Source organism: Cetorhinus maximus, chromosome 2 (assembly GCF_964194155.1).
Source record: "Cetorhinus maximus chromosome 2, sCetMax3.hap1.1, whole genome shotgun sequence".
Taxonomy (NCBI): domain Eukaryota; kingdom Metazoa; phylum Chordata; class Chondrichthyes; order Lamniformes; family Cetorhinidae; genus Cetorhinus; species Cetorhinus maximus.
This window is the reverse complement of record NC_135880.1, coordinates 185,197,086-185,335,347: the sequence shown is the minus strand read 5'-3', so window position 1 is coordinate 185,335,347 and position 138,262 is coordinate 185,197,086. Positions and strand designations below refer to the sequence as shown.

Here is a 138,262-nt window from a genome sequence, read left to right as displayed (position 1 = left end):
GCCCAGTGATGCTTAACCCCAAGCAGAAGGAGATCCTTAGGTATCATCAGCAAAGCAGCAGATGTTTTAGTAGCAGTGTGAAGTGTGTGAACATCTGTTTGAGTTACCAGAGGCAGTATAGACCCATACACAAACAAGGGGTCCAGCTATGCCATGAGTAACACCAGATGTCTGGCATGTGAACACGTGATGTCTTCCACTGAAAGTGTGGCAATCCTCATGGAGAGACACATGGAGCATATCACCAAGATGATGCAGGGGGTACACACAGGCCACCATAATGTAGCCTCTTCCATGAGGTCCATGGAGCGGTGGGTGGGCGAGGTAAACTAATCTAGGCAATCACAAGAGTGCATGTGGGGCTGATGGGGCAGAAGAGAGGCAGGCTGAAGGCAATGGGGGTTCCTCTGCAGGCACTTTGATTGCTGAAGGCAGATCCTCAACCCCTCTGACGATGACACTAGTGCTAAATGCGGGATTTAATTACTGAGGCAGCCCCATATGTTCCAGGCTCGAACAGGGCTCAGGAACTCAGAGGATTTCAGATGTTTGCCATTTCTCATTGGCATCAACTCTTGCTCCATACCACACAGCTCTGCCACCACCTACAGATGCAGTCTGCGTAGACATTGGTGTTTTGACATCTCAGGAAGCTAAGCCTCTGTCGGCACACCCTTTGAGCTGGGTAGCACCTTCAGTGCCTGTGTAGCTGCCCTCTTGTTCCCATGCTTCCTCCTCATCCATGTCCAATGGCTTTCTAACCCACGGAGCTTCCCTGGCTATTGTACAGTTGCTCCATGTGCGTGTGGCCCAATCGCTGCACCACTGACTTCCTCATTGGGAGATTCAATGCCTGAAAGCGTTGACCCCATAGTCAGATGAAGGGTTCACTGTGATGAGTCTCTCAAGAACCTTGTCCTGCCTCCAGTTGCTGTTGTGAACCTGGGAGACACCTTTCCACTAACTGCACTTCACTTTGGTCCTACCCTCTGCAGTACCTTAAACTTGGGGGTGTTGCTTCTTCAAGACGGTTAACTTCACAGTAAGGCTGCGAGTTCTCTCCACAACTCAACTGCTGCTGACATCCTGCCTCCTTTGAGTAGGCGAGTCTCTGAGCCTCCGTGCACTCTGTACATCATTGGTAAAATTGGAATAAGGTAGGATAATACCTAACATTGGCTGTTTAACCTTAATTACCTGCCCACTGCCAATTTGTCAACCACTGATCCAACCTTTGCCCACAACCCGTAAAATTGGTCAGCGGCGGGAACACATTTGAGAGCTGGCCTAGGCCTCGCCTCTATTCCTGCTTCTATGGAGCAGGATCCTACTCTTTAATCCTTCAGGAATAATATTATGCAACATCATTGTCTGTCTTGACTCTGCAGCCAATTTCTATGTATATGCAAATGACTTCAATTTCAACATTGACCATTCCTCTCCTGAGAATGGTAACTCTCAATGGGATCTACTCCTACAGGTACATATCACTGCTAGCCTTTTCCCTCCTCCCCGGTCATACCTCAATGTGAGACAACAAGTGAACATCAGCAGGACAACATACAAATAACATCATAGAGCTTGACCCTGTCCTAATCTAACAACTCTCACCATCCCTCCAATGCCCAAATATCCATCAAACTCCATCTCTAGAATCCTAACTCATCCTTGATAGCTTCCAGCTGTGTTCATCTGTCTGTATCCTTGCAGCTGTAATTTGCTATTTCCTCTCTGGAGCTCACACTCCAGCTCTCACCTCCGGGACAGAGTCGGCTAAGTAATAATTAAACTCTGATGATTGACTGACCTGATGTTTATGTGACAAACACTCCATGGTGCTGTGTGATCAACCTTAGACTTCAACTCACACCTTACTCTGGTCACCAGCCTCAAATCGCCATGCCCCAAACAGATAACACCAGTCAGCTGACAGAGCAAGGAACTCGTTTCTTATTCACAGAGCCAAAGGAATGGGAATGAATGCCAAACTGTAATATTGAGCAGAGGTACAGACACTCACTGGCTTGGAGGCTTCCTGAAGCAGCTGAGCACAGGAACACAGACAGAATCATGTGAGTCAACATCATGATGAGGTTGGGCCGTCCCAAGAATGGCTTCCAATCCTCTGGCATCATTCTTTAAATCACAGAACTGACCAATCACATTGCAACTTGGCATCACTGGGCCAGTGCCAGGCTGGAATGTATCCTGAGAATTCACATATCATTGCCCGGTGTCGTATTCCCAGGAATTAATAAATAAACTCACCTTTGCGAATTTATATATTTCGAGACCAAGGTCCTGAGCATTTGAAAGTGGCAGAACCAAACATTATTGTTTAAATCTAAAGGAAGAGTTAATCCTGTAATTGATGGGACATGAACATTATATTTGTCTTATACTGATACCTTGGATTCAAGATATTCAATGGATTGGATCTGTACTGCAGGAATGTCTTGGGGGGGGCCAGTCAGGGGCAATGTCTGGGGTGGACATGGCCTAGAGTGGACATGGTCAGGGGTGGACATTTTTTTGAAATCTATCACAGGATGTGGGCTTCGCTGGCTGGGCCAGCATTTACTGCCCATCCCTAGTTGCCCTTGAGAAGGTGGTGGTGAGCTGCCTTCTTGAACCGCTGCAGTCCATGTGGTGTAGGTACACCCACAGTGCTGTTAGAGAGGGAGTTCCAGGATTTTGACCCAGCAACAATGAAGGAACGGTGATATATTTCCCAGTCAGGATGGTGAGTGACTTTCAGGAGACCTTCCAAGTGGAGGTGTTCCCATCCATCTGCTGTCCTTGTCCGTCTAGCCGGTAGCAGTTGTGGGTTTGGAAGGTGCTGTCTAAGGAGCCTTGTTGAATTCCTGCAATGCATCTTGTAGATGGTACACACTGCTGCTACTGTGTGTTGGTGGTGGAGGGAGTGAATGGTTGTGGATGGGTGCCAATCAAGCGGGCTGCTTTGTCCTGGATGGTGTCAAGCTTCTTGAGTGTTGTTGGAGCTGCACTCATCCAGGCAAGTGGAGAGTACTCCATCACACTCCTGACTTGTGCCTTGTAGATGGTGGACAGGCTTTCAGGAGTCAGGAGGCGAGTTACTCGCCACAGGATTCCTAGTCTCTGACCTGCTCTTATAGCCACAGTATTTATATGGCTCGTCCAGTTCAGTTTCTGCTCAATGGTAACCCCCAGGATGTTAATAGTGGGAGATTCAGTGATGGTAATGCCATTGAACGTCAAGGGGCGATGGTTAGATTCTCTCTTGTTGGAGATGGTCATTGCCTGACACTTGTGTGGCACGAATGTTACTTGCCACTTGTCAGCCCAAGCCTGGATATTGCCCAGGTCTTGCTGCATTTGGACATGGACTGTTTCAGTATCTGAGGAGTCGCAAATGGTGCTGAATATTGTGCAATCATCAGCGAACACCCCCACTTCTGACCTTATGATGGAAGGAAGGTCATTGATGAAGCAGCTGAAGATGGTTGGGCCTAGGGCACTATCCTAAGGAACTCCTGCAGTGACATCCTGAAGCTGAGATGACTGACCTCCAACAGCCACAGCCATCTTCCTTTGTGCTAGCTATGACACCAACCAGTGGATAGTTTTCCCCCGATTCCCATTGACTCCAGTTTTGGTAGGGCTCCTTGATACCACACTCGGTCCAATGCTGTCTTGCTGTCAAGGGCAGTCACTCTCACCTCACCTCCGGAGTTCAGCTTTTTTGTCCATGTTTGAACCAAGGCTGTAATGAGGTCAGGAGCTGAGTGGCCCTGGCAGAACCCAAACTGGGCATCAGTGAGCAGGTTATTGCTAAGCAAGTGCCACTTGATAGCACTGTTGATGACCCCTTCCATTACTTTACTGATGATCGAGAGTAGGCTGATGGTGCAGTAATTGGCTGGGTTGAATTTGTCTTGCCTTTTGTGTACAGGACATACCTGGGCAATTTTCCACATTACTGGGTAGATGCCAGTGTTGTAGCTGTACTGGAACAGCTTGGCTAGGGGCACAGCAAGTTCTGGAGTACAAGTCTTCAGTACTGTTGCTGGAATATTGTCAGGGCCTATAGCCTTTGCAGTATCCAGTGCCTTCAGCCGTTTCTTGATATCAAGTGGAGTGAATCGAATTGGCTGAAGACAGGCATCTATGATGCTGGGGACCTCCGGAGGAGGCTGAGATGGATCATCCACTCGGCACTTCTGGCTGAAGACGTAGCAAATGCTTCAGTCTTATCTTTTGCACTGATGTGCTGGGCTCCCCCATCATTGAGGATGGGGGTATATGTGGAGCCTCCTCCTCCTCCTCCTCCAGTGAGTTGTTTAATTGTCCACCACCATTCATGACTGGATGTGGCAGGACTGCAGAGCTTAGATCTGATCTGTTGGTTGTGGGATCGCTTAGCTCTGTCTATCACTTGCTGCTTATGCTGTTTGACACACAAGTAGTCCTGTGTTATAGCTTCACCAGGTTGACACCTCATTTTTAGGTATGCCTGGTGCTGCTCCTGGCATGCCCTCCTGTACTCTTCAGTGAACCAGGGTTGATCCCCTGGCTTGATGGTAATGGTAGAGTGGGGGATATGCTGGGCCATGAGGTTACAGATTGTGTTTGAGTACAATTCTGCTGCTGCTGATGGCCCACAGCGCCTCATGGACGCCCAGCCTTGAGTTGCTAGATCTGTTAAAAATCAATCTCATTTAGCACGGTGGTAATGCCACATAGCATGATGGAGGGTATTCTCAATGTGAAGGCAGGACTTTGTCTCCACAATGACTGTGTGGTGGTCACTCCTATCGATACTGTCATGGACAGATGTATCTGTGGCAGGCAGGTTGGTGAGGATGAGGTCAAGTATGTTTTTCCCTTTTGTTGGTCCCCTCACTACCTGCCACAGACCCAATCTAGCAGCTATATCCTTTAGGGCTTGGTCAGTAGTGGTGTTACTGAGCCAGTCTTGGTGATGGATATTGAAGTCTCCCCCCCAGAGTACATTCTGAGCCCTTGCCACCCTCAGTGCTTCCTCCAAGTGGTGTTCAACATGAAGGAGCACTGATTCATCAGCTGAGGGAGGGCGGTACGTGGTAATCAGCAGGAGGTTTCCTTGCCCATGTTTGACCTGTTGCCATGAGACTTCATGGGGTCTGGAGTGGTTGTTGTGAACTCCCAGGGCAACTCTCTCCCGACTGTATACCACTGTGACACCACCTCAGCTGTTTCTGTCCTGCCATTGGGACAGGACAGACCCAGGGATGGTGATAGTGATATCAGGGATATTATCTGGGTGGACATGGCCTGGAGGGGACATGGTCTGGCATGGACATGGTCACTTCCAATGATGTGGACAAGACTTGAAGGTTGAAGGTAGAATCTATTGTCCATCCGTATGTGCCCAGTGTCAATGAATCAACCTTTTCAACAAAATAAATTGGTCACTGTTTCATTAAAAATGCACTCATTAGGTTAGTTCTGGTTCATCTCTGAGCCAGAATGTTGCAGGTTAAATTTCACTCCAGAGCCTCGAGCATATAGACCAGGCTGACACTTGAGTGCAGTATTCAGGGAGCATGGCACTGTGGATAGGCTGTCTTTTCAAAAGAGATATTAAATTGAAACTGTGCCCAGTCTCTCAGTGGCTGCAAACAATCCCATGGCCATGACTTCAAAGAGGAACAGGGAGTTCTCCCCTGGGTTCTGGTCACTATTTATTTCTCCACAAACATCACTTATTTGGTGATTATCATATTGCTGCTGTGGTTGAGGGTAGTAAGATGTGAAGAGGACATAAGGGGGCTACTAAGGGATGTAGACAGGTTAAGTGGGTGGGCAAAAATCTGGCAAATGGAGTATAATGTGGGAAAATGTGAAATTGTTCATTTTGGCAGAAAGAATAAAAAAAGCATATTGTGTAAATGGTGAGAGATTGCAGAGCTCTGAGATACAGAGGGATCTAGGTATACTTTAAAAAAAAGTCATTCATGGGGTGTGGGCATCGTTGGCTAGGCCAGCATTTATTGCCCATCCCTAGTTGCCCTTGAGAAGGTGGTGGTGAGCTGCCTTCTTGAACAGCTGCAGTCCATGTGGTGTAGGTACACCCTGTTAGGGAGGGAGTTCCAGGATTTTGGCCCAGTGACAAAGTCAGGATGGTGAGTGGCTTCGAGGGAAACTTCCAGGTGGTGGTGTTCCCATTTATCGACTGTCCTTGTCCTTCTAGATAGGTAGCAGCTGTGGGTTTGGAAGGTACTGTTGAAGGAGGCTTGGTGAATTCCTGCAGTGCATCTTGTAGATGGTACACACTGCTGCTACTGTGTGTTGGTGGTGGAGGGAGTGAATGTTTGTGGATGTGGTGCCAATCAAGCGGGCTGCTTTGTCCTAGATGGTGTCAAGCTTCTTGAGTGTTGTGGGAGCTGCACTCATCCAGGCAAGTGGAGAGTATTCCATCACACTCCTGACTTGTGCCTTCTAGATGGTGGACAGACTTTGGGGAGTCAGGAGGTGAGTTACTCACCACAGGATTCCCAGTCTCTGACCTGCTCTTGTAGCCACAGTATATATATGGCTAGTCCAGTTCAGTTTCTGGGTAATTCTTAGGATGTTGATAGTGGGGGATTCAGCAATGGTAATGCCATTGAATGTCAAGGGGCGATGGTTGGATTCTCTCTTGGTGGCGATGGTCACTGCCTGACACTTGTGTGGCATGAATGTTACTTGTCAGCCCAGGCTCGAGGGACCGAATGGCCTACCTCTGCTCCTATTTCATATGTTCATATGTATCTTAGCAAAGTGAAATTAAAGTCAGGAAAAAGAATTATGTGCAGATTGCCTGGGTGCTTGTTTACACCTGACGAGTCACTTTCTGCAGTAGCTGCTGGAACTTGGGTTTCTCACTGGAACAATCGTGGTTCTTTGTCTTGGATTCAGAGGCGTTGATTTGGAATCCTTCTTTAAGAACTCTCAGATTGCAGCAATGAGGCTCTGGTGGTGGATTTTCAAACCAGAAACAGCTCAGCTTTCATGGGAGAGGTTTCAGAGAAAGAGTAAGGTTGTTGCTCCTCTGGCAGTCTCTCTGATTGTTAGTTCAAATCCAGTATATTTTGACACCCAAAAGCTGGGTCACATGACCTCTCTCTGGTTTGAACCTGGGCTTACCTTAGCCACTGTCTCTGGGAGGTCCATAGACTCTGTGCTTGTAGCTTGTCTCCTTCAGAAATGCAACACAGTCGCTGCTTGGGCCAGTGTCCTTTATTTAGCAAAAATATTCTCAAAAATTTAAATATGCAAATATGTCCAGCCCATAACGCTATAAATTACTATTCTATGTAACACATCTACATTACAAGTTACTTTGGATTTGAAAATTCACTTCTGGCAGTTAACAAATGTGCAGATTCAAAAGAAATACAGTACTCAAGGGGTTAATCTGCAACATTTATTTCAGTAATGTGAGTCAATTCAGATTGAAACATAAGAAGATATGGTAAATCAGACAGTCTAGCTCTAGAGTTAGTCTGCTGAATGGGTTAGCACATGACCACTCTGCCTGATAGTTCTACAGGTGCTCCTGTCAATGAAAAATGAAAAGTGATCTGATAACAGCACCTGAAAGTCTGTAATCTCTAGAAAATATCCATTAACCTTGTCAATATCCAAACAATTTCACATCAAAGCCAAAATAACAGGGATCTGGGAAAAGAAAAACACTAAACAGGTGTTTAGAAAGTATAAATAATTACCTAAAAAGTTAATGTGCATACAGAGTCGCTTCACTGTGTCTCACCGCCACCTGTCCTTATACACAGTCCCTAAAGTGAATGTGCCCAAAGCCTCCCTGTTTTTATAATGTTTTTATTGCCCATCCCTTGAGAAGGTGATGGTGAGCTGCCTTCTTGAACCGCTGCAGTCCATGTGGTGTAGGTACACCCACAGTGCTGTTAGGGAGGGAGTTCCAGGATTTTGACCCAGCGACAGTGAAGGAACGGCGATATATTTCCAAGGCAGGATGGTGTGTAACTTGGAGGGGAACTTGCAGGTGGTGGTGCTCCCATGTGCCTGCTCCCCTTGTCCTTCTCGGTAGATGTTGCGGGTTGGGAAGGTGCTGTTGAAGGAGTCTTGGCAAGTTGCTGCAGGGCATCTTGTAGAGGCAGTGAATGTTTAAGGTGGTGGATGGGGTGTCAATCAAACAGGCTACTTTGTCTTGGATGGTGTCAAACTCCACTCATCCATGAAGCTGCACTCAGCCAGGCAAATTGAGAATATTCTATCACACTCCTGACTTATGCCTTGCAGATGTTGAACAAGCTTTGGAGAATCAGTAGGTGAGATACTCCCCACTGAGTATCTGCCTCTGACTTTCCCTGTAGCCACAGTATGGATGTTTTTTAAATTCATTTATGGGATGTGGGCTTCGCTGGCTGGGCCAGCATTTATTGCCCATACCTAGTTGCCCTTGAGAAGGTGGTGGTGAGCTGCCTTCTTGAACCGCTGCAGTCTATGTGGTGTAGGTACACCTACAGTGCTGTAAGGAAGGGGTTCCATGATTTTGACTCAGTGACAGTGAAGGAACAACGATATATTTCCAAGTCAGGATGGTGAGTGACTTGGAGGGGAGCTTCCAGGTGATGGTGTCCCCATCTATCTGCTGCCCTTGTCCTTCTAGATGGTAATGGTCATGGGTTTGGAAGGTACTGTCTAAGGAGCCTTGGTGAATTCCTGCAGTGCATCTTGTAGATGGTACACACTGCTGCTACTGTGCATCGGTGGTGAAGGGAGTGAATGTTTGTGGATGTGGTGCCAATCAAGCGGGCTGCTTTGTCCTGGACAGTGTCCATCTTCTTCAGTGTTGTATAGGCAAGTGGGGAGTATTCCATCACACTCCTGGCTTGTGCCTTGTAGATGGTGGACAGGCTTTGGGGAGTCAGGAGGTGAATTACTGGAGTACTGTGTGCAGTTCTGGTCGCCACATTATAGGAAGGATGTGATTGTACTGGAGGGGGTGCAGAGGAGATTCATCAGGACGTTGCCTGGGATGAAACATTTAAGTTATGAAGAGAGGTTGAATAGACTTGGGTTGATTTCGTTGTAGCAGAGAAGACTGAGGGGAGACCTGATCGCGGTGTACAAGATTATGAGAGACATGGACAAGCTGGATAGGGAGCAGCTTTAGTTGAAGGGCCAGTCACAAAGGGACAGAAGTTCAAGGTGAGGGGCAGGGGTTTTAGGGGGAAGTGAGGAAAAGCTCTTTTACCCAGAGGATGGTGATGGTCTGGAATGCGCTGCCTGGGAGGGTGGTGGAGGCGGGTTGCCTCACATCCTTTAAAAAGTGCCTGGATGAGCACTTGGCACGTCATAACATTCAAGGCTATGGGCCAAGTGCTGGTAAATGGGATTAGGTAGGTAGGTCAGGTGTTTCTCACGTGTCGGTGCAGACTCGATGGGCCAAAGGGCCTCTTCTGCACTCTGTGATTCTGTAAGTTATTCGTTGCACGATTCCTAGCCTCTGACCTGCTCTTGTAGCCACAGTATTTATATGGCTAGTCCAGTTCAGTTTCTGGTCAATGTTAACCCCCAGGATGCTGATAGTGGGGGATTCAGTGATGGTAATGCCATTGAACATCAAGGGGCAATGGTTGGATTCTCTTTTGTTGGAGATGGTCATTGCCTGACACTTGAGTGTTGCGAATGTTATTTGCCACTTGTCAGCTCAAACCTGGATATTGTCCAGGTATTGTTGCATTTGGACATGGACTGCTTCAGCATCTGAGGAGTCACAAACTCAGTACTTCTGACCTTCTGATGGAAGGAAGGTCATTGATGAAGCAGAGGAAGATGGTTGAGCCGAGGGCACTACCCTGAGGAACTCCTGCAGTGATGTCATGTAGCTGAGATGACTGACCTCCAACAACCACAACCATCTTCCTTTGTGCTAGGTATGACTCTAACCAGCAGAGAGTTTTCCCCCTGATTCCCATTGACTCCAGTTTTGCTAGGGCTCCTTGATGCCACACTCGGTCAAATGCTGCCTTGATATCAAGGGCAGTCACTCTCACCTCACCTCGGGAGTTCAGCTCTTTTGTCCATGTTTGAACCAAGGCTGTAACGAGGTCAGGAACTGAGTGGCCCTGGTGGAACCCAAACTGGGCATCAGTGAGCAGGTTATTGCTAAGCACCGTGATAGCACTGTTGATGACCCCTTCCATTACTTTACTGATGATCGAGAGTAGACTGATGGGGTGGTAATTGGCCAGGTTGGATTTGCCCTGCTTTTTGTGTACAGGACAAACCTGGGCAATTTTCCACATAGCCGGGTAGATGCCAGTGTTGTAGCTGTACTGGAACAGCTTGGCTAGGGGCGCGGCAAGTTCTGGAACACAAGTCTTCAGTATAATTGCCGGAATGTTGTCAGGGCCCATAGCCTTTGCAGTATCCAGTGCCTTCAGCTGTTTCGTGATACCATGTAGAGTGAATCAAATTGGCTGAAAAATGGCATCTGTGATGCTGGGGACCTCCGGAGGAGGCTGAGATAGATCATCCACTTGGCATTTCTGGCTGAAGATTGTAGCAAATGATTCAGTCTTATCTTTTGCACTGATGTGCTGGGCTCCCCCATCATTGAGGATGGGGATATTTGTGGAGCCTCCTCCTCCAGTGAGTTGTTCAATTGTCCACCACCATTCACGACTGGATGTGGCAGGACTGCAGAGCTTAGATCAGATCTGTTGGTTGTGGGATCGCTTAGCTCTGTCTATCACTTGCTGCTTATGCTGTTTGGCACACAAGTAGTCCTGTGTTATAGCTTCACCAGGTTGACACCTCATTTTTAGGTATGTCTGGTGCTGCTCCTGGCATGCCCTCCTGTACTCTTCAGTGAACCAGGGTTGATCCCCTGGCTTGATGGTAATGGTAGAGTGGGGGATATGCTGGGCCATGAGGTTACAGATGTGTTCGAGTACAATTCTGCTGCTGATGGCCCACAGCGCCTCATGGATGCACAGCCTTAAGTTGCTAGATCTGTTTGAAATCTATCCCATTTAGCATGGTGGTAATGCCACACAACACGATGGAGGGTATCCTCAATGTGAAGATGGGATTTTGTCTCAACAACAACTGTGTGATAGTCACTCCTACTGATACTGTCATGGACAGATGCATCTGGGACAGGCAGGTTGGTGAGGAAAAGGTCAAGTATGTTTTTCCCCCTTGTTGGTTCCCTCACCACCTGCCGCAGACCCAGACTAGCCTGAGCCTTTTAGGACTCGGCCAGCTCGGTCAGTAATGGTGCTACCGAGCCACTCTCAGTGATGGACATCGAAGTGTCCCACCCAGAGTACATTCTGCACCCTTGCCACCCTCAGTGCTTCCTCCAAATGGTGTTCAACATGGAGGAGCATTGATTCATCAGCTGAGGAGGGCGGTATGTGGTAATCAGCAGGAGGTTTCCTTTGCCCACGTTTGATCTGATACCATGAGACCTCATGGGGTCCAGAATCGATGTTGAGGATTCCCAGGGCAACTCTCTCCCGACTGTGAACCACTGTGCCCCCACCTCTGCTGGGTCTGTCCTGCCGATGGGACAGGACATACCCAGGGATGGTGATGGTGATGTCTGGGACATTATCTGTAAGGTATGATTCCGTGAGGATGACTATGTCAGGCTGTTGCTTGACTAGTTTGTGAGACAGCTCTCCCAATTTTGGCACTCGCTCTCAGGTGTTAGTAAGGAGGACTTTACAGGATTGACAGGGCTGAGTTTGCCGTTGTCGTTTCCGGTGCCTAGGTCGATGCTGGGTGGTCCGTCCAGTTTCATTGTGATTGGTCCAGTTCCATTTCTGGTTAATGGTGATCACCAGGGTGTTGATTCCAGGGGATTGTGTGATGGTAATGCTGTTCAACATCAAGGGGTAATTGTTGTTGGAAAACGTTTAGCATTAATGTTGCTATCATCCTGAGCCTGAATATTGTCCAGGTCTTGCTGCAGGTACAGGCTGCTTCAATACCTGTGCAATTGCAAATGGTACTGAATACTGTGCATCAGCGAACATCCCCACTTTTGACCTTATGATGGAAGGAAGGTCACTGATGGTTCAAAGAAGAGTCATTTTGGACTTGAAATGTTAACCTTGTTTTTCCCTCCACAGATGTTTCCAGACCTGCTGAATTTTTCCTGCACTTTCTGTTTTTATTTCGGTTTTCCAGCATCTGCAATATTTTGCTTTCATCTTCCTTTGTGCTGGGTACGACTCCAACCAGTGGAGAGTTTTCCCTCGATACCTATTGACTTTGATTTGCGAAGGTTCCACGATACGACACTCGGTCAAATGCTTGATGTCAAGGGCAGTCACGCTCACCTCATGAGTTCAGCTCTTTTGTCCATGTTTGAAGTAAGGTGTAATGAGATCTGGAACCAAGTGGTCCTGGCTGGCCCTTCAGACGTGTCTGTGCTCAGTTGAGTTCTCTCAACAGGAAACATTGACTCGGTCATGAACACTGGTGGATCATTTCTTGGTGGTTTGTTTCTCTCCTCCCTTTATGATCCATGTGTCTCCATATGACTCAGTCTTCCACCTTCATGTGGTAAGAAAGAGGTCCAGTGACTGCATTTACTGCATCCAATAACCACTTTGGTCCTTCTCCAAAATTCTTCACATATACCGTCTCTCCTATGGTAAACTCCCTGTCACGACTATGCCAGTCATTTCTAGTTTTTTGACTTCCCCGACTCCTTCCCGCTCCCTCTTAAATTTGGCGTTATTAAGCTCAATCTCATCCTGAGACAGCGTTTCATCAATAACTCCGCAGGTGTGACACCTGTTGTTGTGTGAGGGGTAGTCCTGTAATGGAAAAGAAAGCGTGCTAGCTTGGTTGCTATGGAATCTCCAGTTAATTTCTTCATGCCAGCCTTGAATGTTTGAATTGCACATTCGGCCAGTCCGTTTGAGGAAGGGTGGTACGGTGAAGTGTTCTCGAGTGATGCCCTTGAGGCTGATAAACCTTTGAAACTCAGCACTTGTAAATGCCGTTATCAGATACGACCACTTCTGGCAGTTCGTGAATGGCAGATGTAGTTTAAATGTAGCAGAAGACATTGGTGACTTCACCTCATATATGTCCATCCATTTTCAGTGGGCATCAAAAATGAGCAGAAATATTGGGCAGAATTTTGCTGTCGGTGAGCAGGGGGCGGGGCCCACTTGCCGATGTGTAAAATGACGCGGGATGATGTTGGGGGAAACCCCTGATGTCACCCCGCCCCATTTAAATTTTCAGGAAGGTGGGGGCGCAGCGAGATCAGCTGTCCTCCCGCCGACCTGTCAATGGCCAATTGAGGCCATTGACAGGATCAATTATACAATTAAAGGACCTGCCCGTCCTTAAGGTTAGTGGGTCAGCCAGGAGCCCCAGCGGCAAATAGAGAAAACATGAAACATTGTTCACCGGTGGGATGAGGTTTCGTGCAGGGTTTTAAAAAGTTTAATAAAGTTATTCTGTAAATTATGAACATGTCCCAACTCATGTGGGGGACATGTTAGGATTTTTTTTTTCTATTTTTAATATTTTTCAAAGTGGAAGCGATCTCCCTGAGGCTGCACTTAGCTTCAGAGAGATGTGCGCTCTGTTGTTTGCATGTGTGAAAGAGCGCACTCTCGCTTTTGGGGAATCCCCCCCACCCACACAGGGAGCTCGTAGCGCTTCCTGCCGGACATCACGCTGGGCGGGTCTTAATTGGCTCGCCCACGTAAAATGGCGGTGCGGCCCGTTTCGCTGGCAGGGATCAGCTCCCTGCCCACCGGAGATTGGGTCGGGCCCGCCCAACAATTCTGCCCATTTTTCCCATGAAAGATCCCACATAGTCAATGTGTAACCACACCCATGGCCTTCCTGGCCATTCCCAAGGGTATAACAGAGCTGTTGAAGGTAACTTGCAATTGCTGACACTGCACACAATTCTTCACTAATCTCTCTATTTCTCCATCCATCCCAGGCCACCATAGATAGCCGCATGCTATGGTCTTCATTCGGGAAATTCCCGGATGGGCACGGTGTAGTTCAATCAACAATGGCTTTCCTCCCTTTGGAGGAACTTGCTTGCTACCACCAACAAGGGTAGTTTTACCGATTGGCTTCCGTAATGAACTCTGCTCATGCCTTTGACTTGGATGTTTTCTCCTATGTAAGTTTTTAATTTGGCATTGGTTTCTTCTAAATTTAATTTATGTTCAACATTATTCAGATATTTGAAGGTGTCTTCACCAATCACAGTGGTAGAAGCTCCTTTGTCCACTTCCATTCTAATAGGCCTGTCATTTACCTTCACTGTTACATGTATTGGTTCTGTCTTTGCAACCTTCAAATTAAATGATGAATAAATATCTGAATCTGTTATTTCATGCTCTTCTACGTTACCGATCTCATGGGGTTTTTTCTTTTGTTTGAAAGTCTGCCTGATTCTTTCCTTGCACTGTCTCATTAGGTGTCCGTTTGATGACAATAAAAATACTCAATTTTATTTTAAACTGCCAATCGTTATAAGGTGATCTGTCTCCACCCTTGTTGCAATTATTCCTTGTTTTCGCTGCTAAGTCATTTCTTTTTATTTTTCTGCTAGTGGTGGCTGTTTCCTGCTTCTGAGCAGAGTCTTGCATTTTCGCACCCTTTTCAGCTGGGCCTTCCCGCCCAACGTGGAGGACGGCGCCGTTTTGCGATCCCTGTATGGCTTTCAAATCCCTTAATGCACTTTTCACGACCGGTGACATGTCCAGCGCCTTCTTAAAATCCAAATTGGTTTCAGACAGTAATCTCTTCTGAATCATGTCCTCATTCACACTGCATACCAAATGATCTCCGAGCATGTAATTTAAATATGTACCAAACTCACAATGTTCTGCTAACTGTTTCAAACTTACCACATAACAAGCAACTGTCTCCCCCCGGGGCTCTATTTCTTGAGTTAAATTTGAACCGTTGCATTGTTACCGAGGGCTTTGGCTGGTAATGACCAATTATGAGGTCCACCAATTCCTCAAAACTTTTTGAATCTGGGGCACCAGGTGCCATCAGACTTAATCAATCCATAGGTTTTACTTCCACACATGGATAAGAGGATCGCTCGCCTCTTCTCTTCCTCTGCAATGTTGTTCGCTTGGAAAAAGAATGCGAGGCATTCAATATAATGAGACCAATCGTCCATGGCTGGATCGAAAGGATCAATTCTTCTGAGTTGTGGCATTCTGAGGGGGTTGCTTCAATGATTAGGAAGGAAATTCTACTTACAATCGTGCGAGGTACAGCCCGATTTTCGTTTCTCTTGATTTATTTTGTTAACTTGTTTTATTCTCAAAGCCAGTTTATTGCATCTTAGCTTTTTCCTCACTTTTTCCTCATTGCCAGTTCGTTGGATCCTGGTCACCAGTTTGTTGAGACTTTTGAATCTGGGTTGCACTCTTGTTATGGGGTGGCCGAGTTGGTACTATAGGTAGAGTTGATCAACAGACCACTCTTAGGTGGAACACATTCTGTATATTTACAGAGGTACTCAGCAGGTACATGTGTGCTTTCAACTCAAACCCTGTCTCTATACTACAGACTACTGAGTACTGAGGTAGCCTGCGCTACTCTTCTATTGGATAGCAAGATCATGTGATCTTTCATTATAATGTTCTTCTTAAAGGCATACAACACATCAGATTACCACACTCTCCTGCATTCCTCATTAAAGAAGTGGGAGTCCTTTACCCACCTGTCAACAATATGCCCAATGTTATACAGAGTCCCTACACGAGCACTTTTATTTTCCTGCCATGACATAGCATGTCCTGTCAAAGGTAGAATTAGTACAGCTGCTCCCTGAAGCCTCCTGGTGAGAAGGACCTTCTGAGGAGTGCTCTCCTCTTCCTCCCTTTTGTAGCATAATGGGTTAATAGTTATGGTAATAAGCTGGTGATGTGTATCTTGATGTAACAGTGGCATCAGCAGTCATGTACTAGACACTCTGTTAGAAAGATGGAACAGCCTGTACAAAAGAGTAATGCACTTACCTAGTAGCTAATCATGTATATAATGCAAATGAAGTAGCTTTGAAGGAACTTATCTGAGTTGTGAGCCCTCAAGTTAGCTGCTATGTTCCTTTAGTAAATAAACAGCATGTGTTTATTCTAACAACGATTTACTGATGTTCTCTGTCTCTGTACCAACTCGGTCACCCTGAAACAAGTGTGCAACCTGGATCCTTTAGCCCCAACAAAGCAAAGGGCATTGGATCCTGCACTTGCACAATCAAAGCACATCTTTACTGAGCTGAAATGCATGTATAAAACTGGGCATTCTGGAAACAGTAGATGAAGATTGAGGTTTCAGTAAAAGCTGCACCAATTTTATTGCTGGAAAGAAGGGTGAAAACACAAATAACTGAACATTATCACTACACTAGACTGCTGATTGATTTCCTGTTAAGATCCAGGATCTTCTCCATGATGTTATTGTCCAGCCTGCCTAGTTCCTCCAAGATCTCCTCCTCACCCAACCTCTTCGTCTTCAATCAATGAGTGAAACATGCTGCAGATGGGGAGGGTCACAATTGAGATAGTACTGACCCCTGTCGCGGGGAGAGAGGCGGGGGTGACCCCTGTCACGGGGAGAGGGGCAGGGGTGACCCCTGTCGCGGGGAGAGGGGCGGGGGTGACCCCTGTCGCAGAGAGAGAAGTGGGGGTGACCCCTGTCGCGGGGAGAGAGGCGGGGGCGACCCCTGTCGTGGGGAGAGAGGCGGGGGCGACCCCTGTCGCGGGGAGAGAGGCGGGGGCGACCCCTGTCGCGGGGCGAGAGGCGGGGGTGACCCCTGTCGCGGGGGTGACCCCTGTCACGGGGGGAGAGGAGTTGTTGAAACAGACAGATCGCTAGTGAATGTTGTAGAATCTAAGAAGAAACAGTGTTTGTGGGAGGTCACCACTTCTGTGGTGAGAGTGGGGATTTTGCTGTGTCATGTGTGTCAATGTTTATGAAAAGCGTGGACATATGTGATCATATTTCGACTGTCACCTGAGCATAACTGACCCCCATACAGACACTTAGCAAATGGGCATGTGAACAAAAACAAAAATACCTGGAAAAACTCAGCAGGTCTGACAGCATCTGCGGAGAGGGATACAGTTAACGTTTCGAGTCCGTATGACTCTTCGTCAGAACTAAGACATATAGAAATGAGATGAAATATAAGCTGGTAGAAGGGGGTGGGATAGGTAGAGCTCGATAGTGGGCCAGTGATAGGTGGAGATTGCCAAAGATGTCATAGACAAAAGAACAAAGTGTTGTTGACGGTGGTGATGTTATCTAAAGGATGTGCTAATGGGGTCATTAAGGGAAGCAAGCAGGACAAGATAGTGGCAGATGGCCCTAGTGGGGGTGGGGTGGGGGGAAGGGATCGAAATGGGCTAAAAGGTAAAGATAAAACAATAGATCAAAATAAATTTAAAAAATAGGAGGGAAAAGAAAAATATATTTGTTAAAAAAAATTATAAATTATTGGAAAAAGGGGGATCGGAAAGAGGGTGGGGATGGAGGAGAGAGTTCATGATCTGAAATTGTTGAACTCAATGTTAAGCCCAGAAGGCTGTAAAGTGCCTAGTCGGAAGATGAGGTGCTGTTCCTCCAGTTTGTGTTGAGCTTCACTGGAACAATGCAGCAAGCCAAGGACGGACATGTGGGCATGAGAGCAGGGTGGAGTGTTGAAATGGAAAGCGACAGGGAGGTCTGGGTCATGTTTGCGGACAGACCGAAGGTGTTCTGCAAAGCGGTCACCCAGTCTGCGTTTAGTCTCTCCAATGTAGAGGAGACCGCATTGGGAGCAACGAATGCAGTAGACTAAATTGAGGGAAGTGCAAGTGAAATGCTGCTTCACTTGAAAGGAGTGTTTGGGCCCTTGGACGGTGAGGAGGGGGAAGTAAAGGGGCAGGTGTTGCACCTTCTTCAGTTACATAGGAAGGTGCCGTGGGAGGGGTTAGAGGTGTAGGAGGTGATGGAGGAGTGGACCAGGATGTCCCGGAGGGAACGATCCCTGGGGAATGCTGCCGGGGAGTGGGTGAAGGGAAGATGTGTTTAGTGGTGGCATCATGCTGGAGTTGACGGAAATGGCGGAGGATGATCCTTTGAACATGGAGGCTGGTGGGGTGATAAGTGAGGACAAGGGGGACCCTATCATGTTTCTGGGAGGGAGAGGAAGGAGTGAGGGTGGATGGGCACGTGAAGTTTGGCTATTGCCGCTCAATGATCACTACGCCACCCAGCAATTGAACTTTTAGCGGAAAAAAAGGAAAGTATCAGAGCCTGCGTGCATGATCTGTAACTGAATGCAGACGATATATATCACTGCCTGTCCATCACTCTTAAAAGGTGCTCACTGTGTGAATTGGCAGTGATTTTACCTGGAGCATTGAGAGAATCATCCCCATCCATCATAGTGTAAAGAGCCTCAGTGTGTGCACTTGTCTCCCCGACTGTGAAAATCGAGGAGGGGTGGACATTAATCTGGGCAGGATGGTCTCTAAAAAGGGCATGACCTCAGGCTGCAACATCTCCACCCAATGCAGCTCTGGTTTCTCATGCTGTAACAGAAAGCAAGAAAAAAGGTTAATCTTATCTGATTCATCAGCGCCAAGACAGCCATGGCATTGAACAAAAGGGTTGCAGTTATATAAAGACAAATGTTACCCTGAGTGTAACCTGTGAGAAATTGATCCTAGAGTCTGTAATTGAGCTTTGAAGCCTCCACAAACCCCTCTTTGAGATCTTGATTATTCACAAAAACCTCCTCCACCTTCTGCCGAAGGGTATTCTGTACCCCAGCTTCTGCTGAAGGGTATTCTGTACCCCAGCTTCTGCTGAAGGGTATTCTGTACCCCAGCTTCTGCTGAAGGGTATTGTGTACCCCAGCTTCTGCTGAAGGGTATTGTGTACCCCAGCTTCTGCTGAAGGGTATTCTGTACCCCAGCTTCTGCTGAAGGGTATTCTGTACCCCAGCTTCTGCTGAAGGGTATTGTGTACCCCAGCTTCTGCTGAAGGGTATTGTGTACCCCAGCTTCTGCTGAAGGGTATTGTGTACCCCAGCTTCTGCTGAAGGGTATTCTGTACCCCAGCTTCTGCTGAAGGGCCGCTGCCTCTGATTGGTCAGCAACTCCTTACAGAATCACAGAATTGATACAGTGTAGAAGGAGGTCATTCGGCCCATCATGTTCCTCCCTGATCCTGGCCAGGTTCTGCACTGGGGCTCAGGAAATGCTACCTTTATCTTTACCATTAGCCACTAGTTTACTCTGTTCCTCAGCTGTTTGCGTTGGGCGGCATATGTCCGGGCAATCTTATCCCTCTATCTGGAAAAAGAAATTAGGTGTTAACAAGGTTGCTGGCATTTTTGATGTGAGCAGGCAAACCAGTTCCATGCACTATTTGCTTTCCAGCACATTATTGTTCATGCAGGTCTGTGAGAATACAATATTAACCAACATGATTATAAACAATGAGTCATTGCTGGAGAACATGTACCCAGGCTGTAGTAGCGATTTCCAATGCCCTCTTCAATGAATACTTGATGGGAACATTGTCAGCACTGCTGTCACTCCCAACAGCATTGACCCAACCTTCTAGCACTCGGGTACACGATGTGGCCATCTGCTCCCTGATCCTTTATGAGACTCTGCAGACCGAGAAAGAAAACCTTCAAATATCTCAAAGACACGCAATTCGGGGAATTGGTAATTATTTGGGAATAGCTCCGGGATGGGTGGGGCGATTTTAAAAAATTCATTCATGGCATGGGGGCATCGCTGGCTGGGCCAGCATTTATTGCCCATTCCTAATTGCCCTTGAGAACTGAATGGCTTGCTAGGCCATTTCAGAGGGCATTTTAAGAGTCGACCACATTGCTGTGTGTTAGGACTCACATGTAGGCCAGCCCTTCCCTAAAGGACGTGAGTGAACCAGTGGGTTTTCACAACAATCAACAATAGTTTCATGGTCATCATTCCAGTTTATTTTTATTGAATTCAAATTTCACCATCTGCCAGGATGGGATTCAAACACAAATCCCCAGAGAATTAACCTGGATGACTAGTCCAGTGACAATACTACTACACTACTGCTTCCCCATTGCTCCAAGAGGGTAAGAAAATTGCTCTAGGGGGGGAGGGGAAATTGCTCTGGGGGGGGGGGTGGAATTGCTCTGGGGGGGAGGGGAAATTACTCTGGGGGGGAGGGGAAATTACTCTGGGGGGAGGAGGGGAAATTGCTCTGTGGGGCAGGAGGGGAAATTGCTCTGGGGGGGAGGGGAAATTGCTCTGGGGGGAGGAGGGGAAATTGCTCTGGGGGGATGGGGAAATTGCTCTGTGGGGGGAGGGGAAATTGCTCTGGGGGGAGGAGGGGAAATTGCTCTGTGGGGGGAGGGGCAATTGCACGGAGGGAGGGGCAATTGCACGGGGGGAGGGGCAATTGAGCGGGGGGAGGGGAAATTGCTCTGGGGAGGGGCAATTGCTCTGGGGGGGAGGGGAAATTGCTCCAAGGGTAGGAATTTGCTCCAATTGGTGTGAATTGTTCCAGGGACAGGGGGGGGTTTGCTCTGAGGATTGAGGGGGGAATTTCTCCTGTGGGAGGAGGGGAGGGGAGGCGCTAATGGAATTGCTCCAAGAGGGGCGGGGGAGTTGCTCCACGGAGGCAAATTGCTCCAAGTGGAATTGCCCGAAGAAATTGCTCTGGGGTTTAATGGCCTTAAAAGTGGATAAATTCACAGGCCCGGATAAGATGTATCCCAGGCTGTTGAACGAGGAAAGGGAAGAGATATCAGGGGCCCTGGCAGTAATTTTCAAATTCTCTCTGGCCACAGGTGAGGTGCCAGAGGACTGGAGGACTGCTAACATCGTCCCATTATTAAAAAAGGGAGGAAAGGATAGACCAGGAAATTATAGGCCAGTCAGTCTAACCTCAGTGATGGGGAAGTTACTAGAAAGAATTCTGAGGGACAGAATATATCTGCACTTGGAGAGACACGGATTAATCAGGGATAGTCAGCATGGATTTGTTAAGGGAAGGTCGTGTTTCACAAATTTGATCGAATTTTTTGAGGAGGTAACCAGGAGTGCTGATGAGGGTAATGCTTTTGATGTAGTCCACATGGGCTTTAGCAAGGCTTTTGATAAGGTCCCTCATGGCAGACTGGTGAAGAAAGTAAGAGCCCATGTAATCCAAGGCAAAGTGGCACATTGGATCCAATGTTGGCTGAGAGGCAGGAAGCAGAGGGTGATGGTAGAGGGATGTTTCTGTGACTTGACGCCTGTTTCCAGTGGGGTTCCGCAGGGCTCGGTGCTGGGGTCCTTGCTGTTTGTGTGGTGTACATAAATGATTTGGACTTAAATGTAGTGGGTATGATCAAGAAGTTTGCGGATGGCACAAAAATTGTTAGGGTGGTAAATAGTGAGGAGGATAGCCGTAAACTGCAGGGGGATATCAATGGACTGGTCAGGTGGGCAGAGCAGTGGCAAATGAAATTCAACCCAGAAAAGTGTGAGGTGATGCACGTGGGGAGGGCTAACAAGGTAGGGGATTAGACTATGAATGGTAGGACCCTGGAAAGCACTGAAGATCAGAGGGACCCTGGTGTGCATATCCACAGATCCCTGAAGGTAGCGGGACAGGTAGATAAGGTGGTTCAGAAGACATATGGGATACTTGCCTTTATTAGCCAAAGCATAGAATACAAGAGCAGGGAGGTTATGCTGGAACTGTTTAAAACGCTGGTTAGGACACAGCTGGAGTACTGTGTGCAGTTCTGGTCACCACATTATAGGAAGGATGTGATTGCACTGGAGAGGGTGTAGAGGAGATTTACCAGGATGCTGCCTGGGCTGGAGGGTCTGAGCTATGAGGAAAGATTGGATAGGCTGGGGTTGTTTTCCTTGGAGCAGCGATAGAGGTGTATAAGATTATGAGGGGCATAGATAGGGTGGATAGGAAGGCACTTTTTCCATTAGTAGAGGGATCATTAACCAGGGGACATAAATTTACGGGAAGAGGTAGAAGGCTAAGAGGGGAGTTGAGGAGAAATTTTTTCACCCAGAGGGTGGTGGGAGTCTGGAACTCACTGCCTGAAAGGGAGGTTGAGTCAGAAACTCTCGTAACGTTTAAGAAGTATTTAGGTATTCACTTGATTTGTCATAGCCTCCAGGGCTATGGGCCAAGCCCTGGAAAATGGGATTAGTGTAGTCAGACCTTTGACTGGCATGGATACAATGGGCTGAATGCCCTCCTCCTGTGCTGTAAACATCTATGAGTTTATGAGTCTATGAAATTCTTGGCTCCAAGGCAGTTCACACTGCTTGAACATCAGTACAACCTATTAGCCTGGGTGAAAGTAAGTTGATGCCATACTTCAACCTCATCAGAAAGCCATCCTTCCACTAATGTTGTCTTTCAGTGTAGAAACAGAAGTCAAAACTACAGAGCTTCTACAGTCAACAGTCCTGTACAAGAACTTGTCTAGATTTAGTTTATTCCATTGTTGAAGATGGTGTTATCTCATCTACTTATGTTGACACCATCATCCCATTGCCCGCAGCCTCACACTGAAACAAGTGTAGCAACGTCAGCCCTATCTACAGAAAGTGAAAAGAGTTTCCAAGGAGTTGTTGGGAAGTTGAAGAAGGAGTTAGATATAGCTTTGGGGTGAAAGGGATCAAAGGTTATGGGGAGAAAGCAGGAGCAGGATATTGAGTTGGATGATCAGCCATGATCTTAATGAATGGCGGAGCAGGCTCGAAGGGCCGAATGGCCTACTCCTGCTCCTAGTTTCGATGTTTCTATGTCATATTTTCTTAATTCTCTGCAATGTCTACTGGAATGTTGTTGTCTCTCTCATCATTCAGATTTATTCAAATCTCAGATGTTGAATACCTTTCTCATCCTCAATGCAGCAGTGAATGATACAGCTGTGCAATTCTTCACTGGATTTGAAGATACTTCACGTTCTCGGACCTTTCTCCAGTGTGCTAAGAGGGAGCAGAAGATTCCAGAGGGAATGCCAGTTTGTCCTCTTCCTGTTCAAGAGAGTGCAGTCGTCCATGTCCTGAAGTCTTCTCTCTTGATTAGTCTTTCATTAAAAAGGTTTCATGACCCTTAGTTCAGTTGTTGTAGAGATCACAGCCCGTTACCAGCAGTCATGGAAAGCTGCTATCCCACTCGGCCAATCTGCTTGTCTTCCAGGGAAAAGATGGGCGGTTGCATATGTCCACAATGGCCTCCCAAAGAGCTGAGAACACTGTGGGAGATTGAATCCTCTATGACTGTGACATGGAGGGTGGGGCGTGTGCAGCGGGGAACAGTACGAGTTGGAGTTGGATAGAATCTGTAACAGTGCAGGAGGTTACAGAAGTTTGATACTATAATATAAATAGTTTAAGGAAATAATTTAATATTGTTATTAAAAAGACTTGACATTATTCTTGGGGAGAGATGCAACTTCATGGGCTAATAGTTATGGTAATGAGATAGTGATGTTTATCGAGATGTAACAGGATATCAGCAGTCATGTGCTAGAGGCTCTGTTGGAAAGTTGAAATAGTCTGTACTCAAGAGAGATGTACTTACCTAGTAGCTTATCGTATTTATAGGGTAAATAAAGTAGTTTTGAAGAAACCTAGCTGAGTTAGACCTCAGTCACTCATGAGCAGAGGGAAACCTTCTCAGTATAGATTAGACAACAACTTAAAACACAAACACGTCTGTATATGTTGTCCCCACTTTGCAGCTTCAGCTTCATCTCCCTGTCATGTTAAAACCCATCTCCAGAACTCCAGCAGACTTCCTGTCCACAGGATAGAAAACTCCTCTAACATCTTTGCAAGGAGTGCTGAACGCTCCCATCCAACACCGACAAGACACAAAACCCTCCAAGGCCACTTCCACAAATTTACAACACATCTTGTTCATCAAAATCAACTCACTTGCAAGTTAGGTGGCTCACTTTTTAAATAGTGAGAGGTTTGGTTGTGAAGCTGAAGGCATTTTCAGCTGGGAGTAGTCAGGACACAGCATTCACTGAAACTGCGGACACCAAACTGGCAGCACCGAGAGGTGGGGTTGATGTCACAGTCTGCCCACTGTCTGAACTTCATGCCACAATAATGCCCTTACCAGCACACGTGGGTCACTCTGAAAGTGCCCTGAAGTGTTTCCTTAGCACTGCTGGATTTTGTAGTTTTTGTCCTTTCCTCTTAACACTACCTGTCCACCTTTTCAGTCTTATGTCCTGGCAAACATCGTTAGAGCGCAAACGTAGATATTTATTAACGTCCAAGTGGGTAAGCAAGAGACAGGGTACAATATTAAACAGTATGTGAAGTGAGCAGGAGAGTAGAATTAAACTGTGTGAGATATTAAAGTTTAACTGGAGTGAATGGGGAATGCGATTGGACCATGGTGGGGGTGTGAGCAGGAGAGTAACATTCATTCAGTCATGTTGACCCTGTCACCTCATAACATGAGACAAACTCAAAATTGAGTCATTTGGTGTAAAAAATCATGAGTTGTTATTTCTTTTCAAACATCAATCAGCATAGATTGAGAGTTGATTTATGAACATCATTATGGATTATTTAATCTCCGACAGAGCAGTGTTCTTTACAAAAACCAAATCTATGCATCTGAAAAGGATTTGTGGAAAACTTTTGAAAATCTTACATGTTATCTGGGTATAATCATGGTCACTAAGATCATGGTCACTATGATCATGGCCACTAAGATCATGGTCACTAAGATCATGGTCACTATGATCATGGTCACCAAGATCAGGGTCACTAAGATCATGGTCACTATGATCATGGTCAGTAAGATCATGGTCACTATGATCATGGTCACTATGATCATGGTCACTAAGATCATGGTCACTATGATCATGGTCATTAAGATCATGGTCACTAAGATCATGGTCACTATGATCATGGTCACTAAGATCAGGGTCACTATGATCATGGTCACTAAGATCATGGTCACTATGATCATGGCCACTAAGATCATGGTCACTAAGATCATGGTCACTATGATCATGGTCACCAAGATCAGGGTCACTAAGATCATGGTCACTATGATCATGGTCAGTAAGATCATGGTCACTATGATCATGGTCACTATGATCATGGTCACTAAGATCATGGTCACTATGATCATGGTCATTAAGATCATGGTCACTAAGATCATGGTCACTAAGATCAGGGTCACTATGATCATGGTCACTAAGATCAGGGTCACTAAGATCAGGGTCACTATGATCATGGTCACTAAGATCAGGGTCACTAAGATCATGGTCACTATGATCATGGTCACTAAGATCAGGGTCACTATGATCATGGTCACTATGATCATGGTCACTAAGATAAAAGCAAAATACTGCAGATGCTGGAAATCTGAAAGAAAAACAGAAGATGCTGAAAAACTCAGCAGGCCTGACAGCCTCTGTGGCGAGCTATGGTAGAGTTAACATTTCGAGTTTGTATGACCCTTCTTCAGAGCAGGGTCACACCTAAGTCAGAGAGATCAAATGTCACATTCTCTTGTCAAACCTGCAGCAAAAGGCATCAAATGTAGAACTGCGAGCTGCTGGATGCTAGGCAGAAAGAGGTGAGGCCTCATCATCATTTTAATACATATATATATCTGTTAGAGCAATCTGTCTCTTTTATCATTCAATAAATTGGGTTGTAAATATTAATTTTAATGTGTCTTTGTGAATACTTGTGTTCATTATCAAAGTACTTATCCATGATATTTATAAATGTTCGGATATATCTATTTATTAGTTAAGGAGTATTTGATTTTATCTATGTATTTTGTTTATACATGTACCTGTGTTATTGGTCAGTGTATCTGTCAGTGTCAAATGTGATAGTCTGAAATTCAGTATTCCAATCGTCTCCAGTATAAACACTTTCTGCACTTGTCCTATTGCCATTGTTTTCCAATATGTCAGGACTATTTCCCGCTAACACTTGTTGAAATTGGCACCACTAAAATAAATTTATCATTAAATGCTCTCTCTCTTTTTCAGTTTTTATATCAAATCTAAAAGGGTGAATTCCCAATCATTAAAATCCCAGGGTCACCATTGACCAGAAACTGAACTGGACTAGTGGCTACAAGAGCAGGTCAGAAACTAGGAATCCTGTGATGAGTAACCCACCTCCTGACTTCCCAAAGCTTGTCCACCATCTACACGGCACAAGTCAGGAGTGTGATGGAATACTCCCCACTTGCCTGGATGAGTGCAGCTCCCACAACACTCAGGAAGCTTGACACCATCTAGGACAAAGCAGCCCGCTTGATTGGCATCCCATCTACCAACTTAAAAATTCACTCCCTCACCCACTGGCATGCTATAACTGCAGTGTGTACCAACTACGAGATAGACTGCAGCAACTTGCCACTGCTCCTTCCACAGCACCTTCCAAATGTGTGACCTTTACCACCAGAAGGACAAGTGCAGCAGACACAAGTCAACACCACCAGCTGCGAATTCTTCTCCAAACCACCCAGCATCCTGATTTGGATCAATGGGCTGAGTTTTATGTTACTTTGGGTGAGGTATGGCAGGTGGGCTGGGGGTGTGAATTTGGGTGCAATGCCAAGTGCACCATTCCTGGTGCCTACCCGCTCACTCCCACACCGCTGCATTTACATGTAATGAGGGAGGAGTTGGGCAGTCCACCCCTAACCCCCCCCTCCTCACCGCCCCCCCCACCCCGAACCCCCCCTCCCCATAGGACAATTAAGACCTTTAAGTGATCGAGTAATGGCCACTTCAGAGCCTCTGCTCCTCCTGCTGTATTTATTTCCCATAGCGGGAGGTCACCAGGCAGGTGTCACTGCACAGGCTGGTGGTGGGCAAAGGGGGCATCCCTCCTTCACAACCCCAAACCCCAAGGTCTTCCTTCCCCCTTCTCTGGTTCCCCTTCCACCCCTTACCTGTCCACCCTGGCCCCCGCCCTCCTTGCTCCTTTTGCCAGGGGACCAGACTGGCAGCTCCTGGTGATAGCAGAACCCCCACCCCCTCCGCCCCCTGCTTTCCAGCTCCAGTGATGATGGCCATTGGGGTTTGGTGCAGTCCCAGCTCCTTGTGGTCCCACTGGGATCAGAGAGCTGCCAACTATTTGATTGGCTGGCACCTCTCGGAGGCGGGACTTCCTGCTCGGACTGGGGCAGAAGTTCCACCTCAAGCCAATTAAGGGTCTGCTGAAGCTCCCTCCCAACAGCACTGTGGGTGCATCTACATTACATGGACTGCCGCATGTTAAGAAGGCAGCTCACTAACACCGTGTCAGGAGCAATTAGGGATGGGTAATAAATACTGGCCAAGCCTAGGATGCTTACACCCCATGAGTGTATAAAAAACACAATCTGGTCATTGTGTCCCAGATGAGCCCGAGAGAAATCAATGAATGACTCAGTGGATTCCTGTTTGCAATGCACCGAGCATCACTGCCTCCCCACTGACTCCCCTTCACTCGAATACTCACTGTCAATTCAGTCTAATCTTTGCCCCATTTTCAGTTTTCTTAAATGCAGGATTTTTAATTACAAAGATCAAGAAAAATGTCAGAATTTCTGCTGAGTTACTGATGAACAGCGTCACTTTCCAGTTGTGTAGCAATTTCTCTTTGAACATTTGTAGTGGATTCTGTCAGGAAGCAATGCCCTTATAATCTGTGAGTACATGCCTTGGGTTGCATAAGTTATACGATTATCCTATGGCCAGGATTTTCTCGTCAGCATGCAGGAGCGGGCCCCACACGCCAACGCATAAAATGACATCGGGCGAGCGTTCCAATCTCACCGTGCCATCGTAATGTTTAGGTGAGCAGGCGCGTGATGATCTCCGATGCTCGCCCGCCATTAATTAATGATCCACTTAAGGCCCTCGAGGCAGCAATTATAGGGGATTTTTTGGGGCCCGCGTAATCTTCAGGACATGGGCGCAACGGGCAGGCGGGTAGGTGACATTTGTACAAACCTTATCCACGGGCGGGATAACTGGGTGAGTGGGGTCGCGAGTGGTGTCTGTTAGATATTTAATTGTGGGAGTTACTGATATTTGCCTGTGTGAGCAGGAATACTTCAAAACTCTTCACAGCTGCTTGGACAGGAGTAGCAGGCTTCAGGCCAGGACTCTGGAGTAAACATCATTTCTGGGGCCTGCTGGTTTCAGGAAGCCTCCCCTTAGCCTGGGAATGGGGATTGTGCTCTCCACTGGAGGCACCTTCTCTGAGGAGGAAGGGAGGGCTAGAAGGGGGAGGAGGCCAGGAGTCCACATTCAGCCTCCAGGGGAGCCATCTTTGGGAGGACAGGCACAGGCACAAGGGGCACAGGGCCAACAGGAAGTCCAAGGCAGAAGGGGCTGCAGAAAATGCCACTATCCTGCTGCCAGGGTATACAGGCGACGAAGCAGCAACCTCAATATGTCTGAGGAGCAGTGCCGAAGGAGGCTCTGTCTCTCAAGGGAGACAGTTAACTATATCTGTCAGATGATTGGGCCTGAGATCTCCGCTAACTGTGTGGGTGGACACTGCATGCCAGTGGCTCTGAAGGTCACAGCTGCCCTCAACTTCTATGCCTCCAGCTCTTTCTAGGGTCGGTGGGTGATCTTTGCGGAGTCTCCCAATCAGCTGTCCACACTTGTGTCAAACAGATTACAGATGCTCAGTTCAGGCATGCATTGACCTTCATCCACTACCACTGGGACCAGGCAAACCAGACAGAGCGAGCCAGAGGCTTCGTGGCCATTGCTGGCTTCCCCCATGTCCAGGGTGCTATAGACTGTACACATGTGGCCATCAAGGCACCAGCAGGTGAGCCCGGTGCCTTCGTCAACAGGAAGGGCTTCCACTCCATGAACGTGCAGATAGTGTGCGATCACAGGATGCTGATTCTACAAGTCTGTGCAAGGTACCCAGGCAGCTCCCACGACACCTACATCCTCAGACACTCCCAGGTGCCGGGGCTCTTCAGTGCTCCAGCCCTGTTGGATGGTTGGCTGCTGGGTGACAAGGGCTATCCCCTCAGAAGGTGGCTCATGACGCCTCTCCGCCATCCAAGAACAAAAGCTGAGCAGCGGTACAATAGGAGCCAGGGCACCACAAGGGCTGTAGTGGAGAGAACCATTGGCCCTCTCAAGATGCGCTTCCGATGCCCAGACCGCTCGGGAGGTGCGCTCCAATAGCCCCCCAGATTGTGTCTCGGTGATAGTAGTTGCATGCTGCACTCTCCACAATCTGGCGTTATAAAGGGGGGACGAGTGGACGAGGAAGATGTAGACACAGTTGCTCCGGCTGTACACGATGAGTCCAGCAGTGTGTCCGAGGATGAGTATGCATAGGGGAATGCTGAGGGGGTAGACACTGACCTGGGCATACTCCAGGGAGGCAGGAACACCCAGGAGGCTTTAATCCAATGGACCTTCAGCTAGCACACCATAGATGGAACTCCAACACTGCAGGCTTCAGGCTCCATACTCGATACCTGAGTGCTAAATCTGCCTGGGTAGGAACATTAACTAAGGGCCTTATCAGTAAAGCTCAATGTCAAACAACACGCTCATTACATTAAGCGTTCCGGTCCACCTGCAGAAGTAAGGAGTCACCATGAGCTATTCTCACGTATCAAAATTTAATGATTTTACAAAGAACAAGAACAAAGAACAAAGAAAAGTACAGAGATAAAAACAAAAAACTACTGCGGATGCTGGAAATCCAAAACAAAAACAGAATTACCTGGAAAAACTCAGCAGGTCTGGCAGCATCGGCGGAGGAGAAAAGAGTCGACGTTTCGAGTCCTCATGACCCTTCAGCAGTTCTGCTGAAGGGTCATGAGGACTCGAAACATCAACTCTTTTCTTCTCCGCCGATGCTGCCAGACCTGCTGAGTTTTTCCAGGTAATTCTGTTTTTGTTAAAGAAAAGTACAGCACAGGAACAGGCCCTTCGGCCCTCCAAGCCTGCGCCGATCATATTGCCTAAAACATTTTGCACTTCGGGGGTCCGTATCCCTCTATTCCCATCCTATTCATGTATTTGTCAAGCTGCCTGTGAAACACCACTATCGTACCTGCTTCCACCACCTCCTCTGGCAGCGAATTCCAGACACTCACTACCCTCTGCATAAAAAACTTGCCACGCACATCTCCTCTATAGTTTTCTCCTCTCACCTTAAATCTATGTCCCCTAGTAATTGACTCTTCCACCCTGGGAAAAAGCTTCTGACTATCTACTCTGTCCATGCCACTCATAATTTTGTAAACTTCTATCAAGTTGCCCCTCAATCTCCGTCGCTCTAGTGAGAACAATCCGAGTTTCTCCAACCTCTCCTCATTGTTAATAACCTCCAGACCAGGCAGCATCCTGGTAAACCTCCTCTGCACCCTCTCCAATGCCTCCATATCCTTCTGGTAATGTGGTGACCAGAATTGCATGCAGTATTCCAAGTGTGGCCTAACCAAGGTTCTATACAGCTGCAGCATGACTTCCCAGCTTTTATACTCAATACCCTTGCCGATGAAGGCAAGCATGCCATATACCTTCCTGACTACCTTATCCACCTGCGTTGCCACTTTCAGTGACCTGTGGACCTGTACGCCCAAATCCCTCTGCCCATCGATGCACTTAAGGGTTCTGCCATTTACTGTATAATTCCTGCCTGTATTAGACCTTCCAAAATGCATTACCTCGCATTTGTCTGGATTAAACTCCATCTGCCATTTCTCCGCCCAAGTCTGCAACTGATCTATATCCCGTTGTATCCTTTGACAATCCTCTTCATTATCTGCAACTTCTCCAACCTTAGTGTCGTCTGCAAACTTACTAATTAGCCCAGTTACGATTTCCTCCAAATAATTTATGTATACTACAAACAGCAAAGGTCCCAGCACTGATCCCTGTGGAACTCCACTAGTCACAGCTCTCCATTCAGAAAAGCACCTTTCCACTGCTACCCTCTGTCTTCTATGACCAAGCCAATTCTGTGCCCATCCTGCCAGCTCACCTCTGATCCCGTGCGACTTTACCTTCTGTACCTGTCTGCCATGAGGGACCTTGTCAAAGGCCTTACTGAAATTCATGTAGATAACATCCACTGCCCTTCCATCATCGATCATCTTTGTCACTTCCTCGAAAAACTCAATCAAGTTAGTGAGACACAACCTCCCCTTCACAAAACCATGCTGCCTCTCACTAATACGCCCATTTGCTTCCAAATGATAGTAAATCCTGTCATGAAGAATCTTCTCCAATAATTTCCCTACTACTGACATAAGGCTCACCGGCCTGTAATTTCCTGGATTATCCCTGCTACCCTTCTTAAACAATGGAACAACATTGGCCATTCTCCAGTCCTCTGGGACCTCACCCGTAGCCAGTGAGGATACAAAGATTTCTGTCAAGGCCCCAGCAATCTCCTCCCTTGCCTCCCTCAGTACTCTGGGGTAGATTCCATCTGGCCCTGGGGACTTATCCACCTTAATATTCTTCAAGACGCCTAACATCTCTTTTTTGATCTCAACATGATCCAGGCTATCTACACACTCTTCCCTAGACAAATCGATTGCTAAGTCCTCCTGAAGTACAAAAAAAAGTAATTATAAAGGTGTGATGCATCATACCAAGTGGTCATGAACTAATAGCGGGGCAACATAAAACCACCAGTGAGAAACCTGTGGTCTGCCTAAGGTGCCTTAAGTCTACGTTTCCAGGTGCTATGTCTTGGTTCTCCCCCATCGCTGGCACTGGCATCTGAGACAGCCTGCTCACTGTGCTGTCCTGTTGGCCTCGATGCCCTTGGCGGGCGTCCTCTGGCCCGTGGAACCTGTGCTGGCCCCACCTTGGAGGGAGCTGCCAGTTCCACAGCTGGCATCTCCCCAGTCGTCGCAGCCTCATCGGATACAACGGTCACTGGGAGAGGGGCAGAGAAGCTGCCGCCCTCATCCGGAGAGCCCTGAGAGGAGCCCATAGAGATAACTGGCAGCTGCTGCGCCGACGTGAGGTCGCTTCAGACCTCCCTGCTCACCATGGATGGATGGGCACCGAGCTGGGATACTTGGTACCCAAACCATCTCCTACATTGGCACTGACCAGCTGAGGTCAATGCCGATGTGAGGGCTTGCTGGTCCGAGCACATCCCCAGGAGGCCCTGGTTGTTCTCCTGGAGGAGCCTCTCCATGGAGGAAGCATGGTGCTCGGCCATGAGGCTCATTGCATTGGTGATGCTCCGTGTGGACTCCTCCAGCACGGGCACCATGCCACTACATTGCCTCATGGATCTCCGCCAGATCCTCCCGCACACCCTGCTGGACTTCCAGCGTCTGTTATCTCATGTACGACTTCAGAGCCACATCATCAGCCACCGACTGAGCATATGCCTGGTCCCCTGCAGTCCTCCAACTGCTGGCGCCCTGGGCACTCTCTGTCTCTTCCCACACCTCAAGCGAGTGTGAAGTGCCCTCACCGCCGTGCCCCAGGACACCAGCCGATGATCTAATTCCCACCGAGGTGCTAGTACCTGTGCTGGTGCCTGCCTGGCAGAGATGGTATGATGCTGGTGAGTCCAATTGTTCAGGGCCCTCAGGTGTGAGAGGGGACCCCTCTGCCTCCTCCTCCTGGCCCTGCTCCAGTGATGCTGAAAGGAAGAACAAGGACATTTGTTAAAGTGGAGACAATGTCAATGTGCATCCCTGTCCCCCGGATCATCATGCGCTCATCCTTCCATAGCCAACCCATGTTACAAGCTTCAATCACTGAGCATTCAGCAGTGCCATGGCTGCTGGGACACACACAGTGAGCTCAGTACTCGGCAAACGTACCTCCCCGTGGCACCCCAGCCTCACCACCACCGGTGGACCTGGGCGCATGGGCCTCTTGAGATCCATCGCTTCCTGCTCATGTCTAGTCACAATGGCCAACTGGTTGCCCCCAAAATTCTACTCTGGGTGTCAGTGTCACACATGCTGTGGGTGCAGAACCCATCTCGGCTCAACTCTCTCAGGGTGAACTAGGCATGGTTCACCCAGCGAGGGAAACAAGCTGTGAAGGATTCAATGTTTTAGCTGTTGGTGGGGTGGGGCGGGGCGGGGTCCTTGGGGGGAAAGGCTACCATCTGTATTAAGTAACCTCTCCCAACATGGCACTCACCCTTCCCCAGTGCCAGAGGTCATTGAATCTCTTGCGGCACTGGACCCACGTCATGGGAGCTGACTACCTCTGCCACCTCCTTCCAAGCACATTTGGCCAGGTGGAAGGGCCTCCGCCTCCTGTCCTTCGGAACGAGGACCTCCCACCGTGCTGCCACCTCCTCCAGGAGGGCAGCTAGGCACTCATCAGCAAACTGAGGGGCACACTGCCCTGCTACCCTACCCTCCTGCCTGGCCTGTTCTCCAGCAGTGCTCTGGGGAGCCCCTCCACTGGCTGTGATTCACAGCCTTTGCAGGGCTGCCAGTGCTGTATTTGAACAGGCCGCTGGGTCACCGTTGGACCTGGTGGCCATTGATCTCCCACCACTGCCTGCCCACTCCCGCTATCCTCAGGAGCCGCGCTTCACGCTGGGTGGGCCTTAATTGGCTCACCCGCGTAAGATAGCTGTGCGAAGCCGATCACGGGCAGTGATCAGCTCCACGCCCGCTCCTGAACGGCCCACCCAATGGGGGAGAAAATTTTCCCCTATGTTTCAGTAACACTGCACTAGAATTTATGTAGAATCTCTGTTAATTTGAACATGTAAATAACACAGACCACACCAGGCTTTATATGTTGGCTAAAATGACTGTTTTTGATCTATAACTATTATGAAATAGTTCTAGATCAGAACAAGACTGAATACTACATAGCATGAAGCAGAACATAGGAACATAGGAACAGGAGGAGGCTATTTGGCTCTTCGAGCCTGCTCCAGCTTTCAATATGGTCATAGCTGAAATCATTGAGGTTTCAACTCCACTTTCCTGTCTGCCCCCCATCATCCTTGACTCAATCAAGACTCTATCTTACTCAGCCTTGAATAAATTTGAAGATCCAGCCTCCACTGCATTCTGGGAAAGAGAATTCCACAGACGAACAACTCTATGAGAGAAACAAATTCTCATCTCTGTTTTTAAAGGGAGAACGTTTATCCTTAAGCTATGTCCCCAAGTTTTAGTCTCCCCAAAAGAGGAAACAACCTCTGAGTATCCACCCTATCAATTCCCCTCAGAATCTTATATGTTTTAATAAGATCGCCTCTCATTCTTCTAAACTCCAATAGGTACAGGCCCAACCTGCTCAACCTTTCTTCATCCCAGGAATGAGTCAAGTGAACCTTCTCTGAACTGCTTCTAAAGCACTTCTATCCTTTTTTTTTCAAATAAGGAGACCAAACCTGTTCACTGATGCTCAGTTTGGGTTCCGCCAGGGCCATTCAGCTCCTGACCTCATTTCAGCCTTGGAATATGAACAAAAGAACCCAAGAGGTGATGAGAGTGACTGCCCTCAACATCGAGGCAGCATTTGACCAAGTGTGGCATCAGGGAGCCCCAGCAAAGCTGAGGTTAATAGGAACCAGGAGATTCACATTCAATGTGATTACCAACACTTGAATCTCCACCATCAACATCCTGGGAGTCCAGAAACTGAACTGGACTAATCATATGAATACTGTGGCTACAAGGGCAGGTCAGGTGCTGGGAGTTCTGTGGAGAGTAACTCACCTCCTGACTCCCCAAAGCCTGTCCACTATCTACAAGGCACAAGTCAGGAGTGTGATGGAATACTCTCCACTTGCCTGGATGAGCGCAGCTCCAACAACGCTGAAGAAGCTTGACACTGCCCAGGACAAAGCAGCCCACTTGATTAGCACACCATGCACAAATATTCACCACCACCGATGCACAGTAGCAGCAGTGTGTGTACCATCTACAAGGTGCACTGCAGGAGCTCACCAAGGTTCCTTCGACAGCACCTTCCAAACCCACAACCACTACCATCTAGAAGAACAACGGCAGCAGATAGATGGGAACACCACCACCTGGAAGTTCCCCTCCAAGCCACTCACCATCCTGACTTCTCTGCCAAAGGCCCCTCTGCTTTATAGCTGCCACTGGGACCCAGCCTCCATTTAGCTAGTGGCTTCTTGACATGGTGTGAGGATTGAACCTCAGCCAGTGGTAAGATGCCAGTGGTACTGTAAAATGGACACTAATTGGGCCTTTATTTGTGGATTTATAATTTATGGCTTCCAGTTCCAATGTGGGTAAAGTACCCCAGTGGCAGGACAGTGTTGAGGAGCTGATCCAACATGACTCCCCGTGATCATAATGGCCACTCTACCTTCCACCCCACCTCCTCCGGCTGGTCAAATTCAACTCATTGAATTATTACAACAGAGGAGCCCATTCTCCCATCAGCTCCATGCCAGGTCTCTGTAGAACAATTCAGTCAATCCCATTTCCCCACTCTATCCACAAAGCTTTGCAAGTTTATTTCCCTCATTTGCACATCCAATTTCCTATCACTGATTGTCCCACATCCTCCAGCCCCACCTGCAGTAAGTTCCAGGTCATTACCACTCGCTGCTTCAAAAAGTTAATCCAGTTTGCATCTCTTGCCCATTTAAAATTAAACATTAAATTTGTGTCTCTTCATCCTCGTATTATCAGCTAACGGGAACACTCTTTCCTTGTCTCCTTTATGCCATATGTGAAACAACCCCAGCATCTCCAACCTAACCTTGGAGCTAATATCCCTCATCGCTGGAACCATTCTGGTAAATCTCCTCTGCGCCGTCTCAAAAACACTCACCTTTTCTCAATGTCTCTCCTTGACATGTGGCAGTGACCAGAACTGGACATAATACTTCAATTGTGACCCAAGCAGAGCTTTACAAGGCTTCAGCATAATTTCTATGCTTTTGTACTCAATACTCCATATGAAACGCAAGATCCATATTCTTTGATAACTAGTCTCATAATATGTGCTGCCTCCATCAAAGATCTATGCACATGACACCCCCCACGTCTCTCTATTCCTGCAGATTCATTAGAACTGTGCCATTATATATGCCTCTCCCTGTTCCTTTTCTCTAATTGTAGTACCTTACACTGTATAAAATTCCATCTGCTCTTTGTCTGCCCATCCTGCTAGCCTATCCAGGTCCTGTTGCAGTCAATTGGTCTCAATTATGATACCATTGGTATCACTGATTGCCCTACCTCTATTGTTGTTACCATTAGCAAATTTTGGGATTTTACTCTGTGTTCCAATATCCAGGTCATTTATATATAAAAAACACTGTGGTCCTGTAATGGTTGGCCCTGTTGCCCCTGATGACTTCCACGTGTGTCCTCTGGGGGCGGAAGCCTCGAGGGTCCCAGTTTGTTTTGGCTGTCCTCCTGTGGGCCGGCTGCTCCCTGTGCGATGACAGAGGTTGGGGCTGAGGGAGTCACAGGTAAAGGGGACTCAGAGGGAGAGGACAGCCCCTGAGATTCCTGAGTGGATGACCCATGGCTCCCATGATGGAGTGCAGGTCTGCACACATTCCCGCATTCTCCTGGACTAGGGACCCCATGGTGTCCACCATCCTCCCCATGGAGAGCTCCATACACGCACATGTAGGCACCACTTCATTAGAGAGCAGGCGGACACACTCCTCCAACTCTCGTGCCACTCTGCTAAGGGCTTCCAACAGCTCTGAGTGATGTTCCCACGCCTTCTGCTGACTCTCCAGGGTGAGTTGGGAGGCCAAATCCAGAGGCTCGTCATCTGACTCAGACTTCACTGATGCCTGATCCCCATCAGTCCTCCGAGTGCCGGGGAGCTCGCAAACCTGCCTCCTACTGCTGCGGACATGTGTCCATGTGGTGACCACCAGATTGTGAACCCGAGCCTGCTCTAGATCCAAGACCCACCGAGGTGTGTGTGTCTCTGTGCTGGTGCAGGGTGTGGGTAAGCGCTGTGATGGGTCTTCCAGGCTGCTTATTTCCAGCTCTTCAATGGAGGAAGTGTCCTCTTGGCTGGAGGTGAGGACCTGGATGGAGCTGAGGGACTGACTGGTTGAGGGTGTTGGTCACTTGGCAGAGCTTCCTGTGAACCAAAGTAGAGATAAGTAGTGAATGGCAGTAGAGTCAAAAACAGGAGAGAGAGCACTCACATTTCCGTTGAGAGAGGGATGATGTGGTGCAGAATCCTCACAAGGGTGTTCGCCACCGACCTCACCATCACCACAGACACGGTCCATGTCCTCACCAGTCAGCGCAATGGCACACTCCTCAAAGTGAGTGAGGGGCCTAATGTGGGCCACTCCACCCCCGGTCTGAGACCTCTCCCTGCTGATGTGAGCAGGTTTCTCCTGTATGAGAACAGATGGATAGAGTGTGAGCAGGACACATGGCACTGCGTGGAATGTTTGTGTGGTGATTAGCGCCATGGACTGGATGAGGATGTGAGCTCGAGAGGATATGAGCTTGATGGAGATGTGAGGGTGTGTGTGAGAGTTAGTGGTGTTGTCCCTTGAGCTGTGAGATCCCTGTGGATGTGTGATGGGTTTGTGAGTGTGTGAGTTGAGAGTGATGAGGTGGTTGCCTTACCCTGGCGGAGACCATTCATCCTCTTCCTGCACTGGATGGCTGACCCTGTGCTCCTCTGTGCTCCAGCGGTGCTGACCAGCACTACCACTGCCTCCCAGGCCAGGTTGGTAACTCTGGTGGACCAGAGTGGGGGTAGAGGACATCACGGAGGATTTGCACTGTGCCCAGAGAGGCAGCACTAAATTTGGGGGCTGCCATTTTCTTTGCTTTTGGGGCCACCTGGAGCAGTCCTGGTCTGGAGATATGAAGTAGGCTGCACTCTGGAACACTTTAAATACAGCACCTGGAGCGAGGAAGCACTGAGGTCACGGCATGGCTGGAAAATCCGAGCCTGCCCACCAGCGATCTGGCGTGTTTCCTGGGAATGTATTATTAATGAGACAGGACATGCCGGGAAAGAGACAATATAATGAAAAAACCTGCGACCGGCGGGTAAAGTGACTTTTTTCATTGCACTTAGTGCAAATTTGGAATGATTCCATCCATTGTCTTTGCTCTATGCTCACTCGCCACCAGCTCCAACCCTTTCCCTGGCAAAAGTCCGAGATTGAACCAATCTGTTTGCTGTTATGGTGTCACATTTGAGCTCGAGATGAGTTTCTGACCACATGCCTGCATCATCACTATGTCATGGACATGGTGTGTCTCTCCTTAACCTTTGAGTGTGCATTCCAATTAAAAAAATGCAGCACCAATGCTTTTTGGAGTTTTAAATAAAGAAGGTTATTTATTCTCACACACACACAATGAATTAATGCAATGTCACTCACTCAGCCTCACGCATGCACCTATGCAGAGATTAAACAGAGTGCACATCTACACAATATGGTCAATTCAGCCTCTGATTTACAATTTCCACTCTCCCACTATCAGTGCTGTGGTTTCTTGAATGGATTTAATGATTTAAAGTTGAAGTGAGGGTTTTGTAAAGTGAATGGTTCATTGTGGGTTGTGAGTTTACTTGCAGTTGAATATCTAGGAGGTTGGTTCCCAGATGAACATTGAAACTGGAACAGTTTAATCACTGAGAATGTTTGATGACTTACAGCTAGTTTCAGTGTCTTTTTCTCAGACTGGCTGATGACTAATGATTCTGAAGGAACTGCTGGGTCCAGGGATAAGAAAGGTACAGCCCCTGAAACCAGTTTTGACTGAGGACCATTCAGCCTAGTTTGGATGGGGAAGGCCATTGGGAAATTAATAATGGCCATTGAGTTTCAGTCTTCCCCTTTGTTAAGTATGAAGCATGGAGAATAACAGTCTGGAAACTCCATAGTCTTGGTGTTGGCCCATCTTTAAACAATGAGATGTGTGAATTCCACAGATGGCTGTGAGATACTCTCACTCATGTCCATATATTATTAGGTATTCACCGGAGACTTGATACTGTTTGTAGTCCAAATGCTAAAAGTTACATGATTTGTGGCAGCCATCTTAACAGCTTGTTTATACCCAATGTTTAAAAGCATAGACTGCAAGTTTATAATATGACATGCCTGTCCGGAGCCTAAGACCACCTACTTCCACCCCATTAACATCGTCTCTCTCCACCCCTGCCTCAGCTGTTCTGCTGCTGAAACCTCATTCATGTCTTTATTACCTCTAAACTTGACTATTCCAATGCTGTCCTCCCACATTCTGTCCTCCATAAGCTTGAGATCACCTAAAACTCTTCTGTCCATGTCCTAACTCACACAAAATCCTGTTCCCCTCTCACTCCTGTGCTCACTGACCTTCTTTGGCTCTTGGTTAAACAACATGTTGATTGTAAAATTCTCATCCTTGATTTTACCTTCCTCCTTGACTGAGTGCCTCCCTACCTCTGTAATCTCCTACAGCCCCACAGCCTTTCGAGATCCCTGTGCTCCTCCAATTCTGGCCTCTTGAGCATCCCTGATATTAATTACTCCACCATTGGCGGCTGTGTCCTCAGCTTCCTAGGCCCTAATCTTTGGAATTCTTTCCCTAAACCTCCTCCTGTCTCATTTGCTTTCCTACCTTTAGGACATTTTTAAAAACCTATCTCATTGACAAAGGTTTTGGTCATCTGTCCTAATATCTGCTTATGTGGCTCAGTGACATGTTTTTTTTAAATGCTCCTGTGAAGCACCTTGGGATGTGTTATTAATTAAAGGTGCTACATAAATATAAATAGTTTTTGTTGACTAATACGATTTTAAAGTTAATGGGAACTGAGCAAGCGTAATTAGATAGTATGGGATTTTAAGGGGTGTGAACATTGAGCAGGAGAGTAAGATTAATATGTCTGCCATATTAAAATGTGAGTGATTGGGACAGTGGCACTAAATTTGTTGCTCTATTAAAAGTTATTGTGTGTGAGACAGCAATAGGGCTGAGTAGATATTAAAGAGTGTGAGAGTATGTTAAAAAGTAGTGAGTATGAGAGTGGCATTGATCTGGGGTATGGGGTTCAAGCAGGAGAATAGTATTAATCTGGATGGGATATTATAGGTTATGGGAAGTGAGCATGGAGGAGAGATTAGACAGGTTGGGATAGGCAGTGATCAGGCAAGTGGAATTAAATTGGGTGTTAATGTTATGGAGAGTGAGCAGGAGAATAGGGTCAGAAAGGAGTGTTGGGGTGATTGTGATAGGCTAGGTTGGATATTAAAGAGTGCAGGGAGTAAGGGGTAAATTGGGATTTGACAGGATAGGACATTAAATTGTGCAGGTTGTCAGCAGGAGAGTGCTAGGGTATTGAAATATACTGCGAGTGTGGAAAGAGTGGGCTGAGTCTGCGGACTCAGGTTATGCAAAACACCAGCACAGCTTTGATGAGCGGAACAACATTTTCCTTCCCAGTAAATTTCATGATGAAGCAATTAAACAACTGGGCAAGAAAAGCTGCTTAGATGTGTTTAAGGGCTGAGTAAGTGAAACTAAAATACTGACTGGTGGGCAGTGCCAGATGCACCAGGACACTGACAATGACAACAGAAAATATTTTGTTACTTAGGTCATAATCCATCATTCATTTGCTCAACCATATGCAGACAACATCCTTCTGCACATCAATACACGCCAAAGCATCCATGTCTGCTAAGAATTGAGAATATGAGTGTTGTGCATCAACTCGAAGCTGGTACAGACACAGGAAGTGGTTTAGCAGAGCGGTTATGCTGTTGAAGTCACTCAGCTTCCTCCTTCCTACTCACACTGTGAAAGACTCGGGACTGAAGTTAGTGTCTGTTGGAGCAAGCCAATCGCTGGACATTGTGTCACAGCCTGTGGCTCCTGTTGTTGAAATAAATGAGTACAATTGATCCGTGTGACCATTGCAGACATTGGGTAAGTGGAGCATTTTGAGTGAAATGCAGTGTATTGCCAGAGGTAGAGAGGCCTTTATCTGTTCAAACTTTAATAGTGTAGAGAGGCCTCCATATCATATATGTTGAATAAGCGCGTAACAGGAGTCACTGTGAGAAAAGTTTATCTCTTTGGTCGCTAACTCTCCTCTCATAGCATCTGGTCTCATTCTGACTCCTCCCAACTTTTCTTCCTGCTCCATTTGACCAAATTGTTTCTAATGTCTGTTTGAAAACCATTTTTTGTCTCTGATCCTAATTTATATTCTCATAGATTCATAGACATTTACAGCACAGAAGGAGGCCATTTGGCCCATCATGTCCGCACTGGTCAACAAAGATCTAACTACACTAATCCCATTTGTCAGCGCTTGGCCCATAGCCCTGGAGGCTATAGCAACACAAGTGTATACCTAAATGCTTCTTAAATGTTACGAGAGTTTCTGACTCTACCACCCATTCAGGCAGTGAGTTCCAGACTCCCACCACCCTCTGGATGAAAACATTCTCCTCAACTCCCCTCTTAGCCTTCTACCTCTTACTTTAAATCTATGTCCCCTGGTTAATGATCCCTCCACTAATGGAATAAGTGCCTTCCTATCTACCCTACCTATGCCCCTCATAATCTTATACACCTCTATCAGTCCATCTCAACCTTCGCTGCTCCAAGGAAAACAACCCCAGCCTATCCAATCTTTCCTCATAGCTCAGACCCTCCAGCGTAGGCAGCATCCTGGTAAATCTCCTCTGCACCCTCTCCAGTGCAATCACATCCTTTCCATAATGTGGATTCCAGAACTGCACGCAATACTCTAGCTGTGGCCTAACCAGCGTTTTATACAGTTCCAGCATAACTTCCCTGCTCCTATATTCTATGCCTCGGCTAATAAAGGCAGGTATCCCATATGTCTTCTGAGCCACCTTATCTACCTGCCCTGCTACCTTCTGACATCTGTGGTTATGTACACCAAGATCCCTCTGATCTTCAGTGCTTTCCAGGGTCCTACCATTCATAGTCTAATCCCTTGCCTTGTTAGCCCTCCCCACGTGCATCACCTCACATTTTTCTGGGTTGAATTCCATTTGCCACTGCTCTGCCCACCTGACCAGTCCATTGATATCCTCCTGCAGTTTACGGCTATCTTCCTCACTATTTACCACCCTAGCAATTTTCATGTCATCTGCAAACTTCTTGATCATACCCTCTACATTTAAGTCCAACTCATTTATGGATACCACAAACAGCAAGGGCCCAAGCACCAAGCCCTGTGGAACCCCACTGGAAACAGACTTCCAGTCACAGAAACATCCCTCTCACCTTACCCTCTGCCTCCTGCCTCTCAGCCAATTTTGGATCCAACGTGCCACTTTGCCTTGGATCCCATGGGCTCTTACTTTCTTGACCAGTCTGCCATGAGGGACCTTATCAAAAGCCTTGCTAAAGCCCATGTAGACCACATCAAAAGCATTACCCTCATCAACACTCCTGGTTACCTCCTCAAAAAATTTGATCAAATTTGTCAAATCTTCCCTTAACAAATCCATGCTGACTATCCCTGATTAACCTGTGTCCCTCCAAGTGCAGATATATTCTGTCCCTCAGAATTCTTTCTAGTAACTTCCCCACCACCGAGGTTACACTGACTGGCCTGTAATTTCCTGGTCTATCCTTTCCTCCTTTTTTTAACAATGGGACAACGTTAACAATCCTCCAGTTCTCTGGCACCTCACCTGTGGCCAGAGAGGATTTGAAAATTACTGCCAGGGCCCCTGATATCTCTTCCCTTTCCTCCCTCAACAGCCTGGGATATATCTCATCCGGGCCTGTGAATTTATCCATTTTTAAGGCTGCTAAACCTGCTAGTACCTCCTCCTCTCTCTATGTTAATTTCCTCTAATATTTCACAGCCCTCCACCCTGATGTCTATACCCGTGTTGTCCTTTTCCATTGTGAAGACTGATGCAAAGTATTCTTTGAGGACTGTACCCACATCTTCCGGGTCCACACACAGATTATCTCTATGGTACCTAATTGACCCCACTCTTTCCCTAGTTATTCTCTTGCTCTTTATATATTTTTTAAAAATTGCTGCATCTAATTATAAAATGGGTTGATAGAATCATCTGGAGGAAGTTTAAGCTGGTGGATCACCTGACAGTGGGTGTAATTGAGGAGCTCACATCAGCAAACATTGGAGAAAAGCTGAGAAGCTGACTGGCACCTGCTGCCATCCTTGATTAACTTGAGTGGATTTGGAGCACAATTTTAAATTTAATTTCAAATCCTTTGGTTTCATGGGATTCCTGGATCTGGCCAGTGAAGTTGTGGGAAGAAACCAATGGCAAAAGAACAAGTGAATCAAACTCTTCGAACTACTGCAACAAATACTGAGTTTTCGCAGTTGTTTTCTTACTGACTAGTGGGAAAGGTTTTGATCACGGTAATTTTGGGTAGAATTTACTTTCTATGCTTGGAGATTTCATAATCCCTTCAGCTTGATTGGTGCTTGGTAGCCTTAGGTTGGAACTCAGATGAGGGTCAAATGACCAACAACAAAACATTACCAACATCAGAACCAGCAGCAACACCAACACTAATAACTAAACCAACACCAACACTAATAACTAAACCAACACCGACACTAATAACTAAACCAACACAATCATTAATAACTAAACCAACAACACCAACACCAATAACTAAACCAACACCAACACTAATAACTAAACCAACACCAACATTAATAGCTAAACCAACAACACCAACACCAATAACTAAACCAACACCAAAACTAATAACTAAACCAACACCAACACTAATGACTAAACCAACACCGACACTAATAACTAAACATTAATAACTAAACCAACACTGACACTAATAACTAAACATTAATAACTAAACCAACACTGACACTAATAACTAAACATTAATAACTAAACCAACACCAACATTAATAACTAAACCAACAACACCAACACCAATAACTAAACCAACACCAACACTAATAACTAAACCAACACCAACATTAATAACTAAACCAACACTGACACTAATAACTAAACATTAATAACTAAACCAACACTGACACTAATAACTAAACCAACACCGACACTGATAACTAAACATTAATAACTAAACCAACACCAACATTAATAACTAAACCAACAACACCAACACTAATAACTAAACCAACTCCAACACTAATAACTAAACCAACACAAATGCTAATAATTAAATTAACAACACCAGCACTAACAACTAAACCAACACCAACATTAATAACTAAACTAACTCCAACACTAATAACTAAACCAGCACTGGCATTAATAACTAAACATTAATAACTAAACCAACACCGACATTAATAACTAAACCAACACCGGCATTAATAACTAAACATTAATAACTAAACCGACATCAGCACTAACAACTAAACCAACAACAACACCAACACTAACAACTGAACTAAAACCAGCGCCATCACCAAGACCAGCACGAACTCCCCTTGTTCACCTGTTCTAAGACGAAGCCAGGCCTGCTGAGTTTTTCTAGCGCTATGTTTTTATTTAAGATTTCCAGCATTTGCAGTATTTGGCTTTTATTTCAGAGTTCACCTGGGATCCTGGTAATATTTATCCTTCAGCCAACGTTACTAAAACATATGAGCTGCTCATTATCATTTTGCTGTTTGTGGGAGCGTGCTGTGCACACATTAGCTGCCATGTTTTCTACATCACATTGTAAACGTTTCGATAGCACTGTGGGTGTTCTGAAGTTGCAAAAGATGTAATAGAAATGGGAGCTTATTGGTCACTTTTCAAAACCCCTTTACCTGATGTTATTCTGCAGTGAGTGACGGATGGAGCTTTCATCCCCTCAAAGCCCATCTTGCTGGGAAAGCAGCACCTCCAGAAAACGCAAAGCCTGGGCTAAGAGCAGAGATCAGTGGCAGACTCTCGATGAGAATCTCACAGACACAACCTCTCATTCAGGTAAGAGTGTTTCAGGTGAAAGTTGCTCTGGAACAGCTTAACGGTGCTTGGATCTTGCAGTAGGCTGGTTTGCTCTGGGATCACTCTTGTTAGACATTTAATTTAAGGAGTGAACTTGTTCTGTAATTTTCTCACATGCCATCTTTCCCAGTTTTCCCAGATTTCTCTGGTCTTCCTTCAAATTTTTGTCAGCTGAACAGAATCTTCCCTCTTATGGAAATTCATCCTCTCACCATCCCCAGCCACCATCACCCCACCCTCCCTCCCCTAGTCCCATCCCATCCACCCCTCAGTCTTCTCTTTTCTGGAGGTTAGATCCTCAGCCTGTTCAACCTTTCCTGATGGGTATAGCTTCTCAGGACTTGTATCTCTCTAGTAAATTAATTTTACACCTCCAATGTAGACCAGATCTGTGCGCAGTACCTCAGGCATGGTCTACCCAATCTTCTACACAGGTTTAACATAAGCTCTATCCCCCTAAAAATCCACCCCAGTGATTTGTCAGCTTTTTTATGGTTTTATGTGTCTTGGTGGACTCCCAGGTCCCTCTGCTCTTCTATCTCATTCAAGCACCTATTTTCCAAAGAACATGTGACCCTCTTATTTTTCCCACCAAAATGTATCACTTCACACACATCCATATTAAAATTCATTTGTGAATTACACGCCCGCACACTGGGCAGAATTTTGCTATTGGTGAGCAGGGGGCGGGGCCCACTCGCTGATGTGTAAAATGATGTGGGATGATGTCAGGCGGAACCCCTGACGTCACCCTGCCCCATTTAAATTTTCAGGAAGGTGGGGGCGCAGTGAAACCAGCTGTGGGCCCGCCGACCTGTCAATGGCCAATTGAGGCCTTTGACAGGATCAATTATACAATTAAAGGACCTGCCCGTCCAACCTTAAAGTTAGTGGGTCGGCCAGGAGCCCCGGCGGGGAATAGAAAAAACATGAAACCTCATCCAGCAGTGGGTTGAGTTTTCGTGCGGGGTTTTAAAAAGTTTAATAAAGTTATTCTGTAAATTATGAACATGTCCCAACTCATGTGACATTGTCACATGGCGGGGACATGTTAGGGAATTTTTTTTTTCTATTTTTAATCTTTTTCAAAGTGGAAGCGATCTCCCTGAGGCTGCACTTAGCCTCAAGGAGATGTGCGCTCTGTTGTGTGCATGCGTGAAAGAGCGCACTCTCGCTTTTGGGGAATCCCCCCCCACCGCCCGCACAGGGAGTGCATAGCGCTTCCCGCCGGACATCATGCTGGGTGGGCCTTAATTGGCTCACCCACGTCAAATGGCGGTAGGGCCCGCTTCGCTGGCGGGGATCGGTTCCCCGCCCGCCGGAGATTGGGTCGGGCCTGCCCGCCCGACAGGCAGAAAATTCTGCCCTATGTGTTCACGAATGGTTTCCTGTATCTTTTTATGTCCTCTTCTCTGATAACATGTGCCCCCCCAGTTTGATATCATCTGCATATTTTGATATTGTACTTCTGATTCCTGAGTCCAAATCATTTTTATAAATGGTGGCCAGCACTGATCGTTGTGGAACATCGCTTGGCACCTTTTACTCGTCTGAGTAAATACCTTGAACCTCCTGCTGTTTTCTGTTTTGTATCTAACGTGTTATTCATTCTGCTACTTGTCCCTATGATACCATTACCCTTGCTACCACTGACATTAAGCTGATGGTCTATAGTTGCCTCGACTTTTTCTATGTTGCTCTTTAAATGTAGAAATAATATGAGCTGTTTGTCAGACCTGTGACATTAATCCCTTTCCTAATGAATGTTTAAATAGATGTAATATATATTTATAAAAATATAAAAAGATGTCTTTTTTTAACCTTATCTCTATCTTGATCTTTCTTCTGTTATGCATGTTCCAAAGAATACTTTACTATTTCTTTTAATATTCCTTGATCATTTAATTATGTCGTTTATCTTTGGCTTCCTAATTGTTTATTTGCCTTCTTTCCTAATGTTTTCAGATTCCTCTTTTGTCACCCCCGTGTCATGTTGTCTGTGTGTTTACTAGGTGCCCTTTTTCTTCAGTTTCAATTTTGCCCTCATCTGTTTATTCATCCATGGTCTTGTTTTTTAATGGGATATATTGTTCCTGGGCTCTATCGATCACTGTTCTCATTATCTAACTTCCCTTCCAGGTCCACCAGTTAGCTGATATCGTTAACATCTCTCTCTCTCTTCAGATGCTTTCCCTCTCTCCTTTAAATCTCCTTGAAACATTCTCACCATCCTTGAGCACCACTGCCCATTTCTAACCTCTCTTTCACCTTATTATTGACTTCCAAATTCATGTCCATCTTTCCTGGAACTCCATGTTTGAATTCCTCCAATCATTTTCCCACCCCTGCCACAATGATGCAGGGGCTCTTATCAAAGTCACAATGTGACTGTGACAAAGGTAAACTATTGCTCCTCTCCCTTCTCGATCTGTCTGTGGCCTCTGACATAGTGACCACGCCATCCTCTTCCAATATCTCTCCACTGTCATTCAGCTCGGTAGAACTACTCTCACCTGGTTCCAATCTTCCCTTTCTAATCATAGCCAGAGTATCACTGGTAATATTTGTAAGTGACTCTAACACTTCCCTCCCTTCCTTGACCCCTCTGGCTTAATTTATGGTGATAGACTGTCCACCAATATTCATTACAAGCCTACCGACTCCCACAGCTACCTCGACTACAGCTCCTCACACCCCGCTTCCTGTAAGGACTCCATCCCATCCTCTCAGTTCCTTCGCATCTGTTCTGATGATGCCACTTTCCAAAACAGTTCCTCTGACATGTCTTCCTTCTTCCTTAACCGAGGTTTTCCACCCACGGTGGTTGACAGGGCCCTCAACCGTGTCCAGCCCATCTCCCGCACATCCGCCCTCACACCTTCCTCTCCTTCGCAGAAACATGATAGGGTCTCCCTTGTCCTCACTTATCACCCCACCAGCCTCCGCATTCAAAGGATCATCCTCCGCCATTTCTGCCAACTCCACAGAATCACAGAATCTCTCAGTGCAGAAGAGGCCCTTCGGCCCATCGAGTCTGCACCAACACGTGAGAAACACCTGACCTACCTACCTAATCCCATTTACCAGCACTTGGCCCATAGCCTTGAATGTTATGACGTGCCAAGTGCTCATCCAGGCACTTTTTAAAGTATGTGAGGCAACCCGCCTCCACCACCCTCCCAGGCAGTGCATCCCAGACCGTCACCAACTTCTGGGTAAAAAAGTTTTCCCTCACAGCCCCACTAAACCTCCTGCCCCTCACCTTGAACTTATGTCCCCTTGTGACTGACCCTTCAACTAAGGGGAACAGCTGCTCCCTATTCACCCTGCCCATGCCCCTCATAATCTTGTACACCTCAATCAGGTGGCCCCTCAGTCTTCTCTGCTCCAGTGAAAACAACCCAAGTCTATCCAATCTCTCTTCATAACTTAAATGTTTCATCCCAGGCAACATCCTGGTGAATCTCCTCTGCAACCCCTCCAGTGCAATCACATCCTTCCCATAATGTGGCGACCGGAACTGCACACAGTACTCCAGCTGTGACCTCACCAAGGTTCTATACAACTCCAACATGACCTCCCTACTTTGTATTCTATGCCTCGATTGATAAAGGCAAGTGTCCCATATGGCTTTTTCACCACCCTACTAACATGCCTCTCCACCTTCAGAGATCTATGGACACAGACTTTGTCAAGGTCTCTTTGTTCCTCAGAACTTCCTAGTGTCATGCTGTTCATTGAATACTTCCTTGTCAAATTACTCCTTCCAAAGTGTATCACCTCACACTTTTCAGGGTTAAATTCCATCTGCCACTTATCTGCCCATTTGACTATCCTGTCTATATCTTCCTCTAGCCCAAGACACTCAACCTCACTGTTAACCATACAGCCAATCTTTGTGTCATCCGCAAATTTACTAATCCTACCCCCCACATAGTCATCTATGTCGTTTATATAAATGACGAATAATAGGGGACCCAGCACAGATCCCTGTGGTACGCCACTGGACACTGGCTTCCAGTCACTAAAGCATCCTTCTGTCATCGCCCTCTGTCTCCTACAACTAAGCCAATTTTGAATCCAACTTATCAAATTTCCCTGTATTCCATGTGCATTTGCCTTCTTTATAAGTCTCCTATATGGAACCTTGTCAAAGGCTTTGCTGAAATCCATATAAACTACATCAACTGCACTACCCTCATCTACACACCTGGTCACCTCCTCAAAAAATTCAATCAAATTTGTTAGGCATGACCTCCCTCTGACAAAGCCATGCTGACTATCCTTGATCAAACCTTGCCTCTCCAAGTGGAGATAGATTCTCTCCTTCAGAACTTTCTCCAATAGTTTCCCTACCACTGACGTGAGACTCACTGGTCTGTAGTTTCCTGGCTTATCTCTACAACCTTTCTTAATTAGCAGAACCACATTAGCTGTTCTCCAGTCCTCTGGCCCCTCCCCCGTGGCCAGAGAGGAATTAAAAATTTGGGGTCAGAGCCCCTGCGATCTCCTCCTTTGCCTCCCTCAACAGTCTGGGACACAAATCACCCGGACCTGGAGATTTGTCCACTTTTAAGCCTGCCAACACCTCCAATAACTTAGTATAAAAGCAAAAAACTGTGGATGCTGGAAATCCAAAACAAAAATAAAAATTCCTGGAAAAACTCAGCAGGTCTGGCAGCATCTGCAGAGAGGAACACAGTTAACGTTTCGAGTCCGCATGACTCTTCAACAGAACTAAGGGAAAATAGAAGAGAGGTGAAATATAAACTGGTTTAAGGGGGGGTGGGTGGGACAAGTAGAGCTGGATAGAGGGCCAGTGATAAGTGGAGATAACCAAAAGATGTCATAGATAAAAGGACAAAGAGGTGTTGAAGGTGGTGATATTATCTAAGGAATGTGCTAATTAAGGGTAGAAAACAGGACAAGCAAGGTACAGATAGTCCTAGTGGGGGTGGGGTGGGGGGAAGGAATAGGAAAAGGCTAAAAAGGTAGAGATAAAACAATGGATGGAAATACATTTAAAAATAATGGAAATAGGTGGGGAAAGAAAAATATATATAAATTATTGGAAAAAAGGGGGATCGGAAAGGGGGTGGGGATGGAGGAGAGAGTTCATGATCTAAAATTGTTGAACTCAATATTCAGTCCGGAAGGCTGTAAAGTGCCTAGTTGGAAGATGAGGTGCTGTTCCTCCAGTCTGCGTTGAGCTTCACTGGAACAATGCAGCAGGCCAAGGACGGACATGTGGGCATGAGAGCAGGGTGGAGTGTTGAAATGGCAAGCGGCAGGGAGGTCTGGGTAATGCTTACGAACAGACCGAAGGTGTTCTGCAAAGCTTCAACACCTTGTCACTCCCGATATCAATTTGCTCAAGAACCTCGCAGTCTCTCTCCCCGAGTTTGATACATTCATCCTCATTCTCTTGGGTGAAGACGGATATGAAGTATTCATTCAACACTCTAGCGATGTCCTCTGGCTCCACCCATAGATTGCCCCCTTGGTCCTTAATGAGCCCTACTCTTTCCCTGGTTATCCTCTTCCCATTGATATACTTACAGAATATTTTGGGATTTTCCCTTCTTTTACCAGCCAGAGCATTCTCATACTCCCTCTCCTAATTGCTTTCTTAAACTCCACCCAGGCAATGACAATCTTCAAGCCAGAAGGACGGGCCTGGAGATGCAGGATCCCAGAATGACCAGCCCAAGCTAAGCAAAACACAGTTCCGAGGGGAGCAGAGTTCATGGGGTGAGGGGTCATGAGGGAGGGGTTAGTGGGATCTCAGTGGGCCTCCCCTTACCGATGTCAAGTCCCTTGATTAGGCATTGAGTGCCTTCAATCAAGGGGCTCTCCCACGCCAGAGATAACCAGCTGGTTCATGGTTTAGCTGCCCTGCTCGCCTCATGGCAACAGGCCCACCCATAGCTGGTTTCACACCAGCAGTGTCAGGATGAGGCCCTTATGTGGTCATTAATTGGCCATTTAGGGCCTCAGTAAGCAGTGGGACAGGCAGGTTGACCATGGGCCCTATGCCCAGAACTTACTTCTGGCGGAGGTGGGAAGGCGGCAGGGTTCAGGTATGACACCATCCCACCGAATTAAATTCCCTTCCTGTCTCCAAGCTCACCACCTGAAAGGTAGAAGATTCCATCCATAGAGTCATTTATAGCACAGAAGGAGTCCACTTGGCCCATCAGATCTATGTTGGCTCTCTCTGTGTTGCAATCCAGTCAGTCTCACCCCCCACCCCAGCTCGACCCCCGGAGCCAGAGGAACTCGGGTGTATAGGCACATAAATCAATGAAGCTGGCAGGTTGAGAGAGCAGTCAATAAAGCAAACAGTATTCTAGGCTTTATCAATAGGGTCATAGAGTACAAAAGCAAGGAAGCTCTGTTAAACTTGTATATAACATTGTTTCAGCCTCAACTGGAGTATTGTGTCCAGTTCTGGGACCACACTTTAGGCGGGATGTGAAGGCATTAGAGAGGGTGCTAAGGGTGCTTCCACAAACATTCACTCCCTCCACCACTGACACACAGTAGCAGCAGTGTGTACCATCTACAAGATGTACTGCAGGAATTCACCAAGGCTCCTTCGACAGCACCTACCAAACCCACGACCGCTACCATCTAGAAGGACAAGGGCAGCAGACACATGGGAACACCACCACATGGAAGTTCCCCTCCAAGTCACTCACCATCCTGACTTGGAACTATATCATCGTTCCCTCACTGTCGCTGGGTGTAAATCCTGGAACTCCCTCCCTAACAGCACTGTGGGTGTACCTACACCACATGGACTGTAGCGGTTCAAGAAGGCAGCTCACCGCCACCTTCTCAAGGGCAGTTAGGGATGGACAATAAATGCTGGATCAGCCAGCCCACATCCCATGAATGAATAAAAAAAATTATTCACAAGGATGGCTCCGGGTTGAGGAACTTCACTTACGTAGCTCGAGTGGAAAATGTTGGGAGTGTTTTCCTTGGAGAAGAGAAAGTTGGGAGGAGATTTGATAATGGTATTCAACATCATGAGGGGTCTGGACGGATTAGATAGGGAGAAACTGTTCCCACTGGTGGAAGGATCAAGAAATAGAGGGCACAGGTTTAAGGTAATTGACAAAAGAATTGATGGTGACATGAGGAAAAACTGTTTCACGCAATGAATGGTTAGGATCTGGACTGCACTGCCTGATAGTGTGATGGAGACAAAGTCAATTGAGGTTTTCAAAAGGCAATTGGATCATTATCCGAAAAGGAAAGGTTTACAGGATTACGGGAAAAGGCGGGGGCGTGACACTAGGTGAATTGCCCTTCAGAGGGCCAGGACAGACACAATGGGTCAAATGGGCTCCTTCTGTGCTGTTACCACTCTATGATTCTGTGACTCTTTGTTTCCAGCCCATCTCTGCTAGATCCTTTCTCACCATCACTGAAATTCATTCTCTTCCAGTTGGATATTCTCATAAATTCAGAGAAACTTATAACAAAGCAGGAAGTCATTCAGCCCATCATGCCTGTGTTGGCCCTTTGAAAGAACAACCATTCTTGGCTCCACATCCTGGCTTTTTGATCATAACCTCATCCTCTGGTCCTAGTCCAACTCACTTTTAAAACTGTAGAATCAGCTTCCACCACCTTTTCAGGCAGAGAGTCCCAGATTCCGATAACTGAGTGAAAAGCTTTTTTCCACACCTTCCTTCTAATCTTTTGCCAATGATCTTGAATCTATGATTTCTGCTTATTAACCCACTTACCAGGGGGAATAATTTTACTCTATTCCTCTATCAAAACCTCATGTCATCTTGAAAACTTCTATTAGGTTATTGATTGGCCCTCCATGTTCCAAACTCTCTTCATAACTGAAGTTTTTCATTCCTGCTATATTTTCTCAGCATCCTTTCTAAGGTCTTTATATCTCTTCTGGAGTGTGGAATCATATACAATATTCTGTTTGAAGCCTAACCAATGATTTTCACCTTAGATTTAAAGTAGTTATGGAAAGGGACAAAGAAAAATCAAATTATTTTATGATCACTATTACCCAGATGCCCTCCCACTGTAGTGCATTTCACTTGCTCTACTTTGTTTCCTAGAACTAGATCCAGCATTCCTTCATTTCTCATTGGAGTAGAAACAGAGTGATGAAGCTAATTTTCCAGTGCACCGTTTATAAATTCATCACCCTCATTATTCTTCACTGTTTCTTCCAAGTTTATTTTATTTATTCTTTTATGGGATGTAAACATTGCCAAGGCAAGGCCGGAATTTATTGCCCATCCGAAATTATCCTTGAGATGGTTGTGGTGAGCCACCTAATGGAATTCAGTCCATCTGGTGTAGGGACACCCACAATAATGTTAGAGAATTCCAGGTTAGGGAATTTGAAATCTCTTACCATTACTGCTCTACTATTTTTACATTTCTCAGAAATTATCCTGCAAACTTGCTCTTTCATCTCCTTTTCACTAACTGGGGTCTATCATAAACATGAAGCAATCTAAGGATTCCTTTTCCCTTCCTTAACTCTAATCAAATGGGTTCAGTTTTGAACCCTGTACATCCCTATGTAGGATTATAATATTAAACTTTGTTCAATGCTTCCATTGCCTCTTTTATTCTTCTTTTCCCTATTCCTCCTGAGTATATTGCTGCCAGGAATGTTTTTATACCCATTCCTGTTCATGTTTGAGCTGAGTCTCCTTTATAGTCAGTATATCATAACACCATGTGACATTTTGCTTTCACTATCTTGTCACTCCTCACATGAACAAACATATCACCCGGAGTTAATCCATTGCTTAATTTCCATTCCCATAATTCCATCTTCTGGCACTACTTCCCATGCCCCACCCCTGCACCACGGATACTGGAAGCTATTCACTTTCTCCAGGTCTTCACCCATAATCTTTACATATTCACTCCAACTCTTTTCTCTATAGGATCAAACTGACAATCCTACATTGGGTCTTTGGTCCACTGAACTTAATACTCCTGACTTCCTTTTCTCCAGTTCTCCAGATTCTCAGTCATGTGTACATCACATAAAGCTATCTGAAAACATCATTGGCCATTGCATTTCCTATCTCACTTGCTCAGCTAGAACATCCATGACAATCAGGTAAAGGAAGGGGCTCAGTTCCGAACCTCAGTGCAATCCGAGGTTGACTTTGAATCTGTCCATCTCCCTGACACTGTTCCTTACTCTTGCCTGGCACTCCTTCTACTTGTCCTGTAACAGCCATATGTACTTCTCAGGGGCTCCACAAGTTCTAGCACATCTCCAAACTTCCACCCTAGGTACCTGGTCATAAGCCTTCTCTAGATTGGTGAATACAGTCTTCATGTTGCATTGGTCTTCCCGATATTGTTCTCAAAAGAAATGTCTTCTTCCGGTTATGAATTCAGACTGACCTTCATCAATTTCCATTATTTTTCTCGGTCTCTGGCTTTTGATTCTCTCCCACATTTTGAAAGTACGTAGTTGGAGATTAATTCCTTGGTAGTTTTTGCAATGTTGAATGCACCCCTTTCCTTTGAATGTTGGTACCAATTAAGATACCTCCATGCCCTTGTAACACAACTGCGTCATTGGTTCAGGGCCTGGATCCCATATTCACCTAGGCAGGTCCATACTTCCGCTGGTATCTCATCTAGTTGCACTGCTTTGCCATTTTTCATTCATCCTATAGGAACATAGGAGCAGGAGGAGGCCATTTGGCCCCTCGAGCCTGCTGCACCATTCAATAAGATCATGGCTGAGCTGGTTGTTGTCTCAACTCCACTTTCCTGTCTGCCCCTCATAAACCTTGAATCCCTTGCCTAACAAAAATCTGTCTAACTCAGCCTTGAATAAATTTAAAGCCCCAGCCTCCACTGCATTCTGGGGAAGGGAATTCCACACTCCAATGACGCTCTGAGAGAAAAGATTCTCCGCATTTCTGTCTTAAAAGGGAGATCTCTTATTCTTAAAATATGCCCCAAGTTCTAGTCTCCCCCTCAAGGGGAAACATCCTCCCGGTATTCACCCTTTCAAATCCCCTCAAGATCTTAAATGTTTCAATAAAATCACCACTCATTCTTCTAAACTCCAATGGGTATAGGCCCAACCTGTTCAGCCTTTCCTCATAGGATAAGCCCTTCATCCCAGGAATGAGTCTATTTCAGTGCTGTTCTGATTTCTTCCAGATTGATGCTCGTTGTCATTCCTGGATTTGCAGCTACCTCTTCTGCCTTTGTTCTCAGGTTTTCTTCATTCGTAAATTAGTTAAAGAACTAGCCCTGCCTCTCTTTGATTCCATTCTCTTTCACTAAGGTTCCTCCATCTGTATCCTTGATTGTACATATTACAAGTATTACTAACCTATCTCTAGCAGCTGCTTTTCCGGAGATACCTTTTAGTCCATTTCACATATTCCACGGCCAGGTAGCTTTCCCTAGCAACCTCTTCCTGTGCATTCCTTTTGGCCATTTTGTACTGTTGTTTATCTTTGTTAAGCCCTGTCTCTTTACGCTTCTTTAACAATTCCTTCTTTTCTTCCACAGCACCTTCCGTGTTTTTTTTCCACCACCAAGTTCCTTTTCCAGCCTTTCTCCTCCCTGATTTTTCACACCAATTTTCTGAATCAAGTTCGTCACCGAGTTTGACCAATCTTTTGCTTGTTTATCTTTGAAAACTTGTGCAATTTATTAGTAATTATAAGGTTTCATTAGTAGTAATGTTTACTAGCAGTAGTAAAGCTTAATGGGAGTAGTAGGGCTTATTAATTGTAAATTAATTAACAAAATAATAATTAATTAACACATAATAAAGATGGCAGAGCAGGTGGTGTGTTGTGTGTGCAGAATGTGGGAGCTTTTAGATGCTAGTGTGATCCATGCAAACACACCTATAGTAAGTGTCTACAGCTTAAGGAGCTTCTGCTCAGAGTCTTTGAGCTGGGGGCTGAGATACAGACAACTACCATGGATCAGGGAGGGGGAAAGCTACCTGGACACTTTATTCCAGGATCCGGTCACACCCTTAGGATAGAGTCATCTGATTTGTGACTGCAAGTGAGGCAGGTATGGGGATCTAGGTGGTAGAAGTGGAGGAGCCTCAGCCTTTGCAATTGTCCAACAGGTTCAAGGTTGATGCAGTCTGCACAGATGAAAGTGGGGGCTGCAGGTTGGAAGAGGGTGATAACCATGGCATCATGGTACAGGAAACCATGCAAGTGGGGTGGGAGAGGGGGGGAATAGGAATGTAGTGGTAGTAAGGGATATCATAGCCCAAAGTTCTCTGCTGCTGCGTGCGAGTGTCCAGACAGTCAAGTTGCCTGCCTGATACCAGGTCTCGTGGCATCTACTTAGGGCTGGAGAGGAACTTGCAGTGGAAATAAGGGGGACCAGTGATTGTGGTCCATGTGGGTACCAATGGCATAGATAGGACTAGGAAAGAGGTTCTGCTTAAGTATTATGAGCAGCTAGTTGCTAAAATAAAGAGCAAAACTTCAAAGGTAATAATCTTTGGATTATTACCTGAGCCACGAGCAAATTGGCATAGAGCAAATAAGATTCGAGAGATGAATCCATGGCTCAAAGACTGGTGTGGGAGAAATGGGCTTTGATTCATGGGGCACTTGCTCCAGTGTTGGGGAAAGTGGGAGTTGCACTGTTTAACGGTCTACACATGAACTGTTCTGGCGAGCTGGTGTTAGAGGGAGCTTTAAACTAAATAGTGGGAGGAAGGGATCGTGTGAAAGAAGATGTACCAATCAAAGGGAAACAATGAGGTAATACAGCAGAGTAGCGATTTCGGTAATGATAACCGGGGTGTGGCAGGAAGTGACAGAGAGTACAAACATAAGAGTGCACCAATGGATAAGGCCAGAGATTGCAAAAATTGTAAAAAAGCAGAGTTAAAGGCTCTGTATCTGAATGCATGCAACATTTATAACAAAATGGGTGAATTGTTAGCACAGATAGAAACAAATATGTATGACCTGACAGTCATTACAGAGACATAGTTGCAAGATGACCAAGGCTGGAACCTGAATGTTGAAGGGTTTTTGATGTTTTGATAAGATAGGAAGCGAGGAAAAGGTGGTGTAGCTCTGTTAATTAAAGATGTCATTTGTACAGTATTGAGGGATGAACTTATCTCAAAGAGCCAGATGTAGAATCAGTTTGGGTAGAGTTAAGAAATAGTAAAGATAAGAGGTCATTTGTGGGAGTAGTTTAAAAGCCCCTAACAGTAGTTACACTGCAGGACAGAGTATATAGGAAGAAATAAATGGGGCGTGCAATGATCATGGGTGACTTTAATCTATATCTATGCTTTTTTAGCATTTTTGCAATCTCTGGCCTGATCTATAGGTAGGCTGGGAGAATCAGGTTGGGAAAGGTAGTCTGAAAAATGACTTCATAGAGTGTATTTGGGACAATTTCTTAGAGCAGTACACTCTAGAGCCAACCAGGGAACCTGGACCCTTCACCTGGTAATGAGCAATGAGACAGGATTAATCAATAACCTCATGGTTAAGGAGCCTTTATATCACAGTGATCATAACATGATGGAATTTCATGTTCAGGTTGATGGGTAGAAATGTCAGTCTAAACCTGAATAAAGGTAATTCTAGGGCTATGAAAGCAGCTAAAGTGAATTAGGAAACTAGAATAAAAGGTAGGACAGTAGAGATGTAGTGGCAGACTTTTAAGGAGATATTTAATAACTCTCAGCAAAGACTTAGCCCAGTGAGAAAGAAATATTCTTTGAGAAGGATATATCATCCATGGCTGAACAAGGAAGTTAAGGATAGTATCAAAATGAAAGAAACACAGTCAAATCTGCAAAACTAGAAACAAAAACTAAAAAATGCTGGAAAAACTCAGCAGGTCTGACAGCATCTGTGGAGAGAGAGACAGAGATAACGTTTCGAGCCCGTATGACTTCTTCAGACCTGTAAATATTAGAGGTAGGTTGGAAGATTGGACTGATTTTAAGAACTAGCAAATAATGATTTTAAAAAATAATAAAGAGGGAGAAATAAAAACATGAGAGAAAGCTAGCCAGTAATATAAAAACAGATAGTAAGAGTTTCTACAAGCATTTAAAAAGGAAAAGGCAAATCAAGAGGTAAAAGGAAGGAAGGAACTGAAAACAGAGATAGTAGATGCACTGGTTATAAACTTCTCCTTAGATTCTGAAAGGGTCCCAGTGGATTGGACAATGATTCATGTAACACCTTTATTCAGGAAAGCAGGGAGACAGAAAGCAGGAAACGGCAGGCCACTTAGCCTAACGTCTGTCAAAGGGAAATTGCTGCAATCCATAAGACCATAAGACATAGGAGCAGAAATTAGGCCATTCGGCCCATCGCGTCTGCTCCGCCATTCAATCATGGCTGATAAGTTTCTCCACCCCATTCTCCCACCTTCTCCCCAAAACCTTTGATCCCCTTACCAATCAAGAACCTATCTATCTCGGTCTTAAATACACTCAATGACCTGGCCTCCACAGCCTTCTGTGGCAATGAATTCCATAGATTCACCACTCTCTGGCTAAAGAAGTTTCTCCTCATCTCTGTTCTAAAAGGTCTTCCTTTTACTCTGAGGCTGTGCCCTCGGGTCCTAGTCTCTCCTACTAATGGAAACATCTTCCCTACATCCACTCTATCCAGGCCTTTCAGTATTCTGTAAGTTTCAATCAGATCCCCCCTCATCCTTCTAAACTCTATCGAGTATAGACCCAGAGTCCTCAAACGTTCCTCATATGTTAAGCCTTTCATTCCTGGGATCATTCTGGTGAACCTCCTCTGGACCCTCTCCAGGGCCAGCACATCCTTCCTGAGATACGGGGCCCAAAATTGCTCACAATATTCTAAATGTGGTCTGACCAGAGCCTTATAAAGCCTCAGCAGCACATCCCTGCTTTTATATTCTAGTCCTCTCGAAATAAATGGCAACATTGCATTTGCCTTCCTAACTATCGACTCAACCTGCAAGTTAACCTTAAGAGAATCCTGGTCTAGGACTCCAAAGTCCCTTTGCACTCCAGATTTCTGAATTCTCTCCCCATTTAGAAAATAGTCCATTCTTCCTACCAAAGTGCATGACCTCACACCTCCCCACGTTGTATTCCATCTGCCACTTCTTTGCCCATTCTCCTAACCTGTCCAAATCCTTTTGCAGCCTCCCTACCTCCTCAATGCTACCTGTCCCTCCAACTATCTTTGTATCATCTGCAAACTTAGCCAGGATGCCCTCAGTTCCTTCATCTAGATCATTAATGTATAAAGTGAAAAGTTGTGGTCCCAACACCGACCCCTGCGGAACTCCACTAGTCACCGGCCGCCATCCTGAGAAGGACCCCCTTATCCCCACTCTCTGCCTCCTGCCAGACAGCCAATCTTCTATCCATGCTAGTACCTTGCCTTTAACACCATGGGCTCTTATCTTACAGAGCAGCCTCCTGTGCGGCGCCTTGTCAAAGGCCTTCTGGAAGTCCAAGTAGATAACATCCATTGGCTTTCCTTTGTCTAACCTACTCGTTACCTCCTCAAAGAATTCTAACAGATTTGTCAGTCATGACCTCCCCTTGATGAAACCATGCTGACTTTGCCCGATTTTACCATGCACTTCCAAGTATTCTGAAATCTCATCCTTAATAATGGACTCTAAAATCTTACCAACGACCGAGGGCAGGCTAATCGGCCTGAAATTTCCCGTCTTTTGCCTCACTCCCTTCTTAAACAGGGGGGTTACATTAGCGATTTTCCAGTCCTCTGAGACCCTCCCTGACTCCAGTGATTCCTGAAAGATCACCACTAACGCCTCCACTATCTCATTAGTAAGGAGGATATAGCAAGGTACTTACAAATGATTATGGCAAAATACTGTGGATGCTGACAATCTGAAACAAAAGCAAAAAATGCTGGAAAAACATCTTACAGCATCTGTAGAGAGAAAGACAGAGTTGACGTTTCATGTCCGTATCACTCTTCTTCAGAGCTAAAGGGAAGTACAAATGGGATGAAATATATACTGTTTAAGGGGGTTGGAACAGGTGAAGCTGGAGAGAAGGCCAATGATAGGTGGAGGCAAAGGAGAGATTGCAAAAGATGTCATAAACAAAAGGTCAAAGGGGTGTTGATGGTGGTGATACTGACTAAAGGAGGTGTTAATGGTGACATTAAGAGTAGAAAGCAGAATGAGCAAGTGACAGATGGCCCTAGTGGGAGTGGGATGGGGGAGGGAACGGTGATGGTGAAAAAGATCGAAAACAGGCTAAAAGCTGGGAATAAAACAATGAATAAACATGGAAATAAATTTTAAAAATAATAATACTAAAAATAAGTGGAAAAAAATAAATAAAAGTTTCAAAATAAAAATGAACATTGAAAACAGGGGATCAAAAAGGGGGTGGGGATGGGGGGAGGGAGTTCAAGATCTGAGGTTGTTGAACTCAATATTCAGTCCGGAAGGCTGTAAAGTGCCTAGTTGGAAGATGAGGTGCTGTTTCTCCAGTTTGCGTTGAGCTTCACTGGAACATTGCAGCAAGCCAAGGACGGACATGTGGGCATGAGAGCATGGTGGAGTTGGGAATGGCAAGCGACAGGGAGGTCTGGGTCATATTTGTGGACAGACCGAAGGTGTTCATTTGGTCTCTCATATGTAGAGGAGACCGCTTTGAGAGCAGCGAATGCAGTAGACTAAATTGAGGGAAGTGCAAGTGAAGTGCTGCTTCACTTAAAGAGACTGTTTGGATCCTTGGACGTTGAGGAGAGGGGAAGTAAAGGGGCAGGTGTTGCACCTTCTGTGGTTACATGGGAAGGTGCCGTGGGAGGGGGATGAGGTGTAAGGGGTGATGGAGGAGTGGAACAGGGTGTCCCGGAGGGAATGGTCCCTCTAGAATGCTGATGGGGGGGTGAGGGGAAGATGTGTTTGGTGGTGGCATCATGCTGCAGTTGGCAGAAATGGCAGAGGATGATCCTTTGAATGTGGAGACTGGTGGGGTGAAAAGGGAGGACAAGGGGGACTTGTCCTTGAACGTCTCTTCCCCAGAAAGCTGTGGAGGCTGGGTCATGGAATTTATTCAAGCTTGAGTTAGACAGACTTTTGATAAATAAGAGAGTCAAGGGTTATTGGGGGCAGACAGGAAAGCGGAGTTGACACCACAACCAGATCAGCCATGATCTTATTGAATGGTGGAGCAGGCTCGCTATGATCTACTCCTGCTCCTAAGTCCTACCACCTATGTTCCTATCTCCTATGTCTTCCAAGGTGTCTTTTGTAACTTTTTCTATTTCTCTTAGTTGTCTCTCCAGCTGCTGTCTGATTCGCCCCTTCATTTATGGATCTTTGAGCTTCCACCTCCTGATGTTCTGTCTGCCTCTTGTCTGCTCCTATTTTGGTTTCATGTTGACCAGTTCTGCCATCAGCCCTCAATGTTGGGAAGACTTTACAATTCTTTGCTGCCTTTGTATGTTCTTTTGCTGTAGTCCAGCTGTGTTCTCCACAATCGTTGTTGTCGGTTATAAGGTGGTTTTCTGCATTTTTGGTACTGGGGCAGAATCATCCCAGGTTTGCGTTAAGTGCGGACAGGACGACAGGAAAAAGAATGTTTTACCCACAGGCCACAATGGTGACATTTCACACTGTATCACCCCAAAGCCCCCTCGCTGATCATGCATTCCTGGGAAAAGTACCGTTTTGATGGTGAACGGGCTCCCATTCGCCCTCACCGCTTCAACAAATCGGGCGCAATATATTTAAAGTGCAGCTGCACGCACCTCTCAGTGCTTCCAGCCCTGGACTGCTGCACAGAAGACATGGCCCTGAAAAGCAAGAAGACTGCAGCCCCCAATTCAGTGACACGCCCCTGGAACACTTTTTAGATGTGGTGGAGGTTCGCTGTGATGTCCTCTGGCCACAGGAGGGGCAGCAGTATCACCGATCCAGCCTGGAAGGCGGGGGCAGTGATGGTCAGTATCAACGCCCTGCAAAAGAGGACAGCCACCCAGTGCCAGAAGAGGATGAATGATGATCTCCGCTCTGCCAGGGTAAGTCACTCTGATCATCACTCTCAACTCACAAACCCATCACACATTCATAGGGATCTCACTTACAGTTCAAAGTACATCACCATTCACTCTCTCACACCTCTGTTGTCCTCATCACGTCCATGGCACCACTCACCACCCATACATGCCAGGCATAGTTATCATCTGGCCTGTCAGGCATCCTGCTCACACTCTCCCCATATGCAAGGCACACTGGCATGCAACAAAACGGAGAGGTCACAGACTGGTGGAGGAATGCCTGAAATCAAGGTCCTCATGAACTTTGAAAATAGATCCATCCAGCTGACCGGCGATGACCGGGCCCGGTCCTGTATTGATGGTGAGGTCGGTGCTGCTCTACCAAGTGAGGATCCAGCAGTGCAACATCCTTCAGACAACCATGCTGTGAGTGATGTGTCCTCTTACACAGGCCACTGCCAGGCACTAATTATCTCCCCTTGCTTTCACAGGCACATCTGCCAAGGGAGTCCACGACCCAGGTCTTTGACTTAAGCCCCGAAAACACCCCTGAAGAGACATCTGCTGAAGCCCCAATTGAAGACCAGTCACAGCGCTCGCCCACACCCACAACCAACGCAGGGACACACACCTCGGTGGGACCTCGTTCGAGAGTACCCTCAGGATCACAATCTGGTGAACACATCGCACTGTCTGACCCACAGCAGGCGGTGGCAGGGACTCCCCAGGCTCCTGGCACTCAGAGGGCTTCTGCAGGCCAGACATCTGCTGAGTCCGAGTCAGGTGACGAGCCTCTGTCTGGACTCGGTTCTACCTCAGTTGCTGGAGCTGAAGAGGCAAGCTCAGGAACACGAGGAGGGGATGTCCACTGCACTCCTCAGATTGCAAGGCATGATGGAGGAGTCCGCCCACCTTCAGTCTGAGGTGATAGCGCCAGCATGTCAACGCACCATCAACACTGGCAGGATGGTGGCTGGCATAGAGTCCTTGGTCCAGGACGTCGCTCCTGCACTGCTGCGCGGGTTTGACTCCATCGCTGATGCCATATTTGGCCTCCAACAGTGTGTACACAAGAGGGGTGCAGGTCATTTCGATCTCACTCGAGCTACCCCTTCTCCTCAAGGAATCAGCCAGGGGCCCTCGGGCACCCATAGGGAGGAGAATGAGGTGCACACTCTGGATCCATCCATCCAGTCACTCTGGGAGTGACCGGCACATCTGACTCCCCTTTCCCTGTGACCTCAGCAGCTCCAGCTCCACAGGCTGCAGAAGATGCCACTGCCTGAAAGCAGGCCAGGGCCCTCCAGATCTCGGCCCTTTAAAGTCATCACAGACAGGGTGTCGCAGTCAGCAGGCTGCTCCACCTCCGCTGTGGATGTCTGGAAGCAACAAGACGGCAGGGTTAGGATGGTTAAAGAGAATTAGTTGCACAGCCTGGACATGGGTGTTAATCACTTGTACATAATGTTCATTATTGTCAATAAACTCCCACAATTGTCTCCCTGCCTATGGCTCCTTGTTCTGATGAGCAGTGTTCGTGTCACTCAGATGTGAAACCTTTCTGCACAGGATAAGAGACAGGTGTCTCAGTCCAAGGCCTCTTCCCTGTGCTCTGTGCAGCCATCAGACCAAAGTGATGGTCCAGCCTCACACTCCCTGGAAACATTACTGATGCCTGCACCTCGGCGGTGCTGGTCATTGCTGCCAGAATGTAGTGGGCAGGTGCCACAGAGTTCTCTCATTCTCTCTGTGTGCTCTCTGCACCTTTAAGGTGGGGCTGGCCCCCATCACACCAGCATCTGTGACCAGTGATGCTGTGCACCAGCTCCTGAAGGGCTGAGGTGCTGAAGGCAGACACAGCATCAGATGTGTCTAAAGTTTCATGTCTGCGTCTTTATGATATGACCCTGATCACAGAACGCAAGCGAGCTGCCCTCAGCCAGACGGTCAGACATTCTCAGAGGCTATGTGAAGGTTTATGGAGTGTCCTCACTGCATGTTGTCATCATCCTCTTGCAATTGAGCGACTATTAGGGCCTCCACTGCCTCTCCATGACAGGGACATCCTCACAGAGGGTATTCACGCTGCTATAAGCCAGACTGGAGTCAAACATTCACAGATGCAATTTGAGGATCTATGGGGACACCTCATTGCATATCGTCGTCCTCCTCCACAAATCTGGCAGCTTTGAGGGCCTCCCGAGCGAGCCTGCCTCATCTAGCCAGTTTGAGGGCCTCATCCCCATCATTGTCACCTCCGAGGACTCCCTCGCCCTCATCCCTGTCGGTGTCCTCCTCATCAGAGGAGACCTCCAGCTCCTCCATCTCCTGCTCAGCCAGCTCCTCTCCCTGTTGCAGCACCAGGTAGTAAAGGGTGCAGCAGATGATGACGATGTGTGACACCCTCTGCGGACTGTATTGTAGGGCTCCACCAGACCGGTCCACACACCCGAACTGCATCTTGAGCATCGCGATAGTCTGCTCCACCAGGTTGTGAGTTGCAGCTTGAACCTCGTTATACCTTCGCTCTGCTGCAGTCTGAGGCCGCCGCATGAGTGTCATCAGCCACGGCCTCTGCAGGAAGCCCTTGCCCTGAGGAGCCAACCCTGCAGCCTCTGTGGACCCTGGAAGACTCCAGGGATCTGAGATCGACTCAGGATGTAGGCGTTGTGCACACTCCCTGTAAACTGTGCACATGCCTGCAGGATGGGTTTCTGGTGGTCACATACCAGCTGCACGTTCAGTGAGTGGAAGCCCTTGTGGTTGATGTAGTCCACCGTGTGCAGTGACGGAGACCTGAGCGCCACATGAGTGCAGTCAATCGCATCCTGCACCTGTGGGAACCCCAAGATCCAGAAGAATCTAATGGCCCTTGTATCCTGGCTGTCCCAGTCCTAGGCAAAATGCATTAAGTTGTGTGACATGGAGAAGATGGCACCTGTGACCTCATGGATGCATTTGTGGGTGGTGAATTGTGAGATCCCACGGAGGTCGCCTGTGGAGCCCTAATAGGAGCCACTGGCATAGAAATGGAGCACCGCGGTCACTTTCACAGCCATTGGCAGTGGATGCCCTCCACGTCCCCATGGCGCCAAATCCTGCAGTAATTGGCAGGATGTGAGTGACCAGTTCCCTAGACATTTGCAGTCTTCGGTGACACTGGTTCTAGGTCATCTGCAGGAATGAAAGGCGGTGTCCATAGATCCTGGGTGTGGCTAGGCTCCGGCCTGTGATGGTTCGCTTGGCTCTTGGGCAGTGTGTGCAGGAGCCCCAGCCGCCCCTTCTTCCTGAGGTTGCTACTTCTGCCTCTGTGCAGCCAGGATCCTCAATCGCTGTCTCCCTCATCTTCTTCACGCTCTGTAGGCCATCAGGCACACAGCTAGTTCACCAGGCTCCATGATCCTGATATACTGCTCCTGCGGGATGAAAGAGCAAGATGTGGTTAGCATGGGTGTACGAAGAACTTGTCCTGGTTAAGTGTGACGGCCCCTTAACACTTCCCGGAGAGTGCTGGCCGCCACTTGGATGGCCAGAGATTAATGCGCTGCATGGCTGCCCTGTTAGATTGAACCATGGGGGAGACTGATCCAAACCGGAATGCTGACATTGCAAAGGGCTGTGAGCGCCTCCAGCAGTGACTGCTACATGGCCAGCTTTAGCGAGGAGATTCTACAATGTGTACAGTCCAACTGCTCTGCAGTCCACTAAAGTGTTCATGAATTTGCAGTTTGTGCCGGGGTTGGCCGGGGGTGGTGGGCAGGCGCAGGGGGTGGCAGCAAGTGGTGGGAGCTCTGGAGAACTTGGTGGCACTTTGATGCCTCTGCGTTGCTTGAGTGGGCAGATAAGCTTGGAGCCCAACCCCAACCATATCAATGTGGCTGCACCTGAATTCTCTCAGTTGCAGAAGAATGGTCACTTCCTACAGGTTTCCCGAAAACGTGGCCACTTTCCTCACCCACCCTACCTCCCCACCCTGAATGTGTGCTATATTCAACGGCAGGGCTGCCTTTGACCATCCCCCCCAACCCCGCCACCAGTTGCCTCAGAGGCAGGGCTGCCTTTAACCACCACCACGCCCCCGCCCCCCCTCCCCAGCCTCCCCACCACCACCGGTCGCCTCAACTGCAAGGCTGCACTTGCCCCCTGCTCCCCCTCACCCTCACCCTCACAAGTTGCCTCAGAGGCAGGGCTGCACCTGCCCCCCACTCCACTTCACCCTCACAAGTTGCTCCGAGGCAGGGAAGCACTTAACTCCGACCCCCTGGCGCCTCTGAAGCCTGCAAAGCAACAGGTGACCCTGGAGAGCTCTGCAGAATGTAGCTGTGCACTCACCTCCAGATCATCCAAAGTAAACTCTGTGCTGTTGTCAGTGGGAGGTGTTCAGTGGGGGTGCAAGAGCCTGGCCGGATGGCCTGACCTCTGGAGCAACCGAAAAACATGGAGTGTGGAGAGTAACTGAGCCATGGGGAATGGGAGTAATGAAGAGGAGTTTTTCTTTGTCTCTCTCTCTCTGACTGATGTGTGTTTCCTGTTGGTTTTCACAGGAGCTTCTGTTGACAAAATAAAGAGTTGGCTGGAAGATTGTGGGTAAGACAATGCCTGAATTCTGAAGCTTTTTCTATTCTGAAATCTGAAATAAAAACAGAAAGTCTGTGGAGAGAAAAATAGAGTTAACATTTTAGGATGTTTCAGAACTTTTTGCCAGCTGTGCTCTGTGGTAACTCCTGTCTTTCAATACTGAAGGAAGCCCATTGCACCTACTCTTTTAAAGGATATCCAAATAATTCACCTCCCCTAGTTTCACTGTAATATTGTAAGTTTGATATGTTTAAAGTAGGTTTCCAAGATGACAAGATGTGTTGATGGAGTAGGTTGTTGCCTCTTGTGTCAGTCAATAACCAGCGGTCATAGATTGAAAAATTGTGGCAAAAATCTTGAGGGGAAATTAGTTTTTTTTTTAGAAATGTTAGGATCTGAAATGTGCTGCTTCAAAAAATGGTTGAAGGCAATTCCATAAATGATTTCAACGGGAGTTAGAAAGGTTCTTAAGGATGAGGGTTGTGGATAACTAGCAGGGATGTGGGACTAGGAATACAGTACATCAGGCTGAATAACTCCTTGCCATATGTATCTATAACTCTGACTATTTATACAGCTGCTTTTGAGGAAATTACTATTGATTGAGCTTCCATCACCCTTTCAGGCACTGCTTTCCAGATCACATTAAAGTGGTGTGTAAAACAACCATTTACCGTGACTTATTGTCTACTGTCCCAAAGCCAATTGGCAGGATTTTCCGGTTCCTGTGGGTATCATTGCGGGCGGGATGGGAAAGTTTGGAGAACAACCTGCTGGCAAGACTGGAAAATCCCACCCAATGTTTCTTAGCCAAGTTGCCACTGACCCATCTATTCCACGAGCCTCAATTTTTTAAACCCGTCTAATTGTCAAAGGCTTTCATGAATTTCATGGTGTGAAAATCCACTGCATTCCTTTCATCTTCAATCTTCGCTGTTACTTCACCGAAAAATTCCATTAGATGTGTCAAGCACAAGCTGTCATTTTCAAATCCCTGCTGAATCTCATTATTTAACTTCAATCTCTCCAAGTGCCTGTTGATTTTTTCCCCCCTGATTATTGTTTCTAAAATCTTACCCAGCACTGATGTTAAACTGACTGGCCTGTAGCTGCTAAGAATGCTCCCACATCCTCTCTTGAATAGAGATGTCAGATTTGCCACTCCCCAATTTTCTGGTTCCGACCTGGGGAAATTTGAGAGATTAACACTGGAACTCCTCAGAGTCTCAGGAGCAGTTGCATATACACACTCGGCTTGCACTGCGGCCACTGGTGTGTAGACAACTGACCCTGATGCCTTCCCCTTCAGGAACATCAGTGGTGCGTGTGGAGCTGCAGAGCATCAAATCCCACTTCAGATTTCTGCTTTGTTAGTGGGGGTAAATCTGCTGAGTTTACAATGCATCACAGATAGACACCAAATGAGAACAGTGATTGATGGTTTAAGTGAGTCTTCGAGGCAGGTTGGCGAGGCTTTGTGAATGCAATTCCCAGCTAGCTCAGTTAGTGGTCACTCTCTCAGTCATAGTCTGAACCCCACATCGGGTGATGTTTTTTAAATTTTATTATTGATTCTTTATTATTTATTTGCTGAAGAATATAATCATTTCTAGAAAATAGTGAGGCCTGGGTTTTTGCTCCCAAGGCAGGTGCACAGTCTGCAAATCTCCTGACTCACCACACCTGCCTCGGAAAAAAGTGCCTGAATGCAGGGTCTTCATTCCAGGGGTGAACGTGGGATGGAATCAGGCCCACCGCCCCCAGGCGCAGATTGGAGGCGGTCACAGGGGCTGCTGAGCACTAAGGTGGGTGTTTAAAAGGCCCACCTTGGTTTTTCTGGAACTTTGTCCCAGTTGTTTTCTTAAACATTAGGTCCTCATACTCTCCCGCTACCCCTACATGGACCCCCGCCCACACCCATGGCTCCTTAAAGCCCATGTGACAACTTAGTGCCAGTTCACATCAATTCATGACCCCTCCATACGAGCCTTCACCTTACACCCTCCATGCCAACTCACCTAATATCCATCAGGGCAGTCTCAGGAGTAATGCTAAAATGAAATAAAATAAAGTTCTGAGTATCTATTATTGGCTTCACAATATGATAAAAACTCTCATCGATGAAAGCTCATTCTAAACATTTATATCCCCACAAGTACTTAATCCCTTATAAAAACAAACATTTGTATTCATAACCCCATATCAAAGGCAGCAAATCCTTTAATTACCTCTTTGACTGATCAATTAAACAGTGAAATTATAGCCCACCCAACTGTGATAATAATAGGTTATGGAAAGCAGTGAAGCATTACTAATGCTATAATGATAGAACTTAGGTTGTGTCAACAAACAGCTATTGAAACTGATAGAACAGTTTTTGCACCTCACAAACACAGGCAGGCAGTTTTTTTTTCAATTTTGAAGGGCAGGGGATCTAAATAATTTGACAAATTGACCATTTTACATACCATATCTTCCCTTCAAGAGCATTCATGTCTACTGTAAAAAATTGTAACTCTCACACTGTGGGGTAAGGCCCTTTCTCTGTTGAAAATGGGGTCTGTTTGAACTCAGCACTGAGTTCAAATGGCCTTGTTGAGTCTGGGTTTCCCTGATGTGAGAGTCACATCCCCCACCCAATTCTTCCCCCCACCCCAGCAGAAATGGTTTCTGCCGGATATGGGGGTAGGACTTCCAGATCTGGGTTCTGTCCATCATTTTGGATAGACTGTGGAGTCTCCATGACTCTGTGAGACTCCAAACCTAAAAGTTAATTGTGTAAAGTGGAGTAAGCTCCTACATTTTGATACTCATCAAAGACTTTTTGATAGCATCTGCAAAAAAGATCTAGTAGAAAAGCAACACTCCAATGTATTTTTGATAAGAATTTTAAGGATAATAATGACCGACAAATGAAGAGAACGCTTTGGGGAGTCAGTCCTAAACATGATTCTGCTTGATTTTACTTCCTAATGCCAAGTTTCAGTTTGCATCTCAAAATTAATTTAAGAGGTTGTCCAGTTGTCACGACCTGAGTTACTGAGACTGACACTGTATCTGAGCATGTGTAGGAAGTCCTCCCATTGGAGTTGCGGCATAAATAAATGCAGCTGAAGATTAAGGCAAGCCCTCCTGTTGTTTCCATTCCAACTTTCTTGAGTAACCTGAGATGGAAGCCATCTGGACTAGGTGACCAGTTTAACCCCTGTTCCTCGCATACATTTGTTCCATGTGGTCTATCTCAACCCACAGCAGCAGATCCAGCAATGCCTCCTGACACATTGGATTGAGAGCATTTTGGTCAAAATAGTTCTCCTGAATACATTTCAGAAATTTCCCTTTACTCTAAAATTATCCCAACCAATATTTAGGTAATTAAAATCTCCCAATATCACCTTTGTTTAGTTCTGGCTTATCCCTGTGATAGCTCTGCAAATTTGCTCCTCTATCTACCTCACAATCTGGAGGTCTATGGAATACACCCAGCAGTGCAACTATACTTTTGTTTCTTCTCAACTGTAAGAAATGGATTCTGCCCTTGCCCCCTCTTTCCAACATTACCAAGTTTTCCCTAATCAATTCGGCCACCCTTCACTGCTTCCCTTTAAGAGCATTCATGTCTACTCTAAAAAAATTGTAACTCTCACACTGCGGGGTAAGGCCCTTTCTCTAGTAAAAATGGGGTCTGTTTGAACTCAGCACTGAGTTCTTTCGGTTACTCCACATCATCGAAGTCCTTCACCCCTGATACTATTCCAGAAAACCCTTCCACACCCTCTCGAAAAACTTGTCATCCTTCCTGAAATATGGTACCCAGAATTGTCTAGCTATGGTCTAGTTAGGAGAGAGTGGGCCAGGATGCTGCTGCATAGTCCCCATCATCACACTGGCATGTCGAATACATTTTTCCTGGTTTTTACGATATTGGCTCCACCAACTAGTCCATTGGCTTCCCTTTGCCACCCTTCAGCAACCCTTTTAGTACAACTTAGTGTTTTATCTGCTGAGGTTCAGTCCAATTCTTTAGGCTCAGGGGCCACCCGACATTTCATGGGCTGGAGAACATTGGGTCTCTGAGCAGTTCCCCAGCAGTCTCTCAGTCTTTCAGCAGCCTCAATCTTTCACCAACTCTTGGGATTGACTGAGTCTGCTTGATATCCCCACTCCCTGGCTTAGAGTGGAAAGGCTCACGGATAGTGACCCATTACCAGAAACTCCACAATCTTAGCTGAGGGGTTGTTATCAGGTTGAAACCACCATTGGTATCTGTATCAAGTCAAACATTTGCTTTGCTTTTCTGGGAGGACCAGGCAATGAACCCTTGAAGCTGTACCAGAAATGGGATACCAGCCTTGACGAGGATCTCCATCTTCACCAGTGGGGAGTTGGGTTGTAGCTCCAGGTCAAAGTAAACCTTTGAAGCTTCATCCCCTGATAGTACCACAATTCTGGTGACTGCCTCTGACTCTGCACATCTTTCAAAAGCCAAGTGACATGACTCCTCATCACCATCTGGAATCATTTCCTGGAACATTAGACTGGTTCAGATTGTTGGAAGGGGAATTCCTGCCCGTTCACCCTGACTCACTGGTGTCTCAGTTCCACATTCGCTATCCAGCTCTGCACAATCTCTTTCAATAGTAACCAGGTTATCTCCTGCTGTGCTTCAGGGACCTGGGTCATTCTCTCTTGTACAACTCCATGAACCTTTTTATAGAGCTCATGTGACCCACACCACTTCTCAATATTTCTTCCATTTTGGAATGGTTACTTTCTCTATTAGACATTGAAATTATACGTCTAACACCACATGCTCAAGGATTGATGGAGCCCTTCCTCCCTCTTTTACAAACAGTAATCCTCAAAGTTTCAGACACCTTCTCTGAATGTGCCTAACATGAAGCAAGATCACACAGTGTCTCTTCCACCTCTTTAACTCCCAACCTCCCTTGTGTTGACTTGCCCTGAACTTTTCCTTTTGTGCTCACCTGACTGGGGAAAGTGTCCTCCTGGTTCAGGGAAGTTCTTAAAGGGGCCATTTCCTTATTCAAGGATCAGAATATTCATCAGCCAGTGGCTGATCAACCAGCCCCCAATCATCTTGCTACAAAAGGTGTATCAGAGCTCCCTGCTTTTGTGCTCTATTCTGCTGTATAAAGCCAGCTTTCTTAACAGCCTGATAAACTTGTCCTTCCACTTTTAATGATTAATGTGAGTCAATAATCTCCCAATCTCTCTGTTCCTGCATCCTCCAAGCCCTGGGATCAACCCTGGTTCAATAGGGAGTGTCGGAGTGCATTCCAGGAATGAGGTACCAACCTGGTGAGGTTACAACACAGGACTTCATGCATGCTAAACAGTGGAAGCAGCATTGATAGAGCTAAATGGTCCCACATCCAATGCAGCACATCAAACCTCTGCAGTCCTGCCATATCCAGTCATGAATAGTGATGGACAGTTAAACAAGGAGCAACAAGCAAGCGCAAAAAGAAAAGGCTGCAGGGTTCCAACCACCTACAGTCGGTATTTGTGAGTGCATAATCCATGTGATATCAAGGAATGGCTGAAGGCCCCTGACAACATCCCAGCAATAGTACTGAAGACCTGTACTCCAGAACTAGCCATGCCCCTAGCAAACTGTTCCAGTACAGCTACAACACTGACATCTACCCGGCTATGTGGAAAATTACCCAGGTATGTCCTGTACACAAAAAGCAGGACAATCCAACCTGGACAATTACCACCCCATCAGTCTACTCTTAATCAACAACCAAGTGATGGAAGGTGTCATTAATAGTGCTATCAAACTGTATTTACTCACCAACAATCTGCCCATTTATGCTGGTTTGTTTTCTGCCAGTAACATTTGGCTGCTGACCTCATTACAGTCTTAGTCCAACATGAACAAAACGGCTGAACTCAAGGAGTGAAGTGAGAGTGACTGACCTTGACATCAAGGCTTAAGTTAATCAAGTGTGGAATCAAAAAACCTTTGTAAAATTGGAGTCAGTAGGAATCACGGGAAAACTCTCTATTGGTTGGAGTCATGCCTAGCATAAAGGAAGAAGATTGTGGTTGTTGGAGGTTATAGGTCCAACCATCTACAGCTGCTTCTTCATTCACCTTCCCCCCCCCCCATCACAAGGTCAGAAGTGGGGATTGTTTTCTGATAATTGCACAATGTTCATCCCCAACCCCTCAGGTAATGAATTGTCCATGTCCACGTACAGTAAGGCATGGATTACACTCACATTCGGGCTGAAAAGCGAAAAGTAATACTCACACCACACAAGTGCCAAGTAATGACCATCTCTAACAAGAGAGAATCTAACCACCTCCCCTTGACATTCAGTAGCTGAATTCCCCACCATCATTATCATGGGACAAGGGATGGTGGGGGTTACCATTGACCAGATAAATACTGTGGCTACAAGAGCAGGTCAGACGCTGGGAATTCTGCAGTGAGTAACTCACCTCCTGACCACCATCTACAAGGCACAAGTCAGGAGTGTGATGGAATACTCCCCACTTGCCTGGATGAGTGCAGCTCCCACAACACCTCAACACCATTCAGGAAAAAGCAAACTGCTGGATTGACACCACCTTCAACATTCACTCCCACCACCACCGACACACAGTGGCAACAATGTGTACCAGATACTTGATGCATGACAGCAACTTGCCAAGGCTCCCTTAACAGCACCTTTCAAACCCATGACCTTTACCATCCAGAAGGACAACGGTGGCAGATACATGGGAACACCACCACCTGCAAGTTATCCACCAATCCCCAGACCAGCCCGACTTGGAAACATATCCTTGTTCCTTCAATGTTGCTGGGTCAAAATCCTGGACCTCTCTCCCTAACAGCACTGTGGGTGTACCTACACCATATGGACTGCAGCGGTTCAAGAAGGCAGCTCACCGTCAACTTCTCAAGGGCAACTAGGGGTGGGCCTAGCCAGCAATGTCTACATTGCATTAATGAATTAAGTAACTCTCTAAAATTGTATCATTTAGTTTATATTGCCCCTCTTCATTCTATCTACAAAAATGAATTATTTCACACTTGTTAAATCTATGTTAAATTACATCTGTCCATTTCACCTGCCATCTATGTCCTCCTGAAGTCTATAACAACCTTCCTCAATGTTTGCTACACTTCCTAGTTTTGTGTTATCCTGACAATGAAATTCCACCTACATACCCAACTCCAGCTTATTAATGTATATTAAAAAGAACAGTGGTCCTAATACTGACCCTGGGAACAATACCGTGCACTTCCTCTAATATGAAAAGCAACCATGTGCCTCAGCTCTTGAAGGTTTACGATCTGAAATGTTCACTCTTTCTCTCCACAGCAGCTGTCTGACCTGCTGCGTATTTCCAGCATTTTCAGCTTTTATTTCAGATTTCCAGCATCATCAATATTTTGCTTTTGGATTCACCTCAACTCTCTGCTTTATAATTTTTAGCAAATTTTGTATCTATACTGTCACTGTCTCTTTAATTCCACAAATGTTAAAATTGCTAATATTACAATTTGTCAATGTGTTTTGAAAGTCTATTAACCACATTACTCTCATTAACCCTTTCAATTACTCATCAAAAAACTAATCAAGTTAATCAAACTTATCACCTGGATGGGCTGAATGGCCACCTGTGCTGTAATGACTCTAATAACTAACTTGCCTTTAACAAATCTGCGCTGCTTCCATTTATTAAACCAGATTTTTCCAAACTAATTAAGTTGCCCAGAATCATGTGAAGAATTCATGTTAAGCTGGCTAGTTTGCAATTGTAATGGGTGATTAAATGTGACTTTCACCAAGTTTTTTTTTACAGGTCCTGTCACGCGAGCCTACAGGAGGAGAGCAACCCACCCGGATTCAATGGTATAACTTGTCCCGTGTGAGCTAGTCCAGAGTATCAGGCTGTTCATCAACATCTATGTTATCTTTTTTTTATTCTTTCATGGGATGTGGGTGTCGCTGGCATTGCCCGGATTTGTTGCCCATCCTTAATTGCACCAAATAGCTTGTTACACCATTTCAGAGGGCAGTGAAAAATCACATGAGGTCAGACCAGGTAAGGACAGTGTAGAAAAGGGCGTTCAGGCAGAGCATGGGTTAATGTGGGACTGGAGAACAGTACCACCTATGGGATGATGTAGAGAGTCACATGATGGTAGGCTGTCAGTCCAGTCGGATCTGGAAGGAGCCAGCATGGAGACCACACCCATGCAGGGCTCTACCTTGGAGATGTATATAGTTATGGGTCACCAATAAATGATTTATGTTCAAACATACGAGCCTCCTGATCTCTCGGTGAGTCACCACACAACCTTACAACATGGTGGCAGTGAATGATGGATCCTAAAAACCCAAAAGAATGAAAAAGTAAAGAAACTGGAGCCTAACCCTAAGCAAAGTGTACCTAAATTGAAGACACGATTGGAGATTGCCTAAAAAGAGGCCCTGTGGCAGACCTGGAGGCTGAAGGACTCCACCAGGGCACGTGGAGGTCCCTTGCCAGACCTGATTGGACACAGAGTCAAAGCATCTAGCCAGATCACAAAAAAGTGAGCAAAATTCCAAAAAAGCTCAGCTTGGCTTTTTTAAATAGGCAGCTCTCAGGATCAAGACTAGTACCCCAGACACAGCAGCAAGAAAGCACCAGCACCAGCACCATGACACTGAGCTCAGCTGAAAGGGCAGGATTTTTCAGTTGGTGTGCCTGGATGGGCCCGACACGCCAACGTGTAAAATGACCCGCGATGCTGTCGGGCGTGCATCCTGACGTCATTGCGCAGTCCTGCGATATTTCGTTCGTTGGGCACGCGCCGGAGTCGGCTGCACGACCACCGATATGTAAACGGCCTATTAAGGCCATTAAGAGAGTAACTGAAGTAATGGTCAATGCTGCCCACCCAATCTTCATGCTGGCGGGCAGGCCAAAAGCCCAAGCGGCCTTCACGGTGTTTAGGAAAAACCCATCCACGAGCGGGGCCAGGGATCCTAAATCCTGTATGAAATAAATAAATAAATCATTGTTCATAAATATCAAAACACATCCCAGCTCAAGTGATGTGTTTAAATACATTTTTAAACCACTTATTTAATAATTACAATAGCCCTTCAGTCTGGACGAGGCTGCCCTGGGCCTCAGGGAGATTGAAGTTCTCTTCCCCTTCACCCCCTGAAAAATTCAGACCAAAGAAAAAGACATTTTAAAACTGATGGCACAGCTTACAAATCGCCGCCCAGTACATTTCCTCCAGTCTAAAGGATGGTGGAGGCTGCTAGTTTGAAGAATTCGTGCAGAGCTGATAAGCTGAGAAAATGAGAGCCTGCCGAAACCCCACAAGTACAGGAAGAAGAAAAGAGAAGAAGAAAAGAGAAGAAGAAAAGTAAACAGCAGCTGCAGAGCCACCTTGAAGAACAAGAAATGAGAGAGGTGCCCTCCCCTTATGGAAATCGGCCGTGGATAGTCAATTAAAAATACCAGACCAGAAGCAAAATTGGGCGTCATAGAGAAGAAAATGTTTAGATTACAGGAATGCATCAGGATTAAGCAAGAAAACAGAGAAGTCTACGTTAGTCAATTTTTATACTTGTTTGGTGTATTTGCAGATGAAGTAATCTTGAGAGAAGGAATTGATGAATCAAACTCATTTAGTGTTATTTAAAAGCTTTTGACAAATGTTTTAAACTCCAAGTTGTGGAAAGCGCAGACCTTAAAAGAAGGTCTAGAACACCCCCAATAAGGCACTGAGGGGCAACAGAGAGAGAGAGACAGGAGACCCCAGGCCGAGGGAGACAGGAGGCCCCATGCCCAGGGAGGAGACCCCTAGGCCGAGGGAGACAGGAGACCCCCCAGCCGAGGGAGACAGGAGGCCCCATGCCTAGGGAGACAATACCTAAGCAAACCACAAGATAGTCATAGACCATGTCAGTGCAATGAAGTGCACGAGCTGAAGAGTTTAGTGCAGAGGATAGAAGAGGCTGGGATGCAGCCAAATGGCTTAAAAATAGGTCTTTTTGAAAATGCCAACACATTACCAAATTGCAACAGCAGGTGGCAATGTGGAGCAAGCAGGTGGCTGTGAACGAAAGAAGGCTATCTGAGGTAACCCAAGAGAAACAGAACCTGCAAAAATAAGATGAAGCTATTCACAGGAAAATGTTCATATCAATGCTGAGTTAAGGGAACTCAACCAGAAGTACAGCCAGGCACAACAACGGGCAGATAAAGAACTCAAAGAACTCTCTGCCCTGAAAGACTTTGAAGATCCAATTCATGGTCCTGGAAAAACATGAGTAAAGATGTTGGATATAACTTCAGAAAAAGCTGTGTTGGAACAATCAGTAATGACAAACTAATGCACTGAAGCCCAGAGTGAGTGGGCAAGAGGTCAACAAGAAAATAAACAATTGAAAGAACAGCTGATCGTCCTTCAAGATCAAATGTAAAAGGAGTACATAACCCTTCAGCAGCATGAAGAAATGAAGACTGTCTTGAACAGCAGAATGAAAGAACAGCTGAACAAAGTCAAGGAGACCCTGTTGAATTACAAACAAACTCAAGATGAAGTAATTGAGCAAAGAACAGGAAAACCTGTTGAATGACCTTCACATGCATCCAGGATCTCTCAGTCAAAGTTTGTTCATTTGGAAAATTACAAAGAGAAACAAAATTAATTTAATATCACCCTGAATGAATTGAAGAACCAGTTGACGAAAAGACTCAGCAATGTCCTAACTTCCAGAAGGAAGCCAAGATGTACAAGAAAGAGACTGAAGAGCCTGATGAACCAACTGAATGGAAAAGAGGAGGCATTGAAAGAAAAAGCTATTGAACTTTCCAAGCTGTGAGTCAATAATGAAACCATGAGTAACATGATTGCAGAAGTGAAACAAGTTAAGGCTCTGCTGGAGACAGGCCTGGCCAGCAGTGAAACTAAAATGAAGGACCAGGACAAAGCTGTGCTACATACAAAGGAAGAAAATACAGAAATAGGATTGGAAAATGTAAATCCAATGCTGAAGTTCAAGGAACGAGAAGAATAAGTATTGGATGGCTCAAATATACTGAGAACCATTGAGTTGTTGAAAAATAACAGCTGAAGTGAAAATTAAAAACTAGGACATCAAGAAAATGTTGAATAGTTGCAAAAGAAAATATAAGTTCTCACAAAGGAGTGTGAAGAGTCTCAGAAACAACTGGCAGAAGTAAGAGTAAAGAATGTGCGCCTGAAGGTTAGCACACAGGAATTAGACTCTGCTAAGGAAAAGCTGTTAATGCAGAGAACTGAACATGCTAATGAAAAATTGAAACTTGATGAACTTCAGGTATCAGAAGTGTTTATTAAGGATCATGAAAAGTGCCTGGAACAGGAGAAGGAATTGCTGATGAATCAGAACAGTTGGATGAATGCAGAATTAACAACCAAAGCTGAGGAAATGTTGGAAATTCATCATGAAAAGAGCAATGAAATTCTTGAACTTTGATCGAATCTGAAGAGCATGAAAGATGTGATGCACAGTGTGGAAGGGCAGACCCAGACTTTAAACGCAGAAAAGGAAAATGCTCAGAAACAGATTGAGGATCTAACGAGTGAATTTAAAAAAGCCGAAGGAGCATTTAGAAAGATTCTGGAGGGGCCCTGCTGAAGGCCTTTGTAAAGTTGTTAAGCTTGTATAAGGATTCCACAGATAACTCTGAAAAAAAGGCAACTGAACTGACCAGCGCATGATTACTGAGCTGAATGAAAAGATTTATAAGCTTGAAAAATGATTGGAAAGTAAGAGAGTAAACAAATAGTCGGCTGAAATTGTGAAACAAGTGGAAATGAATGTTCCATTTTTGAAACGTTCCTTTGTGTCCAGCGAGGTCATGGTGGATCCCACAGGAAAAGAAAATCGGAGTCCTCCCTGGGAATGAACGGAGCAAACATTCCCTTTGGAGGGAACAGGACAAACCCACGGTCTCTGAACAAAGCAGACGGGCTGCCGATACAGAGAAACACAACTTGAAGGAGCTAAAAAAGTGAATCAAATAGAGGCAGCCCAGTGCTGAGAACACAGTGTACCACAACTTCAATGTCAAATCAACAAAGAGACAACCATTCCTTCAACATGACCAGGACAAGGTCTGGGAGAATAGTCAAGCCTGCAGACCGTCTGAATTTATAAAGTCAGAGAGCTGCCCCCCCCCCCCCCCCCCCCCCACCCACCACCCCCTCCGCCACCCTCCGGGGTCAGGGAGAAGGGGTAGCAAGTGTAGAAGGTTGTATTTAAATATATTTGGGTAAGGACTAAGGTGGGAGGTGTTATGTGCGCGTTCAGGCAGAGCAAAGGTTAATGTGGGATTGGAGAACCGTAATGCACATGTTTAGTTTTCTTTATTCTTTCACAGCCCATCCCTAATTAAGAGTAAACCACAGCGCTGTGGGTCTGGAGTCACATGGAGGCCAGGCCAGCAGATGAATCAGATGTGTTCTTACAACAATCAATGATAGTTCAAGGTCACCATTACTCTATCTGCATTGGATGGCCGACCTCTTCTGTGCAGCGTTGGCACTGACCACCACTGCCAGCCGTTCCCATGCCTGGTTGGTCTTGCTGCTGCCCATCCTGCGGCCAGGATGGGTGTAGAGGCCTCCTCGGTGTCCAAAAGACATTCTATTAATGTGTCACTAAACCTTTTGAGGACATTTTCCCTGCAGTCACCCTGGGCTGGAAGCGCTGAGATGTGTCCACGTGTCTGGACTTTAAATATGGTGCCCGGCATGATGAAGCGATGAGGTGATGGTGTGGCAGGTGAATGAGAGCCTGCCTGTCATCAAAGTGTGTCTTTCCTGGGATTGCATAACTAAGGGGAGGAGATGCTAGAGCGGTATCGTTGCTGGATTCGTAATCCAGACACTCAGGGTAATGTTCTGGGGACCCAGGTTTGAATCTCACCACAGCAGATGGTGCAATTTGAATCCAATGAAAATCTGAAATTAAAAATCTAAGATGACCATGAAACCATTGCTGATTGTCGTAAAAACCCACCTGGTTCAATCACTAATGTCCTTTAGGGAAGGAAATCTGCTGTCCTTACCTGGTCTGGCCTACTTGTGACTCCAGACACACAGCAATGTGGTTGACTCTTAAACACCCTCTGAACAAGAGCAGTTAGGGATGGGTAATATATGTTAGCCTAGTCAGCAATGCCCACATCCTACAGATGAATTAAAAAAATAATGTGGTGGGTTTGGGACAATCCGGCGCGAATACCCGCCAGGGGTAAAATGTTTTACGCTACTGCACTTAGTGCAAATCTGGGACGGACGGTTCTGTCCAGTGTTTCTTTGGCATAAGCAATTGTTTATCCAACTATCAGAAATCATTAGTGTTTTCAGCAGCCTCAAATTTGCAGGTCTAAAAGATTAAGAGATTTTACTTTGCTCTTTTTCCCTAAGATTTATGTAACAAAAGAGAAGCAGTGAACATCTGCACACAATCGATATATTAAATATAACAACCGTGTATCATTGCTAACACCTCTATTTTTAAGTTGCAGAATTTTAATCTGGCTACTTAGGTAACTCAGCATTTACAAAGGCTCCTGCTGTACAATATTTAGAATATTAATTTCTTTAGGAAAATTAAAATAATGCACTTCATAACAGCAAAAAGCTGAGTTAATAATGGTATTCATTAGAAAGCACCAATGTTTTTAATTGTTGTATCTTAGCTTTTCTGACAAGCCAATTCCAACAGAATTGAACAAGGGATATACTTGTTTCATAGAACTTTGAGTCAACAGAAAACCCACACATACTGACATAAAAACAAGAGGTGCTGGAAAAACTCGGCAGGTCTGGCAGTGTCTGTGGAGAGAGACGGAAACAGAGTTAACATTCCAAATCTAATGTGGCTCTTCTCCTGGGATCACCTATAGGACACACACAAACTAACACTGCATTACGTCATTGCTGCTCTTAATATTAATGAGTGGTGCTGCTTGTTTATTGGATGATATTTGTAACCAGATGCCAACAATGGGAGTTATCATTTTACTGGGACCTGTCTGCGGTTCATTGGTCAATTGGTTGGTGAACCTTGAAAGGGGGAAAAGTAATCTGTACGATTGAGGGGGAGGGTTAAAGGGCGAGGAGGCTGGGGTGGGGGTGGGGATAAGGGGGCCACAAACAGCGGAAGCACCAGGGCCCATGATTTCTCTCCCTGGCCATAGTGGGGGTGAGTGAGGTCAGCTTGGGGCGGTTTTGGGGGGGCAGGGGTGGAGTGGTGGGAGTGAGTCAGGTTGGGTCGGGGGAGTCAGGGGTCAGACCAGGAGACAGGTAGTCAGGGGAGTCTGGAGGTCAGGAGGGGTAGTCGAGGGTTAGACGGGTAGTTAGGTGACGGAGGATGGTCAGGTCAGGTCGGGGGGTGGGGGGGGGGTCAAGGTGGGTAGTCGGGGGGTCAAAGGGGGAGTCAAGGAGAGACTCAGTATGAGTGATTGAGGTGTTAGTGATGTAGCTGCCAGGAATTAGACTAGGCTTTATTCTGTCTAATGTTTCCTGAGTAACTCTCCAGGTAAGTAAGTCAGAACAGTCAGAAGTGTCTGACTGTCACCCAGAGTTTGCAGACTTTCTCAGAGGGTCCTGGGGAGCAGTGAAATTGACCATTGGAAGGTCAAACATCCTGGGCAATTCCCAAGGAGTCAATGAGTTGGGACTTCTGAGGAGTCCCATAGCACATCTGCCAGGGCATGTCCGGTCTCTGACCGTTCAGAGACCAGAAGATATGAACCATATTCTCTGGTCCACATCACAGCCTTTGCTCCCTAGCCACTGATTCTACCCTTCCCTCAAGCAACTGTCTGAGGCTGTACCTCTTAAAATTATCATTGCCCTGTTCACTTCTCACTGCCCTGCTCACTTCTCACTGCCCTGGGGTAAAAGAGGAGGCGGCATTGCATTATTAGTTAAGGAGTCAGTTACTGCAGTAAGGAGAGATGATATCTTGGAGGGGGCATCAAATGAAGCTTTGTGGGTAGAGCTTAGGAATAAAAAAGGGGCAGCCACATTATTAGGTGTTTATTATAGACCCCCAGACAGTCAGCGGGAAATTGAGGAGCAAATATGTGCACAATTTGTGGAGGTGTGTAAAAACAATAACAATAGGGTAATTATATTAGGTGATTTCAACTTTCCCAACATTAATTGGGAAAAACATAGTGTTAAGGGTTTGGATGGAGTGGATTTCTTGAAATGTGTACAGGAGAACTTTTTAGGTCAATATGTAGAGGGTCCAACAAGGGACGGTGCATTGCTGGACCTAATTCTGGGGAATGAAGCTAGACAGGTGGCTGAGGTGGTGGTGGGGGAGCATTTAAGCGATAGCGACCACAACATAGTAAAATTTAAGCTTGTTATGGACAAAGAAATCGACAAGTTACAAAAAAATGTTTTGGACTGGGGGAGATAAGGCAGGATCTGGCCAAGATAGTCTGAGAACAGCTATATGTGGGGAAATCTACAGAGGAACAGTGGGGGGCGTTCAAAAAGGAAATGGGGAGGGTACAGGCTCAACATGTTCCCCCTAGGGTGATAGGAAGGAGTAACAAGCCCAGAGAACCATGGATGACCAGAAATATTCAGGACACGATGAGAAGGAAAAGAGAGGCTTTTAGCAGGTACAAGGGAAGCAAATCAGTGGAGACATTAGTGGAGTACAGAAAGTGCAGAGTGGAGTTTAAGAAAGCAATTTGGCGAGTGTAGAGGGGATATAAGAAAGCTCTGGCTGGTGAAAGTATGGAAAATCCCAAGATATTCTATAAGTATATCAATAGGAAGAGGATAACCAGGGAAAGAGTAGGGCCCATAAGGGACTAAGGGGGCAATCTATGGGTGGAGCCAGAGGACATCGGTAGAGTGTTGAAAGAATACTTCACATCCGTCTTCACCTAAGAGAATGAGGATGAAGGTATCGAACTCGGGGAGAGAGACTGCAAGGTTCTTGAGCAAATTAATATAGGGAGTGATAAGGTATTGGAGGTGTTGGCAGGCTTAAAAGTGGACAAATCTCCAGGTCTGGATGATTTGTGTCCCAGACTGCTGAGGGAGGCAAGGCAGGAGATCGCAGGGGCTCTGACCCAAATTTTTAATTCCTCTCTGGCTACGGGGGAGGTGCCAGAGGACTGGAGAACAGCTAATATGGTTCCGCTTTTTAAGAAAGGTTGTAGAGATAAGCCAGGGAACTACAGGCCAGTGAGTCTCACGTCAGTGGTAGGGAAACTATTGGAGAAAGTTCTGAAGGAGAGAATCGATCTCCACTTGGAGAGGCAAGGTTTGATCAAGGATAGTCAGCATGGCTTTGTCAGAGGGAGGTCATGCCGAACAAATTTGATTGAATTTTTTGAGGAGGTGACCAGGTGTGTAGATGAGGGTAGTGTAGTTGATGTAGTTTATATGGTTTCAGCAAAGCCTTTAACAAGGTCCCATATGGGAGACTTATAAAGAAGGCAAATACACATGGAATACAGGGTAATTTGATAAGGTGAATTCAAAATTGGCTTAGTTGTAGGAGACAGAGGATGATGACAGAAGGATGCTTTAGTGACTGAAAGCCCTAGTGTCCAGTGGTGTACCACAGGGATCTGTGCTCGGTCCCCTATTATTTTTAATTTATATAAACGACATAGATGACTATGTGGGGGGTAGGATTAGTAAGTTTGCGGATAACACAAAGATTGGCTGGGTGGTTAACAGTGAGGTTGAGTGTCTTGGGCTACAGGAAGATATAAATGGGATGGTCAAATGGGCAGATTAGTGGCAGATGGAATTTAACCCTGAAAAGTGTGAGGTGATACACTTTGGAAGGAGTAACTTGACAAGGAAGTATTCAATGAACGGCATGACACTAGGAGGTTCTGAGGAACAAAGGGACCTTGGCGTGTGTGTCCATAGATCTCTGAAGGCGGAGGGGCATGTTAGTGGGATGGTGAAAAAGGCATATGGGACACTTGCCTTTATCAATCGAGGCATAGATTACAAAAGTAGGGAGGTCATGTTGGAGTTGTATAGAACCTTGGTAAGGCCACAGCTGGAGTACTGTGTGCAGTTCTGGTCGCCACATTATAGGAAGGATGTGATTGCACTGGATGTGGTGCAGAGGAGATTCACCAGGATGTTGCCTGGGATAAAATATTTAAGTTATGAAGAGAGGTTGGATAGACTTGGGTTGTTTTCGTTGGAGCAGAGAAGACTGAGGGGTGACCCGATCGAGGTGTACAAGATTATGAGAGGCATGGGCAGGGTGGATAGAGAGCAGCTGTTCCCCTTAGTTGAAGGGCCAGTCACGAGGGGACATAAGTTCAAGATGAGGGGCAGGAGGTTTAGGGGGGATGTGAGGAAAATCTTTTTTAACCAGAGGGTGGTGACGGTCTGGAATGCGCTGCCTGGGAGAGTGGTGGAGGCGGGTTGCCTCACATCCTTTAAAAAGTACCTGGATGAGCACTTGGCAGTCATAACATTCGAGGCTATGGGCCAAGTGCTGGTAAATGGGATTAGGTAGGTAGGTCAGGTGTTTCTCAAGTGTTGGTGCAGACTCGATGAGCCGAAGGGTCTCTTCAGCTCTGTGTGATTCTGTGATTCTGTGCTCACTGACCTGCTCACTTCTCACTGCCCTGTTCACTTCTCACTGCCCTGCTCACTTTTCACTGCCCTGTTCACTTCTCACTGCCCTGCTCACTTCTCACTGCCCTGCTCACTTCTCACTGCCCTGTTCACTTCTCACTGCCCTGTTCACTGAATGAATTTATTTCCCTTTCAGGCAAACTGTCAATTTTAACTTTCTTATCCTCGTTTTCACCTACCTCCCTATGATTGCCCCTCCCTGTGATTGCCCCTCTCTGTGATTGCCGCTCCCTGTGATTGGCCCTCCTTATGTTTGCCCCTCCCTGTGATTGCCCCTCCCTGTGATTGCCCCTCTCTGTGATTGCCGCTCCCTGTGATTGGCCCTCCCTGTGATTTCCCCTCTCTGTGATTGGCTCTTTCTGTGATTGCCCCTCCCTGTGATTGGCCCTCTCTGTGATTGGCCCTCTCTGTGATTGGCCCTCTCTGTGATTGGCCCTCCCTGTGATTGGCCCGCTCTGTGATTGCCCCTCCCTGTGATTGGCCCTCTCTGTGATTGCCCCTCTCTGTGATTGCCCTGCCCTGTGATTGGTTCTCTGTGATTGGCCCTCTCTGTGATTGGCCCTCTCTGTGATTGCCCCTCCCTGTGATTGCCCCTCCCTGTGATTGCCCCTCTGTGATTGGCCCTCTCTGTGATTGCCCCTCTCTGTGATTACATCTCCCTGTGATTGCCCCTCTCTGCGACCGACAGCTCAACTCATTTTGCAAACCCTCTAACAACTTAACACTTCTCTGGTCCTGGCCTTGGCTGTCCCTGATTTTGCCTTTAGCTGCTCAGGTCCTAAGATCTGGAATTCCTTTCTTAAACTCTGTACCTCACTGTCTCTTGTCATCCCCCCTTTTCAGCTCCTGTAGTCTTGTCTCTTTCACTGAGCGTTTGTTCACCTGTCCCCATATCTGAATCCTGTGGCTTGGTGTCAGATTTTATTACTCACTCTCTTGGGGACGCCCCTCATGTAGATTTTGCTGTGTTCAAGGTATCCAAGCTGCTGTTGTTTTTCGATTGAAACTCTATCCCCTAATTTCTTATAGATGCCTCTGGTTTGAGTGCTGGGAACAGTTTTGAGGATGATCTGAGTCTTGGAGCTGAGGGTAAGTGGCATTTTCTTTCTTGATGGAAAGGCTCATGTATTGAGCCTGTAGGTCGGTAAACCCCCATCTCCCCTCACACTCTGAACTTTAAGGTTCAGATTGAACTCAGAAATTGGTCAAGGCTCACGTTTCTTTTTAATAGTTTATCGTATCATCAATAAACTTACAAACATCACTACCCACCTCGCTCTTAACTGAAATCAGTGCCATATTCACAAACATTGTTCCCATAGCTTCTGAGCTGTACCTTACACTGTGAAAAACCTGGGCAAGTTGCTGCTTCTGTTCCTGTTGTTCCTTAGTTTAGCTGTCCCATCTTAGTTCATCCAGTCCCCCTATTAAACTACCTGGAAAAACTCAGCAGGTCTGACAGCATCTGCGGAGAGGAGCACAGTTAACGTTTCGAGTCTGTATGACTCTTCAACAGAAGTTCTGATGAAGAGTGATATGGACTTGAAACGTTAACTATGTTCCTCTCCGCAGATGCTGTCAGACCTGCTGAGTTTTTCCAGCTATTTTTGTTTTTGTTTTGGATTTCCAGCATCCGCAGTTTTTTGTTTTTATCTTTCCCCTTATTAAACTGATGTTTTGAGAAACCCCATTCTGTATAGTGCTGCTACTCCTGTTACTGCTAAACACACATTTCTTAAAACTACCAGAAATCACAACTGTGACCATGACTATCACAAAGCACTCCTCAAACTGGAAAATCCTTACATATTGGAATGACCTCATAGGTGGATACTCATTCTGTGGTGTGATGGGCTCAGTCATCTCTTTACTAACATTGAAAATGTCACTCATTGTGTCAATGCCTGGTTCTCAGGGTTTTATTTAAGGTCTAGTTCCAAGGTTCCATGGAATGCTAAGAGGCAAAGTTTATGAGAATTGTCCATTACCTACTTTGGGCTTTCAAATATTCGCAGCTCATAAGTTGAATGGATTGGCTCCTAGGCTCAACCCCCAAGTCCCTGATGCCCTGACTCTTCAGAGTATCAGTCACTTTTAAACCAACCCCTCCTGTTCGTGCTGAGCCAAGACTTCATGCATTAACTTTCACTCTCTTCCTTCCCTGTCTGTTCTCTGCCATCACCAAACAGAGAAACTTGATCAGAATGACCTATTGGATTACGACCAATACACAAAACACAATTCTTATACAAGCCAGTGATTTAGAAAGTTGCAGCACAATTTCTTCATGACATGAGGTATAGGATGTCAAACTCAATTACTTATGTACACCACTTATGCTATAGTGCCTTCCATATGAACACCCCCAAAGTTCATCACTTCTTCACACTTCTCCATATTGAAATCCATCTGCTATGGGTGGGCAGATGGGGGGGTGAAAAAGAATGTACTGGTGATAGACCATAAGAAATAGGAGCAGGAGTAGGCCACTCAGCCCATCGAGCCAGCACCACCATTCAATAAGATCATGGCGGATCAGTTGTGGCCTTAACTCCACTTTCCTGTCTGCCCCCATAACCCTTGACTCTCTTGTAGATCAAAATTCTGTCTAACTCAGCTTTGAATATATCCAGTGACCCAGCTTCTTCTGCTCCCCGGAGAAAAGAATTCCAAAGATTATCAACGCTCTGAGAAAAGAAATTGCTCTTCATCTCTAACTTAAATGGACGCCCTTTAAAGTGTGCCACCTAGTTCTAGATTCCCCCACAAGAGAAAACATCCTCCCAGCATCTACCCTGGCAAGTCCCCTCAATTTTCTAATAAGATCACCTCTCATTCTACTAAACTCCAATGAGTATAGGCCCAGTCTGCTCAATCTTTCCTTATAAGACAGCCCCTTCATCCTAGGAATCAGCCTAGTAAATCTCTGAACTGCTTCCAATGCAGGTATATCCCTCCTTAAGTGTGGCAACCATTATAGTACTCTCTCTAGGAGTGACTCGCCAATGGGTTGTACAGTGGCAGGTAGCCTTCTCCACTTTTATACTCAATCACCCTTGCAATAAAGGACAAGTTCCCATCTGCCTTCCTAATTACTTAATTAGGTGACAGGAACCTTGGCTTTATTTTTTTTTAACTCATTCACGGAATGTGGGCTTCGCTGGCTGGGCCAGCATTTGCTGCCCATCCCTAGTTGCCCTTGAGAAGGTGGTGGTGAGCTGCCTTCTTGAACTGCTGCAGTCCATGCGGTGTAGGTACACCCACAGTGCTGTTAGGGAGGGAGTTCCAGGATTTTGACCCAGCGACACTGAAGGAATGGCGATATATTTCCAAGTCAGGATGGTGAGTGACTTGGAGGGGAATTTCCAGGTTGTGGTGTTCCCATTTATTTTCTCCCCTTGTCCTTCTAGATGGTAGAGGTCAAGTGTTTGAAAGGTGCTGTCGAAGGAGCCTTGGTGAATTCCTGCAGTGCATCTTGTAGATGCTACACACTGCTGCTACTGTGCATCGGTGGTGGAGGGAGTGAATGTTTGTGGATGGGGTGCCAGTCAAATGGGTTGCTTTGGCTTGGATGGTGTCCAGCTTCTTGAGTGTTGTAGGAGCTGCATTCATCCAGGCAAGTGGGCAGTATTCCATCACACTCCTGATTTGTGCCTTGTAGATGGTGGACAGGATTTGGGGAGTCAGGAGGTGAGTTACTCTCTGCAGGATTCCTAGCCTCTGACCTGCTCTTGTAGCCACAGTATTTATATGGCTAGTCCAGTTCTGTTTCTGGTCAATGGTAACTCCTAGGATGTTGATAGTGGGACATTCAGCAATGGTAATGCCATTAATGTCAAGGGGCGATGGTTAAATTTTCTCTTTATGGAGATGATCATTGTCTGGCACTTGTGTGGCCGTGATGTAACCTGCCAATTGTCAGCCCAAGCTTGAATATCGTCCATGTCTTGCTGCATATGGACATGGACTGTTTCAGTCTCTGAAGAGTTGTGAATGGTGCTGCATGTTGTGCAATCATCAGTGAACATCCCAACCCTATGATGGAGGGAAGGTCATTGATGAAGCAGCTGAAGATGGTTGGGCCGAGGACACTACCCTGAGAAACTCCTGCAATGGTGTCCTGGAGCTAAGATGACTGACCTCCAACAACCACAACCATCTTCCTTTGTGCTAGGTATGACTCCAACCAGCGGAGAGTTTTCCACAGCAGGTCTGGGCTGGTCCAGTTCCACAGAGTCAAATACAACTAAGCTGGTAAACCATTTTACTCACCTCAAAGTCCTGCACATTTGAAAGTTCAGGAAAGAAGAGGTGTCCTGGGATTTCCACATTGAACAGGAAGTGTATTCCATGGGTATGAGGTGCCCTGCCATGCCTTTAGTTATTAGACTAACTCTTTTTTATTCTTTTCATGGGATGTGGGCATCACTGGCAAGGCCAGCATTTATTGCCCATCCCTAATTGCCCTTGAACTGAGTGGCTTGAAAGGGTCACTTCAAAGAGCAGTTAAGAGTCAACCACATTACTGTGGGTCTGGAGTCACATGTAGGCTAGACCAGGTAAGGACAGCAGATTTCCTTCCCTAAAGGGCATTAGTGAACCAAATGGGTTTTTACAACAACTGATGATGGTTTCATGGTCACCATTACTGAGATTATTTTACAATTCCAGATTTCTTATTATTAATAATTAATTGAGTTTATTAATTGAATTTAAATTCCACCATCAGAAATAAACTAGAGATTCATATAAACTTCAACAGTTTCTCACCAATCCAAACCATCTCCTCTGCTGAAGTAATTTTTAGATTTTTTTGTTAACTTGCTCCCTCACGCTCACACTCGCTCTGGGCCCTGGCCCACAGCTCCTTCAGATCCATGCTCCTTATCTATTGGTCTCAGGCACCGTTTCCTCTCTGACTCACTCTCTCTGTCTCTCACTATCTGTTGTGTGAACATTGTGCGTTCTCTGAATTTGGCAGAGACAGAGCTGTGCGTTCTCTGAATTTGGCAGAGACAGAGCTGTGTGTTCTCTGAACTCGGTAGTATCAGAGCTGTGTGTTCTTTGGAGGCGTTCTGTTGGCACTGTACCTTGGTTGAACTCTATAGTTCGTATGCGTATGACTGGATCAAATTATTTATTCTTTGGACATGAGCGTCACTGGCAAGGTCTGCATTCACTGCCCATCCCTAATTGCCCTTATATAAGTGGCAGTGAGTTGTCTTCTTGAATAGCAGCAGCTTGTGTGGTGTAGATACACCCACAGTGCTATTAGGGACAGGGTTCCAGGATTTGGGCCAAGCAATAATAAAGGAATGGTGATATTTTTTCAAGTCAGGATGGTGTGTGACCTGGACGGGAACCTGCAAGTGGTGGTGTTCCTATGCACCTGCTGCCCTTGTTCTTAAAGGCAATAGAGATCATAGGATAAGAAGGTGCTGTTGAAGGGGCCATAGGGACAGAGCGTCAGTCATAATTTATGATATAACAGGAGGCCATTGGCCAATCGAATCCATGCCATGTCTCTGAGAAGCAATCCAGTCAGTCCCATTCTCCTGCTCTATCCCCATAGCCCTGCAAATTTATTCCCTTCAGCTGCCCATCCAATTTCTTTTTGAAATCATTGACCATCTCCCCGCTGAAGGCTGAATGGTGGGGATTGTCTCAGCTGTTGTGGTGAATTTTGTCACAGCTGTCAAAATGTGAGCAGAGTTTTCAGCACAGGTTGTTGGATGTGGATTGGCTTGAAGCTTCCTCAGTGAAATGAAAGCTCTTAAAAAATATATTTCTTTTTGTCATCTTTGTAGTTACAGAGCACCAACTAGGCAGGAGACAGCCTCAAGGGCTGTATAATTGTAATAACATTAAGTTAACACAGCACAGCAAAGGTATGTACTCTACTGAGTGCCCTCTTCACTTTTTGCTTCGATCACCTTCAGCCTTCCAGACCAGGTGACTTTCTACCCTAAGTTTAGCCAGCTTTTCCAGTACTTTCTTCCTCTCAATTATCACCCCATCCAGTGCTTCTGCTATCTCCACTTCTATTAATATTTTGTCAGCCTTCTCCTCCTTTGTAAACGCCAATACAAAGTATTCATTAAATAACCTAGCATTGTCCTGTGCCTCTAAACATATATCATCTTCCTTGTCCCTGATAAGGCCCACTCCACCACTTACTACCATTTACTATTTAGAAGATTTTTGGGTTTCCTTTTATGTTGACCTTGGTGAGTTTCTGCAGTGCAACTTGTAGATGGTACACACACTGCTGTGACTGTAAGGCAGGAGAGAGCAAGTGTTTAAGTTGGTGGGTGGGGTGCAAATCAAGCGGGCTGCTTTGTCCTGGATGGAAATTGCAGAGAACATTGAATTACTCCACCCCACCCAGAATAAAATTGCACATTGTAGACAATATTGATAAACTATTGGGTGTATATTGTCCTCTAAGAAATCTAGTCCAGCCCACAGCGTTGCAAATAGATGCAGCTCCTAACTATTACATGTGTGGAGTCTCATTACATCAGGTTTTAACTGTTGTTGGAGGAAATTTATATTTTATTTTCACACCTTCCTCGTTGTTACTTTTTGTCTGTTGATTTTAATCTAGTCTTTCTTTCCCTCTTTTTTCGCTTTCTATATCTGATTTGCCATTGAATTTATTATTCCGACTCAATCTTTGTGTTGTTAATTTCATAAACCTTCAAAGTAATTGGTTGAAGAGATACCAAGTTGCTTGTCCTTTTCAATCAGATGCACTGTAGTTGGCAGCACACTGATTCTATCTCCTACTGACTGCAATTTGCAATGTACACTGTCATGGAGATTAAATGGGCCAATGTAAGACTAACGAATGTGCTGTGAGCAGTTACAGCAAATTCTGGGCCATTACCCTGGGTGGGGACTAACCAGTGTTTTATAAAAGGCTTAGCAATGCCTTGCTTTCATACTTGAGTCATCTATTAATGTAGGATCACCTCCGATTCTTTTTAGCAATCTTTTCAACGTATCTTGCCATGTTCAAAGGTTTGTGCATTTACATCCGTAAAGTTTCTCAGTTCCTGCATCCTCTTTGAAATTGTGCCATTTAATTTGTGTTGCTTTTCCTTCATTTCTGCTTCCAAAGTGTATCATTTCTGCATTAAATTTGAACTGCCAATGTGTCTGACAATTTCAACAGTCCATCTAGGTCTTCCTGAAGCCTGTTATTGCCTCCTTTAGTGTTTACTACTTTTCCAAATTTCACATTATCTGCAAATTTTAAAATTATCCAGGTCATTAATATTTATCTCAGAAAGAACAGTGATGTGGATACTAATCTCTTGGGATCGCTCTCCCTCCAGTGTAGCGGTCATTTATCATTACTCTCTGCTTTCCATTCCTTATCCAATTTCATATCCACATTGCCATCATCCCTCGAATCACATGGGCTTTTGTTTTTCTACTAATTTATTATGTGATACTTTATCAAATGTCTTCCAAAAATCCATATCCACAGCACACCACCACCAACCAGTTACTTCTACAAATAACTAAATGACATTCATCAAAAGCCTTGTCTTTGATAAGTCTTCTGACTGTATTTCAATACCCCTGACACCTTATTACCCTGGGAATATGTAAGTAACCTGTCAATCTCTGAAGTTCTGAGCAATCGGTTCCTATTCTTTGTGTCCAACAACGAACACCTATAACTGGACATTTTGGGAGGTTGATCACTGACTCAGGCCAGAATGTTTCAATTGAATGAGTCAATCTGTTGATGAGCAAAGCAAGTGGGGTGAAGACTTACATCAAATGGGCCTCCTGCCTCCAAATGCAGAGGATACCCTCAATTCAAGGTTTATCCTCAAATTGTGGGAAGGTCAGGGATTGTAAAAAAAAGAAAAATGCTGTGGATGTTGAAATCTGAAATAAAAACAGAAAACTCTGGGAATCCTCAGCAGGTCAGGCAGCACCTGTGGAGAAAGAAACAGAACTAATGTTTCATGTTTGGGTTGTTCATTAGAATGACTTTCTCTTATAATAGTGAATAACTTTGTACATTGTCACCCCTAGCTATCCTGTTACAGAGTCCAACGCAGCCAATCACAACACAGTAAGTACAGGCCATTGCATTACATTCTCTCTCATTTCATTCCTTACACCCAGGAAAATGATTTTAGGAAGTCAATACAGCTGAGAGCTGTATAAGGTGGTGCCATTCTCACGGGGCTACCAGGAGAACAGATTAGGGGTCAGCCATGGCTCAGTAGGTAGCACAATTTCCTCTGAATCCAAAGCTCACACAAGAGCTGAAAATGTACCTTGAAACTGGCAAGGAAGCACTGAGGGAGCACTGCACTGTCAGAGGGTCAGTATTGAGGGAGCGCTGCACTGTCAGAGGGGCAGTACTGAGGGAGCGCTGCACTGTCAGAGGGTCAGTACTGAGGGAGCGCTGCACTGTCAGAGGGTCAGTACTGAGGGAGCGCTGCACTGTCAGAGGGTCAGTACCGAGGGAGCACTGCACTGTCAGAGGGTCAGTACTGAGGGAGCGCTGCACTGTCAGAGGGTCAGTACTGAGGGAGCGCTGCACTGTCAGAGGGTCAGTACTGAGGGAGCGCTGCGCTGTCAGAGGGTCAGTACTGAGGGAGCGCTGCACTGTCAGAGGGTCAGTACCGAGGGAGCACTGCACTGTCAGAGGGTCAGTACTGAGGGAGCGCTGCACTGTCAGAGGGTCAGTACTGAGGGAGCGCTGCACTGTCAGAGGGTCAGTACTGAGGGAGCGCTGCGCTGTCAGAGGGTCAGTACTGAGGGAGCGCTGCGCTGTCAGAGGGTCAGTACTGAGGGAGCGCTGCGCTGTCAGAGGGTCAGTACTGAGGGAGCACTGCGCTGTCAGAGGGTCAGTACTGAGAGAGCACTGCACTGTCAGAGGTTCAGTAATGAGGGAGCGCTGTGCTGTCAGAGGTTCAGTACTGAGGGAGTGCTGCACTGTCAGAGGTTCAGTAGTGAGGGAGTGCTGCACTGTCAGAGGAACAGTACTGAGGGAATGCCGCACTATTGGAGGGGCAGTATGAGGGAGTGCCGCATTATTGGAGGGGCAGTACTGAGGGAGTGCTGCACTGTCAGAGGTTCAGTAGCGAGGGAGTGCTGCACTGTCAGAGGAACAGTACTGAGGGAATGCCGCACTATTGGAGGGGCAGTATGAGGGAGTGCTGCACTGTCGGAGGGTCAGTATTGAGCAAGTGCTGCACTGTCAGGGAAGCAGTACTGAGGGAGTTCTGCACTGTTGGAGTGTTAGTATAAAGGGAGAGCTGCACTGTCGAACAGTCAGTACTGAGGGAGTGCTGCACTGTTGGAGGGTCAGTACTGAGGGAGTGCCACACTTTCAGAAGGTGAGTACTGAGGGAATGTTGCAGTGTTGGGGGGTCAGTGCTGAGCCAATGCAGCAATGTTGGAGGGTCAATACTGAGCGAGTGCTGCATGGTCAGAGGCTCACTACTGAGGGAATGCTGCACAGTCAGAAGGTCAGTAATGAGGGAGTGCTATGCTGTCAGAGGGTCAGTACTGAGGGAGTGCTGCGTTGTCAGGGGGTCAGTACTGAGGGAGCGCTGCGCTGTCAGAGGGTCAGTACTGAGGGAGTGCTGCGCTGTCAGAGGGTCAGTACTGAGGGAGCGCTGCACTGTCAGAGGGTCAGTGCTGAGGGAGCACTGCACTGTCAGAGGGTCAGTACTGAGGGAGCGCTGCACTGTCAGAGGTTCAGTATTGAGGGAATGCTGCACTCTTGGAGGGTCAGTACTGAGGGACTGCTGATGGTCAGTGGGTCAGTACTGAGGGAATGATACACTTTCAGCAAGTCGGTACTGAGGGGGGTGCTGCACTGTCAGAGGGCCTGTAGTGAGGGAGTGCTGCACTGTTGGAGGGTCAGTACTGAAGGAGTGCTGCAGTGTTGGAAGGTCAATACGGAGGGAATGCTGTACTGTTGGAGGGACAGTACTGAGGGAGTGCCTCACTGTCGGGGGGCAGTGCTGATGCAATGCCACAATGTTGGAGGATCAGTGCAGAAGGAGTGCTACATTGTCAGGGAGGCAGTTTTGAGGGACTTCTGTATTGTTGGCAGGTCAGTAATAGAAACATAGAAAATAGGAGCAGGAGTAGGCCATTCGGCCCTTCGAGCCTGCTCCACTATTCATTATGATCATGGCTGATCACCCAACTCAACAGCCTGCTCCCGCTTTCTCCCCATATCCTTTAATGAGGGAGTGCTGCACTGTTGGAGGCTCACTACTGAGGGACTGCTGCATGGCCAGGGAGTCAGTGCTGAGACACTGCTGCACTGTCAAATGGTCAGTACTGAAGGAGTGCTGCATGGTCAGAGGGTCAGTACTGAGGGAGCGCTGCGCTGTCAGAGCGTCAGTACTGAGGGAGCGCTGCACTGTCAGAGGGTCAGTAGTGAGGGAATGCAGCGCTGTTGGAGGGACAGTACTGAATGAGTCGGTACTGAGGGAGTGCTGCATTGTCAGAGGGTCAGTACTGAGAGAGTTCTGCACTGTTGGAGGGTCAGTCACGAGGGAGTGCTGCACTGTCAGAGCGTCAGTACTGAGACAGTGCTGCATTGTTGGAGGGGCAGTACTGAGGGAGTGCTGCACTGTCAGAGGTGTTTCCTTTTGCATTAGATGTATGTCCTCTCAAATGGAAGTAAATTAGCCCATGATAATATTTGAAGGTGAGCAGTATAGTTCATCTGGTGTGCTGGCCAATATTTATTCCTCAACCAACATTAATCAACTGACTTCATCTGGTCATTCTCAAATGCAGTTTGTGTGTGTGCCAATATCCTACATTGCCGCAGTGACTGCATTGCAATAAGGCCTTAGTCAGCTGTAAAGACCACACTGGCTTGTGACATTTTCTATCCAAATGGCAGTCCTTCCTTTAAGTGAAACAATGTTGTCATGGTGCAGTTATCTTCCTCAGGACTGACATGCAGGATTTCACTAATCATTTATCCCCTTGTTGACAGGGCTGAGGACAAAACAAAACCATTGAGAAGCCTTGAACACTCAAACTCCAGATATGTCAGGTTGGGAGAACTTCCTGTCTTCATCATTCACACTGACCGCACCTGAGTCCTAACACCAGACCTCTCTGTGTACTAACCCTGACACGTTATGCGTACTAACCCTGACACGTTATGCGTACTAACCCTGACACGTTATGCGTACTAACCCTGACAGGTTATGCGTACTAACCCTGACAGGTTATGCGTACTAACCCTGACAGGTTATGCGTACTAACCCTGACAGGTTATGCGTACTAACCCTGACAGGTTATGCGTACTAACCCTGACAGGTTATGCGTACTAACCCTGACAGGTTATGCGTACTAACCCTGACAGGTTATGCGTACTAACCCTGACAGGTTATGCGTACTAACCCTGACAGGTTATGCGTACTAACCCTGACAGGTTATGCGTACTAACCCTGACAGGTTATGCGTACTAACCCTGACAGGTTATGCGTACTAACCCTGACAGGTTATGCGTACTAACCCTGACACCATCTGCGTACTAACCCTGACACCATCTGCGTACTAACCCTGACACCATCTGCGTACTAACCCTGACACCATCTGCGTACTAACACAGGCACGTTATGTGTACTAACCCTGACACCATCTGTGTACTAACCCTGACACCATCTGTGTACTAACCCTGACACCATCTGTGTACTAACACAGGCACGTTATGTGTACTAACACTGACACCATCTGCGTACTAACACTGACACCATCTGCGTACTAACACTGACACCATCTGTGTACTAACACAGGCACGTTATGTGTACTAACACTGACCCCATCTGTGTATTAACACTGACCCCATCTGTGTACCAACACTGACCCCATCTGTGTACCAACACTGACCCCATCTGTGTACCAACACTGACCCCATCTGTGTACTAACACTGACCCCATCTGTGTACTAACACTGACCCCATCTGTGTACTAACACTGACCCCATCTGTGTACTAACACTGACCCCATCTGTGTACTAACACTGACCCCATCTGTGTACTAACACTGACCCCATCTGTGTACTAACACTGACCCCATCTGTGTACTAACACTGACCCCATCTGTGTACTAACACTGACCCCATCTGTGTACTAACACTGACCCCATCTGTGTACTAACACTGACCCCATCTGTGTACTAACACTGACCCCATCTGTGTACTAACACTGACCCCATCTGTGTACTAACACTGACCCCATCTGTGTACTAACACTGACCCCATCTGTGTACCAACACTGACCCCATCTGTGTACCAACACTGACCCCATCTGTGTACCAACACTGACCCCATCTGTGTACTAACCCTGACACCATCTGTGTACTAACCCTGACACCATCTGTGTACCAACACTGACCCCATCTGTGTACCAACACTGACCCCATCTGTGTACCAACACTGACCCCATCTGTGTACCAACACTGACCCCATCTGTGTACCAACACTGACCCAGTCAGTATACTAACACTGTCCCTATCTGTATTCTAACACTGACTCAGTCAGTATACTAACACTGTCCCTATCTGTATTCTAACACTGACCCAGTCAGTATACTAACACTGTCCCTATCTGTATTCTAACACTGACTCAGTCAGTATACTAACACTGTCCCTATCTGTATTCTAACACTGACCCAGTCAGTATACTAACACTGTCCCTATCTGTATTCTAACACTGACTCAGTCAGTATACTAACACTGTCCCTATCTGTATTCTAACACTGACTCAGTCAGTATACTAACACTGTCCCTATCTGTATTCTAACACTGACCCAGTCAGTATACTAACACTGTCCCTATCTGTATTCTAACACTGACCCAGTCAGTATACTAACACTGTCCCTATCTGTAATCTAACACTGACCCAGTCAGTATACTAACACTGTCCCTATCTGTATTCTAACACTGACCCAGTTAGTATACTAACACTGTCCCTATCTGTATCCTAACACTGACCCAGTCAGTATACTAACACTGTCCCTATCTGTATTCTAACACTGACCCAGTCAGTATACTAACTCTGAGCCTGCCTCTTATCTATTACAGTTCCCAAGTGACCAAGGATCAGCAGATTTTTCAGATGGGCAGGAGCAAGGTCTCAACTATTGTCTCTGAAGGAACAGTTGGAGCGGTTTCCAGGTAAGAGAATAACTATCATTTATGTGTCATCTTTGGTTTCTTAAAAGTAAAAAGCCCTGAAATGACCAATAATCATCTAAAGGTGAGCAAGCACCTAGGTTTCCATTATCATTACATGGAATGAGGCAGATAATATCCTGTGTAGAACTATTACTGGATAAGTCCAGCATTTGTTGTCCATCCCTAGTTGCCCTTGAGAAGGTGGTGGTGAGCTGCCTTCTTGAACCACTGCAGTCCATGTGGTGTAGATACACCCACAGTGCTGTTAGGGAAGGAGTTCCAGGATTTTGACCCAGTGACATTGAAGGAACGGCGATATATTTCCAAGTCAGGATGGTGAGTGGCTTGGAGGGGAACTTCCAGGCGGTGGTGTTCCCATGTGTCTCCTGCCCTTGTCTTGCTAGTTGGTAGTGGTTGTGGGTTTGGAAGGCGCTGCCTAACGAGCCTTGATGAATTCCTGCAGTGCATCTTGTAGATGGTACACACTGCTGCTACTGTACCACGTTGGTGGAGGGAGTGAATGTTTGTGGATGTGGTGCCAATCAAGCGGGATGCTTTGTTCTGGATGGTGTCCAGCTTCTTGAGTGTTGTTGAAGCTGCACTCATCCAGGCAAGTGGGGAGTATTCCATCACACTCTTGCCTTGTGCCTTGTAGATAGTGGACAGGCTTCCGGGAGTCAGGAGGTGAGCAGGTTATTGCTGTGTAAGTGCTGCTTGGTATAATTGTTGATGACACCTTTCATTGCTCTGCTGGTGATTGAGTCTAGACTGGTGGGGCAGGAATTGACCGGATTGGAAACATCCTGAACAACTTTCCATGTTGCCGAGTAGATTCTAGCGTTGAGGTTGTAATGGAAGATTTTGGGTAGGGACACAGCTCGTTCCAGAGCACAAGTCTTCAGCAGGATGTTGTCAGGATTTGTAGCCTTTGCTGTATCCAATGTATGTTTTTTGGTTTCACATATCACACATTTCTTGATACGACATGGAGTGAATCGAATTGGCTGAAGACTGGCATCTGTGATGTTGGTAACCTCAGGGCGAGGCTGGTATGGGCCATCCACTGAACACTTCATGTTAAAGATTGTTGTAAATGCTTCAACCTTGTCTTTTCCACTCATGTATTTGGCTCCCCCATCATTGACAATGACTTACATGAAGACAAAGATAAGTAGAGATCCTAATTACTGGAAAAGATACAAAGAACATCAAATGAAAAATCAGAATGTAGCAAATCTGGAAATTAGGAATATGAGAGAAAAGCTTGTGAGGGATACCAAGGTGAACACTACAGGTTTTTACAATTATATTAAGAGAAAGAGGGAGCTTAAAAGTAATGTGAGCCTCTTAATGCTGATAGATTCAAGATAAGTGGCAGGTGTAGGAGGGACATGAGGAAGAACTTGTTTACGCAGAGGGTAGTGGGTGTCTGGAATTCGCTGCCCAAGTTGGTGGTAGAGGCAGAAACTCTAACTCTTTTAAAAAGTACCTGGATCTGGGCTTTAAGTGCTGTAAGATGCAGGGCTATGGGCTGGGTGCAGGAAGGTGGGATTAGAAAGGGCACCTGGGTATCCTCGGGCTGGCATGGACAAGATGGGCCGAATGGCATCCTTCTGTTCTGTAACTTTTCTATGGTTCTATCGTTCTATATTGTAATTGGAAAGGAGGCCGAGAGAGGCTATGAGAAAAGATTAGCAGGCAACATTAAACTGAACCCTAAAACATTTTATAAACATGTAAAACAGTTAGCTAGTTAATGCAGAGGACATGGCTAAAATTATTATATGTAGTGTAGCAGTCTCCCCAAAGGAAGAGGATAATGTGAGGGTTACCTTAAAAAGGGGGGAAATCATAGATTATAGATAGTGAAGATACTAAAATAAAATCATTGCCAAATGTTGGTCAGTCACCTGGTAGAGATGAAATGCATCCTAGGTTGCTGAAGAAAGCAAATGTTGACATATCAGAGGCATTGGTCACAATATTTCAATCCTCATTGGATAGAGGAGTAATGCCAGAGGATTGTAGGATTGCTAATTTTGTACTGGTGTTCAATAAATCAAGAAACTACAGATGAGTCAGCATATCTTTGTTGGTGAAGAAGTTACTGGAAGCCATTATTAGGGACAAAATAAACTTTCATTTGGAAAGTCATGGGTTAATCAAGAAGGGCTAGTGTGGATTTTGTTAAATGTCTTCTTAGCCAGTACTTTAGGATTGAGGATACTTGCTTCCACTCTGGTATGATGGATTCTGACAAGTCAAATGCAAGATCCACAGACTCTGCTACGTCGGGGGAGGCTGGCTTGAGTCGTTTGGAGGTCTGTACGCTCTCTCTCTCTCTCTCTCTCTCTCTCTCCAATACTTCAATTTCACCCCAGCCCGTTCCTGACGAAGTCTCTCATTGTGTTCGGTGGCTTCCCGAATGAACCTTCTCCATTTGGTCGGTCACAACCCATGAGTCAGTGGGGATGTCTGACCTCCTCAGAGATGCTTTGAGGACAGCTGTAAAGCATGTCCTCCTAGGAATCTCCTGCTGCAACCAAGCTCAGGGTAGAGCAGTTGCTTCAGGAGTCTGGTGTCAGGCATATGAATGATATGTACTGCCCAGCGGAGCTGGTTTTGAGTGATTAGCACCTCGATGCTGGGAAAGCTGGCCTGGGAGAGGACGCTTCTGTTGGATCGCCCTTCTTACCATCGGATTGGGAAGATCTTATGAAGGCCTCGCTGGTGATACTTCTCCAGTGCTTTGAGCTGCCTGCTGTAGGTTGTCCAAGTTTCTGAAGGATATAGGAGCACAGGAATCACTGCTGCCCAGTGAACCTTGACCTTGGTCCCAGGATTGAGACCCTGGTCCTCAAATACTCGTTTCCTCAGTCGGCTGAAGGTTGAGCTGGCACATTGGAGGCGATGAAGAATTTTATCATCTATGTCTGCCTTTGTCAAGAAGAGGTTCCCAAGATACGGAAAATAGTCCACATTTTCCAGGATCTCACCGTTAATCTTAATTGACAGGGGGAGGTGTTGTGCTGTGGGAACTGGTTGGAAGAGGACCTTGGTTTCCAGGCATTTAGTGAAAGTCCTATTTTCTCAGAAGCTTAATGAAGGAGTCAACAATGGCCTGGAGCTCAGTTCCTGAGTGAGTGCACACACAAGTGTCATCTGCACACTTGGAGCTGTATGACTGAAGTTGAAGTGATTTTAGTTTTAGATTTCAATCCCACAGGCGGCTTAAATTGAAAAGTTTCCTGTCTGTTCTGTAGATTATCTCCACACCTGTGGGTAATTTGCTGGAGGTGAAGTATTGCAGTGAGGAAAAGGAGAAGTGAATTGGTGAATTGACACAGCCTTGTTTAAACCCAGTTTTCACTGAGATAGGGTCTGTGATGGTTCCGATGGCAAGGACCACAGTTTGCATGTCACTGTGGAGTAGGCAGAGGATGGTGACAAATCTCTGTGGGCAGCCAAATTTGAGGAGGGTGCTCCATAAACCATAAACAGGGTCAAAGGATTTTGTGAAGTTGAAAAAGGCCATGTACAGTGGTTACTGCTGTTCCTTGCGCTTCTCTTGAATTTTCCACACACTGAAGATCATGTCTGTGGTGCTTCTCAATGTGTGAAAACCACACTGTAATGCTAGAAGGAGTTCCTTGGCAACTGGGAGGAGGCAGTTGAGGAGGATCCTTGCAATAATCTTCTCTGTGACAGACAACAGGGTGACTCTTCTATATTTACCACAATCAGACTTTCTCCCTTCTTGAATATAGTCACAATCACAGCGTCCCCAAGATCCCCTGGCATGCACTCATCTTACCAGATAAGGGATATGAGGTTGTGCAGCCATGCCAAGAGTGTAACTCCACCATGTTTCGATGTTTCAGCAGGGATTGCATCTGCTCCAGAGCACTTGTTGTTTTTCAGCTATCGAATGTTAAAGATAAAGTATGGCCAGGATTTTATGGCCCTGTGAGGTGTGTCTCCTTAGCAAATGTGGGCGAGTCATTTAAATCTCCATTGAGATGAGCTGGCGGGGGGCGGAGGGGGAGGGCGTATAACCCTGGCTCATACCTGACCAACTAGATTGAATTCCTTAGTAAGGTAAAAGAGAAAGCTGTTCAAGGTTGTGTAGTAGATATTGTATGCATAGACTTTCAGAGGCAGTTTGCAGTGATGTTCCCTGTTTTAGGTCCATTACTCGTTCTGGTTTTTCTAAACAAAAACATTCTGAAATGGGCAGAAGCTTTTGGAGTTCAACATGGAGAATCTGGAAAGACAGCGTTAGCGCCATGAATCTGAGCAGAGAGACTTTAGTCTATACACAACCCCAAAAAGATGGCAGAACAAGTTGAACAGGTTGTTCAAAAAGCACAGAGATTACTTTGGTTTATAAATAGAGACATAAATATAAAAGCAAAGAGATCATGGTAGAATTTAAAAATCACGATTAGGCCTCAACTGAAGTATGTTAATGGCATCATGACTAATTTGTGAAGTAAATCCATATATCAGTGTTTACCCTTATTACTTAATACCTCTGGTTAACAGAACCTATCTCTCTCGGATTAAAAATTAAAAATTGACCCAGAATCAACTGCAATTTGCAGCAGAAAATTCTAAACCTCTACCACACTTTGCATGTCAAAGCATTCTCTAACTTAAAGACTAGACTCTAACAGCATCTACTATGGATCCCCAACAACATCCCAACTATGGTACTAAAAAACTTGTTCTCCAGCACTAGTTGCTAGGCAAGCTGTTGCAATACAGCTCCAACACTGACGTCTACCTGGCAATATGGATAATCACCCAGATGTGTCCTGCCACAAAAAGCACAAAAAATTCAATCTGGCCAATTACAGGCCCATCAGTTTATTCTCAATCAATGGAAGATGTCATTCACGATGCTACCAAGCAGCATTTACTTGGTGCTCAGTTTGGGTCCCATCAGTCCGGTCCCACCCTGGACGGCAGTCTTGACCTCATTAAATCCTGGTTCAAACATGGACAAAAGAGCTGAACTCCAGAGGTGAAGTCAGAGTGACTGCCCTTAAAATCAAGGCACCATTTGACCGATGTAGGGGGGACAATACTGTAGTGGTATTGTCGCTGGACCGGTAATCCAGAGACCCAGGGAAATGCCCTGGGGACCCGGTTTCGAATTCCAGCAGATTTATGCCTTGTCCCACCAGCAGGACAGAGCCAGTAGAGGTGGCAGCACAGTGGTATACAGTCGGGAGGGAGTTGCCTTGGGAGTCCTCAACATCGACTCCAGACCCCGTGAAGTCTCATGGTTGACAAATACATGAATAGGATGGGAATAGAGGGATACAGACCCCAGAAATGCAAAATGTTTTAGTTTGACAAGCAATATGATCAGCGCAGGCTTGGAGGCCTGAAGGGCCTGTTCCTGTGCTGTACTTTTCTTTGTTCTTTGTGGGCAAAAAACCAACTGCTGATTACCACGTACCACCCTCCCTCAGCTGATGAATCAATGCTCCTCCATGTTGAACACCACTTGGAGGAAGCACTGAGGCAAGGGTGCAGAATGTACTCTGGCTGGGGGACTTCACCATGAGTGGCTCAGTGGTACCACTACTGACCAAGCTGACTGAGTCCAAAATAACATAGCTGGTAGTGAGGGAACCAGGAGCGAAAAACATACTTGACTGATCCTCACCAACCTGCCTGTCGCAGATGCATCTATCCATGACAGTATCGGTAGGAGTGACCACCGCACAGTCATTGTGGAGATGAAGTCCCACCTTCACACTGAGGATACCCTCCATCGTGTTGTGTGGCACTACCACTGTGCTAAATGGGATAGATTTTGAAAAGATCTAGCAACTCAAGACTGGGCATCCATGAGGTGCTGTGGGCCATCAGCAGCAGCAGAATTGTACTTGAACACAATCTGTAACCTCATGGCCCAGCATATCCCCCACTCTACCATTACCATCAAGCCAGAGGATCAACCCTGGTTCAATGAAGAGTGCAGGAGGGCATGCCAGGAGCAGCACCAGGCAGACTTAAAAATGAGGTGTCAACCTGGTGGAACTATAACACAGGACTACTTGTGTGTCAAACAGCATAAGCAGCAAGTGATGGAAATAGCTAAGTGATCCCACAACCAAGTCGTGAATGGTGGTGGACAATTAAACAACTCACTGGAGAAGGAGGTTCCACATATACTCCCATCCTCAATGACAGAGGAGGCCAGCACATCAGTGCAGAAGATAAGGCTGAAGCATTTACTACAATCTTCAGCCAGAAGTGCCGAGTGGATGATCCATCTCGGCCTCCTCTGGAGGTCCCCAGCGTCACAGATGCCAGTCTTCAGCCAAGTCGAGTCACTCCACTTGATATCAAGAAACGGCTGAAGGCACTGGATATTGCAAAGGCTATGGGCCCTGACAATATTTCAGCAATAGTACTGAAGACTTGTGCTCCAGAACTTGCTGTGCCCCTAGCCAAGCTGTTCAGTGCAGCTACAACGCTGGCATCTACCCGGCTATGTGGAAATTTGCCCAGGTGTGTCCTGTACACAAAAAGGAGGGCAAATCCAACCCAGCCAATTACCGCCCCATCAGTCTACTCTCCATCATCAGTAAAATAATGGAAGGAGTCATCAACAGTGCTATCAAGCAGCACTTGCTTAGCAATAACCTGCTCACTGACGTCCAGTTTGGGTTCCGCCAGGGCCACTCAGCTCCTGACCTGGTTACAGCCTTAGTTCATACATGGACAAAAGAGCTGAACTCCCGAGGTGAGGTGAGAGTGACTGCCCTTGACATCAAGGCAACATTTGACCGAGTGTGGTATCAAGGAGCCCTAGCAAAACTGGAGTCAATGGGCGTCAGGGGGAAAACTCTCCACTGGTTGGAGTCAGACCTAGCACAAAGAAAGACGGTTGTGGCTGTTGGAGGTCAGTCATCTCAGCTCCAGGACATCACTGCAGGAGTTCCTCAGGGTAGTATCCTAGGCCCAACCATCTTCCTCTGCTTCATCAATGACCTTCCTTCCATCATAACGTCAGAAGTGGGGATGTTCGCTGATGATTGCACAATGTTCAGCACCATTCACGACTCCTCAGATACTGAAGCAGTCCATTTCCAAATCCAGCAAGACCTGGACAATATCCAGGCTTGAGCTGACAAGTGGCAAGTAACATTTGCGCCACACAAGTGTCAGGCAATGATCATCTCCAACAAGAGAGAACCTAGCCATCGCCCCTTGACATTCAATGGCATTACCATCACTGAATCCCCCACTATCAACAACCTGGGGGTTATCATTGACCAGAAACTGAACTGGACGAGCCATATAAATACTGTGGCTACAAGAGCAGGTCAGAGGCTAGGAATTGAGTGATGAGTAACTCACCTCCAACACCCCCCAAAGCCTGTCCAGCATCTACAAGGCAAAAGTCAGGGGTGTGATGGAATAATCCCCATTTGCCTGAATGAGTGTAGTTCCAACAACACTCAAGAAGCTGGACAACATTCAGGACAAAGCAGTCCACTTGATTGGCACCACATGCATTAACATTCATTCCCTCCACACTGACGCACAGTTGCAGCAGTGTGTACCATCTTACAAGATGCACTGAAGGATTTCACCAGGGCTCCTTTGACAGCACCTTCCAAACCCATGACCACTATCATCTAGAAGGACAAAGCCAGCAGATACATGGCAACACCACCATGTGCAAGTTCCCCTCCAAGTCACTCACCATCCTGACTTGGAAGTATATCACCGTTCCTTCACTGTCGCTGAGTCAAAACCCTGGAACTCCCTAACAGCACTGTGGGTGTAACTACACCACATGGACTGCAGTGGTTCTAGAAGGCAGCTCACCGTCACTTTCTCAAGGGCAACTAGGGATGGGCAATAAATGCTGGGTCCAGCCAGCAACGCCCATATCCCATGAATGAATAAAAAAAAAAGGAGCCCCAGCAAAACTGGAGTCATTGGGAATCGGGAAAAACTCTCCGCTGGTTGGAGTCATACCTAGTACAAAGGAAGATGGTTGTGGTTGTTGGAGGTCAGTCATCTCAGCCCCAGGACATCACTGCAGGAGTTCCTCAGGGTCGTGTCCTCAGCCCAACCATCTTCAGCTGCTTCATCAATGACCTTCCTTCCATCATAAGGTCAGAAGTGGGGATGTTCGCTGATGATTTCACAATATTCAGCACCATTGCCAGTATGCTGATTCACTTCAGTGTCAGCGGGGGTAAGGCTGTGTATGGAGCAATCTGCTAAGGTTCAGTCTGACTGCATGGAATGGACAGTGAGGGGTCAGTCTGGCTGTGTGGAGTGGTCAGTGAGAGGTCAGTCTGGCTGCATGGAATGGACAGTGAGGGGACAGTCTGGCTGTGTGGAGTGGTCAGTGAGAGGTCAGTCTGGCTGCATGGAATGGACAGTGAGGGGTCAGTCTGGCTGTGTGGAGTGGTCAGTGAGAGGTCAGTCTGGCTGCATGGAATGGACAGTGAGGGGTCAGTCTGGCTGTGTGGAGTGGTCAGTGAGAGGTCAGTCTGGCTGCATGGAATGGACAGTGAGGGGACAGTCTGGCTGTGTGGAGTGGTCTGTGAGGGGTCAGTCTGACTGTGAGTGAGGGGACAGTCTGACTGCGTGGAGTGGTCAGTGAGGGATCAGTCTGACTGAATGATGTTGAGTGAAGGGTCAGTCTGACTGTGTGGATTAATCCCTGGAGTCAGACTGACAGTGTGGAGTGGTCAGTGAGGCATCAGTCTGACGATGTGGAGTTGTCGGTGGGGGGTCAGCCTGACTGTGAGTGATGGTGAGTGAGGGGACAATCTGACTGTGTGGAGTTGTCAGTGAGGGGTCAGTGTGACTGAATGAAGGCGAGTGAGGGGTCAGTGTGACTGAATGAAGGCGAGTGAAGGGTCAGTCTGACTGTGTGGGGTTGTCAGTAAGGGATCTGTCTGACTGTGAGTGAGACAGTGAGTGAAGAGTCAGTCTGACTGTGTGGAGTGGTCAGTGAGGGGTCAGTCTGACTGTGGAGTGGTCAGTGAGGGGTCAGTCTGACTGTGGAGTTGTCAGTGAGGGGTCAGTCTGACTGTGGAGTTGTCAGTGAGGGGTCAGTCTGACTGTGGAGTTGTCAGTGAGGGGTCAGTCTGACTGTGGAGTTGTCAGTGAGGGGTCAGTCTGACTGTGGAGTTGTCAGTGAGGGGTCAGTCTGACTGTGGATGGTCAGGGAGGAGTCTTTCTGACTGTGGAGTTGTCAGTGAGGGGTCAGTCTGATTGTGTGGAGTTGTCAGAGAGTCATAAAGGTCTAAAGCACAGAAAAAGGCCCTTTGGTCCATCGAGTCTGCACCGGTCAAACAAGTACCTAACTATTCTAATCCCATTTTCCAGCACTAGGCCCATAGCCTTGTATGCCATGGCATCGCAAGTGCACATCCAAATACTTCTTAAATGTTATGAGGGTTTCTGCCTCTACCACCCTTTCAGGCAGTGAGTTCCAGATTCCCACCATCCTCTAGGTGAAAAAATTCTTCCTCACATCCCCTCTAAACCTCCTGCCCCTTGCCTTAAATCTATGCCCCCTGGTTATTGATCCCTCCACCAAGGGGAAAAGTTCCTTCCTGTCTACCCTATCTGTGCCCCTCATAATTTTATACACCTCAATCATGTCCCCCCTCAATCTCCTCTGCTCCAGGGAAAATAACCCCAGTCTATCCAATCTCTCCTCATAACTAAAACTCTCTAGCCCAGGCATCATCCTCGTAAATCTCTTCTGCACATTCTCTAGTGCAATCACATCCTTCCTATAATGCGGATTCCAGAACTGCACGCAATACTCTAGCTGTGGCCTCACCAGCGTTTTATACAGTTCCAGCATAGAAACATAGAAAATAGGAGCAGGAGTAGGCCATTCGGCCCTTCAAAACTGCTCCACCATTCATTATGATCACGGCTGATCATCCAACTCAATAGCCTGCTCCCGCTTTCTCCCCATATCCTTTGATCCCTTTTGCCCCAAGAGCTATATCTAACTCCTTCTTGAAAACATACAATGTTTTGGCCTTAACTACTTTCTGTGGTAACGAATTCCACAGGCTCACCACTCTCTGGGTGAAGAAATTTCTCCTCATCTCAGTCCTAAATGGTCTACTCCATATCCTCAGACTGTGACCACTGGTTCTGGACTCCCCCACCATCGGGAACATCCTTCCTGCATCTACCCTGTCTAGTCCTGTAAGAATTTTATAGGTTTCTATGAGATCCCCCCTCATTCTTCTGAACTCCAACGAATATTATCCTATCCGACTCAATCTCTCCTCATATGTCAGTCCTGCCATCCCAGGATTCAGTTGGGTAAACCTTCGCTGCATTCCCTCTATAGCAAGAACATCCTTCCTCAGATAAGGAGTTCAAAACTGCACACAATATTCCAGGTGTGGTCTCACCTAGGCCCTGTATAATTGCAGCAAGGCATCCCCGCTCCTGTACTCGAATCCTCTCGCTATGAAGGCCAACATACCATTTGCCTTCTTTACCGCCTGCTGCACCTGCATGCTTACATTCAGCGACTGGTGTACGAGGACACCCAGATCTCATTGCACATTCCCCTCTCTCAATTTATAGTCATTCAGATAATAATCTGCCTTCCTGTTTTTGCTACCAAAGTAGATAACCTCACATTTATCCACATTATACTGCATCTGCCATGCATTTGCCCACTCACTCAGCTTGTCCAAATCACACTGAAGCATCTCAGCATCCTCCTCACAGCTCACCCTCCCACCCAGCATAACCTCCCTGATCTTATATTCTATGCCTTGGCTAATAAAGACAGGTATCCCATATGCCTTCTTAACCACCTTATCCACCTTTCCCACTACCTTAAGGGACCGGTGGACATGCACACCAAGGTCCCTCTGATCCTCGGTACTTCCCATGGTCCAACCATTCATCGTGTATTCCCGTGCCTTGTTTGTCCTGCCCAAGTGCATCACCTCACACTTATACGGATTAAATTCCATTTGCCACTGATCAGCCCATCTGACTGGCCCGTCTATATCCTCCTGTAATCTAAGGCTATCTTCCTCACTATTTACCACCCCATCAATTTTCGTGTCACCCGCGAACTTACTGATCAACCCTCCTACATTCAAGTCTAAATCATTTTTATATACCACAAACAGCAAGGGACCCAACACTGATCCCTGTTGAACCCCACTGGACACAGGCATCCATTCACAAAAACACCCCTCGATCATCACCCTCTGCTTCCTGCCACTCAGCCAATTCTGGATCCAATTTGCCAAATTGCCTTGGATCCCATGGGCTCTTACCTTCATTATCAGTCTCCCATGCGGGACCTTATCAAAAGCTTTGCTGAAGTCCAAATAGACTACGTCAAATGCATTACCCTCATCTACACACCTGGTCACCTCTTCGAAAAATTCAATCAAATTGGTCAGATTTGACCTCCCCTTAACAAAACCATGCTGACCGTCCTTGATTAATCCCTGCTTCTCCAAGTGTAGATTAATTCTGTTCCTCAGAATTGCTTCCAATAGTTTCCCCACCACTGAGGTTAGACTGACTGGCCTATAGTTCCCTGGTTTATCCCTTCCTCCCTTCTTGAATAACGGTACCACATTAGCTGTCCTCGAGTCCTCTGGCATCTCTCCCATGGCCAGGGAGGTATTGAAAATTATTGCCAGCACCCCTGCTATCTCATCCCTTGCCTCACTCAACATACATTTCATCCGGGCCTGGAGATTTATCTACTTTTAAGCCTGCCAGACCACTTAGAACCTCCTCCTTTTCTATGCTAATTTCTTTAATTATATCACAGTCCTTCTGCCTGATTTCCATACCCATGTTGTCCCTCTCACTTGTGAACACCGACACAAAGTATTCATTTAGAACCCTACCTATGTCTTCCGGCTCCACACACAAATTACCACTATGATCCTTAATGGGCCCTACTTTTTCCGTAGTTATCCTCTTACTCTTAATGTACTTGCAAAATAACTTTGGATTTTCCTTTATTTTATCTGCTAATGTTTTCTCATGCCCCCTTTTTGTTCCCCTAATTTCCTTTTTAAGTTTCCCCCCTACACATTCTATACTCCTCTAGGGCTTCTGCTGTTTTGAGCCCTTGGTATCTACCATAAACCTCCCTTTTTCTCTTTATCCAATCCTTGACATCCAGGGTTCCCTGGATTTGTTGGTCCCACCCTTTGTCTTTACTGGAATATGTTGGCCCTGTACTCTCCCTATTTCCTTCTTGAATGAGTCCCACTGCTCAGACACAGATTTGCCTAAAAGTAGCTGCTCCCAGTCCACTCTGGCCAAATCATATCTGATCTTATTAAAGTCGGCCTTCCCCCAATTTAGAACTCTGATTTCTGGCCCATTCTTGACCTTTTCCATAACAATCTTGAATCTAACTGAGTTATAATCACTATCTGCAAAATGTTCCCCACTGATACCTCTACCACTTGCCTGGCTTCATTCCCTAAAATGCAGTCCAGGACCTTATAGGACCTTCTACGTACTGTCTTAAAAAGCTCTCCTGGATGCATTTTAAGAACTCCGCTCCCTCTAAACCTATCACACTATGACTAACCCAGTTAATGTTGGCAAAGTTGATATCCCCCACTATTACTACCCTATTAGTTTTACACTTCTCTGAAATTTGCCTACACATCTGCTCTTCTATTTCTCTCTGACTGTTTGTTTGGGGGGGGGCCTATAGTACACTCCCAGCAATGTGATTGCTCCTTTGTTGTTTTTCAGTTCTACCCATATGGCTTCATTTGAGGAGCCTTCTAAGATGTCATCCCTCCTTACTGCTGTAATTGATTCCTTGATCAACATTGCGATACTCCCTCCTCTTTTACCTCCTTCCCTGTCTCACCTGAAGACCCTATATCCTGGAATATTGAGCTGCCAATCCTGCCCCTCTCTCAACCATGTCTCTGTGACAGCAATGACCTCATACTTCCATGTGTTAATTTGTGCCTTCAACTCATCTGCCTTATTCGTCAGACCCCTTGCATTAAAATAAATACCATCCAACCTTGCCAAGCTCCCTTGTGCCTTAATTGGCCTATAACTTCTATGCCTCCCAGACTCACTTGCTCTCTCTTCTAATTTTGGCTGTGCATCTCCCCCTGCTGAACCTCCTCTCAGGATCCCACCCCCCTGCCAAGTTAGTTTAAACCCCCACCAACAGCACGAGCAAACCTTCCCGCCAGGATGTTGGTCCCATTCCGGTTCAGATGCAACCCGTCTGCCTTGTACAGGTCCTACCACCCCCAGAAACAGTCCCAATGTCCCAGAAATCTAAAGCCCTCCCTCCTGCACCATCTCTCCAGCCACACATTCATCTGGATTAACCTCCTATTTCTATACTCACTAGCGTGTGGCACCGGAAGTAATCCAGAGATTACTACCTTTGAGGTCCTGTTTTTTAATCTGTTTCCTAGCTCCCTAAATTCTGCTTGCAGGACCTCATCCCTCTTTCTATCTATGTCGTTGGTACCAATATGTACCACGATCTCTGTTTGTTTGCCCTCCCCCTTTAGAATGCCCTGCAGCCGTTCAGTGACACCCTTGACCCTGGCACCAGGGAGGCAACAAACCATCCTGGAGCCACGTCTACGGCAGCAAAAATGCCTGTCTGTTCCCTTTACTATCGAGTCTCCTACCACTATTGCTCTTCCCCTCTTTTCTCTCCCCACCCTGTGCAGCTGAGCCACTCACAGTGCCATGAGGGTGGCTGCACTCCCCAGAGGAACCATCACTCTCACCGTTTTACAACACAGAAAAATGGTTCTCAAGCGAGATGCACCCTGGGGATTTCCTGACTCCCTGCCTGACACCTTTCTTCTGACTGATGGTCACCCATTCCCTCTCTGTCTGCACTTCCGTAAGCTGTGGGGTGACCACCTCTAAAAACGCGCTATCCATGAAACTCTCAGCCTCGTGGATGTGCCTCAGTGTCTCCAGCTGCTGCTCAAGCTCCGAAACCCGGGGCTCAAGTAGCTGCAGCTGATGGCACTTCCTGCAACGTGGTCAATCAGAGCGCAAGGAGCGTCTAGGACTTCCCACATGTTGCAGGCGGTACATAACATGGGTCTGAGCTGCCCTGCCATGCCTCTAGTTGGAAATAAAACCCCTTGGTTAAAGTTAAATATAGTAAAAAATACATTTAATTATTTATGTACTTGTCAGTGAGGGGTCAGTCTGACCCTGAATGATGGTGAGGGAAGGGCCAGTCTGACTGTGTGGAGTGGTCAGTGAGGAGTCAGTCTGACTGTGTGGAGTGGTCAGTGAGGAGTCAGTCTGACTGTGTGGAGTGGCCAGTGAGGAGTCAGTCTGACTGTGTGGAGTGGTCAGTGAGGAGTCAGTCTGACTGTGTGGAGTGGTCAGTGAGGAGTCAGTCTGACTGTGAGGTGCCGCTGAGTCACGGCTCAACCTGACTGTGAATGCTGGTGAGTGAGGGCACAGTTTGACTGTGAGTTCCAGTGAGTGAGGGCTCAGTCTGACTGTGGGTGTGGTGAGTGAGAGGTCAGTCTGACTGCGAGTGTCATTGAGTGAGGGTTCAGTTTGACTGTGAGTTCCGATGAGTGAGAGCTCAAACTGACTGTGAGTGGTGGTGACTGAAGCTCAGACTGACTGTGAGTGGTGGTGAGTGACGTGTCAGTCAGACTGTGAGGTCTGGTGAGTGAGGCTCAGGCTGACTGTGAGTGGCAGTCAGAGAGGGCTCAGTCTGACTGTGAATGCTGGTGAGTGAGGGCTCAGTTTGACTGTTAGTGGCTGTCAGTGAGTGCTTAGTCTGACTGTGAGTGCTGGTGAGTCAGGGCCATGTCTGACTGTGACTGCCAATGAGTGAGGGCTCAATCTCTCTGTGTGTAGCAGTCAGTGAGGGCTCAGCCTGACTAATAATGGGGGTGAGCTAGGGCTCAGTCTGACTGAGAGTTCCAGTGAGTGAGGGCTCAGTCTGACTGTGATTGCCGCTGAGTCATTGCTCAACCTGACTGAGTATTGGTGAGTGAGGGCTCATTTTGACTGAGAAGTGGCTATCAGTGAGTGTTCATTCTGACTGGGTGTTCCGGTGAGTGAGGGCTGGGTCTGACTGTGTGTGCCAGTCAGTGAGGGCTCAGTCTGCCTGTGTGTGCCAGTCAGTTAGGGCTCAGTCTTCCTGTGTGTGCCAGTCAGTGAAGGCTCATTCTGACTGATAATGGGGGTGAGCCAGGGCTCAGTCTGACTGTGAGTAGCAGTCAGTGAGGCCTCAGTCTGACTGTGAGTGCTGGTGAGTGGGAGGTCAGTGTGACTGTGAGTGCCATTGGGTGAGGGCTCAGTTTGATTGTAAGTGCTGGTGAGTGAGCGCTCAGTCTGACTGAGAGTTCCGGTAAGTGAGGGCTGGGTCTGACTGTGTGTGCCAGTCAGTGAGGGCTCAGTCTGCCTGTGTGTGCCAGTCAGTTAGGGCTCAGTCTTCCTGTGTGTGCCAGTCAGTGAAGGCTCATTCTGACTGATAATGGGGGTGAGCCAGGGCTCAGTCTGACTGTGAGTAGCAGTCAGTGAGGCCTCAGTCTGACTGTGAGTGCTGGTGAGTGGGAGGTCAGTGTGACTGTGAGTGCCATTGAGTGAGGGCTCAGTTTGATTGTAAGTGCTGGTGAGTGAGGGCTCAGTCTGACTGAGAGTTCCGGTAAGTGAGGGCTCAGTCTGACTGTAGGTGTGGTGAGTGAGGGCTCAGACTGACACTGAATAGTGGTGAGCTAGGCCTCAGTCTGACTGTGAGGTCTGGTGAGTGATGCTCAGGCTGACTGCGAGTGGCAGTCAGAGAGGGCTCAGTCTGACTGTGAATACTGGTGAGTGATGGCTCAGTTTGACTGTTAGTGGCTGTCAGTGAGTGCTTAGTCTGACTGTGAGTGCTGGTGAGTCAGGGCCCTGTCTGACTGTGACTGCCAATGAGTGAGGGCTCAATCTCCCTGTGTGTAGCAGTCAGTGAGGGCTCAGCCTGACTAATAATGGGGGTGAGCTAGGGCTCAGTCTGACTGTGAGTTCCAGTGAGTGAGGTCTCAGTCTGACTGTGATTGCCGCTGAGTCATGGCTCAACCTGACTGTGAGTATTGGTGAGTGAGGGCTCATTTTGACTGAGAAGTGGCTATCAGTGAGTGTTCATTCTGACTGGGTGTTCCTGTGAGTGAGGGCTGGGTCTGACTGTGTGTGCCAGTCAGTGAGGGCTCAGTCTGCCTGTGTGTGCCAGTCAGTTAGGGCTCAGTCTTCCTGTGTGTGCCAGTCAGTGAAGGCTCATTCTGACTGATAATGGGGGTGAGCTAGGGCTCAGTCTGACTGTGAGTGCCAGTGAGTGAGGGCTCAGTCTGCCTGTGTGCGCCAGTCAGTGAGGGCTGGGTCTGACTGTGTGTACCAGTCAGTGAAGGCTCAGTCTGTCTGTATGTGCCAGTCAGGGAGGGCTCAGTCTGACTGTGTGTGATGGTGAATGAGGGGTCAGTTGGACACTGATTGGAGCTAGGGCTCAGTCTGACTGTGAGTTCCAGTCGGAGAAGGCTCAATCTGATGGTGAGTGGCGTGAGTGAGATGTCAGTCTGATTGTAAATGGTGGTGAGCTAGGGTTCAGTCTGAATAAGTGCCAGTGAGTGAGGGCTCAGTCTGACTGAGTGCCAGTGAGTGAGGGTTCAGTTTGACTGTGAGTGGCTGTCAGTGAGTGTTCAGTCTGACTGTGATTGAGGGCTGGGTCTGACTGTGTGTGCCAGTCAGTGAGGGATTAGTCTGACTGTGGGTGGAGGTGAGTGAAGGCTGGGTCTGACTGAGCGTGCGACTGAGTGACTGCTTAGTCTGACAGTGAGTTCCAGTGAGTGAGGGCTCAGACTAACTGTGAGTGGCTGTCAGTGAGTGTTCAATCTGACTGGGTGTTCCGGTGAGTGAGGGCTGGGTCTGTGTGTGCCAGTCAGCGAGGGCTCTGTATGACTGTGTGCCAGTCAGTGAAGGCTCAGTCTGACTGATAATAGGGGTGAGCTAGGACTCAGTCTGACTGTGAGTGCCAGTCAGTGAGGGCTCAGTCTGCCTGTGTGTGATGGTGAGTGAGGGGTCAGTCTGACACTGATTGGAGCTAGGGCTCAGTCTGACTGTGAGTGCCAGCTGGAGAAGGCTCAGTCTGATTGTGAGTGGCGGTGAGTGAGATGTCAGTCTGTAAATGGTGGTGAGCTAGGCTTCAGTCTGAATGAGTGGCATTGAGTGAGGGGTCAATCTGACTGTGAGTGCCAGTGAGTGAGGGCTCAGTCTGACTGTGAGTGCCAGTGAGTGAGAGCTCAGTCTGACTGTGAGTGCCAGTGAGTGAGGGCTCAGTTTGACTGTGAGGGCTGTCAGTGAGTGTTCAGTCTGACTGTTAGTTCTGGTGACTGAGGGCTGGGTCTGACTGTGTGTGCCAGTCAGTGAGGGGTCTGTCTGACTGTGTGTCACTGCCTGAGGGCTCAGTCTGGCTGTGAGTGCCGATGATTGAGGCCTCTGCCTACTGTGAGTGCCAGCGAGTGTGGGCTTAGTCTGACTGTGAGTGGCAGTCAGTGACGGCTTGGTATGACTGTGACTGCCAGTGAGTGAGAGGTCAGTCTGAGGTAATTGAGGGAACAGTCTGACTGTGAGAGGTGGTGAGCTAGGGCTCAGTCAAATTGTGAGTGCCAGTGAGAGAGGGATCAGTCAGACGGCAAATGGATGTCAGCTGTAACTCAGCCTGACTGTGAGTGCTGTTGAGTGAAGGGTCAGTCTGTCTGTGAGTGGCAGTCAGTGAGGGGTCAGTCTGAATGTGTGCCACTGACTATGGGTTCAGTCTGACTGTGAGTGGAAGTGAGTGAGGGCTTAGTCTGACTGTGAGAGCTAGTGAGTGAGGTCTCAGTCTGACTGTGAGGGCTGGTGAGTGAGGGATTCGTCTGACTGAGAGTGCTGGTGAGTGAGGTCTCAGTCTGACTGTGAATGCTGGTGAGTGAGGTCTCAGTCTGACTGAGTGCTGGTGAGTGAGGTCTCAGTCTGACTGAGTGCTGGTGAGTGAGGTCTCAGTCTGACTGTGAGTGCTGGTGAGTGAGGTCTCAGTCTGACTGTGAGTGCTGGTGAGTGAGGTCTCAGTCTGACTGAGTGCTGGTGAGTGAGGTCTCAGTCTGACTGAGTGCTGGTGAGTGAGGTCTCAGTCTGACTGTGAGTGCTGGTGAGTGAGGTCTCAGTCTGACTGTGAATGCTGGTGAGTGAGGTCTCAGTCTGACTGTGGGTGCTGGTGAGTGAGGTCTCAGTCTGACTGTGAGTGCTGGTGAGTGAGGTCTCAGTCTGACTGTGAGTGCTGGTGAGTGAGGTCTCAGTCTGACTGTGAGTGCTGGTGAGTGAGGTCTCAGTCTGACTGTGAGTGCTGGTGAGTGAGGTCTCAGTCTGACTGTGAGTGCTGGTGAGTGAGGTCTCAGTCTGACTGTGAGTGCTGGTGAGTGAGGTCTCAGTCTGACTGTGAGTGCTGGTGAGTGAGGTCTCAGTCTGACTGAGTGCTGGTGAGTGAGGGGTTCATCTGACTGTGAGTGCGGTGTCAGCCTGACTGTGAGTGGCAGTCAATGAGAGCTAAGTCTGACAGTGCATGCTGCTGAGTGAGGGGTCAGTCTGACTGTGAGTTCCAGTGAGTGAGGGGTCAGCCTGACTGTGTGTGGCGGTGAGCTAGGGCTCAGTTTGACTGTGAGTGCTGGTGGGTGAGGTGTCTTTCTGACTGTGAGTGGCAGTCAGTGAGAACTAAGTCTGACTGTGAGTGCTGCTGAGTGAAAGGTCAGTCTGATTATGAATTCCGGTGAGAGAGTGGTCAGTCTGACAGAGTGGCAGTCAGTGATGGCTTGGCATGACTGCGAGAGTTAGGGGTCAGTCTGACTGTGAGTGCTGGTGACTGAGGGCTCAGCCTGACTGTGATTGGGGATAAGCTATGGCTCAGTCAAACTGTGAGAGGCGGTGAGCTAGGGCTCAGTCTGATTGTGAGAGCCAGTGAGTGAGGGGTCAGTCTGACTGTGAGTGCTGGTGCGTGAGATCTCAGTCTGCCTGTGAGTGGCAGTCAGTGTGGGCTGAGTCTGCTTGTGAGTGCTGGTGAGTGAGGGTTTGCCTGCCTGTTGTTGTGGCTAGATATGGGTCAGTCTGACTGTGAGTGCTGTTGAGTGAAGGGTCAGACTGTCTGTGAGTGGCAGTCAGTGAGGGGTCAGTCTGACTGTGAGTGCCGGTGATTGAGGCCTCTGCCTTCTGTGAGTGCCTTAGTCTGACTGTGAGTGCTGGTGAGTGAGGGGTTCGTCTGACTGTGAGTGCAGTGTCAGCCTGACTGTGAGTGGCAGTCAGTGAGAGCTAAGTCTGACTGTGCATGCTGCTGAGTGAGGGGTCAGCCTGACTGTGTGTGGCAGAGCTAGGGCCCAGTTTGACTGTGAGTGCTGGTGGGTGAGGCGTCTTTCTGACTGTGAGTGGCAGCCAGTGAGAGCTAAGTCTGACTGAGTGCTGCTGAGTAAGGGGTCAGTCTGACTGTGAGTGCCGGTGAGTGAGGCCTCTGTCTCCTGTGAGTGCTAGTGAGTGAGGGCTTAGTCTGACTGTGAGGTCTGGTGAGTGAGAGCTCGGTCTGACTGTGAGCGCTGGTGAGTGAGGGGTCAGTCTGACTTTGAGCGCGGTGAGTGAGGGCTCAGTCTGACTGTGCTGATGAGCAGTTTGGCAGTCTGACTGTGAGTGGCAGCCAGTGAGAGCTAAGTCTGACTGTGAGTGCTGGTGAGTGAGGGGTCAGACTGTCTGTGAGTGGCAGTCAGTGTGTCTGAGACTGATTGTGAGTGCTGTTGAGTGAGGGGTCAGTCTGTCTGTGAGTGGCAGTGAGTGAAGGCTCAGTCTGACTGTGAGTGGCAGTGAGTGTGGGCTCAGTCTGACTGTGACTGCTGGTGAGTGAGGGGTCAGTCTGACTGTGAGAGGCAGTCAGTGTGGGCTCAGTCTGATTGTGAGTGCTGCTGAGTGAGTTGTCAGTCTGACTGAGTGGCAGTCAGTGTGGGCTCAGTCTGACTGTTACTGCTGGCAAGTGAGGGGTCAGTCTGGCTGTCAGTCTGCCACATGACATCCCATTTCACCAACCTGAGTATATCCTCTTGAAATGTATCACTCCCCTCCTCACATTTCAGTATACTTCCAAGATTTGTCTCAACTGCAAATTTTGACTCTGTGCCCTGGACCCCCAAGTCTAGGTCAAGGAAAGCATGAGTCCGAATACCAACCCTGGGGCAACACTACTATAAACCCTCCTCAAGGCTAAAAGGCATCCATTCGGCATTATTCTCTGCTCCCTGTCACTCAACCAATTTTGGGTCCATGTTGTCACTTACCTTTTTATACCATGGGCTTTAACTTTGCAGTCAAGTCTGTTATTTGGCATTTTATCAAGAACCTCTCGGAAGTCTGTATGCAACACCTTTCCCTCATCAACCTTCTCTGTCACCTCATCAGGAAGCTCAAGCAAGTTAAATCAATTTACCCGTAACAAACCTTAACCAGTTAATCCACATCTTTCTCAGTGACTGTTAGTTTTGTCCCAGATTATCATTTCTAAAAGCTTTCCCACTAACTGGCCTGTTGTTGCTAAGTTTATCCTTACACCCCTTTTTGAACAAGTGTGTAACATTTGCAATTCTCCAGTCCCCTAACATCACCACTATATGTAAGGAGGATTGGAGGATTATGGCCAGTAGCTACATGATTTCCACCCTCATTGTCCCTCAATTCATCTCATCCTGCTCTGGTGACTTATCCATGTTAAAGTTTAGCCAGCCTATCTAATATGTCATCTTTATCAATTTTTAGCCCATCCATGATGATGGTACAAGGAGCAGGGGACACAGATTTAAGGTTTTGGACAGGAGATACAAAGGAGGTCCTTTTACCCACGCAGTGAGTGGTAACCTGGAACTTGCTACCTGTGAGGGTGATGGAGGTGGAAATGGTCAATGATTTTAAAAGGCACTTGAGGACAATAAGCTTAGGGCTATGGGATAAAATGGGGGAATAGCACTGATTGGATTGCTCTAAAGAGAGCTGGAATGGGGTCAATGGGCTAATGGTCACAATGAGTCTATGATTCTATGTCTAGCTGAAATATTTGTTTAAATTAATTTCTGAGAGTAAATAGGAGAAGGTAAATTTTGGATGGTTTTCAGGGCGTTCTTTACACTGTTTGACCTCCACGTGATGTGGACTCTCAGGGAGGTGGTGATTGAAGTGGAGATGATGCTGTCCGGAATGACTTGAGTTGATCAGATGGCTGCTGGTGGTTTAGTTTCAAAGCCCTTGTGAGGTGGCTGCTGTCAATGGAGTCCAAGGCCGGAAGCTTATTCCCTTGGCTCACAGTGAGTGGGCCAGTCAGTGAGGGGAGCCCATAATACGGGATTCCCCTGATCAGGTGGGCTTTTCATCCCAGGCAAGAGTTCAGGGTCTGAGATGGGGAATGTTGGAGCTCTCATGTTAAAGGGAATCAGAGACTTCATGGGGATTCAGGGTCTGGTGGGAATGTTGCTGAGGGAGGGGGGAGACACAGAATGTGGAGGTTCATCAGGCAGGCACCTGAATCGAATGGGGAGGTGTGCAGGCACTTACCTCCTGGATCCACCAAGTCTTCACCTAGAGGAAGCTGCTGGGGTTTCCCAAGGCTTGAGAAACTGGTTGCTAATTGTTGTATTTCAAAAGCTGCACATCAATGAGATTCACAGCCTCACTGTCATATTTGTCCATCAGTGACAATGGAGCAGAAAGTGCACCAGCATTTCCTTCCAACACAAGAAACACAAATTTAATTTCTGACTGTGAAGATTCTCTATTCACTGGGTTCAGGCTTAAGCTATATCAAATGAGTTTGGTGAGAATCCACAAATCCACACAGATACTGTCCCATCCCTCTTCACACCCATTGTAATGGTCATAGTGTACTCACTCAGTCTGAGCATTCTTTGTTCCTAGTGTTGCTGAAATCTTGGATATGTACAAAGAAGATCCTGAGGAGATTCTATATAACCTTGGCTTTGGAATGGAAGAGCCCAACATTACAGCAAAAATTCCATCCCGCTTTTTCAGCTATGCATCTCATGCGAACGGAATTAACTTCAGGGTCTTCTTAGAAGCTCAGGTGAAGAGACTGGGAGAGGAAAATCCCTGTTACACACTGGCAAGTAAGTCACAACCTCAAACCAAGAATCTTTGTAGAATGGAAAAGGCCATGTGGCCCATCAAAGCCCAATCTTCCTGCACCTTAAATCTTCAAGCGAAGATCATCTCTCTAATTTCTAAACCTTTCATCAAAGTTCCCAATATCTTTAACTACCCATTGATCCTTCATTAAAATTTCATGAACAGGTACAGGAAATAATCAAAAACATTCATGGATTGTTGGTCTTTAGAAATTTATCTTTATAGGGGACAAAAAGACAGGGAGGGAGAAGTCATGCCTCAGCTAAACAAAGCCCTGGTTAGGCCTCAGCTGGACTCACTGCATTCAGTTCTGGGTATCACACCTTAGGAAGGATACACTGGTCTGGGAGGGAGTGCAGCGTAGATTTACCAGAATGATATCTGGACTCTAAGGGTTAAATTACAAGGAAAGATTACACAAACTAGGGTTGTATTCTCTTGAATTTAAAAAGTTAAGGGGTGACTTGATTGAAGTTTCTATTTATTAAGGGGAACAGTTAGGGTTGCTAGAAAGAAACTATTCCCACTCACTGGGGAGTCTAGGACCAGGGGGCAGAGTCTAAAAAATAGAGCCAGACTTTTTAGGCTTGAGATTAGAAAACATTTCCCCACGGAAAGGATGGCAGGTGTTTGGAACTCTCTTATGCAAAGAGCAACTTATGCTAGATAAATTGTTCATTTTAATCCAGTGATTCATAGATTTTTGTTATCCATAGGCATGAAAGGGTATGCAGAGTTAGGTCATATGTCTGTCATGATGTTGTACAGTGGAATATGCTCAGGATGTTAAATAGCCAACCCTTGCTCTAACTCTCCTGTCAGCTCCCATTCCCCTCGTATCCCTCAGTGTTCCTCCAATTTCCGCTTCACCATAGCCGGATGTGCCTTTAGCTGCCTCATCCTGAAGCTCTGAAATTTCCTTCCTGAGCTTCTGTGCCTCTCTCACTCTCTTTTTCCACCTTGTTCCTTAAAACTTAGCTCCTTGACCAAACTTCTGGTCACCTGTCAGGCTAACTCTTAGGTTGCTCTGTGTAAAGTTTGTATGATGATCTCTCCTGTATAGTGTGTTGTTTTAAAGGTGTTTTGTTTAAAGTGTTTTGATGAAACCTCACCCAAGAGTGGGATGAAGTCTCCGCTAGGAATTAAAATGGAAAGAAATATCTGGGGACTGTTCTTTTTACGAGGTCTACTTTCAGGTGATTAATTGTGCTGCATGGGCATTTTTTGCAGCATTTTTGGGTTTTATTTTCTTATTTGGAGGTCTGCAGCTCCCCAAGGCAGCTGTCTGTGCAGGGAACTCACCAGCACCCACAGTGACGTTGGTGCTCACCCTCTTCCCACCCCAGTGCTGAGCTGCTCTCAGCGCATGTTTCATGCTGGATGGCCGTTAATTGGTCAGCCAGCATAAGATCACATTCACAGCGCAATCTCAGCTGGGAGCGGGTTTTACATCAACTTCCGGCCGATCCATCTTTGGGTGCATTCCGAGGGTAAAATTGAGGCCTATGCCTATGGGAATTGTACTGCAGAACTAGACAAAGGGAGTCTGTCGGTCTTACACTTTCAATCTTCGTTGCAGGTCGGTTCCGGCAAATCGAGGTGCTCACGACGATGGCGAATGCTCTCACTTCTTTGTACTCTCATGTTTCTAAGACACCAGTGCAAAAGATCGGACCTGCTCACCAGTTTTCTTTCAGTCCTGATAAATCCATTGGAGGAGCTTCCAGCAAACTGCAGGAAGGGAAGCAGCCAGCTGGAAAAGCAGTTCAGAAACTGAGGAAAACAATTACCAAGTTATGTTTATACGGAGCGTCCCGGGACTTGGAGTCTCCAAAACAAAAGACAGGGTCTCCAAGCAGGAAGAGCCCAGGACTGGAGCTGTCTGGTGATCTCAGCCTGAAGGGCAACTCTGTGAGAACTGAGGTGAAAGGCCTGGAAACAGTGTGTAAACAAGCCTTTGACAATGGGTCTCCTCAGCCCAAGGATGAAGGAGGTAAAAAGCCTAGCAGCGCAGTGATCAAGGAGATGTGGAGGGAAGACACTGGGAGATCCAGGCTGTATGGCTTCAGTACAGAATCTGACCAATCGTGGGAAATAGAAATTCCCAGTAAGCAGAAGCATTCCAGTCCTGAGCCATTCCGTTCCTCAGACACTGTTTGGGGCTGTGCTAAGATTGGGAAACAGTCTATTGATGTACAGGAAGTCAAACCCATCTCATTATTTCAGTGGAACAGCCAAAGCAGCTCAGAAGAAAGTGAAGCTTTGAAACATGATTTGGATCTCCAGAACGTTCTGCAAACAGATGATTCTGCTGGGTCATTATTCCAAAAAAGTGTTGACCAAAATACAAAGAATGGCCTGGAACTCAGTGTTCACACAGCACAGAGCCTCACAGAGACACATGTGAGGAGGAACTGAGGCAGGTACCTGGTGTGCTCACATCAACATTAACACAGATCATCGACTCACCTCACTACATCAAATAAACCTGCACCACCCTGGACTGAGAACTACCCTTTTGCAGCCTGGACATTCCTTAGACACGAGTGGAGCTGAAAGTAACAGTCATTGTTAAACAATAAATGAAGGTTTCACAATCAACATATTATTGCTTTTTAAGTGTTTGATGAACCAGTTTCTGAATAGAGAGGTGGGCTGAATTCACTGTTCCCCAAGTTGTAAATGGATCCAGGAGCACTTACAGTATCATATTGTAGCACAGGAGGAGGCCACTTGGTTCATCAAGTCATTACCAGCTCTTTCGAACAACAATCTAGTTTGTTCCATTCTGCCACTCTTTTCAGCAATCCTTGCAATTTGTCTCCATTGGTTATCCAATTCCAATTGAAGACAATTATCCACCTCCCTATCAGGCAGTGTGTTTCCAACCTAACCACTCATTGTGTAAAGACATTTTTCCTCATTGTTCTTTTGCCAATCACCTGCACCCTTCAGATCTTCAACCATTGGCAATTGCTTCTTTTATTTGCTCTTTCTAAACCCTCCATGATGGCAGGGGGATGGGACCCTGAAAAGTAGTTCAGAGGGGAGAGAAGCTGAGATGGAATTAGAAGTTAAAACACTAGTAAGTGAGTCTGGAAGGCAGAGGAAACAAAGGCTAGATAAGAAAGAAATGGGTTTAGGAAGGCTAAATGGAATATATTTTAATGCAAGGATCCTGAGGAATAAGACAGGCGAGCTGAGGGCACAGATAGGTACATGGGAGTATGATATCATAGCTATGACCGAGACTTGGCTAAAAGAAGGGCAGGATTGGCAGCTCAACATTTCCGGTTATTGGGTATTCAGACAAGATAGGGAGGAGGATAGAAGAGATGGGGGGGTTGCAATACTGATCAAGGAATCCATTCTAGCAGTGAGGAGGGATGATATCCTGGAAGGATCATCAAATGAGGCCATGTGCATAGAAGTAAAAAACATGAGAGGGGCATACACACTGTTGTGTGTGTACTATAGGCCCCCAAACAGTCAGGGAGAGATAGAGGATCAAATATGTAATCAAATTTCAGAGAAGTGTAAGAAAAATAGCGCAGTAATAGTAGGGGATTTTAACTACCCAAATATTAACTGGGATAGTGTTAGCATGCAAGGTAGGGAGGGAGCAAAATTTTTAAGCTTCATCCAGGAGAAAGTTTTCAGCCAATATGTAGAAAGCCCAACAAGGGAGAGGGCAGTTATTCGGAAATGAGCCCGGGCAGGTGGAAGGCGAATCAGTAGGAGAGCATTTTGGAGACAGTGACCATAACTCAGTTAGATTTAGGATAGTTATGGAAAAGGATAAGGTTGGGCTAGGAATAAAAGTTCTAAACTGGGGAAAGGCTGGTTTTACTAAGATGAGATACAATTTGGCCCAAGTGGACTGGGAGCAGCTACTTGCAGGTAAAACTGTGTCAGAGCAGTGGGAGGCATCCAAGTAGGAAATAGTGAGAGTACAGGGCAAATGTGTTCCCATAAAGACAAAGCGGGGGGGGACCAAGTACAGAGAACACTGAAGTCAAGGGACATAAAGATTAGGATTAAGATAAAACGAGAAGCTTATGGCAGATACCGAGGGCTCCTTATGGCAGAGTCTCTGGAGCAGTATAAAAAGTACAGAGGGGAACTTAAAAAGGAAATTAGGAAAGCTAAGAGAGTGCATGTGAAAGAATTGGTGGATAGAATAAAGGAAAACCCAAAGGAGTTTTTTAAATATACAAAGAGTAAGAGAATAACTAGGGAAGGAGTGGGGCCAATTAGGTACCATAGAGGTTAATCTGTGTGTTGACCCGGAAGATGTGGGTACAGTCCTCAATGAATACATTGCATCAGTCTTCACAATGGAAAAGGACAATGCAGATTATAGACATCAGGGTGGAGGGCTGTGAAATATTAGAGGAAATTAACATAGAGAGAGAGGAGGTACTAGTGGGTTTAACGGCCTTAAAAGTGGATAAATCTGCAGGCCCGGATGAGATGTATCCCAGGCTGTTGAAGGAGGAAAGGGAAGAGATATCAGGGGCTCTGGCAGTAATTTTCAAATCCTCTCTGGCCACAGGTGAGGTGCCAGAGGACTGGAGGACTGCTAACGTTGTCCCATTATTAAAAAAAGGAGGCAGGGATAGACCAGGAAATTACAGGCCAGTCAGTCTAACCTCGGTGGTGGGGAAGTTACTAGAAAGAATTCTGAGGGACAGAATATATCTGCACTTGGAGAGACACAGATTAATCAGGGATAGTCAGCATGGGTTTATTAAGGGAAGGTCGTGTTTGACAAATTTGATCAAATTTTTTGAGGAGGTAACCAGGAGTGTTGATGAGGATAATGCTTTTGATGTGGTCTACATGGACTTTAGCAAGGCTTTTGATAAGGTCCCTCATGGCAGACTGGTCAAGAAAGTAAAAGCCCATGGGATCCAAGGCAAAGTGGCACGTTGGATCCAAAATTGGCTGAGAGGCAGGGAGCAGAGGGGGATGGTAAAGGGATGTTTCTGTGACTAGAAGTCTGTTTCCAGTGGGGTTCCACAGGGTCCAGTGCTGGGGCCCTTGCTGTGTGTGGTGTACATAAATGATTTGGACTTAAACGTAGAGGGTATGATCAAGAAGTTCGCGGATGGCACAAAAATTGCTAGGGTGGTAAATAGTGAGGAGGATAGCCGTAAACTACAGGAGGATATCAATGGACTGGTCAGGTGGGCAGAGCTTTGGTAAATGGAATTCAACCCAGAAAAGTGTGAGGTAATGCACTTGGGAAGGACTAACAAGGCAAGGGATTACACTATGAATGGTAGGACCCTGGAAAGTACTGAAGATCAGAGGGACGTTGGTGTGCATATCCACAGATCCCTGAAGGTAGCAGGGCAGGTAGATAAGGTGGTTAAGAAGGCATATGGGATACTTGCCTTTATTAGCCAAGGCATAGAATACAAGATCAGGGAGCTTATGCTGGAACTGTATAAAACGCTGGTTAGGCCACAACTGGAGTACTGTGTGCAGTTCTGGTCACCACATTATAGGAAGGAAGGATTCCACCCCTCCATCATTTTCACATGGTTCATCTCTGACACTTCCCTTCCCTTCCTTGACCTCTCTGTCTCAATTTCTGGTGATAGACTGTCCACCAATATTCATTACAAGCCTACCGACTATAGACTGTCCACCAATATTCATTACAAGCCTACCGACTCCCACAGCTACCTCGACAACAGCTCCTCACGCCCCGCTTCCTGTAAGGACTCCATCCCATTCTCTCAGTTCCTTCGCCTCCGTCGCATCTGTTCTGATGATGCCACTTTCAAAAACAGTTCCTCTGACATGTCTTCCTTCTTCCTTAACTGAGGTTTTCCACCCACGGTGGTTGACAGGGCCCTCAACCATGTCCAGCCCATCTCCCGCGCATCCGCCCTCACTCCTTCCTCTCCCATCCAGAACCATGATCGGGTCCCCCTTGTCCTCACTTATCACCCCACCAGCCTCCGCATTCAAAGGATCATCCTCCGCCATTTCCGCCAACTCCAGCACGATGCTGCCACCAAACATATCTTCCCTTCACCCCCCCGGCGGCATTCCGCAGGGATCGTTCCCTTCGGGACACCCTGGTCCACTCCTCCATCACCCCCTACACCTCTACCCCCTCCCACGGCACCTTCCCATGCAACCGCAGAAGGTGCAACACCTGCCCCTTTACTTTCCCCCTCCTCACTGTCCAAGGGCCCAAACACTCCTTTCAAGTGAAGCAGCATTTCACTTGCACTTCCCTCAATTTAGTCTACCGCATTCGTTGCTCCCAATGCGGTTTCCTCTACATTGGAGAGACCAAATGCAGACTGGGTGACTGCTTTGCAGAACACCTTCGGTCTGTCCGCAAGCATGACCCAGACCTCCCTGTCACTTGCCATATCAACACTCCACCCTGCTCTCATGCCCACATGTCCGTCCTTGCCCTGCTGCAATGTTCCAGTGAAGTTCAACGCAAACTGGATGAACAGCACCTCATCTTCTGACTAGGCACTTTACAGCCTTCCGGACTGAATATTGAGTTCAACAACTTTAGGTCATGAACTCTCTCCTCCATCCCACCCCCTTTCCGATCCCCCTTTTTCCAATAATTTATATATATATATTTTTTCCCACCTACTTCCCTTATTTTTAAATGTATTTCCATCCATTGTTTTATCTCTACCTTTTAGCCTATTTCGATCCCTTCCCTCCACCCCACCTACACTAGGGCTATCTGTACCTTGCTTGTCCTGCTTTCTACCCTTAATGTCACCATTAGCACATTCCTTAGATAATATCACCACTGTCAACACCTCTTTGTCCTTTTGTCTATGACATCTTTTGGTTATCTCCGCCTATCACTGGCCCTCTATCCAGTTCTACCTGTCCCCCCCCCCACCCCACCCCCCATTAAACCAGCTTATATTTCACCTCTTTTCTATTTTTCCTTAGTTCTGTTGAAGAGTCATACGGACTCGAAATGTAATCTGTATTGCTCTCCACAGATGCTGTCAGACTTGCTGAGTTTTTCCAGGTATTTTTGTTTTTGTATAGGAAGGATGTGATTGCATTGGAGAGGGTGCAGAGGAGATTAACCAGGATGCTGCCTGGTCTGGAGGGTCTGAGCTATGAGGAAAGATTGGATAGGCTGGGGTTGTTTTCCTTGGAGCAGCGAAGGTTGAGAGAGGACCTGATAGAGGTGTATAAGATTATGAGGAGCATAGGTAGGGTAGATAGGAAGGCACTTTTTCCATTAGTAGAGGGGTCAATAGCCAGGGGGCACAGATTTAAGGTAAGAGGTAGAAGGCTAAGAGGAGAGTTGAAGAGAATTTTTTTCACCCAGAGGGTGGTGGGAGCCTGGAACTCATTGCCTGAAAGGGTGGTTGAGTCAGAAACTCTCGTAACATTTAAAAAGTATTTGGATTTTCTCTTGCGTTGCCATAGCCTCCAGGGCTATGGGCCAAGCCCTGGAAAATAGGATTAGTGTAATCAGATCTTTGTTGACCGGCATGGACATGATGGACCGAATAGCCTCCTGTGCTGTAAACATCTATAATTTTAAACACCTATATCCTCTTAGTTTCTCTATTTTTAAGGAGAACAACACCAGGTCTCCAGTCTACCCATGTAACTGTCCTCAGTCCTGGAACCATTCCGATAACCTTTATGGACCCTTTCTAAAGCCTTGACATCCTTCCTAAAGTTTGGGGCCCAGAATTGGACACCATCCTTCAGCAGGAGCTAAACTAATGTTTTAATCGGCTTCAGCGTAGCTTCCTGTTTTTTGAATTCTCTGACCGTATTTATAATGTCCAGGATCCCATCTGTTTCATTAATTTTATTAACCTATCCTGCCACCTTCAAAGATTTGTGTATGAATGCCCCCTGCTCTCTCTCTCTCCTTAAAATGGTCCCATTGAGCATGGGTTGTCTCTCCTTATCCTTCCATGAATGAACAACCACACAATTTGCAGCATTGAATTTCATCGACCATGTGTCTACCCAGTACCTTGGTCTGTCTGTTCTCTTGGCATCTATTATTATCTATTTCACTTATTTCACTGCTTAAAGCACTTCCAAGTATTGTATCACTTGCAAATTTTGAAATTGTGCTCCCAAAAGCAAGTCATGAAGAGATCAAAATCAGCAGCGGCCCCAGTACTGAAACTTGGAGAACTCCACTGTACAGCTCCTCAAGTCTGAAAAACAGCCATTAAGAACTCTTTTTCCTATCCTTTAGCTGCTGCTGCCTCTTGTATCAATTTTGCTAATAAGCCTAATATGTGATAAATAACTTTTCCGTTTAAACACATCATCTGTTCAAAATGTTAAAATGACACACCAAAAAAACTAACTAACAATAGCAGTGATTAACAGATTCAATACCTGTCCTGGGAGTTAAAAACAAAAAACTGCAGATGCTGGAAATCCAAAACAAAAACAGAATTACCTGGAAAAACTCAGCAGGTCTGGCATTTTTTCTTCTCCGCCGATGCCGCCAGACCTGCTGAGTTTTTCCAGGTAATTCTGTTCCTGAACTGGGAGTGTTTGACAGGGACTTTGTAGAGGGAGCTTTACTCTGTATCTAACCCCGTGTTGTACCTGTCCTCGGAGTGTTTGATGGGGACAGTGTAGAGGGAGATTTACCCTGTATCTAACCCCGTGCTGTACCTGCCCTGGGAGTGTTTGACAGGGACAGTGTAGAGGGAACTCTACTCTGTATCGAACCCCGTGCTGTACCTGTCCTGGGAGTGTTTGATGGGGACAGTGTAGAGGGAGATTTACTCTGTATCTAACCCCATGCTGTACCTGTCCTGGAAGTGTTTGATGGGGACAGTGTAGCGGGAGCTTTACTCTGTATCTAATCCCGTGCTGGACCTGTCCTGGGAGTGTTTGATGGGGGCAGTGTAGAGGGAGCTTTACTCTGTATCTAACCCCATGCATCTAACTGCCTAGCAAGATCAGCTCAAGGGTAATTAGGGATGGGTAACAAATGCTGGCCTTGCCACCGGTGCCCACATTCCATGAAAGAATTTTTTTTAAATCTAGAGGAAGATTTAATCTCCAATTAACCCATGCTGCACCTGCATTGGGTGGGTTTGCTTGGGTAGTGTAGAGCATGCTTTACCCTGTACCTGCCCTAGGAGTGCTTAATGGGACACTATAGAGAGAACTTTATTCTGTATCTAATCCATGTTATTCCTGTCCTGGGAGTGTTTCAAAGGACAGTCTAGAGTGAGATTTACTCTGTATTTAACCTGTTCTGTACATGCCATGGGAGAGAGTTATGATGCATTGTACAGATATCATTGCTGTCTGTCTAACATGTCCTTTAACTACCCTGGGTATCCGTGATGGCAGTATAGAAGAAGATTTACTGTGTATTTAACCAGTACTGTACTTGTCCTAAGAGTATTTGATAGGGCAGTGTGGAGGAAGATTTACCCTGTATTTATGATCCTGGGAGGGTTTGATGGGACAGTCTGAGTGGAGTTTGTTGGGCTGAATGTCCTGCAGCAGTTATTGCAAATGGGGAATTATTGACCTTATTCATGTTCCAGTGTAACAGGCTGAGGGGCTGAATTGCCATCCTCCTGTTCTCAAACAACTGACTTGAGGGGTTGAATGGCCCCCTCTTGTTCCTGTGTGGAAGAATCATATGTCTAAAGCCACCAGCAGCTCCTGTATAGAAGCTTGAGGCATTGAATGGCCTCTGTTAATTGTATCAATTGAAATTAATTGTATATAGTTGAAGGGAATTACATCCAAAGAAATACTTACACAGGAGTACATGGTGTCAGGCGATATATACCTGTAGTGTTTCACTCTGTGAATAAATCTATTCCAAGTAAAGACTGGCTCTGGCTTCCCCTCCTTCTCTAACTTGCTGTCAGGAGTATAATGGCTTGCTCCTGTTACTGAGCAGCAGGCTCAAGTGATTGAATGACCTCCCCCTGTAACTCTGTAACAGGAATAAGAAGTTAAATGGCCTCCTTGATTTCAGCAGGAATAGGTCTAAGGGGCTGAATGGCCTTCTCATGTTCCTGTGTAATTGCTATGAGGGGTTGAATGGCCTCCTCCTGTTCCTGGAACAGACATGAGGGAATTGAATGGCATCTTGCTATCCCTAAGTTTTAGATGCAGAGAAGATTTACAAGTGTGGTTTCAGGGGTGACGGTCTTTTATGTGGAAGGATTGGTGAAGCTGGGGCTTATTACAGAATGAAAGGTTGAAAGGAGATTTGCTAGAGCTGCTCAAAATCACGAGGTGTCTGGACAAAGAAGATCAGGAACAACTGTTCCCACCGGCGAAAAGGTGGAGAAACTCTGACTGATTCCCATGTACTGCCCTCCCTCAGCTGATGAATCTTCTCCATGTTGAACACCACTGAGGGTGGCAAGAGCACAGAACGTACTTTGGGTGAGGAACATCAATGTCCATCACCAAGAGTGGCTCAGTTGTACTGCCAAGTCCTGAAGGATATAACTGCCAGACTAAGCTTGTGGCTGGCGGTGAGAGAAACAAGAGGGAGAAACCTACTCGTCCTCACCAACCTACCTGTCACAGTAGTATCGGTGGAGGCGATGGTGCAGTGATATTGTTGCTGGACTAGTGATCTAGAGAGCCAGAGTGATGCTCTGGGGACACAGGTTTGAATCTCGCCACAGCAGATGGTGGAATTTGAATTCAATAGCAACCGTGGAACCATTGCCAATTGTTGTAACAACCCATCTGGTTCACTAATGCCCTTTAGGGAAGGGAATCTGCTGTCCTTACCTGGTCTGGCCTACATGTGACTCCAGACCCACAGCAATGTGGTTGACTCTGAAATGGCCGAGCCAGACACTCAGTTGTAACAAAGTCACAAAAAAGGAATGAAACTGGACGGACCACCCGGCATCGACCTAGGCACCAGAAATGACAACAGCAATCACAGCCCTGTTGACCCTGTAAAGTCGTCCTTACTAACATCTGGGGGCTAGTGCCAAAATTGGGAGAGCTGTCTCACAGACTAGTCAAGCATCAGCCTGATATAGTCATCCTCACGGAATCATACTTTACAGACAATGTCCCAGACATCGCTATCCATGGGTATGTCCTGTCCCACCGGCAGGACAGACCCAGCAGAGGTGGGGACACAGTGGTACACAGTCGGGAGGGAGTTGCCCTGGGAGTTCTCAACATCGACTCCAGACCCCATGAAGTCTCATGGCATCAGGTTAAACATGGGCAAGAAAACCTCCTGATTACCCTCCCTCAGCTGATGAATCAGTGCTCCTCCATGTTGAACATCACTTGGAGGAAGCACTGAGGGTGACAAGAGCATGGAATGTGCTCTGGGTGGGGGACTTCAATGTCCATCATCAAGAGTGACTCAGTAGCACCACTACTGACCGAGCTGGCTGAGTCCTAAATGACACTCCTAAATGGTGGGTCTGCAGCAGGTAGTGAGAGAAAAACATACTTGACCTTATCCTCACCAACCTCCCTGCCGCAGATGCATCTGTCCATGACATCGCACAGTCATTGAGGATACCCTCCATCGTGTTGTGTGGCACTACCACTGTGCTAAATAGGGTAGATTTCAAACAGATCTAGCAACTCAAGACTGGGCATCCATGAGGTGCTGTGGGCCATCATCAGCAGAATTGTACTCTAACACAATCTGTAACTTCATGACCTGGCATATCCTCCACTCTACCATTACCATCAAGTCAGGGGATCAACCCTGGTTCAATGAAGAGTGCAGGAGGGCATGCCAGGAGCAGCACCAGGCATACCTAAAAATGAGGTGTCAACCTGGTGAAGCTATAACACAGGACTACTTGTGTGCCAAGCAGCAAGTGATAGACAGGACTAAGCGATCCCACAACCAACGGATCAGATCTAAGCTCTGCAGTCCTGCCACATCCAGTCGTGAATGGTGGTGGACAATTAAACAACTCACTGGAGGAGGAGGCTCCACAAATATCCCCATCTTCAATGATGGGGGAGCCCAGCACATCAGTACAAAAGGCAAGGTATTTGTAACCATCTTCAGCCAGAAGTGCTGAGTGGATGATCCATCTCAGCCTCCTCTGGAGGTCCCCAGCATCACAGATGTCAGTCTTCAGCCAATTCGATTCACTCCATGTGAAATTAAGAAATGGCTGAAGGCACTGGATACTGCAAAGGCTATGGACCCTGACAATATTCCAGCAATAGTACTGAAGACTTGTGCTCCAGAACTTGCCGCGCCCCTAGCCAAGCTGTTCCAGTACAGCTACAACACTGGTGTCTACCCGGCTATGTGGAAAATTGCCCAGGTATGTCCTGTACTCAAAAAGCAGGACAAATCCAACCCGGCCAATTACCACCCCATCAGTCTACTCTCGATCATCAGTAAAGTAATGGAAGGGGTCATCAACAGTGCTATCAAGCGGCACTTACTTAGCAGTAATCTGCTCACTGACACCCAGTTTGGGTTTTGCCAGGGCCACTCAGCTCCTGACCTTAATACAAAAGAGCTGAACTCCAGGGTTGAGGGGAGAGTGACCGCCCTTGACATCAAGGCAGCATTTGACTGACTGTGGCATCAAGGAGCATTAGCAATACTGGAGTCAATGGGAATCAGGGAAAAACTCTCTGCTGGCTGGAGTCATATCTAGCACAAAGGAAGACGATGGTGGTCTCAGCTCCAGGACATCACTGCAGGAGTTCCTCAGGGTCGTGTCCTCGGCCCAACCATCTCTATATAAGGTCAGAAGTGGGGATGTTCGCTGATGATTGCACAATGTTCAGCACCATTTGTGACTCCTCAAACACTGAATCAGCCCATGTCCAAATGCAGCAAAACCCAGACAATATCCAGGCTTGGGCAGACAAGTGGCAAGTACCATTTGCGCCACACAAGTGCCAGTAAATGACCATTTCCAACAAGTGAGAGTTTAGCCAACACCCCTTGACATTCAGTGGCAGTACTGAATCCCCCACTATCAATGTCCTGGGGGTCACCATTGACCAGTAACTGAACTGGAATAGCCATATAAATACTGTGGCTACAAGAGCAGGTCAGAGGCAAGGAATCCTGTACTGAGTAACTCACCTCCTGGTTCCCCAAATCCTGTCCCAAATCCTGTCAACTATCTACAAGGCACAAGTCAGGAGTGTGATGGAATACTGTCCGCTTGCCTGGATGAGTGCAGCTCCAACAACACTCAAGAAGCACAACACTATCTAGGACAAAGCAATCTGTTTGATTGGCATCCTACCCACAAACATATTTCCTCCACCACTGACCCACAGTGGCAGCAGTGTGTACCACCTACAAGATGCACTACAAAAACTCACCAAGGGTCCTTAGACAGCACCTTCCAAATCCACGACCAATACCATCTAGACAAACAAGGGCAGCAGACACATGGGAACACCACCACCTGGAAGTTCCTCTCCAAGTCACTCACCATCCTGACTTGGAAATATATCACCGTTCCTTCACTGTCGCTGGGTTAAAATCCTGGAACTCCCTCCCTAACAGCACTGTGGGTGTACCTACACCACATGGACTGCAGCAGTACAAGAAGGCAGCTCACCGTCAACTTCTCAAGGGGCAACTAGGGATGGACAATAAATGCTGGCTTAGCCAGCGACGCCCACATCCCATGAATGAATAAAACAAAATGAACAGGCCCAGGCAGTGGGTGGTCATGGGGGCTGTCCAGCCTAACTGTCTGCCCCTGCTCCGCAGCTGCATTTGTAGCCAGGTGCCCTTGCGGAGAGAGCACGCAGCGTTCACTGGCCTTCTATGACCAGTGGGCACCACAGTGCATCACTAGCCCTCAAAAAATGACATCTTAATTTGATTCCATAAGTTTCCTTTTAATTTTCACCTCTTTTACAGGGCCCTTTGAGGGGCAATCAATTGGTTGAATTGGACTTTTTATTGGTTAATTTTCTAGTTAATTTGTTTAATCGGTACTCAAGAGTTCTTGTTTCCCTGGGCCTGGGCAAAGTGGCCATGAACAGGTCCAGGCAGCAGGGGGTTGAAGGGGTCATCCAGCCCAATGTCTGCCCCTCTTCTGTGGCAACATTCACACATGTGTGTCCTTGGAGAGAGAGCACGCGGTGTCAACTGGCTCACCTGAAGCCTTCTGCAGCCAGTGAGCACTGCAAGAGCTGGAGTGCTGAATCAGCCCCAGGAATGTCATTTTAATTTAGTTAGATAAGTTTCCTTTGGAGTTTTGTTCTGTTACAGTACCGCTTTACAGGGCTATCACTTTAATTTAATTTGTTAATTTGTTAATTTGCCCATTTGTTTATTGCTGTGCTCAATAGAGTACAAATAGGGGATGGCTGGGACATGGTGTGTGTGGAGAGCTATGAGACTGAATAAAGTCAATACGTTCAGTAAAGAAAAACTCTGTGTCTTGGTTATGACTCCATGAACAGGCTTGGATTCTTTTAACAGTCATAACCATTGCATTATACAGGTCCTAGGCAGTGCCCCTACTCTAACAGAGACAGAGATGTTTCATGGAATCCAATCCTATTTTAGAAAAGATGGAGAGGGGAAAAGGGGAAGAGTTGTAGCTGTACTTATTGACATAGTGGCAGTAGAAAAAAAAGGTGCTGCTATCAACAAAACAAAAATAGAATCCACTTAGGTAAAGCTATAAAAAAAAACTATGAGACTAATAGGTGTAGCCTACAGACCACCTAATGTGGGTGGGAGGTGAAAAAAGAAATATGCAGATACATTAAGGAATTGAGTAAAAACATAGAATTATAATCGTGGGGTATTTCAATGACCCTGATATGGAGAGAGACTGCAGAATGCAGTGGTAAGAAAGCACAAAGTTAGCAGCTCATCACCAAGTACATCTTGAGACAAAGTGTGAGCTTGGGAATTTGATCAGTGAGGGAATTTTATTGGTTAATTTTAAGGGTTAAATCCAGTCTATTTTGAATTTAGCAATAATTTACTGTTAAAGTTAAGTTTCTTTCAGTCTTAGCCAGGTATAAAAAGCTCCCTGCTGGAGAGGCAGCTACAATTAGTTAATTAGATAGCTAGTTAGAATGGGTTTCACTACTCAGCAGTGCTGACCCATCTCTGTAGAATTTCAGCTTGTTTAAATAAAGATGGTCTAGCTAAGTGTGCAATGTAATCAAGCAAAAAGATAACAGCTTGACACTGAATGCAGCTCGAGATAGGGTGTGAGCTTGGGAATTTGGTGACTGAGGGAATTCGGTGCAGTGAGGGGAGGAGCTGCAGTTCTGACTTGTTACATAAAAAGAGTGGCTGACAGAGGAAGCTCTGAAAACCAGCAGTCGGATGTGTGAGCTGAAATCTGGAAGCATTAATTATGTGAGCAGGTTGGTGAGTTTTAATTTTTTTTTTCTCTAGCTGGGGGAGCAGTAGTTTAAACTGGGACTTACGAAATAAAGGTATTGCATTACCTTTATAACTTAATATGTTAAACCACTTGATATAACTACTATAATCATTGCTTGGAAATTTATAAACTTGATTAGCTAAATAAAACACATTCAAAATTTTAGGGCATGAAATGTGTGCTGCTGTAACATGTGTGATCCATAGCATCCACGTATGTAGTAAATGCTTGCAGCTCGAGGAACTTCAGCTCAGAGTTTATCAGCTGGCATCTGACACTGCGATGCGTCAGGGAGGGAGAAAGTTACCTGGACAATTTGTTCCAGGAGGCAGTCTCACCCTCTCAGACTATGTACTTCTGATTTGGTCTGTGATCAGCAACAAGAGGCTGTGATTGCAAGTGAGGCAAGTATCAGGATCCAGAAGGTAGCAGTGGAGGAGGCTCAGCCCTTGCTAGTGTCCAACAGATGTGAGGTTCATGCAGCCTGTGTGGACGAGAACAGGGACTGCAGGCAGGATGAGCAAAATGACCACGGGACTATGGTGCAGGAAGCCATTTGAGTGGGGGTATTAAAAAGAAATGTAGTTATAGTAGGGGACAGGTATAGTTGGGATATATAAACAGATCTCTGTAGCCGAGAGTGTGAGCTACAAAGGCTGTGTTGCCTGCCTGGTGCCAGGTTTAAGGACATCTCCTCCAAGCTGGAAAGGAACTTAGTGTGGACGGGGAAGGATCCAGTTGTTGTGGTTCACATGGGTACCAACAGCATAAATATGACTAAGAATTACGTTCTGCTGAGGGAGTATGACCATCTAGGGGTTAAATTAAAAAGCAGAACCACACAGATAATAATCTCTGGATTACTACCTGAGCAATAAGCAAATTAGCATACTGTAAATAAGATCAGAGAGTTGAATGCGTGGCTCAAAGATTAGTGTGGGAGAAATGAGTTTTGATTCATGGGGCACTGGCACCAGGTACAGGGGAAAGTGGGAACTGTACCTTTGGGATGACCTTCATGTGAACTGTGCTGGGGTCAGTACCCTGGCGAACTGAATACCTAGGGCTGAAGAGAGGATTTCAAACTAAATGGTGGGGGATGGAGGGTGGGGAGGGTTCATGTGAAGGAAGATTTGGAAAGTTAAAGGACAGACCATGTTTAACTAACTTGCTGAAGTTTTTTGAGGAGGCAACAGAGAAGGTTGATAAGGGCAACACTGTTGATGTGGTGTATATGGATTTTCAAAAGGCATTTGATACAGTGTCACACAACAGACTTGTGAGCAAAATTCTAGCTCATGGAATAAAAGGGAAAGTAGGCACATGGATAAGAAACTGGCTGAGTGACGTGAAACAGAGAGTACTGATAAATGGTTGTTTTTCAGATTGGAGGAAGGTTTGTACTGAGTTCATCAGGGGTCAGTGTTGGGATCCTTGCTCTTCCCGATATATTAATGACCTAGACTGTGGTGTGCAGGGCAAAACTTTCAGATGATACAAAGATTTTAAATGTTGTCAACTGTGATGGGGATGGTCTTGAACTACAAAAGGATATAAAAATATTGGTGGATTGGGCAGACAAGTGGCAGATGAAGTTCAATGCAGAGAAGTGTGAGGTGATTCATTTGGCAGAAAGAATATGGTGAGAGAGTACAAAATAAGGGGAGAGACTCTAAAAGAGGTGCAGGAACAGAGGGACCTCAGTGCATATGAATATGAGTCATTGAAGATGGCAGGGCATGTTGAGAGAGCAGTTAATAAAGCATATAGTTTCTTAGGCTTTATTAATAGGGGCATTGATTACAAGAATAAGGAGATCATGTTGAACTTGTAGAAGACACTAATTAGGCCTCATCTGGAGTACTGCATCCATTTCTGGGCACCATACTTGAGGAAGGATGTGAAGGCATTGGAAAGAGTACAGAGGAGATTCACTGGTAATGATAACGAGAGTGTGACAAGGATGGACAAAGCAAATAAACATAAGAGTGCCCCAACAAATAAGTTCAGAGTTAGCAAAACTGGTATAAGGACAGAATTAAAGGCCTCTTTATGTGGATTCTCACAAAATTTATAACAAGATGGATGAATTGATAGCACAAATAGAAATAAGTGAGTAGGATATAATAGCCATTTCAGATATGTGGTTGCAAGATGCTCTGAAGAAGGGTCATACAGACTTGAAACATTAACTCTGTTTCTCTCTCCACAGACGCTGCCAGACCTGCTGAGTTTTTCCAGCATTTTCTGTTTTCACTTCAGGTTTGCAGCATCTGCGGTATTTTGGTTTTATTTTAGTATTGAAATGAGATAGCTGATTAGGATGTGTATCAATAGTTTTAAAAGTAGACAAATGTAGTTATGAGAGCTCTTTCTAAGCATGATAGGAAATATAGCCAGTACATAGGCATGATGGGTATATAGCCAATACTGTGGGAACCAGCTAAGAATCACAAGGAATAAACTTAATGGCCTTCACAGCTTGGGTTAAGGAGATAAATAAAAAGACAGGGAGTTAGTCAACTCAAGATATGAACAAGCTTCCTGAGGTCAGGTTGAGATAACAGCGGACAGCTGCAGCACAAAGCATCCCACTCATTGATTAAGTTATGTGGTATGTGTGTTACAGCAACATCAGTGGTTGAGGACTATAACATATAGTGCTTTGCTATCTCAGAACCAAGGACTATAAAATTGTGACACAGACTTTAAATTGCTAAGAGATTCTGGGGAAAGCAACCAGGATGATCTCTTCCTAGCATACACTTGAATAAAACTTTGCTTACTGGAACTCACAGACCTGAGTGGCCCCTTACAGCAGGACAGTATGAAGGCAGGGCTGGTTAAAGTGTAGATGGGAAAATAGATTATATAGAAGCAATGGCGGACATTTAGGGAGATATTTCATAACTCTCAACAAAGATATATCCCACTAAGGAAGAAAAACTCCACCAGAAAGATCCACCATCTGTAGCTAACCATGGAAGTTAAGGGTTATATCATATTAGAATAAAAGGCTGATGAGCACAATGCTGTGAAAATTAGTGGTAGATTGGAAAAGATTCAGAATCCAGCAAAGGATGAGTAAAAAATCATAAAGAAGGAAAAATTGGAGTACATGAGAAAACTAGCAAGAAATATAAAAACAGACAGTAAAAGCTTCTACGAGTATATATGGAAAAGAGTAGGGACAAATGCGTTTCTTAGAAGGAATTAATAATGGCAGATGCTTTGAACAAGTATTTT

The 138,262-nt window shown here is 46.5% G+C and overlaps 1 protein-coding gene across 1 annotated transcript; it reads left to right on the top strand.

Annotated features, from left to right (window-relative positions):
- The first annotated feature begins 40,760 nt into the window (after positions 1-40,760).
- tespa1 (thymocyte expressed, positive selection associated 1) lies at positions 40,761-122,249 on the top strand. The gene is made up of 10 exons (XM_078530519.1): positions 40,761-40,923; positions 44,794-44,936; positions 66,526-66,568; positions 74,405-74,454; positions 85,278-85,337; positions 92,304-92,343; positions 95,248-95,307; positions 97,344-97,436; positions 119,421-119,629; positions 121,228-122,249. The coding sequence occupies exons 2-10, from the start codon at positions 44,804-44,806 to the stop codon at positions 122,064-122,066; spliced, it is 1,527 nt and encodes a 508-aa protein (XP_078386645.1). The 5' UTR covers positions 40,761-40,923; positions 44,794-44,803; the 3' UTR covers positions 122,067-122,249.
- The last annotated feature ends 16,013 nt before the right edge of the window (positions 122,250-138,262 follow it).

Coding starts and splice junctions, on each gene's coding strand:
- tespa1 (XM_078530519.1), top strand. CDS start 44,804: ATGGAGCTTTCATCCCCTCAAAGCCCATCTTGCTGGGAAAGCAGCACC. Junction 44,937..66,525: donor AGACACAACCTCTCATTCAG/GTAAGAGTGTTT, acceptor TGGTTTTCACAG/GAGCTTCTGTTGACAAAATA. Junction 119,630..121,227: donor TCCCTGTTACACACTGGCAA/GTAAGTCACAAC, acceptor TCTTCGTTGCAG/GTCGGTTCCGGCAAATCGAG.